Consider the following 144,179-nt stretch of genomic DNA (forward strand, 5'->3'; position numbering starts at 1 on the left):
ACACAGGGATGGTTCAACATCTGCAAATCAATCAATGTGATACACCACATTAACAAATTATGGAATAAAAATCACATGATCATCTCAATAGATGCAGAGGAAGCATTCAACAAGATCCAACATCCATTTATGATCAAAACTCTCAATAAAATGGGTATAGAAAGAAAGTACCTCAACATAATAAAGGCCATATATGACAAACCCACAGCCAACATCATACTCAATGGGGAAAAACTGAAAGCCATCCCTCTGAGATCAGGAACAAGACAAGGGTGCCCACTCTCACCACTCTTATTCAACATAGTACTGGAGCTTTTGGCCAGAGCAACTAGGCAAGAAAAAGAAATAAAAGGTATCCAAATTGGCAAGGAGAAAGTGAAACTCTCGCTGTTTGAAGACGATATGATTTTATATATAGAAAACCCTAAAGATTCCATCAGAAAACTATTAGAAATAATTAACAATTACAGCAAAGTTGCAAGGTACAAAATCAACTTCCAAAAATCAGTTGCATTTCTATACTCTAATACCGAACCAACAGAAAGAGAACTCAAGAATACAATCCCATTTACAATCCCAACAAAAAGAATAAAATATCTAGGAATAAACTTAACCAAAGAGGTGAAAGACCTATACAATGAAAACTATAAGACATTATTGAAAGAAATTGAGGATGACATAAAGAAATGGAAAGATATTCCATGAACATGGGTTGGAAGGATAAATATAGTTAAAATGTCCATGTTACCTAAAGCGATATACAGATTCAGTGCAATCCCAATCAGAATCTCAATGACATTCTTCATGGAAATAGAACAAAGAATCCTAAAATTCATATGGGGCAACAAAAGACCCCAAATAGCTAAAGCAATCCTGAGAAAAAAGAACAAAGCTGGAGGCATCACAATCCCTGACTTCCTAATATACTACAAAGCCATAGTAATCAAAACAGCATGGTACTGGGACAAAAACAGACACACAGATCAATAGAACAGAATTAAAAGCCCAGAAGTAAAACCACACATCCATAGACAGCTAATCTTCGACAAAGGAGCTAAGAACATACAATGGAGAAAGGAAAGTGTCTTCAATAAATGGTGTTGGGAAAAGTGGACAGCCACAAGCAAAAGAATGAAGGTAGACCATCTTCTTTCACCATACACAAAAATTAACTCAAAATGGATCAAAGACTTGAAGGTAAGACGTGAAACCATAAAACTCCTAGAAGAAAATATAGGCAGTATACTCTTTGACATTGGTCTTAGAGGGATCTTTTCAAATACCATATCTAACTCGGGCAAGGAAAACAAAAGAAAAAATAAACAAATTGGACTTCTTCATACTAAAGAGCTTCTGCAAGGCAAAGGAAGCTATGAACAAAATGAAAAGACAACCCACCAACTGGGAGAAAATATTTTCAAATCATATATCCAACAAGGGGTTAATCTCCAAAATATATAAAGAACTCATACAACTCAACAACAAAAAATCAAACAACCCGATCAAAACGTGGGCAAAGGATATGAACAGACATTTTTCCAAAGAAGATATATAGATGGCCAACAGGCAAATGAAAAGATGTTCAACATCACTTATCATCAGGGAAATGCAAATCAAAACTACATTGAGATATCACTTTACATCTATTAGAATGGCTATAATTACCAGGACAAAAAACAACAAATGTTGGAGAGGATGTGGAGAAAAGGGAACCCTCATACACTGCTGGTGGGAATGCAAACTGGTGCATCCAGATTGGAAAACTGTATGGAGATTTCTCAAGAAAATAAAAATAGAAATACCATACAACCCAACTATTCCACTACTGGGTATTTATCCAAAGAACTTGAAATCGACAATTCAAAGAGACTTATGCACCCCTATGTTCATTGCAGCATTATTCACAATAGCCAAGATGTGGAAGCAACTCAAGTGCCCATTGACTGATTAATGGATTAAGAAGATGTGGTGTATATATACCATGGAATACTACTCAGCCATAAAAAAGACAAAATTGTCCCATTTGCAACAACATGGATGGAACTTGAGGGTATTATATTAAGTGAGATAAGCCAGACAGAGTAAAACAAACACTGTATGATTTCACTCATATGTGGAGGTTAAACAAACACATGGACAAAGAGAACAGATTAGTGGTTACCAGAGGGGAAGGGGGTTGGAGCGTGGGCACAAGGGGTAAAGGGGCACATATATATGGTGACTGACAAACAATAATGTACAACTGAAATTTTACAATGTTATAAACTATTTTGACACTAATAAAAAAAATGAAAGTCAAAAAAATTTTTTTGGTGCCTTCTATGGACGAGAAAGTGCTCTATCTTGATGAAGGTTCCATGTGAGCTTCAGAAGAATGTGTATTCTGCTGTTGTTTGATAAAGTAGTCTACAGATAGCAATTAGATCCAGATGATTGATGGTGCTCTTCAGTTCAACTATGTCCTTACTGATTTTCAGCCTGTTGGATCTCCCAATTACTGATAGAGGGGTGTAGAAATCTCCAACTATAATTGTGGGTTCATATTTTTCTCAATGCAATTCCATAAGCTTTTTACCTCATGTATTTTGATGCTCTGTTGTTAGGCCCATACACCTTAAAGATTGTTATGTCTTCCTGGAGAATCAATCCATTTATCTGTATTTAATGCTCCTCTTTATCCCTGATAATTTTTCTTGCTCTGAAACCTGCTTTGTCTGAAGTTATAGTTGCCCCAAATTTCTTTTTTTTTTTTTTTGAGGAAGATCAGCCCTGAGCTAACATCCATGCCAATCTTCCTCTTTTTGCTGAGGAAGACTGGCCCTGAGCTAACATCTATTGCCAATCCTCCTCCTTTTTTTTCCCCAAAGCCCCAGTAGATAGTTGTATGTCATAGTTGTACATCCTGCTAGCCGCCGTATGTGGGATGCTGCCTCAGCATGGCCGGACAAGTGGTGTGTCGATGCGTGCCTGGGATCCAAACCCGGGCCACCAGTAGCGGAGCGCAGACACTTAACTGCTAAGCCACGGGGCCAGCCCCCCAAATTTCTTTTAATCAGTGTTAGCATGATATGTCTTTCTCCATCCCTTTACTTTTAATCTATTTGTGTCTTTATATTTAAACTGAGTTTCTTATAGACAGCATATTGTTGAGTCTTGTTTTTTATTTACTCTGGTAGTCTCCATATTTTAATTTTTGTATTTAGGCCATTGATATTTAAAATGATTACTGATACACAAGCATACCTCAGAGATATTGTTAGTTCAGTTCCAGACCACCACAATAAAGCAAACATTGCAATAAAGTGAGTCGCACAAATTTTTTGGTTTCGCAGTGCATATAAAAGTTATGTTTACATTACATTATAATCTATTAAGGCTGCACTGTATCTCAAAAAGCAATGTACATACCTTAATTCAAAATAACTTAATAAAAAATGCTAACCATCATCTGAGCCTTCAGTGAGTCGTAATCTTTTTGCTGGTGGAGGGTCTTGTAAAAAATGCAATATCTGCGAAGCACAATAAAGTGAAGCACAAGAAACGAGGTATGCCTGTAGTTGGATTAATATCTACCATATTTGTTACTGTTTTCTATTCATTGCCCTCATTCTTTATTATTATTATTATTTTTTTTGGTCTTCCACTCTTTTTCTGCCTTCTCTGGTTTTAATTGAGTATTTTATGATTCCATTTTTTTGCTCCTTTTTTACTATGTCAATTATACTTCTTTTTTACTTTCTTTAGTGATTGACTTTGGGTTTTCAATATACATTTACAACTAGTTCTCTTTTAAATAACACTATACTACTCCTTGGGTAGTGCGCATACCTTGTAAAAGATTATCAGTTCTTCCCTCCCGTCCCTTACAATATTTCTGTCATCATTTCAGTTATCCATAGGCTATAATCACCTAATACTGTGTTCCTATTATTATTTTGAACAAACTGTTATCTGTTAGATTTATTAAGAGTAAGAAAATTTTAAAAATTTATTTTGGCTTCTTTTATTCCTTTTGTAAAGCTCTTCCTTTCTTCATGTAGAACTGCGTTTCTGACCTATATCCTTTTCCTTCTATCTGAAGAACTTAAAGTTTCCTGCAAGGCTGGTCTACTGGTGACAAATTCCTTCCACAGTTGCTTATCTGTGAAATTATTTCTCCTGCACTTTGTAAGCATAATTTCACTGGATGCAGAATTCTAAGTTGGTGGGGTTTTTTTCTTTCAATACTTTAAATATTTTGGCCCACTCTCTTCTTGCTTTTGTGGTTTCTGAAGAGAATGCCAATATAATTCTTATCCTTGCTCTTCTATAGGTAAGGTGTTTTTTTCTCTCTGGCTTCTTTAAGATTTTCCCTTTGTCTTTGATTTTCTGCAATTTGAATATGATATGTTTAAGTGTATGGGGTTTTTACTGGTATTTATCCTGCCTGGTGTTCTCTGAGGTTGCTGAATCTGTGGTTTCCTGTCTGTCATTAATTTGGGGACATTCTCAGTCATTATTGTTTCAAATATTTCTTCTGTTCTTTTTTCTCTTTATTCTTCTGATATTCCTATTACGTGTATGTTACACCTTTTGTATTTGTCCCACAGTTGTTGGATATTCCGTTTGTCTTTTTTGTTTTGTATTTACATTTTGCAAGTTGCTATTCACATTTCATCAAGTTCACTGATTCTTTGGCCATGTCTGTTGTATTGATGAACCCATCAAAGGCATTCTTCATTTCTGTTACAATGCTTTTGATTAGCATTTCCTTTTGATCCTGTTTTATGGTTTTCATCTCTTTGCTGACATTATCCATCTGTTCTTACATGTTGTCCACTTTTTCTATTAGAGCCCTTATCATATTAATTCTAGTTGTTTTAAATTCCCTGCCTGATAATTTCTGCCACATCTGTGTCTGGTTCTGATGCTTGCTCTCTCTCTTCAAATTATGTTTTTTGTCTTTTGGTATACCATGTAATTTTTTGGTGAAAGCCAGAAATGATGTACTCTGTAAAAGTAACTGAAGTAAACAGGCCTTTAGTGTGAGGTTTTGTGTTTATCTGGCTAGGAGTTAGGCTGTTTACTGTTTGCTGTAGCTGTAGCTGTCAGAGGCTAAAATTTCTCTAGTGTAGTTTTGCTCCCCGTGTTGTATAAGAGCCTTTTGGTGTGGTGGTAAGGTGTGTGTATGGCGGAGGGTAGTGAAATGTTTTATAATCCTGTGATTAATTCTCAGGCTGTTAGTGGACCTCTTCTCCTGGTCTGTGACCTACACAAATGCTTGTCAGATTTTCCCTCCTTTGGTGGGACAGAAATGCTAGTGGGGTCTGGAGTTTGTTATTTCCCTTACACCACGTGGAAGGCTAGAGCAGGCTGGAGTTGGGTATTTCCCTTTCCCCAGGTCACTTAGGCTTCGGTAAAACCCTAGTCAGTTATGCTCTGGTAAAATTTCTTTTGAGGATAGGCTTTGTTAAGAAGAACAGAATGCCCTGGGATTATTTCAAAATACCTACTGTTCTCCTCTACCTACTGGAAGCAGGAGGGGACTTTTCTCTGATCTTAACTGTAAGAATCTTGGAGGTAAAACTCACAAAAGTGTGGGTGTTTCCCTAAGACTGGATCCCTAGTGTTTTTAACTCTCAAGCTAGTCCAGATTGAGCCTCTACCCTTCTTCAATTACAGTTCGCTTTTTTACCCCAATATTGATTCCTGTGGAGGTTTCTGCTCTTGGTATTCTACTCTGGTAATTGCGGTTCTTTGTATCTGCCTGTCTTTCTAATTTCGGGGGCAGCGATTTACTTTGTGATCTCAGTTCTCTGCTGGATCTAAGAAGAATTGTTGATTTTTAGTTCAGCTTTTTTCTTGTTGTTAGGATAATAGTGATGACTTGGAAGCTCCTTACATGCTATACTGAAAGCCAGAAGTCAAGCTTAGGACTTTATGTCCAGCAAAACTTAATTTCAAGCATAAACAGCACATGGAAACTGTTATGAACTTTCAAGAAATCAGAGAATATTTTTCCCATGAACCACTCCTGAGGAATTGATTAGAGAATGAACTTCAGAGAAATAAAATGCCTATGGAGACATTGACATGACTGTGGTCATCCTTAAATATAAACATACTTGTAGCACTATGACTAAACGAGGATAGAAAGCCAGAAATAATGGTACGTAATGGCTATATGCCACAATGTAGATATAGTGTAATTGAAACATGGGGGTTGCTTCAAGCTGTGGATAAAATGAGGTAAGTATACTCCACAATGTCTATTCCATTGAATGCAGTTAAAAAACTTAGATAGAATGCATTGAAAAGCTTTTTGAGGCCTCAAAAAAGTAAATAGTAACATGTGGATTGGAGGAGAAGAACAGAATTTGAAGTAGCACTGAACTAGTTGTGAGTTTACCAGTTTTTACCCAGGTATCTCCAACCTGGACTCAATGCTGTCTGAAACCCGGAAATGGGCGACAGAATAGACAGAGAGACCTCCAGAAGTCCTCTAATTCTGGCCTGTGGAGAAAAGGGAATCTCCTAATTCTTAGAGAGAGGGAGGGAAAATTCCCTGTTTATTTTTTTCTGTCTGTCATGTCCTAGGACCCAAGCAATGCCATGATGGCAGAGCAAGTGGCAGCGACAGCAGAGACAATGGGGCTCTGTAGAAGGCTAAAACTCTGAGAGAGAAAAACCTGTGGCGCTATGGTCCCAAGACGGTTGGCATATTAGATTTCTATTGCTGCATAACAAATTACTATAAACTTATGAGCTTAAAACAATACCCATTTATTATTTCATAGTTAGTAGGTCAGAAGTCCAGGCAGACTAAATTGATTTCTCTGCTCAGGGTATTCCAGGGTTGAAATCGAAATGATGGCTGGCCTTTTATATGGAAGTTCAGGGAAAGAATCTTCCTCCAGGGTCATATAGGTTGTCAGCAGAATTCAGTTCTTACAACTGTAGGACTGAGGTCTCTGTTTCCTTGCTAGCTGTTAGCTGGGGGCCTCTCTCAGCTCCTTAAGGCCACTGGCATTCTTTTTCATGCAGACTTCTGAATTTTCAAAGCCAGCAATGGTGCGTCAAGGTCTCATGCATAAAATCTCTCTTAATTTCCTATTCTGCTGCATTTCTCTGAATTCCTTTTCTGCTGCCCATTGGAGAACACTCTATGCCTTTAAAGACTAATGTAATTACAATGGGCTCACCTGGATAACCCAGGATAATCTTACTATCTAAAGGTCAACTGTGCCATATAACAACATAATCATGACAGTGACATCATATTTACAGATAACGGGAATTAGGGTGAGACATGTTTGGGGGAACATTTTAAAAATTCTGCTTACGGCTGGCCCCGTGGCTTAGCGGTTAAGTGCGTGTGTTCCACTACTGGCAGCCCAGGTTCGGATCCCGGGCGCACACCGACGCACCGCTTGTCCGGCCATGCTGAGGCCACGTCCCACATACAGCAACTAGAAGGATGTGCAACTATGACATACAACTATCTACTGGGGCTCTGGGGGAAAAAAAAAGGAGGAGGATTGGCAATAGATGTTAGCTCAGAGCCAGTCTTCCTCAGCAAAAAGAGGAGGATTGGCATGGATGTTAGCTCAGGGCTGATCTTCCTCACAAAAAAAAAAAATTCTGCTTATCACAGCAAGGTAAGCACCCATTGGTTTTTTCTCTCTGTCAACCTGTTGCTTGGTTCCAGACATGGGTACAGTCAAAGGAAGTCTGGGGCATACTGGGGTAAATAAGGCCTCATTTTTTGACAATAGGACTGAAAAAGAAAAAGAGACATGAGGAACCGAAAGTATAAGGAAGATTTCAAAGAGGAAGCAGGTCAGAAAAGTGTTCCCAAAAAGTTGATTATGAATTCCTAGGTTCACCCCTGAGGTACACATATGTGGATCTCACCTAAACATACCATAGACTTTGATAATTTATCTGTGAAATAGAATAGTGTCCAGGCCCTAGACTACCCACCAGATGGCACACATGAATGACAGATGTAAATAGCACAGCAAAGTCTCTGCAAACTGAACTGACATTGCCCAGAGAAGTTAGATTGGAACTTAAAGACTGAACTTAACTATTTTGGACTATCTACTTAAACGAAAGTGTAAACATTCCACATGGGATTTTAAAAAAGAGCTAGAGTCCCATAAGCATGTAAAATATCCAGAATACAAAATTACTAAGCATATGAAGAACTTGGAAGATCTCAACTTATATGGGAAAAGACAATCAATAGATGCTAAAGCTGAGATTACATAGATGTTGGGATTATCTGACAACTGATTAAAAGCAGCTATGTATACTTGAAATTTTCTAAGAGAATAGATCTTAGGTGATGTCACCACACACACAAAAGAGAAAATGACATGATCTCAGCTGGAAAGGATATCCCTAAGCTAGGGGGCTGGGAGGGATTCAGGTGGTTGGTGTCAGTGAATGCAAACACTTGTGAGGTGAAAGCTGATGAATTATGCAGGGACTCTGGTGGCTGTGCTTGCCATAGTTTCTTTGGTGGCGAGAACTGCTGGGTTTGTCTGCAGAGTGGGTCACTGGGAACCTCAATGGCTCCCACTACATGGCTGCTACCGTTAGCACCTACTTTTCTTCTTTGATTCTCACCATCTCTATACATCTCAGATTTTCTGGTTTCTAGGTGGGGTGAAACCAAAGCAGGACCTTCGTGTGTTGCCCCAAAAGGCTGGGAAAGCTAGTTGTTCACGCTGCTCTTCCTTTCCCTGTGAGAGGAACTCTTTCTAGCTGGGGAGTTCCCTCTTGGCACTAAGCAATGCTGGCTTCGGGGATAGGATGATACAGGCAAAATGAAGCTGTCTTTCTTTTCTTTTTTTGCAGTTATTCTCAAGTTTTTTGTTCTGCTGTGTTGCTTGTTTCTTAAGTGTACTCCAGACCTCTCCCAGAGCTGTGTTTGTTCATGGATAGCTGTTTGTTGATTTTTGTGGAGGGAATGGAGCCTGGGGGTCTCCTACTGTGCCATCTTGGTAATGTCACTCAAATTCTCTCAACTTTGTCTTCATTTTTGAAAGACAATTTTGTTGGATATAAGAGTTTTGGTTGACCTTTTTTTTTTCTTTCTGCACTTTGAATATAATCTCCCAGTGCCTTCTGGCCTTCATTGTTTCTGATGTCAGCTGTTAATCTTATTTGAGTTTCCTTGTAGGTGATGAGTCATTTACTCTTGTTGCTTTCAATATTTTATCTTTGTCTTGGTTTTCAGCATGTTTACTATGATATGTCTGGGTATAGACCTCTTTGTATTATCTTATTTGGAGTTTGTTGAGATTCTTGGATGTGAACATTAATGTCTTTCATCAAATTTGTGATATTTCATCCATGTCTTCAAATGTTTTTTCTGCTCTTTTCTATTCTTTGTCTGCTTCTGGTATTTCTGTTAATGTGTGTTCGTGTGCTTAAAGTTTTGCCACATTTCCCTGAGGCTCTCTTCATTTTTCTTTATTCTATTTTCTCTTTGTTCTTTAGATTGTATAAATTTTATTGATCTACCTTCAAGTTCACTAATTCTTTCTTCTGCCACGTGAAATTTACTGTTGAGCACTACTAATAAATTTTTCATCTTTTAGTTATTTGCTTTTAAAGTAATGAATTTCCATTTGGTTATTTTTAAATCACTTCTGTATCTTTATTGATATTCTCTATTTGATGACACATTGTCTTTCTACCTTCTTTTTTTTTTAATTTTTTGTTTATTGCAGTAACATTGGTTTATAACATTGTAAAAATTTCAGGTGTACATCATTGTACTTCTATTTCTGCATAGATTACATCATGTTCACCACCAAAATACTAATTACAACCCATCACCACACACATGTACTGAATTATCCTTTTCACCCTCCTCCCTCCCCCCTGCCCTCTGGTAACCACTAATCCAATCTCTGTCCCTATGTGTTTGTTTATTGTTGTTATTATCTACTACTTAATGAAGGAAATTACAGGATATTTGACCTTCTCCCTCTGACTTATTTCACTTTGCATTATACCCTCAATGTCCATCCATGTTGTCACAAATGGCTGGATATCATCATTTCTTATGGCTGAGTAGTATTCCATTGTGTATATATACCACAGCTTCTTTATCCATTCGTCCCTTGATGGGCACTTAGGTTGCTTCCAAGTCTTGGCTATTGTGAATAACACTGCAATGAACACAGGGGTGCATGTACCTTTACAAATTGGTGTTTTCAAATTCTTTGGATAAATACCCAACAGTGGAATAGCTGGATCATATGGTAGTTCTATCCTTGATTTTTTGAGGAATCTCCATACTGTTTTCCACAGTGGCTGCACCAGTTTGCACTCCCACCAGCAGTGTATGAGAGTTCCCTTCTCTCCACATCCTCTCCAACACGTTGTTTCCTGTCTTGTTAATTATAGCCATTCTGACGGGCGTGAGGTGATATCTCATTGTAGTTTTGATTTGCATTTCCCTGATAGTTAGTGATTTTGAACATCTTTTCATGTGTCTGTTGGCCATCTGTATATCTTCTTTGGAGAAATGTCTGTTCAGGTTATTTGCCCATTTTTTAATTGGGTTGGTAGTTTTTTTGTTGTTGAGATGCATGAGTTCTTTATATATTTTGGAGATTAAACCCTTATCAGAAGTATGGTCTGCAAATATCTTCTCCCAATTGTTAGGTTTTCTTTTCGTTTTGTTGATGGTTTCCTTTGCTGTGCAGAAGCTTTTTAGTGTGATGTAGTCCCATTTGTTTATTTTTTCTATTGTTTCTCTTGCCCGGTCAGACGTGGTGTTTGAAAAGATGTTGCTAAGACTGATGTAGAAGAGCGTACTGCCTATGTTTTCTTCTAGAAGTTTCACAGTTTCAGGTCTTACATTCAAGTCTTTAATCCATTTGGAGTTAATTTTTGTGTATGGTGTAAGGTAAGGGTCTACTTTCATTTTTTTGCATATGGCTATCCAGTTTTCCCAACACCATTTGTTGAAGAGACTTTCTTTTCCCCATTGTATGTTCTTGGCTCCTTTGTCAAAGATTAGCTGTCCATAGATGTGTGGGTTTATTTCTGGGCTTTCGATTCTATTCCATTGATCTGTGTGCCTGTTTTTGTGCCAGTATCATGCTGTTTTGGTTACTATAGCTTTGTAGTATATTTTGAAATCAGGGAGTGTGATACCTCCAGCTTTGTTCTTTTTTCTCAGGATTCCTTTAGCTCTTCGGGGTCTTCTGTTGTTCCATATAAATTTTAGGATTCTTGGGCCTACTTCTGTGAAAAATGTTGTTGGAACTTTGATAGGGATTGCATTGAATCTATAGATGGCTTTAGGGAGTATGGACATCTTAACTATGTTAATTCTTCCAATCCAAGAGCACGGAATATCTTTCCATTTCTTTGTGTCTTCTTCAATTTCTTTCAGCAATGGTTTATAGTTTTCGGTGTACAGATCTTTGACCTCTTTGGTTAAGTTTATTCGTAGGTATTTTATTCTTTTTGTTGCAATTGTAAATGGGATGGTATTCTTAACTTCTCTTTCTGCTACTTCGTTGTTAGTGTACAGAATTGCAACTGATTTTTGTATGTTGATTTTCTATCCTGCAACTTTACCATATTCGTTTATTACTTCTAAAAGTTTTCTGGTGGATTCTTTAGGGTTTTCTATATATAAAATCATGTCATCTGCAAATAGTGACAATTTCACTTCTTCCTTTCCAATTTGGATCCCTTTTATTTCTTTCTCTTGCCTGATTGCTCTGGCTAGGACTTCCAGTACTATGTTAAATAGGAGTGGTGACAGTGGGCATCCTTGTCTGGTTCCTGTTCTTAGAGGGATAGCTTTCAGTTTTTCACCATTGAGGATGTTATTAGCTATGGGTTTCTCATATACGGTCTTTATTATGTTGAGGTACTTTCCTTCTATCCCCATTTTATTCAGAGTTTTTATCATAAATGGATGCTGTATCTTGTCAAATGCTTTCTCTGCATCTATTGAGATGATCATGTGATTATTATTCTGCATTTTATTAATGTGGTGTATTACGTTGATTGATTTGCAAATGTTAAACCATCCCTGCATCACTGGAATAAATCCCACTTGATCGTGGTGTATAACCTTTTTAACGTATTGTTGTATGCGATTTGCTAGTATTTTGTTGAGGATTTTTGCATCGATGTTCATCAGTGATATTGGCCTGTAATTTTCTTTTTTTGTGTTGTCCTTGTCTGGTTTTGGCATCAGGGTAATGTCAGCTTCATAGAATGAGTTAGGGAGCTTCCCCTCCTCCTCCATTTTTTGGAAGAGTTTGAGAAGGATAGGTATAAAGTCTTCTTTGAATGCTTGGTAGAATTCACCAGGGAAGCCGTCTGGTCCTGGACTTTTATTTTTGGGGAGGTTTGTGATTACTGTTTCGATCTCCTTACTGGTGATTGGTCTATTCAAATTCTCTACTTCTTCTTGATCCAGTTTTGGAAGGTTGTAGGATTCTAAGAATTTATCCATTTCTTCCAGATTCTCGACTTGGTTGGCATATAGCTTTTCATAGTATTCCCTTATAACCTTTTGTATTTCTGAGGTGTCTGTTATAACCACTCCTCTTTCATTTCTGATTTTACTTATTTGTGCCTTCTCTCTTTTTTTCTTGGTGAGTCTAGCTAAAGGTTTGTCAATTTTGTTGATCTTTTCAGAGAACCAGCTCTTGGTTTTATTAATTTTTTCTATTGTTTTTTTGGTCTCTATTTCATTTATTTCTGCTCTGATTTTTATGATTTCCCTTCTTCTATGATTTTGGTCTTTGTTTGTTCTTCTTTTTCCAGTTCCTTTAGGTGCATTGTTAGATTGTTTATTTGAGATTTTTCTTGTTTGTTGAGACAGGCCTGTATCGCTATAAACTTCCCTTTTAGAACCGCTTTTGCTGTATCCCATAAATTCTGGCATGTCGTATTCTCATTTTCATTTGTCTCCAGGTATTTTTTGATTTCTTCTTTGATTTCTTTGTTAACCCAGTCGTTGTTCAGTAGCATTTTGTTTAATCTCCACGTATTTGTGGCTTTTCTGATTTTCCCTTCCTTTCTTTCTTTAAGTAGTTTCCTTTAGTTCTTTGAACTAGATTTCTTTGAACTAATGGTTACCTTGAAGTCTTTGTCTGTTAAATATGACATCTGGTCCCTCTCACAGGCAGTTTTGTTACTTACTTTGTTTCCTGTTTATGGGTCACATGTTCTTGTTTATTTGGATGTCTCATCATTTTTTCTTGAAAACTAGACATTTTAAGTAATATATTGAACACTGGATTGTAACTCTAACCCTCTCCAAGACTTGTTCTTTATTGGTTTTTGTTGTTGTTATTGTTTTGTGGCTAGCTTGTTTTACCGAAGTCTATTTCCTTGTAATGGGAAGCTTTTACTACTGTTCTTCAGAGAGTGAAGCCTTGAGCATGTCCATAGTCACATTGGGATCACAGAGATTTTAGCACTGCTCTATCTCCTTCTCTGACCACTTTTAAGCTGTCTGCTTCATGCATTATTTCACCTATTAGGCTCCACTAATTACTAGCTGACTGCTATAATGTTTTCAACAATGTTCTGAGGCACAAATTACTCAGCAGTCTGGTCCAATTAAATTAATGAAGGGATGGTTTTTGAAGCCAGTCTTTGTGGTTTGCTCTAATCCCAGGAGGGCTCTTTGCAGCTGTATCGTTCCTTGGTTCTCTCTGGTGAACTAGCTGGCCTATGGTATATCCTCTTGCTCTTAAGTGAGAGGAACTAAAGATTTCAAGAGTGTCCTTAGACTTGAACTTCCCACACTCTGTTTCAAATAGTCATTTGCTTTGGGTAGACCTTTGGAGCTCACTTTTTTTTATCGACTGCCTCTATCCCTGGGAAAATGCTCAGAAAAACTACTATGGGTACTGGGTAGAGTGGTAGTCTCTTGACTTCTAGGTTTTTTTCTGTCCCTGTGTGGAACCTCTGCCCTATGAGAAAGCTAGGGCAAGGGGGAGAAGTCAGGGCTCCAGTATTCTAGGCCTGCCACACCTAGAGTGGAATCTCCATCCAATCAATAGAGACTGGGTGAAGGAAAGGAGCCCTTGGGCTCTTGGCTGCATTGACCAGGAATTTAGTCTTTTCAACTTGGAATTGGAGGGGACAAGAAATGCTGGCAGCCTGCCACTCGAGGTGAGATATGATAAGCCTTGATTTGGAGCTATACACAGACCTTATATGCTTTACAAAAATTTATTTAAAATGGATCATACACCTAAATGTCAAGTGCAAAACTCTAAAACTTCTAGGACATAAAAGAAAATCTAGATGACCTTGGGTTTGACAATGGCTCTTTAGATACAACACCAAAAGCATGATCCATGAAAGAAAGTAATAAATTGGACTTCATTAAAATTAAAAATTTCTGCTCTGCAAAAGACACTGTGAAGAGAATGAGAAGACAAGCCACAGACTGGGAGAAAATATTTGTAAAAGCTATACCCAATAAAGGACTGTTATCCAAAATATACAAGAACTTTTAAAACTCAACAATAAGAAAATGAACAATCTGATTCTAAAATGGGCAAAAATCTGAACAGGCATCTCACCAAAGATATAAATATGGAAAATAAGCATATGAAAAGATGCTCAATATTATGTCATTAGGGAATTGCAAATTAAAACAATGAGATACCACTACACACCTGTTAGAATGGCCAAAAATTTAAATACTGACAATACCAGATGCTGCCAAGGATGTGGAGCAGGAGGAACTGTCAATTATTGCTGGTGGGAATGCAAAATGGTACACTTTGGAAGACAGTTTGGCAGTTTCTTACAAAACTAAACATAGATTTACCATACCATTCAGCAATTGCATTTCTAGGTATTTATCCAAGTGAGTGAAAGCTTACAATTACACAAAAACCTACACATGAATGTTTATAGCAGCTTTATTAATAATGGCCAAAAATTGGAAGCAACCATTTTTATTAAAGATATCCTTTATAAAAATGTCCTTTAATAGGTGAGTGGATAAACCATGCTTCATCCATAAAATGGAACATTACTCAGGGATAAAAAGAAATGAGCTATCAAGCCATGAAGAGACATGAATGAAACTTAATTTCGTAGTGCTGAGAGAAGCCAGTCTGTTAGTTTATTTTATGAATTAGGATCTAGTTTATCATCTTGAACATTCCATGTGCAATTGCAAGGAATATGAATTCTACTGCTGCTGTGTATAGTGTTCTACAAATATCAGTTATGACAAGTTGTTTATATTTATTATTAACTTTCTAGCTAATTGTTCTATTAATTCTTAAGAATAAAGTATTGAAATCTCCAAATGTAATTGTGGATTTGTCGGTGTCTCCTTGTAGTTCTATCAGTTTTTGCTTTAGGTATTGTTATGTCTTCTTGGACAATTGCCCTCTTTATCATTATGTAATGTCCCTTTTTATCCTGAGAATATTCCTTCTTCTGAAGACTACTTTTTTATATTAATGTAGCCACTCCAACTTTTTGGTTAGTGTTTGCATAATATAACTTATCTATGTATTTTTACTTAAAGTGAGTTTCTGGTAGAAAGCATATAGTTGAGTCTCAAGACAAAAGATTTGAACGACTACTTAGCTTAAAATTTTATATGAGTATTCAATAAAATTAAGTCAGTTTTAAGTTACATTTTTCTAGGAATTTGTCTATTTCCTCTAAAATTTTCAGTCTCCTTTGGCATAAATTAATACTATTCTCTAATCTTTGGGTTTTTTCTTTTGTTATGTTCCCCCTTTCTTTCACATTATCTCTATGTACCTTTTCTTTTTATCTTGAAGAATCTGTCAAATGCTTGTCTATTTTATTAGTTTTGTAAAAGAAACAAATATGGGGTTTTATTGATCTTTGTTGTGTCTGTTTTCTATTTCATAAATTGATGCTTTTACCTTTAATACCTCCTTCCTTCTACTATCTTTGTTTTTCCTATTTTTCCTACTATATTCTTAGCTTGGATACTTAGCTCATTAATTTTCACCCCCTCTTCTTTTCTAATATAACTATTTAAGGCTATAAACTTTCCTCAAAGCATACTTTCACCATGTCTCACAGGTTTTTATATGTAGTATTTTCATTATCATTAAATTTTAATTATTTCAAGACATCCCTCATTTCTTCTTTGATTCACGAGATATTTAGGAATGCATTTTAAATTATTAAATATATGTAGATGTTTTATTTACATTCTTTATTAATATATAAGTTAATTGCAGTGTGGTAAGACAACATGGATCCTATGATACCAACACCTTAAATCAGTAAATGATTTTTTATGGTCTAATGCAGAATCAATTCTTGTAACTGTTCCAAGTATGCTTCAAATGAATTATGTTTTCTGTAATTTTTTGAAGCAGAAGTATATATATTTCAATTTCCATTTGGTGAGGCTTATACATTGTGGTGTTTAAATCTTCTGTATGCTCTTGATTTGTATATGTTATTTCTCAATAATTGAAAAGAGCTATTGAATTCTCTCACTTGGATTTTTCAATTTCTCCATAGACTTCTATTAATTAATATTTTGAGGCTATTTTTAAGTGTATATGTAATATTATGTAACATTTTCATGGAAGTGACATCCCATCACCTTTGCCATTATCCTATTGGTTAGAAGCAAGACACAGATCCTGCCCACATTAAAGGGGAGGAGATTTACACAGTGTAAGGATCATAATGGATCTTTCTTTTAGATCTACTCTTAGAGTCTTACTTCCACAATAAGTATTTGTTATTATTAAACACCTCCCGGATAATACAACTAGCTTAGAACACTTCAACTCCATTTATACCCATCCCAACTTAAATTGTCATGTATTTGACAAAGTGGACTTCATCAAATTAAAAACTTTTGCTCTGAAAAATGCACTGTTAATGGAAAGACAAGCCACAGACTCAGAGAACTCGATTCCAAATAACATATCTGACAAAGGACTTCTATCAAGAATATATAAGGAAACCTAAACACCCAACAATAAGAAAAGCAAGAACCCAATAAAAAAGGGGGCAAAAGATTTGAACAGACAATTCACCAAAGAAGATATTCAGATGACAAATAAGCATATGAAAAGATGCTCAAACTCATATGCCATTAGGGAATTGCAAACTTACACCAAAATGAAATATCACTATATACCTAGTAGAATGGCTAAAATTTAAAAAAAAATTATGATAATACCAAATGCTGATGAAGATGTAGAGCAACTGGAACTCATCTATTTGTGGTGGGAATGCAAAATGATACAGAAACTTTGGAAAAGTTTGGCACTCATTCCCACTCCTAGGCATTTACCCTCTAGAAATGAACATTTATGTTCACACAAAACCATTATCCGAAAGTTTATAGCAACTTTATTCATAATCACCAAAACTGGAAACATCTCAAATGTCCATCATTTAGTGAATGGATAAAAAGCTGTGGTACATCCAAACAATAAAGTACAACAATAAAAAGGAATGAACTGTTATTACACATAACAACATGGATGAATCTTAAATGCATATTACTAAGTGAAAGAAGCTAGACCAAAAGGTCTACATATTGCATGAGTCCATTAATACTATCTTCTGGGAAAGGCAAAACCATAGGGATCAAGAACAAATCAGTGGTTTCTAGGGCTTGGGAATGGGTAAAGAGGTTGACAACAAAAAGAGCAATCGAGAAAAATTACTAGTGATAAAAGTGTTCTGTATGGTACTGGAATGGAAGAATACGTGACTCTGTATTTGTCAAAACCCATAGAATTATACACCATAAGACTGAATTTTACTGTATGTAAATTAGAAATAAAAATCTCTAAACCAACAAATATGTTTTTGACTATCAAATGAGCACAGATTTTAAAAAGGCCATGTTTTGATGAATGTGTGTAAAAATATACACATTTATATACCACTGATGGGAATGTAATTTGTACAATTATATTGAGGACAATTCAAGAACCGTCCAGGTACCCTAATAATGCTCTCATCATTCAAACTCAGTAATTCTAATTATACAAATTTATTCTGAAGAAATCATTAGAGATGCACATAAAGATTAATGTACAATGATGTTCATTACATTTTAATTTTATAGGCAAAACTGGTAATATCCAAAATGTCCAGCAGTATGGGATCATCTAAATAAATTTTGTTAGATCCATATGAAATACTATGTAACACCTAATATTGTGTTTTCAAAGAATGCCAATGACATGGAAATATGCTTAGTTATTTTCAAATGAAAAAAGTTGAAGAATATATACAATATGAAGTCAATTTTGTTTTTAAATTTTGTTATACACATTTTTTATAAAAGTGTAAAAGAAAACACTCTAATGTTCTGAGTTACTGTTTTCTGGGTTATAAGATTATAGGTATTCTTTAATTTTTAATTTATACCTTTCACTTAATTTTTTACCAATCAGTTGTTACTTTTATCATCAAGAAAAAAAGTTTCTTATTTTGAAAAAACAAACAAGACCAGCCTAATCCAGCCAAGCCCACGATCTTTTCAGTTGCTATCTTCACTTAGAAGGCTATACTTTTGTTCCCTGGACGCTTGTTGTCCTCCTGCTCCTTCAGGTACTGGACTCATTGCAGATGAACACCTGTCAAAGCGAGAGAGATTGGTAGCATCTCTCCAAAAGCATGAAACCTCTAAGTTAAACTGCTCTAGTCAGCCACAAGCTGATACTGGTATCAATCTCCATGACCCATGTAGAGAATAGATGTCTTTAAAAGCTGTAATATCCATCTTACGTAATTGGAATTTTCCCCTCTTCTAAATCTCTTCTATGAAAGAATCTTTTATAATCCTTCTCCAAAGCAGCTCTTCTTTTTATTTTAGATATTCCATCACACTCTGGGGAATGACAAATAACAGCTAGAAGCATTGACCTTTCATTGTACTGTTTCTTTATGTCATATCTGGTGTTTGGGGTTGCCTGGAGCCATTCTGCTTACTGTCTCTGGCCCATCCATCCTATTAAAAACAAAAAACTGAGCTATTTGGTACTACTTGTGCTATCTCCTCTGTCGTTGCTCCCTTTAACACCCTGTCACTGAACCACAGTTCTTCTAAGTTGCAAACCTTGTACTGGGATGTTTTTCAATAAAGGTCAACAAAAATCTCCACAAATGCAGCCCTACCTGAGAAGAGTGGCTGGCAGTGACTCTCACAAGTAGCAACAAAGTAGTGCAGTGCAACAACTTATCTTCCATCTACCTTAAAAAATTACGGGTTATGAAGCAAGTCTCAGTGCATCCTCTTTGAAAGGATTTTACGACCTCCCTCACTTTCCTCTTCTCCCTCCCACCATTCCTAATGGCAGTAAGTTCAATCCTATTTTCACTCACAAACATCAGGGATCTCAGGTTTGCTTCCTTCATTCATGTAGGCTTCCAGGTCCAATATCCACTAAAATGTCAAGCATTTGTTACTCCATTATGGGATTTCATAGCCTCCCTCTTCTTCCTCTCTGCCCTCCACTCCTTCTCTCTCCTTATATCCAGAGAGAAACATGGGTGTCACTCCCAACACTCACTGCGACTTCATTCACTCATTCACAATAAGGCTCCTCCCAGATGTGGGCTGTCCCAGACATATGGCCTGGGTGAAGGAAAGGAAAAAACACCTGATGAAACCTATCAGGGTGGGGCAGGAAATGAAAGGTGGTTAGTAAGAGCAAGGAGTGCACTAGAAGGACTCGGAAGAAAGGAGAGGCAAGGCTCAGGATAAGGCACCAGAAGGTGTGACCAAGGGTGTCCTGAGGAATCACTAAGAAGGTATTTGAAAGGCACAAGACTTTCCACTTCCCCCATGCCCTATTCTGCCCACTCCCAAAACAGACAAAATGTAACCAGGGCCCCTGATATTGTTTCCTATTAAGACATAAGATTTCTGTCCTTATATACCATAAATCTTAAGACAAGTCCTAATCTCTGATGACCAAGTCAGAAGGGGGGGTTGGGTTGGGGCAAGCTCTCCTACTGCTGTTTCATAATCAGGTGAGACATCAGGGGTAAATCCTGAGGCTGGAGTCAGTAGGGTTGTTGGCCTTGGCTACAGCTTCTCCCGTGGCTGCTATGAGATCAGGTAGGAGTGGGTATCAGGTTGATTAACGTGAGTATTGTCCAAATTCAGAGGCAACTATGACAAATTCAACCCCAACCTTAGCATCCATGCCTCTCTGGGTCTTAAGAGATGTGAAGAAGGAAGTATTAATGAAATAGAGTGACTCCCAAGGACATATACATGGGCTAGAAAAGTGCCAGAGGAAGTCATGGCTTTTATTTGCTTTCATCGGTGATACCTTATTCATGGGGCTGAAGGAAAAAGAAAGAATATGAGCACAGAGATAGGGGTTACTTTCAAGTCAATTGACTGTTTTCCTTCCATGAAGCTGGGGTTCTTTGTTGCTAAAACTCAAACTCATCTCTGGTAGCTTATATTCCAGCATTGGAGACTCAGCAATTTTTGACTGTTGGAGGCCTAACAGGGCAAGTATTATGCCATATTATAAGGATTTTCTTTGCTGTGAACATGGAATGCTCTTTATGGGAAGTAACAGTTCATATACACACATACAGTACAACTTCTGAAAAAAGAAAGGAGCTGAGAGGGCTACGCATGAGATTGAAAAGAGCAACATGTGGTCTGGAGAGTCTCAGGAGTGATCCCTCTGTTGAGTCATGCTTTGTGAAGCTGAGATGCAGAGAGGCTGCAGTCACCCTCTGCTCCTTTCCTTTTCTTCTCCCTCACATGAAGTCTTCTACCAGCTCCTCCTGAGGAATAAATATAAAGCAGCCCCCACAGGAGGGGTTGGGCTGTCTGAGGGCCTGGTCACTAAGGCAGTGGCTCTAAACCTTGATTAGAATATTGACTCATTTAAAGACTATAACAGAAGAAAAACGACTATATGCAATGTCAGAGGGTTCACAGAGACTCTCTTCTCCTAAACTTTACCTTCCAAGTCCAAGGGCCATCTCTCCACATCAATTTCTAGCCCTCCTTCCCAACAGCACAGGAAACATCTACAATATGGCCACTAAACTGGATGTATCCTGACCCTAGAAGAGCTTTTACAAAGTGGTTTTGTTATTCACCCATTGATGTGAGCTTTGTCTACCCTTCATCTTAAAAGCTCAATGTGTCTTGTTCTAGTTAATCAATATGTGTGTTTTTAAAGTACAGTGCCTAGTTTTTTCCAACAGCAGTACTAGCTCACTTCTCAACTCAGAGACTCAGAAGCCAAAATACATTGTGGAACATAGCCAAAAAAAAGTTTGTACCATGTGATGACGTTAGGTCAAGGTCAAGGAAAAATTCTGATCCTGAAGAAATCTTTTTATGCCACTTCAAGCTGACCAGTCCGCTGATCTTTCAAAGAGTTAGGAGATGGCCACAGGATTCCATCAGTGCTAAGGGCCAGCAGCTCCCCTAGCTGTCCTTGCCTAGGATTGCTGCTCATCCTCTCACACCTGAAATGTGACAGACCCACATAGCAAGGTGCCGGGCATAGAGCAAGCACTCAATAAAGGAGGGGATCATTTTAGCTGGGCATTCTGCCAGTCAACACCTCAGTGCAATGTACAAACCATAGTTTTTGTATCTCCTAATAATCCCCACCACTCTTCTCAGGCTCGTACTATCCCACTACATCCTCTCTTCTCTTGGATCTGCAGTTGCCATGTGCCAACCTCCAGATCATTCCTCACTGAAGCCTATCGTACCTGGCCCACAGTGTTCATTCCCGGCCCAGCTTCTGCTGTAGTCCTGGGTCACCTCAATATCCATGTACATGACCATCTGACATCCTAGTTTCCCAGGTATCTTGATCATTCCAGTTTTGAAATCTTAACATTCCAAAACCTACTCTCTGATTACAGGTCCTATCATTCCAGTTTTCCAACTACTCAACACCCATCTTGATCACATTAAGGCCTCTTTTTGTACACAGACTCTGAGCTCACTTCCACCTTTCTTCCATACAGTCTGGCTTCTCAAGTCCATTTCTGTGTAACCTCTCTCTTGCTGGCTGTCCACTCCTCAATCAAGGTAAATTACAGGCAACCAAATGTTACTTGTGACAATGGCCCAAGATTACTTTATATTTTCCTGAGTTTCTAATCAAATTTCAAACTAGATTCTCACTTTGATATACTATAAGCTCTCCTGGTAATAGCCCCACTCCAGCCTTTTGGCCTGGATATTTCTTAAAGATTCTGATTTGTCTTCATAATCCCGTCCCTGGTCAGCTTCCTCTCCATTATCTACCTCTACAATTACAAATCTTCAACACCCTTATCACAAATCTTCAACACCCTTATCAAGTACTCTTCCTTAACTCCTATCCCTATCTCTATGCTCCAGTGAAGAGGTAATTCCTTTCATCTGAGACTAACCCTCCACCCATGTCCTAGAGCCATAGGTTTTGCCTTCCTATCTCTACCTGCATCATCTTTCAGGATCTTATTTCATCTGTTATCATCTCTCTCTCCCACATCTACAATGCCTCCCTTCTCAGTTCTTCCTGCCCCACAGTCTGAAAGTATACTCAATTTTCTCCCATATTAAAAAGGAGCTTATATGACTCATTGTAGGGCCCTGGAATGGTTAACTTGTATTCTAGTTGTCACATCTCACAGAAAGAAGACTTCTCATAGAGCAATAATGATTAATCACACTAAAGAAGAAAAAGGAAATGTGAGCCTCTTGAGCAGTGAACAGAAAGTGGAGGCCTACCTGTCAGTGTAGTAAAGGGATACAGCTGAGGTAAAGTTGAAAGGGGAAAACTGTGAATATCAGCCACAGGAGCAAATCCAAGACTGTGAGGATGAAGTTTCTGATCAATGATCACTCTGGTCCTACCCAAGGAGCAACTGGCAGCAATTGTAGTAGCAGCAGCAGCAGCAGCAGCAGCAGCAGCCACGCAACATCTACAAGTAGCCAAGACTAAAATGCAGGCATAGAAACAGTATTTCATGGAAAACACAATATTAAATCACATATATGTGGCACTTGTGCTGCTACTCCCCCTTCTCCCACCCTCAGCAAACATCACTAATTAGTTATAACCCTCTTTCACACTGAGCTGAGACCTGGCTTCAGAATCCTTTTTATAAGACATAATCAAGGCAGGCACTATCAATCAATTGGAGATAGTACTTGAGATGAAATATATTTGCTATCCTTGCACTACACAGAAAAGTCCTCAGCAAAAGAATTAGAAGATAGGAGTAAGCTTCAGGAGCAAGCATATTGAAGACAGCTTGTTCGTTGTAGGCAACTGGCGGGGACAAGCTGAGCTCATGGAGATCACAGAGCAGGCGCCCAATTAATGTCTGTTGATGATTCATTTTTTCATTCAACAAACATTTAATGAGGCCTACAATGTGCACTGGATTAGGCACTGCGAATACAAAGATGAATAAGGCACTGTCCTTGCACGTAAGGAATTTAGAGTCTGGTAGACGAGAGCCATAGACACGGACAATGATAATACAACCTGATAAGTGCTAGGACACTTAGCAGGTTGTATTATATCCATCCGAGTAGGATTTCTTCAGAAGAGCATAACTCCAGGTTGCTGTTGGATCCATGAAGTCCTCCCAGCCACCAGGGCCTGCTGTTGTTTCTGTCACACGGTGAGTGTCCCAAGAACTAACAATGATAGCTGTAATTTATAGAGCACTTATGAGATACACTTTACAAATATCCTCATGGAAACCCTGCAAATTAATTATCATGTTAGATGAAGTGAGGTTCAATGAGGTTAAGTAACATGCCTTAGATCACACAGCTAGTAAGCAGTCGAGTCAGGTTTCAAATTCAGTTTTGACCAACTCGAAAACATTTTTCTACGTTTTTAGGATAACCTTTATTCATGTGTAACACAACTTTTCACAGCTTTCTATTTGAAAATAAGAGCAAAGGCAACAGATTAATGATCAGGACATAGACAAAATTCATCTGGTTTCCCAACCTATTTGGCAAAGAAAAAAAAAGAAAGGCAGAGAAATGAATTCACACTAGCATACCATTGAAAATCTTGATGTCAGTTTGTTTTTCTTTCTTTCTTAAACCCCAACATCTTCACTGATGATGTAAAATAGAAGCAATTCTAGTTAACTATCTTCTTTTAATCCTTGTCATGGTCAACATTATCAGCGGCAACTATAGTTGATACAGCATTTAGCATATTCCAGACCTGTTCTAAGCAATTTACGTAATCCCATTAAATTCTTACATTCGCCCCCTCCAATCACTGCAAAAAGATATTATTACTCCTATTAAATAAGAGGAAACAAAGTCCCAAAGAAGTGAAAAACCATGCTCAAGACCACATTGGTAAATATGGGAGCAGATCTGAGCTCAGGCTATCTAGTCCCAAGGCCCAAACTCTCACTAAACTGCTTTGCTGTCCTGCTCAGGGCTTCCTCTCCCACCCTTTCCCCTACTGCCCTCCGGATGGATAGTTACATAAGGCCCACCGAAAATACATCAGGTTTACTTAAATATAATCTACCATTAATCATTCTAGTCACAGAAAGCCATTCTCTGAATCCCCAGGGTCACTACTCTGAGCCTTAAGTGGAGAATTTCCCAAAGAACATTGTGTTTATATTGCTTTGAGAAAAGAGAAAATAAACAATGGATATGTTTAGATTTTTAATTATTGAACATATTTTTTCCTTGGAGGTGTAACCATAAACGTTTATAAATCTCTAAGCAAAATAAAGCAATTGAGACAATAACAACTAAGGCCATTTCTTCCCTGAGTGGGTTTTAGATATAAACGCCTCCACTTTTGGTAAAAATCCTCTGGGAGACGTGACAGTGAGAGTAGGCCTGCTGCTGCTAAAGACCGGGAACTTAGTAATACTATAAGAGGTCTGCAGCTGTTCAGACGTCTTCCTGAGAATCAACATTTCTTAAACGGCTGTCCCCCAAAAAGAAACTTCCAAAATCTGTGCAGTCAAGGCCTGGCCCAGAAGGAACCAATGGCAACGCCCATCTAAAGAACATAAGAGGATCTTTCATCAAGGCCAGGGTGGGGTAGGGGGATGCACATTTGCCAAAGTCTGAAAGCCTTGATTTTTCGCTCTTCTCAACCTTAATTTTCTCATGTTCTATTATGTCTGTTTTTATAACCTCTTATTTAGGAGGTAATCCCTTCTTCTCTACTCCCACTCCTTCTGGCCTTAGATCATTTATCATCTTAACTACTATAGTATCCTTCTAACTGATCTCCCTGTCTAGATTTGAAAATCTTCCAGAACTCTATACTACTGCCAGAGTGACCATCAAAAGCATCCCCTTCTTAAAACACTCAAAATGAAACCCAAAGTTCATGGCATAATATATAAGGATCTATGCCCAGTCTACATTTCCAAGCTAATTTCATGAACTACTTGTAGTTCCAATTCATCATCCTATTTCCAATGTCCATGTCTTTGCTTAGAAGGTCATTCTCTTTGTTTTCTGCCTGGTCAAACTTTACTTTTTTTTAAGAATCAACGTAAGCATCAGTTCCTCCAACCTCTGGCATCTCCAGACTCAATCAAATGATTTCTCTTCTGAACCCCATAGCACCTTGTACATACCTCCATTGTAGAGCATACCATACTGTTGCAATTATCTGTGTACACGTTGAACTCTCTCACTAGACTGAGAACTCCTTGAGGGCAGGAACTGTGTCTAATTCTTCTCCATATCCCCATCACCCAGCACAGTGCCTGGCAGCTCAAAAGGCAGTAGAGAGAAGCTGAAGATGCAGGAGAGAGAACAATAAAGCAGTATTTTTGAGTTGGGGCACAATACAAATATGCTGAATGAGTTGAAGCTATAGAAAAAGATATTTCAGCTCAATATTGCATAGAGGTCTTGAAAGAAGAGACAAGCTGACTCAGGAAGGAGTTCCCCATCACTAAGTGCAGTTACTCAGAGGGTAAAAGACCATTTGTTGGGTATATTATAAAAGGACTTGCATTACGGCAAATTAAAATAACCTATTTTGGATATGAGACTTTTAAGGTCCTTCCATCCCAGAGAATTTACATCTATAACCTATACAATAATCAAGAGAGCCATCACTCTGAGCCTGTCACAGACTCATGAGTCAATGGTGGCTCCCAGAGTTGTGGGCAAGGGCTAAGGCCTCATTCCCATCCATACTAGACTGATTACAAACTTACAGCATAACCCATTCTCCAGTGGCCTGCTTCCCAGACGACCCTTGAACCTGGAGCAGGAAATACTTTAAACACTTTCAAAGCCTCCAAGAAGGACCTCATTACCCAATGTATCTTCCACAACCTGCTACCTAAAGCCTTAAATTTCCTCCTTAAACCTTTAGCGCCTTTGATCAATGCTTGTTAAAATGCCAGTTATCTAATGTGGTGAGCTGGCATCAAGCAAGTGTATACTAAAGGATGTATAAAAGCAACACAACCCTTCTGTCCCACCTTCTCCCAACATAAATGAAAGAACACCTACAACATATCCTGATTTTTAATTCTGGTACTCAGTTTCCCCAAGTGCAAAATATGGAAGGTGTATGAAATGATCAGAGAAATTCAACAGTTTCTGAACTTATGTTTTTCACCTATAAAATAGACACATGGAATCTGTTCTTCCAATTTTACCAGACTTTTTTTTTTTTTTAAAGATTTTATTTATTCATTTTTCCCCCCAAAGCCCCAGTAGATAGTTGTATGTCATAGGTTCACATCCTTCTAGTTGCTGTACGTGGGATTCGGCCTCGGGTTGGACGGAGAAGTGGTGCCTTGGGGCGTGCCCGGGATCCGAACCCGGGCCGCCAGCATCAGAGCGCGCGCACTTAACCGCTAAGCCACGGAGCCGGCCCCAATTTTACCAGACTTTTATAAGGAAGAAATAAAACCATGTTTGTGAAAGGCTTCTAAATGATAAAGTGCTATACAAATTTAAGGAATTACTATTGCAAATTAAAATATATGAGAGGAGAGAGGTAAAATAAGCATGCTCTGCCATTAATTAGATGAGTTACCTTAGCAAACTTATTCTACCTTTCTAGGATGCCTCAGAGGGTTGTGGTGATGATTAAACGGGAACATGTGAAGTAGGCACACAATAAAAATCAGTTTCCTTTGATCTGACTGAGGCTGAATCTCAAGAATAAATGTGACCTTCAAGTACATGTAATCCAACCTCGCATTCCATGCAGAGAGATTCTCAAATTCTATCCCAAGTGGTCATACAAGCCACTAGGTATCACTTCCAAGAGTATTTTCATCTTTGGACAGTTCCTAAATCTGTTTCTTCATTAACTAGAACTGCCTTCAAAAGCAGCAAAAACTATCTCTGACTTCATAAAAGATCTGACAACAGACCATCAAACCCTCCATTTTGGAGGAGTTGTCTCCCACAATCTAAACAGCTCTAATTCCTATGATGCTTCTCATAGGATCTAAGTTCAAATCCCTCTCTGTATCCTGAATGTTCTCCTCTAGCTCTGTCTCAGAGAGTTGCTATGAAAATTAAAAAACCACCAAGTGGAACAGGATTTTTACCTCTCTGATTCTAAGCTTTTGTAGTGAGAACGCAAAGTTAGCTCTATATTGGAGGGTTTAAATGTCCTCAATGGGTACATATCCTGTAAACAACGAGCAATGAGTCCCCAGAAGCTTGCAGGATGGAGGAAGCACTTCTAAATGGGGAAGGGGAGGATCAAAAGGATGCTGACAGCACTAAAAACAAATGGCTTACTACATAATTTCTCTAATATTACCAATCACTTCTGTACTTACACAAAACAGGGATGTGGAACATTATAAATAATGCAGGCTCCTAGGGTCATGTGGAAGAAATGTTAACATCATACCCAAAAAATAGATTTTATATGACTTCTATACTGAAGAGTCTAGTCTATGCAGATGACATCTTCTGTACTTTCCCCACCAGAATCTCAGTTCTTAAAACATCTGCCTATTTCTTTCAGAAACTAGGAAAAAAATACTGCAGATAATAGGTAGGATACATACACACATACACAATACAGAAGACCCAAATAAAAGGAGAAACATACCACATTCATATGTATGCGAAGATTATAAAGACGACATCTCTCCAAAAATTAATCTATACATTCAATGCCACTCCAATTGCAATTTCAATGGTATTTGTGGTGAGAACTTGACAAGTAGTTTCTAAAAGTCTCCTGGAAGAATAAGCACATGAAAATAAAGAAATTTAAAAGAAAAAATAAGAATGAGGGATTTACCCTACTAGATAAAGTTGTTATTAAAAACTAGGCATGTAGGAAAAGACAGCACCCACATTGTTTAATCGCAATGCAAAACCATATATATATATTTTTTATATAAAAATATATTAATTTTTAAAATTTTTAAATATTTTTAAATATAAAATATATTTTAAAAAATATATTTTTTATTTTATATTTATTTTATTTTTATATTTTTTATATTTATATTTTATATTTTTATATTTCTTATAAAAATATATATATATTTATATTTCTTATAAAAATATATATATATATTTTTTAGAAAAAGTAGTTCAAACCAGAAATCTTCAACATGAAGCGTCACAGTAAATAACTACTGGGTCAAAAAAAGAAATGTAAATTATAATCAAACATTTAGCAAACAATAAAACAAGAATACTACTTATGAGATTCAGCCAATATTATATATAGCCTTAAGTTTTCTCATTATAAGATAATGAAAACAAACTCATCTCAGTAAATATAACAAATATAACGGGAGTCAAACAAAGGAGAGGAGAAGGAGACAGAAAGAATATGTGAACAAATAATGGCCAAAAACTTACCAAATGTGATGAAAAAATATTAATCTATACATGCAAGGAGATCAATGTATGCCAAAAAGGATAAAATCAGAGACATTCACATCTAGATTCATGATAAACTGTCAAATTGACTTCAGAATCTTGAATGCAGCAAGAGAAAAACAACTCATCACATACAATGGATCATCAATAAGTTAAAGCTGATTTATCATCATAAATTACAGAGACCAGAAAACAGTGGGATGGTATATTCAAACTACCAAAGGAAAAAACAAAGTCAACTGAGAATTCTGTAACTAGCAAAACTACCCTTGATAAATGAAGGAGAAATTATGACATTCTCAGATAAACAAAAATTAAAAGAATTCCATGCTAGCAGACATGCACTACAAAAGATACAAAATGGTGTCTTAGGCAGAAATAAAGACACTAGACAATAACTTGTATACATGAAAAATAAAGAGCACCTGTAAAAATAAGTGCATAAATAAATATAAAAGACAAAAAAATCGATTTTTATTTGTAACACTTTTCTTCTCATTTCTTACTTAAAAACAACAGCATAAAGGAATAACTAGAAAATTGTGTTGATGTGCTTACATTGTATACAGATGTAATTTATATAATAAAAACAACACAAAGGGGAGAGGATGAAACAAAGATATAGTGGAGGAAGTTTTGTACACAACTGATATTAAGTTGGTATTAATCTGAAATCAATTATTTTAAGGTAAGATGTTAATTGAAATACCAGAAAAACCATGAAAAAAAATAACTCAAAAAATACAGTAAAGAAATAAGGAAATGAAAATGGTACAAGAAAATATTTAACCCAAAAGAAGTCAGGAATAGAGGAATAGAGGAATAAAAAGACATAAAACACATGGAAAACAAACAGGAAAACAAGAGGCATCAGTCCTACCTTATCAGTAATTACATTAAATATAAATAAAAATAGTCCATCAAAAGGCAGAGTTTGGCAAAATAGATTTAAAAAATATAATCCACCTATATGCTATCTACAAGACACACATTTTAGATTCGAAGGCACAAAACGTTTGCAAGTAAAGGATGGAAAAAGACCTACCAGGCAAATAGTAAACAAAAGACAGTTGGGGTAGCTATCCTAATATAAAATAGAACTAAGAAAAGATTGTCACTAGAGATAAATAAGGATATTTTATTATAATCAAAGGATCAATTCATCAGGAAAATATTAAGAGTTATAAACATATATGCGCCTAACAACAGAACACCAAAAATAAGAAAAAAATAGCAGAAACAGAGGAAAAAATAGATAATTTGCCAATAATACTGCGATGCATCACTTAATGACAGGGATATGTTCTGAGAAATGTGTTGTTGGTGATTTTGTCGATGTACAAACATCATAGAGTGTACTTAAACAAAACTAGATGGTATAGCGTCCTACACACCTAGGTTATACGGTACTAATCTATTGGGACCACCATAGTATATGTGGTCCATCGTAGACCAAAACCTCATTATGTGGTGCATGACTGTAGTTGGAGACATCTTTACTACACTTTCAATAATAGAACAACTAGGCAGAAGATCAATGAGGAAACAGAAGACCTGAACAACTCTATAAAACCATTTGACTTATTAAACATCTATAGCAACTGCAGAATAACAAGAACTACAGAATACACATTATTTTCAAATGCACATGGAACATTTTCCAGGATAGATCATATGCTAAGACACAAAACAGGGGCCAGCCCTGTGGCCTGGTGGTTAAGTTCAGTGCTCTCCGCTTTGGCGGCCCAGGTTCAGTTCCCAGGCACAGACCTACACCACTCATCGGCGGCCATGCGGTGGCAGCAACCCACATACAAAATAGAGGAAAACCGGCACAGATGTTAGCTCAGGGCGAATCTTCCTCTTTTTGCTTGATCTAACAGATGTTAGCTCAGGGTGACACTTCCTCAGCAAAAAAAAAACAAAACAAAAAAAAAACACACAAAACAAGTCTCAATAAACTTAAAAGAATTGAAATCATAAAGTATGTTCTCCTACGATGAAATGAAATTAGAAATCCATAACAATGATATCTGGGAAATTCACAAATACGTGGAAATTAAACAACAAACTCCTAAACAACCAATAGGTCAAAAAAGAAATCACAAAGAGAATCAGAAAATATTATGAATGAAAATGTAAACAGAATATATAAAATTTACTAGATGCAACAAAAACAGTGCTGAGGAGAACCGTAGCTGCAACTGCCTACATTAAAACTGAAGATCTCAAATCAATAAGCAAAATATCTACGTTAAGAAATTTGAAAAAGAACAAATTAAACCCAAATGAATCAGGAAGAAGGAAATAATACAGGTTAGAATAGAAATAAGTGAAAGAAAGAACACAAAAAAGTAGAGAAAATCAAGGAAACTAAATTTGGTTCTTCAAAACAATCAAAAAAGAACAGACAAACCTGTAGCTAGACTGACAATGAAAAAAAGAGAGAAAACTCAAAGAAATATGATCAGGAATAAGAGAGGGGACATTATTACCAACCCTACAGGAACAAAAAGAATTACAAAGGAATACTATCAAAAAGTGTATGTCAATTAGATATCTTAGACAAAATGGATACATTACTAGAAAGACACAATCAAATCTGACTCAAGAAGCAAAATCTGAATAGACATATAAAAACGAATTCAATAATTAATCTATAAAATTCCCACAAAAAAAGCCCATGAACAGACCATTTCAATGGTGATTCTATGAAACAAACAAGAATTAATACCAATCCTTCACATAATGTTCCAAAAAATATTAGAGAAGAAATGCTTCCCAATTCATTCTGAGGCCAGTAATAGCCTGATATCAAAACAAGACAAAGATAAAACAAGAAAACTACAGAGCAAGCTACCTTATGAATAGAGACGCAAAAATCTCCAACAAAACACTGCAAACCAAATCCAGAAATGAATATAAAGGACTATACACCATGACCAAATGTGACTTATCTCAGCAAAGAAAAGTTGGTTTAATATCTGAAAATCAATGAATTTAATACACCATATTTATAGGATAAAGATGAAACCTCATGATCATATCAACAAATGCAGAAAAAACATTTGACAAATTTCATGACAACCATTCATGATAAAAAAAAAGCCCTCAACAAATTAGGAACAGAAGAGAACTTTCTATACTTGAAATACTGCACCTACAAAAATTGTACAGCTATCGTTGTAATTAATGGTCAATTAAGTGTATTTTCCATAAAACCAGAAACAAGACAAGGAAAATTGCTCTTGCCAATATTGTACAGGAGATTTTAGCCAGGGTAATTAGGCAGGAAAAAGAAATAAAAATCAATGACATTGGAAAGAAAGATATACAATGATCTGTACTCACAGAGGATGTAATCTTATACATAAAAATCCTAAGGAATCCACCAAAAAAAACCCCTAATATTAAAACTATTAGAACAAAAAGAAGCAATTCTAATGAGTTCAGAAGGACTGGAAGATACAAGATCAACAGAAAAATAATTTTCTTCCTATACACCAGCAATGAATCAAAAATGAAATTACGAGAACAATTCTATTTTCAATATCATGAGAAACAGCAAAATATTTGGAATAAAGTTTTAAAAAGAAGTACAAGACTTTTTACAGTGAAAATTACAAAACAGTGTTGAAGGAAATTAAAGAAGACTAAATTAATGGAAAGATATTCCATGTTAATGGACTGGGAGAATTAATAGTTAAATGGCAGCACGCCACAAAATGATCTACAGATTAAATGTGATCCTTACCAAAATTCCAGATCTTTTTTTATAGCAATTGACAAAATAATCCTAAAATTCATATGGAAATTTAAGGGTCTCAGAATAGCCAAAACAATCATGAAAAAGAAACAAGTAGGAGGCTTCACACTTCTAGATTTCAAAAATTACTACAAAACACACACATTTACTACACAAAATTTACTACTACAAAATTTACACACAAAACTTACTACAATACTACCAGACAGCCTGGACATAAGGTAGAGAGATAAATGAAATAGAATTTAAAGGCCAAAAATAAACCCTTGCATTTAGAATCAAGGGATATTCAATAAGGGTGTCAAGATAATTCAATAGGAAGTAGTCTTTTCAACATATGGTGCTGGGACAACTGGAAATCTACACGCAAAAGGATAAAGTTGGACCTCTTATCTCACACCACATACAAAAATAAATACCAAATGGATCAGACCTCAATGTAAGAGCTACAATTTAGGTTAGATAACGGTTTGCTATTACACCAAAATCAAAAGTGGAAAAAGAAAAAAAAAACAGATAAATTGGATTTCAGCAATATTAAAAACTTCTGTGCTGGAAAATATGCCATCAAAAAAGTGAAAAGACGCGGGGCCGGCCCAGTGGTGCAAGCAGTTAAGTGCATGCACTCCACTGCCGCAGCCTGGTGTTCACCGGTTCGGATCCCCGGCGTGCACCGACGCACCGCTTGTCAAGCCATGCTGTGGCGGCGTCCCATATAAAGTAGAGGAAGATGGGCACGGATGTTAGCTCAGGGCCAATCTTCCTCAGCAAAAAGAGGAGGATAAACATCAGATGTTACCTCAGGGCTAATCTTCCTCACACACACACAAAAACGTGAAAAGACAACACACAGAATGGAAGAAAATATTTACAAATCACATAAAGTTCTATTATCCAGTTATATAAGAAACTCTCACAATAAAATGACAAAAAGACATATAACCCAATTCTAATGAACAAAGGATTTGAACAGACATTTCTCCAAAGAAATACAAATGGCCAATAAGCACATGAAAAATTGCTTGACACAGAAATACTAGTCAAAACCACAATGAGATACTTCATATCCACTAGGATGGCTGATATAAAAGACAGAAAATAACAAGAGAGAATGGGAATAAACTGAAATCTTTATACATTGTTGGTGAGAACTTAAAATGGTGCAGTCACTTTAGTAAAGTTTGTCAATTACTCAAAACATTAAACATAGAGTTGCCGTATTACAAAGCAATTCCAAAGCTAAGTGTATACCCAAAGAAATGAAAATATGTCCACATGAAAACTTGTACACGAATGTTTATAGCACCATTATTCACAATAGACAAAAGGTGGAAACCCAAATATCCTTCAGCTGATGAATGGATAAACAAAATGTGGTTAATCCATAAAGTGGATTATTAAGCCATAAAAGGAATGAAGTACCAATATATATTATAATATGGACATACCACCCAAACATGCTAAGTGAAAGAAGCTGCACACAAAGGTCACATATTGCATGACTGCATTCATATGAATGTCCAGAATAGAGAAATCCATACGGACAAAAGTTAGATTAGTGGTTTCCACGGTTGGCCAAAGGGGAAAATGTAGGTTGACTGCTAATGTGTATGGGACTTCTTTCTGGGGCGATGAAAATGTTTTACAGTAAGGCAGTAATTATGGTTGCACAACTCTATGAATTATACTAAAAGCCACTGAACTTTAAAAAGGCGAATATTTTTTTTATTGATGTCATACTAACATTGTGAGATTCCAGTTGTACCTTATTATTTGTCAGTCACCATATAAATGCGCCCCTTCACGCCTCGTGCCCACCCCCCAACTCTCTTCCCCCTGATAACCACCAAACTGTTCTCTCTGTCCGTGTGTGAGTTTATATTCCACATATGAGAGGTCATACAGTGTTTGTCTTTCTCTGTCTGGCTTCTTTCACTTAACATAATACTCTCCAGGTCCATCCATGTTGTTGCAAATGGGATGATTTTGTCTTTTCTTATGGCTGACTAGTATTCCATTGTATATATATACCACGTCTTCTTTTTCCAATCATCTGTTGATGGACACTTGGGTTGCTTCCACGTCTTGGCTACAGTGAAGAATGCTGCAATGAACATAGGGGTGCACAAGCCTCTTTGAGATTGTTGATTTCAAGTTCTTCGGATAAATAAAAAGGGTGAATTTTATAGTACATGAATTATATCACAGTTGTTAAATAACAGTTGTTATTTTTTAAAAAAGAAGTCAATTACCTTATTCAGAGTCCCACTGATTAGCAGGGTTGCTAAGATAGGTGTTCCTGCTACAAAACATTTAATCTTATTACAAAATTGAGACGACACTTGTTAGCTATAAACTCATTGACAGGTTGCCCCCAAATAATGGTTACCAGTGTCTTGGCCATGAGTGAATGCAAAGTATTTGTACTAGCAAACTGCCCAATGTGTATAACACATAAATATGTAAGCAAAGATAAGAGATAAAGGAATACCACATGGAGATTAGCCCTACCATTGAAATATTTTCATCCACTAGGAGATGTAAGTTTTCCAGTGACACCATTAAGTCAAAAGATGATCCCATAATACAGCTGGGCTAAATAATGATCTAGCAGAGAAGTAGCAGTGGCAAGACTCTCCAATGAACAGTCATGAAAGAACCTCAAAAACAGAAGAAAGGTACATTTGACTACACATGGTGAAAAATCTTAGCAGGACCACGTCTACAATACAGAGGGATTGCTGAGCCAACAACTAGACAACATATAACTTTATTAACAGATAGGAAAATATGTCAACTCACTACCAATACAAGGCAGTAGAAAACCAAAATTTTCACAATGGTAGAAAAAGTCTAAGACCTATCAAACACATCTGAATCAACTTGGTAACTATAGTTTGGATTAATACTATTCAACAATGACAGCAAGACAGAAGCAATGACAACTCACCATGTAAAATTCTGGGATACGCTTTTTGATCAAGTGATTAAGTCAACATGGGCAGTATAACAAGTCATGGATCTATGGTTTCATAATATGGCAAGCAACGGTACCTCCAGAACCACTCAACCCATAGTTGGCAGCTCTTAATACCTAATGTTCTGCTAATAGACAAAATTCCAGGCAGTCAACTAGAAGGGCAAAAGAAGGTTTAAATGGTTAATACTATTAGAATATACCCAATCTAAATAGCAACGTTAAACTAAAAGTAAGCAATGAACAGTTACACGTGTAAAGCACTATAACGTGCTAAGAAACCCAGGTGACAACAATAAAGTGCACCACCTAAAAAAGATTGCCATGAAAAAAAAAATTAAAACCAAATGTGAGATGCAGCTCAAAGTACCGTTAAAGCAAACAATAGTGGTTGCTTGAGAACACCAGCAAAATTAAAACACCACTTGTCACTGCATCATAAGTACAGAGAGTAGATAATAAAAAAAAGATTGGAAAACAGGGCACAACTATAGCAATAGTACATTAAAAGACTGGAAAACAGGACACAATTATAGCAATAGTACATTATCACATTCTATGCTTTTTAGTACCCATGTCAGCTTATCATAGGGCATGTGTCTACTGGGGCAATACTACATCTAACAAAAATCAGCTGAAGTTACTGCAATAAAAGTATAGAAAATAACAACACTTAGAAATTTTGGACTAGTATATTAAGCCTTTAACAATATACTCCCTCAGACATTTTTCATATATGGAGTAATGTACTTGAGATCAACTATTTTTAGGAGAAACACGATCTTTGGTACTTGATCTTTGGTACTTGATGTTAATATCACCTGTGTATTTTTAATTTGCTAGTAAAATTTTTAAATTGCTAATGATAAACCAGAATGATGAAGCTAATAGGTAGGGATATCGAATTAAACAAATTGTATATCAGCACTACACTGCACACAAACACTTTATGAGCCAGAACCTGTAATTGGACAATATCAAGAAATAAAACAAGTGCCCTTTAAATTCCTCAAATGTATTTTTGGCTCACTAGCAGTCATCAGGTTACCATATTAATACTCAATCAGAACCAAATTTATGATGCAAGCACCGCAACATCATTTCAAAAGGGCGATGCGTTGTGGACTAATGCGGCACTACAGAATATCAGAAAAAGATTATTCTTTGTGTCCACAAGGCGGCGACAAACCTTAAAATAGTTCTGACAATGAAGGACAAAAATCTCTAGAAATTCGGGGGCAGAAGCCTAAAAATACAGGAAAATAGCCACTGTAATATACGTAATAATTAAACTGATCTACTTTAAAAATGCCAATCACCTCAGTGAATGTGGAGATAAAATTAACAATATTAGAAACGAATAATCAGCTTTTATCAAAACATTTTAGGCTCTTTAGTAAGATCAGATTGTAATGTTAATGGAAGTTTCCTATGACTAAATTTCTGATGAGAGTGGTAACATAGTCAAAAAGCATCATATTTGAAGTAAATTGAGTAATGCAAGGTTCCCTTTTTGTCCACTAAACTGCAAAATCTGGATGAACTTTTCCTGGAGTTTTTAAGAGTGAAAACCCTGCTCTTATGTTACGGAGGACCCACAGTAACTGGCAAGACTACTTTACATATCGCACAACCAAAGTGAGGTATAAGCAAGAAAAGCACACTACCAATAATCTATACCTAAACCTACAATAGCTGAGAATCACAATGTCCTGAAGAACCCTACGATATTATTGTTGTCTTACTATTACTGGAGCATCAAATTGGGAGTAATAATCCCAGAAGGGAAATATGCAACCAATAACGCTAATACAAACTGCAAAATTAAGTACTAGCGAATTTCCACGATCATTGCTTATTGTCCACAGGAATGCACGAAATTTAGAGTTACACTGTAAATGGACGAGTAAGACACTAAATGTACCAGTAATATTAATACCTTTAACAACTGAAAAACACAAATTATTGGCCTGAAAATCCTACTAGAGTACCATTAAAATTATTTAAATGTCTAATAACAAAAGATGTTCAAAAATCCTACAATATATTAGTCACTCAGAATGGAGGAATCAGACAGTAATGCTACTGGAAAATTGGAGAGCAATTTCTATGTACTTATTTTGGAAGAGCATCGCCGTGTGGACAAATGAGGTACTACATAAAAGCTATCATAATGGTTACCTTGTGTTCAAGGCACCAAATTCCCACCAATCTCAATATTTCTGTTTATGTACTAGAGCTATTAAAATGCACTGCAGATGGTACTAATTTCTTACATTCACGTGAACTGCAAATCACTAAATTCCCAAAGGGCGATGATACATGTACCAATTGGGTACTACACAATTTTGGATTAGCTCCAATTTGTCTGCAGGTCAGCGACAAATCTGAAAAGGCTCAATATCTTACAACCTATGAAAATTCCACATTATTACCATAGATTTAATAGGCAGTGGCACTAATAATGAAACAGTGGCCATATTGGACCCAAGAGAATAAGGCATATACTTATGACTAAATTTACCCATATATACTTTGGCCCATCAAAGGTCCTTCAAAACCAAACTTAGAATGTGAACTCGTCACCTGCTGAATAGCGTCGCTGTGTGGAAAAACTTAGAAGAAAATCACCAAATAATTACCTGAAACAGTGCCAAATTTAAAATTTAGAAATATGCCAGGATAAACACTTATCAATACAGAGGAGGGAGGTGTTGTAAAACTACTTGCAAATGGCAATGGTAATAAATACATTCATGAAACATCCAGCATGAAAGCATATATATCCTTAATTTTAATGTAAAAAATGTTACTCCATCAAATGCTTTTATTAAATTGCTGGTTTCTAATGCTTCAAGTAACGCAGTATTATGAGGAATTTTCTACAAATTCATCTAATAATTTATAAAGAACAACACCATGAGAACAAATGAAGTACTACAGAAGATTCACGGTAATGATCTTTTTCTCCAAAACACAGCACCAAATTGATTAAGACGTGTGAAAGATATGATAGGCAGTGGGATCCTGCTGAACATTGCCAAAACTTCACAAGCAAATGACTCCCCAAAAAAGTATGTATGTCCCTAAGAATTTGCAAATAAATTGTATTGAATTTCAAAAACCTCTCTGTATTGGCATAGAATCAAGGGATCCTAATGAAAACGCAACTGGAAAATACTGAGAAGCTGGCATGTGATGTTGCCTCTAAAGGGGCAACGCAGAGCAGGCAATTAGGAAATTCCATAAATCCATACTGTTGTTTGTAAGCCTCTAGGCAGCATCAATAAACGGTAGTTGACTGAAGTTATAAGTGTATGACATTAGTAACAAGACAATGTGAAGACATAAATATGGACAACAAGTATAGCTATTGAGGTTTGCAGTATTACTATAAAGTGTTCTATTATAAGAACAAATTTCCCACAGAAAATTGATATTTGATAGCAAATGGCTACACTATTGCACTACAGATTTGTCAGTGGCTCAATATTTCAAAAATGGATGCCAAATCTGTAATTTGATTGGGTAACTTGATTGTATTGCCTACTTGCACAGGATGGAAATAACTAGGCAAGAGATGGATTTCTAGGTGAAACTAAACACCGCCCTAAAAACATAGTGGACTGATGTTATCACTATGTACGTGTATATGTGAGCATGAATACATAGTTCCTAGAATCAAAGGCCCTCAAGATGCAACATCTTTTTTTTTTTTTTTTAATTGATGTTTTAATGGTTTCTAACATTGTGAAATTTTGGGTTGTACATTTTTGTTTGTCCATCACCCCATATATGACTCCCTTCACCCCTTGTGCCCACGCCCCACCCTCCACACCCACTGCCCGGGTAACCACAGTCCAGTTTTCTCTGTCCATGTGTTGGTTTATATTCCACATATGAGTGAGATCATACAGTGTTTGTCTTTCTCTTTCTGGCTTATTTCACTTAACATAATACGCTCCAGGCCCATCCATGTTGTTGCAAATGGGACGATTTTGTCTTTTTTTATGGCTGAGTAGTATTCCATTGTATATATATACCACAATTTCTTAATCCAATCGTCAGTCGAGGGACACTTAGGCTGCTTCCACTTCTTGGCTATGGTGAATAATGCTGCAATGAACATAGGGGTGCATAAGCCTCTTTGGATTGTTGATTTCAGGTGCGTTGGATAGAGTCCCAGTAGTGGGATGGCTGGATCATAGGGCATCTCTATTTTTAATTCTTTGAGGAATCTCCATACCATTTTCCATAGAGGCTGCACCAATTTGCATTCCCACCAGCTGTGTATGAGGGTTCCTGTTTCTCCACATCCTCTCCAACATTTGTTGTTTTTTGTCTTGGTGATTATAGCCATTCTAACGGGCGTGAGGTGGTATCTTAGTGTTGTTTTGATTTGCATTTCCCTGATGATTAGTGATGTTGAGCATCTTTTCATGTGCCTATTGGCCATCTGTATATCTTCCTTGGAGAAGTGTCTGTTCATTTCCTCTGCCCATTTTTTGATCGGGTTGTTTGTTTTTTTGTTGTTCAATTGTGTGAGTTCTTTATATATTATGGAGATCAACCCCTTGTCAGATGTATGTTTTGCAAATATTCTCTCCCAGCTGGTTGGTTGTTTGTTCATCTTGATTCTGGTTTCATTTGTCTTATAAAAGCTCTTTAATCTGATAAAGTCCCACTTGTTTATTTTTTCTTTAGTTTCCCTAGTCTGGGTAGGCATGTCATCCGAAAAGATTCCTTTAAACCCAATGTCAAATAGTGTGTTGCCTATATTTTCTTCTATGAGTTTTATAGTTTCAGGTCTCACCTTCAGGTCTTTGATCCATTTTGAGTTAATTTTTGTGAATGGCGATAGCACATGGTCCACTTTCATTCTTTTGCATGTGGCTGTCCAGTTTTCCCAACACCATTTCTTGAAGAGACTTTCCTTTCTCCATTGCATGTTCTTAGCACCTTTGTCGAAAATTAGCTGTCCGTATATGTGTGGTTTTATTTCTGGGCTTTCAATTCTGTTCCATTGATCTGTGTGTCTGTTTTTGTACCAGTACCATGCTGTTTTGATTACTATTGCTTTGTAGTATGTTTTGAAGTCAGGAATTGTGATGCCTCCTGCTTTGTTCTTTTTCTTTAGGATTTCTTTAGCTATTCGGGGTCTTTTGTTGCCCCATATAAATTTTAGTATTCTTTTTTCTATTTCTGTGAAGAATGTCATTGGGATTCTGATTGGGATTGCATTGAATCTGTAGATTGCTTTAGGTAATATAGACATTTTAACTATGTTTATTCTTCCAATCCACGTGCATGGGATATCTTTCCATTTCTTTATGTCATCGTGGATTTCCCTCAATAATGTCTTGTAGTTCTCATTGTATAGGTCCTTCACCTCCTTGGTAAGATTTATTCCTAGGTATTTTATTCTTTTTGATGCAATTGTAAATGGTATTATCTTTTTGAGCTCTCTTTCTGTTAGTTCATTATTAGCATATAGAAATGCAACTGATTTTTGTAGATTGATTTTGTACCCTGCAACTTTGCTGTAGTTGTTGATTGTTTCTAACAGTTTTCCAACAGATTCTTTAGGGTTTTCTATATATACAATCATGTCATCTGCAAATAGTGAGAGTTTCACTTCTTCGTTACCTATTTGGATTCCTTTTATTCCTTTTTCTTGCCTAATTGCTCTGGCCAAAACCTCCAGTACTATGTTGAACAGGAGTGGTGAGTGTGGGCAGCCCTGCCTCGTTCCTGTTCTCAGAGGAATGGCTTTCAGTCTTTCCCCGTTGAGTATGATGTTAGCTGTGGGTTTGTCATATATGGCCTTTATTATGTTGAGGTACTTTCCTTCTATTCCCATTTTATTGAGAGTTTTTATCATAAATGGATGGTGTATCTTGTCAAATGCCTTCTCTGCGTCTATTGAGACGATCATGTGGTTTTTATTCTTTGTTTTGTTGATGTGATGTATCACGTTGATTGATTTGCGGATGTTGAACCATCCCTGAGTCTCTGGTATAAATCCCACTTGATCATGGTGTATGATCTTTTTAATATATTGTTGTATTCGGTTTGCCAATATTTTGTTGAGGATTTTTGCATCAATGTTCATCAGCGATATTGGCCTGTAATTTTCTTTCTTTGTATTGTCTTTGTCTGGTTTTGGTATCAGGGTGATGTTGGCCTCATAGAATGATTCAGGAAGTGTTCTATCTTCCTCTATTTTTTGGAATAGTTTGAGGAGGATGGGTATTAAATCTTCTTTGAATGTTTGGTAAAATTCACTGGAGAAGCCATCTGGTCCTGGACTTTTATTTTTTGGGAGGTTTTTGATTACTATTTCAATCTCTTTACTTGTTATTGGTCTATTCAGATTCTCCATTTCTTCTTGGTTCAATTTTGGGAGGTTGTATAAGTCTAAGAATTTATCCATTTCTTCTAGATTGTCCAATTTGTTGGCATATGATTTCTCATAGTATTCTCTTATAATCCTCTGTATTTCCATGGTATCCGTTGTAATTTCTCCTCTTTCATTTCTAATTTTATTTACTTGAGCCTTTTCTCTTGTTTTCTTAGTAAGCCTGGCTAAGGGTTTGTCTATTTTGTTTATCTTCTCGAAGAACCAACTCTTTGTTTCATTAATCCTTTCTACTGTTTTTTTGGTCTCAATATCATTTATTTCTGCTCTGATTTTTATTATTTCTCTCCTTCTGCTGGCTTTGGGCTTTGTTTGTTCTTCTTTTTCTAGTTCTGTTAGGTGTAATTTAAGGTTGCCTATTAGGGCTTTTTCTTGTTTGTTAAGGTGGGCTTGTATCGCTATGAGTTTCCCTCAGGACCGCTTTTGCTGCATCCCATATGGTTTGATATGGCATGTTATCATTTTCGTTTGTTTCCAGATAGTTTTTGATTTCTCCTTTAATTTCATCAATGATCCATTGGTTGTTCAGTAGCATGTTGTTTAATCTCCACATTTTTGTCACTTTCCCAGTTTTTTTTTCCTGGTTCATTTCCAGTTTCATAGCCTTATGGTCTGAAAAGATGCTTGTTATGATTTCAATCTTCTTAAATTTATTGAGGCTTGCTTTGTTTCCCAACATATGGTCTATCCTAGAGAATGTTCCATGCGTGCTTGAGAAGAATGTGTACTCAGCTGTTTTTGGGTGGAGTGCTCTGTATATGTCTACTAGGTCCATCTCGTCCAGTTTTTCATTTAAGTCTAATATTTCTTTATTAACTTTTTGTCTGGATGATCTATCCATTGCTGTAAGTGGGGTGTTAAGATCCCCTACTATCATTGTGTTGTTGTTGATTTCTCCTTTTAGGTTTGTTAATAGTTGTTTTATGTACATTGGTGCTCCTATGTTGGGTGCATATATTTATAAGTGATATGTCTTCTTGATGGAGTGTCCCTTTTATCATTATATATTTCCCTTCTTTGTCTTTCTTAACCTGTTTTATCTTGAAGTCTACTTTGTCTGATATGAGTATGGCAACACCTGCTTCCTTTTGTTTGCCATTAGCTTGGAGTATTGTCTTCCATCCTTTCACTCTGAGCCTGTGCTTGTCTTTAGTGCTAAGATGTGTTTCCTGAAGGCAGCATATTGTTGGGTCTTGCTTTTTAATCCATCCTGCCGCTCTGTATCTTTTGATTGGAGAGTTCAATCCATTTATATTTAGGGTAATTATTGAAATATGAGGGCTGAATGTTGCTGTTTTGTCACTTATTTTCTGGTTCTTTTGCATTTCCTTTGTTTCTTGTCCCATTTGTTTTGGACTGCCAATTCAGTTTGGTTGTTCTGTCTTATGACTCTTCTAGTTTTCTCTTTGTTTATCATATGTGGTTTTGCTTTGATTATTTGTTTAGTGGTTACCTTGAGGTTTGGGCAAAAAATCTTGTGTATGAGATAGTCCATTATCTGATAGCCTCCTACTTCCTTATACTAAGTCAATTCAGTCACTTTCCTCTTCCCCTTCTAAGTTGCTCTTGTTATACCTTATTCTATCTTGTGTTGTGGCTGTGTGTTTACAGTGATGAGGTTAAATTTATTTTTGGTGAATTTCTTCCCTTGATCTTTGAGTTTAGTATTTAAGTGGTTGCTAACCTATTCCGGTAAAGATCTACTATGTCTCTGATTTTGTCTACCTACTTTTCTCCTTACTCCAAGCTTTGTGTTCCCTTTCTCTTCTTTTTTTCAGGCCTGAGGTCCTTCTTGAGTATTTCTTGTAGTGGCGGTCTCGTGGCCATGAACTCCCTTAGCTTTTGTTTATCTGGGAGAGTTACTATTTCTCCATCATATTTGAAGGATATTTTTGCTGGATAGAGTATTCTTGGCTGAAAGTTTTTGTCTTTTAGTATTTTGAATATATCATTCCAGTCTCTTCTAGCCTGAAAAGTTTCTGTTGAGAAATCCGCTGAGAGCCTGATGGGAGCTCCTTTGTACGTTATTTTTTGTTTTTGTCTAGCTGCCCTTAATATTGTTTCTTTGTCGTTGACCCTGGCTAGCCTTACCACTAGGTGTCGTGGTGAAGGCCTTTGTCTGTTAATATATATAGGCGTCCTGTTGGCTTCGCTTACTGGTATTTCCTGCTCCTTCCCCAGATTTGGGAAATTTTCAGCTATTATTTCCTTGAATAGGCTCTCTGTTCCTCTTTCCCTCTCCTCTCCCTCAGGAATACCTATAATTCTTACGTTACATTTTCTAATAGAGTCAGATATTTCTCGGAGTCTTTCTTCATTTCTTTTTAGTCTTAGTTCTCTCTCTTCTTCCATCTGGAGTATATCTGTATTCCTATCCTCTAAAGTACTAATTCTTTCTTCCATATTGTCAGCTCTGTTCTTTAAAAATTCCAGATTCTCCTTTATCTCCTCCATTGTGTTCTTCATCTCCATCAGCACTGATTGGTTTTTCTTTATGATTTCAATCTCTTTTGTGAAGAAACTCCTAATCTCATTGAATTGTTTGTCTGTGTTGTCTCGTATTTCGTTGAGTGTTTTTATGATAGCTATTTTGAAATCTCTGTCATTTAGTTTATGGATTTCTGTGTCTTCGGGGTTGATTTCTGGGTGCTTGTCATTTTGTTTCTGGTCTGGGGATTTCATATATTTTTGCATTGTGGTTCCTGTGTTGGTTTTGATTTTCCTCATCCTGGAAGTCTCTGGTTGCAATTTCCACCTGCCTCCACTGTCTGGTGGTAAAGGGCTGTGTAGTCTAAGCCCCCTGCGCTCTGCCCCAGTTTTTCTGCTGCGATCCGCAGTTTTGTTTTGTTTTGTTTTGTTTTTCCCCACTGCGATCCACGGGTCCAGTCCAGTTTGATCAGGTCTGCCTCGGATCGCTAGGTCTGGTCGAGCTGCAGACTCCGGGTTGCGGGGAGGGGGGAGCTCTCTCTTTTGCCCTCTGAGTCCCTGACGTGGGAGGCTTCTCGTTTGCCCCTCTTTATCCGCTCTCTGGGGTGCTCAGATGTTGATGGTAGCCCTGTGGCTCCTCTGAGCCCTCTGTGCGGGAGTTTCCCACTGGCTGAGAGCCCGAAGAGCTACAGTTTCCCACCGAGGGCCGCCCCTCCCCCCTCTCTGGGAGCCGCGCGGACCGGGATCGCTGATCTGATGGGGAGGGAGCGGAGTTCTCCTTATCTCTCCCCACTTCCTCCGGGGGCCCAGCACGTTCCGCTCTCAGATGTGCGGCAGTGTGGATCCCTCCGCTCTAGGTTTTCACTGTCTGGGATTCCGTTGTTGGTCTGTGGCTGTTGCTTTTGTTGTATCTTGTGGGGGAAGAATTCACGGGAAAGCTCACTCCGCCATGATGCTGACGTCACTCCTCCGCAACATCTTTTTATTAAGTGGCAAAATTTTAATAGGTCCAAACTTTGGAACAGAGAGCTCTGCACCAGATATTTACAAAGGACAAGGCCATGCAATTACATATGAAAGATTTCCTTGCTTCTCATCTATACATAGAGAAACCAAAACCGAAAATTCATGACAACCATATGCATGCAAATATCATCCATTTGCTGAGTTTAGCTGCCAACTGGGTGTTAAAGCTCATCTAAAGAACCAATGAAGCTAGAAAAATAGAGTAGCACCATGTCTAAGATGTTTATCTTTCCCATTTTAGGACTGTTTTCCAGCAGTGGCTATCAGCAATGCAACAACAAAGCAGTGTCTACAGGAGCATACTTAGGAGGGGCAGATGGACAATTAGAAAAGAAGTAAGGCATAAAATAGGCTTTCAAGAAACCAAAATACTCCAAAGGCATTTATCGAAAAACTGCTAAGAAAGCTTAGCCGCACTAATGTACGGAATTGTCTGTATAACATTAACTCTATAAAAATTTAAGTAATACGTCCTAGGCAGTAGAATGTTTGAAAGGAATAGTAACAGGCTACTAATAGTAATAAAGATGAACTAGGAAAATACAACCCAGCCCCTCATGGGATAGTTGAGAACCACAGTGTTCAGAAGAACCAAATTGGGTAGGCCAAACAAGTGCTAGCACTATACTAATACAGCTTCTTGTCCACTTGCAGGAAAACTATCCTTAAAGTCAATGGGTGGAGATTCTATTGTAAACATACGGTTCCCAAAGAGCAGGGGCACTACAGGTGACAAAATTTTATTAGAACAATTCCAGATAGCAAATACATTGAAGATAGGCACTAATACTAATTAGGGATTAAAAAATTTCACCACCTAAAAGATTGTTGCATATTTGTTGATAGCAATGGCAAACTTCCATCTGAAGTTTTGCCTCCTAGTTCATTTTAGGGGACACTTGATCAATGCTGTCATTAGGCAATTAACTTCTTAGTATTGGGGTGCTTGATGGGAGGTACTTCACAATATGCTGAGAGGTCCTAGAAAGGGCCTTCGTATGGATGGGGTCCAGGACAGACTATAGGGAGACCTATGTGTTTCTAGTTCATGTGCCCTAGTGAAAGGTAGGGAGGGAGCAATGAAGGTGAACTAACCTTAACTTCCAAGGATCAGAAATCTTTTGTGAGAAATCTTCTGTGCTGCAGCATGAGGCTCCTTTGAACCATTTTAACAGCCAAGCAGCGAAGTGTATTCATGAATCCCACCCATACTCTAAGGACACAGTAAAAAGTATTTATTCCTCCTCTCTTGTAGAAAGCTTGCCCAGTCTGTAATTCCCCCATGCATAAAACCAGATGCTTTTTACTTAAAAATGTCATTTTTTGTGCTGGAGTCTAAAACTGATGATTAGAAGCTGGTTTTATTCCTACCTCTGCCAGTATGTCACTTTTTTTTTTTTTTTTTTTTTTTTTTTTTTTTTTTTTTTTTGTGAGGAGATCAGCCCTGAGCTAACATCCGCCAATCCTCCTCTTTTTTTGCTGAGGAAGATGGCCCTGGGCTAACATCCGTGCCCATCTTCCTCCACTTTATATGGGACGCCGCCACAGCATGGCCTACCAAGCAGTGCGTCGGTGCGCGCCCGGGATCCGAACCAGCGAACCCCGGGCCGCCGCAGCAGAGCGCGCGCACTTAACCGCCTGCGCCACCGGGCCAGCCCCAGTATGTCACTTTTAAAGCTTAAAATAAACCAAATCTTTCCTTTCTTGACCACTTTTAACACGTGATTGATGGTGAGATGTGAACCAGAAAGGGCAAGGGAAGTTTTCAGGGCCCTTTTAAAAATAAAGCACACTAAGCACCCCATCCAAGGACACAGAACTCAAAATAAGAGTACTGAATACAAGGTGCACTGGCCATTCTGGTTGGCAATGATCAAAGATTACCTTTATCAACGTTTGTGGGCATCACATAGCTCTTTGGGCTAAGTATACCACAAATAAAAAGCATCAGGCTCATTCCTCCTCCCGAAGAAAGCAGGGGTAGTGTTTCTTCTCTTCATGCCAAACCTGTTCTGGATCATTGTTGAGGTCAATGTCCACAACCATCCTTCTGGCTAAAAACCATGTCACTACACCCTTTACCACATGCTCTTGTCCTAACATAAGGCATGGGATTTCTTCACTCTTTTATTTTGGAGTCTCATCCAAGACCTCCTAACTCTAGAGTACATGCTGCACTACTGCACTTAGTTAAAAGGCAATATGGCAGTGAGTCCCCAAGATGAACACTAAGAGTTCAGCATAGCAGCATCTGTCTGGACAGCCCTCTGGTTCTGATAAGCAGAAGCCAGTGAAAAGTACAGCTAAGCCAAAGACATCCCATCCCAAAGGACAGCTGGTATTTCACCAATACATATGATAGGAGACCCTTCAGGGGACCCAGGATCTTGCCTACATAGTGTACTATTCCCTGGGGAACAAATGTTGGGTGTTGGTTCCCATCATCTTATAGAGGCATTCTCATCCTCTTTGAAGAATACTGGCTTCCTATATTAGGTGAACATAGTTCCAGTACCAACTAAAATTTCTCAATAAGTTAACTTCTCCTAACCTTATCCTCAAGTGTAAAACATGGAAACTAAGAAGTGCTTAAAGTCAAGTTACTGAGGCAGACGGCCTACATTGTAATGTCTGTAGTGACATTTGTTGCTTAAATGTCCTGTACTTACCAGACAGTAAGATTCTCTTTGAGGCATGTGAAACCCACAAAAAATCTTTTAAGACCTTAACACACCGGAATCCCCATTGTAGTTCCCCGCCAACCCCCAAATTGAACACTGTGGTAGGTACTCAGGAAACGCTGGTAAGACACAGGCTGGTCCACCAATCCCATAAGGTATGAGAAACCAAGGAAAGGGTGGAGAGGACACTTGGATATCATAAATGGAGGCATCTCAAGTTAGGACTTTTATATAAATATGATGGTCCATGAACTCCATTTTCAACATACTGAGCAGTCTGGGAGTGAAACAGGAAATGGCAAAAGAATATTTTTCAAAGTCACTCCTAATAACTACAGTGCCTACTAGACAGCGTGGGGTAACAGAACTGCAGTCATCCTTGACTTTGGGGGAACTTGTTAGGTGACAAAAATCTGTGTCCCCTGATTCCTACAGGATATGCACCCTTCCCTCCATGCTGCCCAAACACCTCTGCTGCTCCCCATCAGCCTGACAGCACATCCCCATACCACAAGTAACCACCCCTTGCCCACTTCTTTGGTGGCCTAAGTAACAGCCAGAAGTGGTCCCTCTCCCAGAGCTTGAACTCACTCAGAGCATACACAATCACCGACTCTCAAAATACACAGAACCAGAACTAGCATTAAGGGGGCATAGGTGGGGTTGGGCCTTGCCAAGGAGATGAGGTAATGTGAAGATGGCTGCTGAGATGACATTTGTTCTTGGACTGAGGCTTGATTTCTTCAAAGCATTATGCAGTCTTCTTCTTTCAGACAGATTCCAGATGGATCCTCCATCCCTTTCCCTCTTTCCCTCTTGTCCCAAACCCTCAGAACCTCATCCCTAGCTATCTCCCCTACTCAGTAACTCTCAAATAGAATTCCTAATAGCATCAACCTGTATGATAGGAAATGTTGACCAACTATTCACCAGGCCACACCTACTCCCCATTTCCCTCTTGTTTTTTCAATAGATGAGAAGTCAAGACTCTAAAACCCCTAAGTCATCAAAAGCAAAAGTATTGGAAGGGCTCATATGGTTTGCTTCAGATTTCAATCAAGTCCAGGGAAGGATGGACAAGCTGCCCCACATCCAACTCCAGATCTCAGTGTTCACACATAAAAACTGATGGGACCAAATCAGGCACAGATCTATTCAGCTCTAATACCCTATAGAATATGGACTTGTATTCCTTCTCTCAAACCAAACACCCCTTACCTTGAGGCTTGGGAGGGGTATTGTCCAACCCAGAACAGCTCTGGTGGTAGCAGTGGCCTCAAAGGATTTGGATCAATTTCAACCATCTTCTGAGATGCACCAGTTCTTCTGAAGCTGCAGCAGGATGTCAAATATGGGAAATTCTAATAATGCCAAATGAGCCCCTGTCCTACCACCCTGCTCCTTGGACCTGTAAGGCACCTCCCAGATTCTGCCGAAAGCTACCTTACAACCAGTTTGATGTGAGAGGACATTAGGCATCCAGTGGCTGGGTAAACGTTAAGTGATTATAGTTCCCGATACTTGGCATTCCTCAGGGCCACGGTGAAACAAAGTGACTTCCTGAAGTCACGATTAACCTAATTCATAGGCACTATGAAATGAGAGATCACTGGTGATGTGATGCAAGGCTAAAGACAAATGGGAGAAACTTACAAAGGGCGGCCTAAATCACTCTACTCACCTTCTTAGTAGGTCAGCTCAAAATTCCTGCTGTTGTGAACACTCATTTACTTAACAGCCAAGCTGCTATTAAACTAGAGCTGAGTCCCTTGGGGTTAAAGCCTCACAGGCAGAAGCAAGGAGACAAGGCACAGAACATAAGTCAGAGTCTAAAAACAGAAGCCTTTGAGGCCGGCCCGGTGGCGCAAGAAGTTAAGTGCGCGCGCTCCGCTGCGGTGGCCCGGGGTTTGCCAGTTCGGATCCCGGGCGCGCACCAACGCACCGCTTGTTAAGCCATGCTGTGGCGGCGTCCCATATAAAGTAGAGGAAGATGGGCACGGATGTTAGCCCAGGGCCAGTCTTCCTCAGCAAAACACAGGAGGATTGGCATTGGATGTTAGCTCAGGGCTGGTCCTCCTCACAAAAAAAAAAAAAAAAAAAAAAAAAAAAAAAGAAGCCTTTAACAAGTAAGCCCACCACACTCAACCACTAGTTAAAAGGTAAAAGAAGTCTTAAAATGAGACAGGTGAAAGGATGGATATAGACATCAAGGGGCACATAAATCATTCTTAAAAGACTCCATAAAACCCCTAAGTTGTCTAGTTCCAGCCATGGACCCCAAAAAGCCAGCACAAGAAACACCTTGTATCATCCACAAACTATAGCTGAGTCACTGACAATCCCAAGATCCTAGGAGACCATGGTCCCCACTCCCAACTCATTTATATTCCAAAGATAAATGACCCTACACACTCCTATCCATTTTGCTGAGAATTTTATGAGGATTTCTTTATTGTATAAGCCTACCAGCTTTTCTAGGCAGGTGGTTAAACTCTAAATATGAAGGAATGGAGAAGGAGGAGGTGAGAAGGAAGATTATTTACAAAAAAAAAACCAAAAAGAGTATTAGACACAAATTAGACAGATGAAAGGGGGCAAGATGGAATGATAACTGCATGTGCCAGGGAAAGGAGAATGAAACAGGGATATACGAGGGGCTTTGCATGTAAGGAAGGGGCTAAGAATGTGGACCCTGCAGTATGATCAGCCGGGTACAAAACTCTGCTCTGCAAATGACTTGCTGTGTGACTTCTGACAAGTCACCTAGACTGCGTAAGCTGCCTCAATTTTCCCATCTGCAAATGTGGATAATAATAGTTATAGCACCTAAAGGAAAGCGTTATTGTCAGTATTAACTGCTTTAATATATGAAAAGGGCCTGACACATAGTAACTCTCCAATAAATGTTAGTTGCTTCTGAATGTGGGGTCCAGCAATCCGGGTCTATCAGTCACTGTGCTTTGCTGTTTCAGCCCTGATAGAGAGATGCTACTTTCACTAGGGCCATGTTGCCAGGTAAGAAACCGGACTCAGTACTGTGCCTGAGGACTTATGCACACTACAACTGAAATGACTCGCACGTACATGAATTAAGTGTATTTAACTTAAACCTGAAAAAACCTGAGAGCTAGAAATTCAGAAACTTCAAGACCAAGTCAAGGCTGAGAGCCAATAAATAGAAAAGAAACCCTCTCAATTCCAAAGGAGTCCCTGGAAAAGGAGCAAAGCCTGATTTTCAAAAAGGCTGTAGTCAACACTGGAGACGCAAGTCTGACACCCAAAGCCCACCCTCCTCCTACCCTGTCTAAGCAGGTCTCTGCCAGGGCAGCGAGCACTAAGAGCCCCAACCGCTGCCACAGGAGTATCTTTGAAGAACAGACAGTGCTCAATTCTCCCTCTGTGCACAGCCACTTTCTTTCCTATTAAAAAAAAAATTATTTAGAAAAAACTGCCCTGTTGGGGGAGGCTAACTGCACTTCAGTTGAATCGAATGCTTAACTGCTGAGGAACCATCTGTATCCCCTAGACAAGTATATAAGTGCATAGGGGTCATCTGTTGCCAGCAGATATTGGGAAATTTTCATATGTGAAGGTTAGCCATGCTTCTCTTCCTCTGACATATATGAGTCAACTGAATCCTAAACAATTCAAAGCTTTCCTTGGAATGTAAAATGCCATGAATTGAGCCTCCAAATTCAAACTGTAACTTAAAAGCATTCTGATCTTGTTAAAATTATTTTCTTTCCACACTTCCTAAATTATTCTATGAGGCCAACATCACCCAGATACCAAAGCCAGACAAAGACAATACAAAGAAAGAAAATTACAGGCCAATATCGCTGATGAACATAGATGCAAAAATCCTCAACAAAATATTGGCAAACCAAATACAGCAATACATTAAGAAGATCATACACCATGATCAAGTGGGATTTATACCAGGGACACAGGGATGGTTCAACATCCACACATCACATAAACAAAACAAAGAATAAAAACCACATGGTCATCTCAATAGATGCAGAGAAGGCATTTGACAAGATACAACATCCATTTATGACAAAAATTCTCAACAAAATGGGAACAGAAGGAAAGTACCTCAACATAATAAAGGCTATTTATGACAAACCCACAGGCAACATCATACTCAACGGGGAAAGACTGAAACCCATTTCTCTGAGAACAGGAACGAGGCAGGGCTGCCCACTCTCACCACTCCTGTTCAACATAGTACTGGAGGTTTTGGCCAGGGCAATTAGGCAAGAAAAAGGAATAAAAGGAATCCAAATAGGTAACGAAGAAGTGAAACTCTCACTATTTGCAGATGACATGATTTTATATATAGAAAAGCCTAAAGAATCTGTTGGAAAACTATTAGAAATAATCAACAACTACAGCAAAGTTGCAGGGTACAAAATCAATCTACAAAAATCAGTTACATTTCTGTATGCTAATAATGAACTAACAGAAAGAGAACTCAAAAAGATAATACCATTTACAATTGCAATTGTAATAAATTGTAATAAATTACAATTTATATGGCGTAACAAAAGACCCCGAATAGCTAAAGCAATCCTAAGAAAAAAGAACAAAGTAGGAGGCATCACAATCCCTGACTTCAAAACATACTACAAAGCAATAGTAATCAAAACAGCATGGTACTGGTACAAAAACAGACACACAGATCAATGGAACAGAATTGAAAGCCCAGAAATAAAACCACACATATACAGACAGCTAATTTTCGACAAAGGTGCTAAGAACATACAATGGAGAAAGGAAAGTCTCTTCAACAAATGGTGCTGGGAAAACTGGACAGCCACATGCAAAAGAAGGAAAGTGGACCATCTGCTATCGTCATTCACAAAAATTAACTCAAAATGGATCAAAGACCTGAAGGTCAGACCTGAAACTATAAAACTCATAGAAGAAAATATAGGCAACACACTATTTGACACTGGTCGTAAAAGAATCTTTTCAGATGACATGCCTACCCGGACTAGGGAAACTAAAGAAAACTAAACAAGTGGGACTTTATCAGATTCAAGAGCTTCTATAAGACAAATGAAACCAGAATCAAGATGAACAGACAACCCACCAGCTGGGAGAGAATATTTGCAAAACATACATCTGACAAGGGGTTGATCTCCATAATATATAAAGAACTCACACAACTGAACAACAAAAAAACAAACAACCCGATCAAAAAATGGGCAGAGGAAATGAACAGACACTTCTCCAAAGAAGATATACAGATGGCCAATAGGCACATGAAAAGATGTTCAACATCACTAATCATCAGGGAAATGCAAATCAAAACAACACTAAGATATCACCTCACGCCTGTTAGAATGGTTATAATCACCAAGACAAAAAACAAGTGTTGGAGAGGATGTGAAGAAACAGGAACCCTCGTACACAGCTGGTGGGAATGCAAACTGGTGCAGCCTCTATGGAAAACGGTACGGAGATTCCTCAAAGAATTAAAACCAGAGATGCCCTATGACCCAGCCATCCCACTACTGGGCATCTATCCAACGAACCTGAAATCAACAATCCAAAGGCTTATGCACCCCTATGTTCATTGCAGCATTATTCACCATAGCCAAGAAGTGGAAGCAACCTAACTATCCCTAGACTGACGATTGGATTAAGAAAATGTGTTATATATATACAATTAGAATACTATTCAGCCATAAAAAAAGACAAAATCGTCCCACATGCAACAACATGGATGGGCCTGGAGGGTATTATGTTAAGTGAAGTAAGTCAGAAGGAGAAAGACAAACACTGTATGATCTCACTCATATGTGGAATATAAACCAACACATGGACAGAGAAAACTGTATTGTGGTTACCAGGGGCAATGGGGGTGGGGGGTGGGCACAAGGGGTGAAGGGAGTCATATATATGGTGATGGACAAACAAAAATGTACAACCCAAAATTTAACAATGTTAAAATAACTACTAAAACATCAATAAAAAAATTATTTTCTTTCCCATTCACACTTTGATTATCTATACAATATAGATGATATTAATACCAACTATAATTAACTCATTAGTGGATGCAGGGAAGAGAATATCTGTAAAGCTCATGGTAGATAATAATCAAAGGAACACAGACATAACATATTCAGTTTGGGCATAGTAAAGCCATGTTATTAATGGGTTTTCTTTAAAATCAACCAATTGGACAATGCATTACATTTTAGAAATTATTCTGTAGTTTAAATGAATAAAATTTTTCCCCTCTTACAGAAAGATAGCCCTCTTCCCAGCAACATTAAAGACTATGGGATGGAACGATTCCTCACCTGACTTAACTCTGCAATTGTCAGTGGATGAGATGGGAAGTCAAATGGAAACTGAAGACCTGAAGGTAGCAGGGCCTGAATTTCCAAAGCTGAACCTGGAAAGAGACATCTGGGGCAAAGGAGTTGACTTGACGGCAGGTTGGCTCCCAACAATCTCTCTGTCCCTGTAGCCAGATAAAGGAACCAAAAGACAGTTCTCTACTTGGGAAGCCAATAGAGTGCTATGAAACAAGTCTCATATAGGGCTTCTTCTATGGAGTATGGTTAAGTTGCAAAAACACGTATATAATAAGGTTGTTAGGATGGAGATATCACAAAAGGAAATACCAGAGAGGTCAAGGGTAATTAGGAAAGTCCAAGGGTGACACTATAATATCCTGAGGCAATTAAGAGCTTAGGCTTGCATCATAAGACATGGGTTCAATAAGGGAGACTACAATTTAATGGCTGGCCATTCTTGGGTGAGTTATGAACTTCTCTTAGTTTGATAACCTGTCTTTGAAATGTAATAAAAACCAAGCGCAGGGAAGCAGCCTGGGAGTGAAACAGGAAGAGTTGGTGAGATCATTGTATCAAGTGGAAGTGATTAGAAGAATTCTACATTTAGCTATCTCTAAAACAAAACAACCTTGGGAGGAAATGGCCTTTATTAAAGCTCATTTCTGTACAGTTCATTGTGTCTGCCATGTTTGAAAACCATGAAGACAAGGGTCACATCCAGGTGTTCTACTAGAGAGGCACCCCAGTTAATCCTGACACCTATCCTATAAACTCTTCTGACTGTATCTACTTTGCTGGTCCAGCATTTAAATTAAAAAAAAAAAAAAAGCAATTCTTAATGAGCTCCTTATCTTCCTAAGAGCATAGTCGCCACTGGACATTGAAAAGGACCTCATTTTTACCTCCAACTAAAGCATCATTGATAAAGATAATTAAAGAGAGCCTATAGAGCAGAGACACTGGGGCTGAACTGCTTCCCTCACTCTGTGACATTTGGGGGCAATGCTGCTGAGTGTAACTGACTTCAAATACCCCATCTAAAAAAAATAAGGGATGGGGCCGGCCTGGTGGCGAAAGCAGTTAAGTGCGGGTGCTTCGCCTCAGTGGCCCTGGGTTTGCAGGTTCAGATCCTGGGCACACACTGATGCACTGCTTGTCAAGCCATGCTGTGGCGGCGTCCCATATAAAGTAGAGGAAGATGGGCAGGGATGTTAGCTCAGGGCTGATCTTCCTCACAAAAAAATAAATAAATAAGGGATCATATTAGAATTTACTTCCTGAGCATTAAAACTGAGTTAATGCACACACAGAACAGTGTGTAATACTTACTATGTGCTCAGTTAATGTGAACTATTGTTATCAAAAGTTATTATAAAAAAAGGAATATTGTATAAAACACACTGCTATCTGGAATAGAACAAATAGATAGGAGATGATTAAGAGGTATTTAAATGACAAGAAGGAATAGTTGTATTTGGTAGAAAGTGCTGGAAAAACAGATTAAAAGGGTAAAATAATCTTGCAACCACTGAAAGTATATCATTTAGTGAAAGAAAAAGTAACAGAGCCATCTCATAACATAGGGCTGAAAGAGGAAGGCAAAGAATGGTGGATGATAGCAGGGCACAGGATGATTATGTTTGTCAGAGGTGAGAATGAATTAAGTGTGAAGAGGTATAGGGATATATGAACAATCCCTGCATCTTAAATGTGGGTCTAATTACTTTACACTTGACTTTGATCACATCAACTAATCAAGAGATGAAAAACAGACAAAAAAAATAATAATCGGGTCTCCAACAAGTTCAGAATAAAAGAAATCGTCAGGGAGATATGCACGCAAAGATGTTTCCATAAGTATGTTAACTGCATTGTTATGTTCAAATTTCATTTAAAAAAACTTAAAAAAATCCTAATGTTTAAAAAAAAGAGGTAAATGTTATACAAAATAATCATGGTCTAAATGAGAGATTTATATGCATTCATATTTAATGATAGGAAAATGTTCCTGTTAACTTAGGAGCCATCTAAAAACATTACCAACATACACACACATACTAGAAAGAAGTGTACCAAAATCTGAGTGGTTTGCATGTTTTTTTTTATTGTGAAATTTCTGTTGTACAATATTGTTTGTCCAGTCACCCTATAAATGCATCCCTCCACCCCTTGTGCTGACCCCCCATGCATCTTCTTTTTTTAATTGTGCTATGCTTTTTTTGCTTTCAAATTTTTTACAATGAATACTTATGCCTCTTATTATTATTTTTTTATACATTGTATAACGTGGGAAGAAAACAATTCTTTGAGTGATAGCTATAGATTTGAACTTATTCCTTCCTAAGGAAACTGACTAAAGGCCCTCAGAAAATATGAAGGGAATAGGAAGGAAAAAAGAAAGAAAAGAACAGATGTTTAGGAAGTGGATAATTCTACACAACAGACTGTGACCTACATTAAAAATAATAGCTAAGGGGGCCGGCCCCGTGGCTTAGCGGTTAAGTACGCGCGCTCTGCTACTGGCGGCCCGGGTTCGGATCTGGGCGCACACCGACGCACCGCTTCTCCAGCTATGCTGAGGCCGCATCCCACATACAGCAACTAGAAGGATGTGCAACTATGACATACAACTATCTACTGGGGCTTTGTGGAGGGGGAAGGAGGAGGATTGGCAATAGATGTTAACTCAGAGCCGGTCTTCCTCAGCAAAAATAATAGCTAAAAGAATAATTTTTTTTGGTGAGGAAGATTAGCCTTGAGCTAACATCTGTTGCCAATCCTCCTTTTCGCTGAGGAAGATTGGCCCTGGGCTAACATCTGTGCCTATCTTCCTCTACTTTATATGTGGGACGCCTGCCACAGCATGGCTTGATAAGCAGTGTATAGGTTCGCGCCCAGGACCCAAACTTGGGAAGCCTGGGCCACCGAAGCAGAGTGCACGAACTTAACCACTATGCCATGGGGCCAGCCCCAAGAATAATATTCTTTAAATCACATAGAACTATTTACCCAATTAGAGTTATTGTTTAATTTTAATCTAGGAGAATAGACAGTGATGCTAAAGGTATGATATCTAAAATAAGAAAAAATTTGTGTTAATTTTTGGATAGCCTGTGCTAATATTAATATGGGTGCCTCATAATTCCAGTGGACCAAAGTTTTATCTTAATACTCCAGAGCTAATTTCAAAATTTTTATTGCAAGAGTTAAATAATTCTCCATAGTACAGTTTACTCTGACCAATTTAATTAGCTTACTAAAATATGGAAACAATTAACCAAAAACATTACATGCATGTTATAGAGCAGTGCTATCCATTAGATAGTGGATACACAAGATATGGTATATAAACAAATATATACTAATATATGCGGTATATAAACAAAATGTATATGAACAAACTGAATGGATAAACAAAAAGTGGCATATACATACAATGGAATATCATTTGGCCACACAAAAAAAATGAAGTTCTGGCACATGCAACGACACCGATGAACCTTGAAGATATGCTAAGTGAAATAAGCCATACACAAGAGGACAAATATTGTATTGCTCCAATTACATGAGGTATTTAGAATAGGCAAATTCACAGAGACTGAAAGTAGATTAGATGTTACCAGGGGCTGGGGAGAGGGAGAATGTGACAAATATACCATAGTAATATAAGATGTTAATAGGGGAATGTGAGTGTGGGATATATGAGAACTCTTTGTAACTTTTATGTAAATCTAAAACTGTTCTAAAAACAAAAAGTTTATTTAAAAAAATTAATGAACAGAATGACATACATCCCCCCAAAATTTTACTCTAATAGGTTACCAGACATTTTGACCTTTCTATATGCTGAAAATTAGATTTATTACAATTTCAATAAAGCAAGTTGAATCAAGCCTATAACATCCTTGTGAGACCCCTGGTATGTGAAGAAAATTTTGGAAAACCTGTTTTGTGATATAGTACTAAAATACAGGTTAAACAGCTCAGAATCTTGTATACTTTGAAGAAAATTACTTAAGCAACTATATAATGGTTAAATAATAACACTGTGGTATACATTAAAACGTTTTTTAGATGGGCAATTTGGGAGGAACTTTAATAAATAAAAACTTCATATTTTTACCAACTTTGTAAGGATACCCTATATAGACATCATACAGAAATACTCATACAAGAACACACGGATCAAGTTTTCACTGCACCATTATTTTGTGAAAGGGACAACCAAAAGGCTTATTAATAAGTAAACTGTTAAATAAATTATGGTATGCATGAATTTTCATTTCAAACTAAGTGCCAAGTATTCTGATGAATACAGTCCAGTGTCATATGTTAAATGCTAAAACTGATGACTTTTAGAACATAAAATTGAATGACTTATATATGACAAAGGGTCCTATTTAAGCCATGCAAAGACACACGGCAAGGCAGAGGACTCTATATGAATATGACTGTCATGAAACATCCCATAAAAGTTACTTATCACTCAACTAAGAACACAAGCAATGTGCACAAGAAAGCAGAGATCATGAAACATTATCTAGTACTGTTTCTTCTTCCTTTTTTTTTTTCGCTGAGCAAGATTCACCCTGAGCTAACGTCTGTTGCCAATCTTCCTCTTTTTGCTTGAGGAAGATTCACCCTGAGCTAACATCTGTGCCAATCTTCCTCTATTTTGTATGTGGGTTTCTGCCACAGCATGGCCACAGACAAGTGGTGTAGGTCCATGCCTGGGAACCAAATCCAGGACGCCAAGGCAGAGCATGCCGAACTTAACCACTAGGCCCTGGGGGGCCCCTCTAGTACTGTTTCTGATATAGCTCTTCTATTATGTTACATTCACTCTGTTTAAAATCACCCTGCAGGGGCTGGTCCTGCAGGGTGGAAGAGGAAGATTGGCACAGATGTCAGGTCAGGGCAAATCTTTCTCAGCAAATAAATAAAAAAATAAATAAATAAAATGTTTAAAAAACAAACCAACAAACAAAAAATCACCCTGCATATTAATTTTAACATGTAAAATTTTCTGTTATAAAGTCCATGTATGTATATATCATGTGACATCTTTATTGGACACTTGGCAGAAAAAAATATATAATAGCAGCTGAGAAAAATAAAACCCTGGGTAAAATGGACACAAAATAGAATAATGAAAAAATTCAAGATGGATTCTACTTTAGTAAATTGTTAAAGCAGGGAAGTCAAGAGTCATAATGAATAATCATTGATGCAAATATTATTATGTAGAACCAAGAAACTTAGAGTATATGAAATGGTGTCACATAAATGAATCTACATGTGGACAGGCAGCAAGTGGGCACAGCAAATAGTAACATTTATAATACTCACACAATCAAAATAATTCCATATTGTCACAGGAAAAGACAGTTAATGACAAAAACCAGTGAGTCCAGCAGACCCAAATAAATTATGAAAATTTAGTATTTGACAGATACAATTTTAAATGAGGGAGGAAAAGATGCATTTTTCTTTGAAATAGTATTGGACAATTGGCTAGCCCTTTAAAATCAAATGTGAGATAATTATATGACTACCACATCAAAATAAGATCCAATGGATCAATGATTTTAATTAAATTATAAAAATACTAAAAAGAATTACGACTTGTACAACTGCTCATGTGAGGATGTGATTTTTTTCTTTGACCTACAATGTGGTAAATTATGTTCACAGATTTCCTAAAACTGAACCATCCTTGCAAGGTTGGCATGAACACCACTTGCTTGTCTACTAGTCATGAATTTGCTCCCAGATTCTTCTCACCAAGTTTATATTTAGGTTATATGCTTATATATCACAATCAGAGATTGGTCTACAGATTTATTTTTCAGTTAGGCTATTGTTTCTACAATATGCCGACTTTATAACAAGACTATCGACTTATATATGCAGAGACTATCTCTGAAAGGTTACACATGAAATAGTAATAGTACTTGTATCTGGGAAGAAGGAAGATTGAGGACTAGGAAACCAGGGGTGGGAAGAAAACTTTTAACTAGCTCAACTTTAGTACAAACTGAATTTTGTATTATTTAACATTTGCATGTATTGATTTGAAAAAAAATTTATAATCTGTGAATGACATTAAAACTGGAACATTTTCAAAAGGCAATCTAGCAACCTAATGAATCAAATCATTAAATGTGCATACTCTTTACTCATAAATTATCATACAGAATTACTAGTGCAAGTACCCAAAAACAACTGTACAAGATACATAAAAATAAAAACAAATGTGTAACATACTGTTTGCATTTAGGAGATGATACTTATGGTATCATATACATATTGGTATTACAGTCATACCAATGTTTATTCAACATCTAATGAGCACCTAATATGTGCCAGGCAGTTTTAAGAGCTGGAATCACAACATTCAAAAAGGACAAAAATCCTTTGTATACAAAGACACAAATCCTTATACATACCAGCAAGGAGCTTACATAGCAGCAGCAGCAACCAAACTGCCACTAGGCTGCCAATCAGTCAGGGTTATAGGGAAATGTACTAACGCAAGATGGCAGGCCACCTTACGTTATTCCAACCAAAGCTGAGTCCCAAGTGTTAATGCTTAGTGGACTCCTACAAATTCTAAGCCTCCATGAGTCTGGTAGAAATTCATTGGTTTTAAGAGGTTCACATAACCTGTTGAAAGTGGGTATGTCTATACCCTACATTACAGCAATGTAATTTCAGACCCAGGGTGCAATGATTATAAAATATGATACACCAATTGTTCGATCCCAGGTACTGACAGACATACTGTGTAGTCTCTTAACTAGAAAGTAATCGATCCAAAAGTATCAAATTACTAGTTATAGATCAGTCACTAAAATTACTACAAGATATACTGACCCCTTGAGTTCACTATACTTGGTTTAATGTCAGAGGGACCATTCTGAGAAAAAGGAACCCCCACGCAGAACTTAAGTCAGACACTTAACATTACTTAAACAGATTTTTAAGTTTCTACAAAATGAAAATAATCTTATTACTCTAGGCTGCCAAGGTACCATGATTCCAAGAGAAAGGAATGGATGATAATCAACAACTTAAAATAAAAATGGACAAAATTTTATCTACGGACATCATGAAAAAGGCTGCATTTATGACTGATATGATTCCTGACCCAAAATTACAGTGCTTTTAGCAGGAACACCTAATGGACAAAATTAGGTCCCTTGGAACCTCTAATAATTGAAATTTAAGCCCTAAAAATATTATTTGGTAGCAATATATATATATATATATATATATATATATATATATATATATAGTGGTAAGTGCACTGTGACAATACCAAAAGTTCTTCATAAAACAAGATCTACCAATGTTAGCCCAGTTACTTGGCCTCAAACTGAGGTTCTGCCTTAGCGTACAACTTCGGTGATAAAATTCCCTTAAGGTCCAGTGTTGCCAAGTCTTCCTCTCCCTTCCTATCTTGGCTTCATATCACCTATACTGTTAGGTAACTATCCTACGTACCCTGTACTTAAACTCTATTATACTTCTCCTGGCTTATCGATCTCCCTGAGAAAATCTAGAAACTACTGCATGCTTAACTATATGTCCAGTGTCCATGGCACAGGAGGCATCGAATTTATACAAGTTGAATAAAAACCTAATCAAAAGGAATAAATGAGTGAGCACAGCTATGATTATTAAAAAAAAAAAAATCTCACATTACAACAGAGTTTAAAGACCAGTGTGTAAAAGAAATCAACAGATCAGTGAACACAATACCTTAGAAATATACACAAATATATAAAATATTACAGTAAAAATTAAAGGTGTATCTTGTCATTGGAACTTTCCAAACATATCAATTCTGCTACCTTCCCCCCCCGAAAATTATATATAGAAAATTCTTGCTCTCATCCCTGGATGCACCTGCCCCATTCCCCCAGCACCTACAGATAATCACTTTTATATAAATCTCAGTGTTATTTTTTTTAACATAAGTGAACACGTATATTTCACTTTTTTACTTAATTTATCATTGCATAGACCACTTCCTCATTCATTTTTACAGCAACCTAGTATCCCATTGTGTGAATACACCACTTTGTCCAGTCCCACAATGATGGGCCCTTGGGTTGTTTCCAATCCTTTGCTATTATAAACCTTTCTGCAACATTACATATGCAATTTGTTTCACATTTGCAGATATGTAGGATAATTTCTAGAAGAGGGATCACTAGATCAAAGAATAAAGGCAACTATAATTCTGAAAAATATCTCCCAAGTGCCCTCCATAAGTATACTACTTTGCACTCTAACATTCTATAAATGCCAGTTTTCCCATAGTCCTTCCAACAAAGTTCTCAAATATTAACTTTCTGTAGTTTTATTTCGCATTTCTCTTATAAATGAGCTTGAGCTCATAAATTCTTTCATAGGTTCAAGTGTCATTTGTTTTTCTGTGAACTGTCCATGCCCATTGCTCATTTTAAACTGTCTTTTGATTTTCTTCATTTAGAAGCTTTTCATAGAGTAATGAAGATTAGCACTTAGTAATATGTGTTGCAAATATTTTTCCAAGTTTCTCATTTTTCTTTTGACTTCTTTTTCTTTTGATTTACAGAGCTTTTTGACATGAAATATTTTATTTATGTAGCTGCATTTATGAATCTTACTTTACGGCTTCTATATTTGAAGATATAGATAAAGGTGCATTTACAAACCAGTGAGCAAATGATGGATTAATTAACAAATGGAATAATTAAACAATTGAGAGAAAAAAGTAAATCCTTTTCACTTAAAAAAACAGATTAAGGATTAAAAGATTCTGGAAGGATAAGAAAAAATACATAAGCAAATATACTGATTTGGTCTCGGGATTTAGAATTCCTTTCTAAAAGTAAATCCAAAGTTAAACATTTATTTAAACACATTAAACTCAATTAAAGTTTATGTCATGACATTTATCAATCTTTTATATTAAGAATTTTGCTTTTGGTATTAGGAAAAGGACTGACATCCTTAATATACTTAATGTTTTAAGCAATTTTAAAAGAGAAATACTTTAATGTTGTTTTAGAAGTGCTTTCCATTATAATAAGCCTGTCTTCCCTTGGCTCCTAAGGGAAACTTCTCTGTTTTCTGAGCCTAAGACTACTACCCTCAATTCCCAACTGCCAGCTGACTAGCCTAAGAAAAAGGCTGACAATTCGCAAGCACTCAAGTTTTAAATATGCATAACCAAGTAAGAACTAGGACTGGATCTCTAAGAATTCAAGAAGCAGCAGAAACTACAAGTAAGTAGAATCTCTAGGGTAGAGAAGGACATAGAAAGTCAAAGGAAAGAGGAAAACAATCAGAGGCAAGGTGACAATAGAGCAGAAATGCAGAGCAAACAAGGCCAATAAAAGAAACAGAGTGTTTCTCCAGATGCCTCCATTTCCTGATGGCTTTCTAGTTCCCATCCCAGGGAGGCATAGTCACTCACCCGTGCCCAGTATTTTTGCATTAAGCATCTTTGCCGCAGACATCTTTGCTACAAGCATTTTTACTACCTAACTAATTGGCGGTAAAAGAAAAATAACAGAAAATAAAAGGACATTAAAAAGGACATAATGAAGAATGTAGTACATATCTGGACTACATTTAAATGTTCCACCACATGCCCACTTCTTATATTTCACCAAATGATCTAAGCCAGATTCTGTGTCAAATACCAAAATTCTGGCCATATCATGTTCTCCACTATCAAATAGCAAAAAATTTTCACGAAACTTATACTCATCAGGAATCACATAACCATTTTTGGGGGGAGGGAGATAGGAAGAGGAACTTGATTCTTCTTTTGCCTCCAACTTCTAATATTACATGATAAATTTGGTAAAGGTAGCATTAGAGAACAAGCTGTTGTACCTGAATTTTAAGCTAAAGATCGGATAATTAATGGTTTTGAAGACTGTTGTGAATGACTAGCCACCTCTTTTATATCTGCCATAGTTTGGTAAACTTCTGGTTTTGATGGGTGGGAGGGATGACAGTGCTCACTGAAGGATTTGCAAACTGATACGTTATCATTTTCTAGTATAGTATGCAATCTGGCTTTACACTCTCTTATTTCACACCTACAGTAAGTTTTATCACCATATTTTCTAGTTGAGACCAAACTGTCAACCAGTTATTTTATCTTTTACAGCAAAATTGCCTCACAGCCAATTAGTTATATGGTGAAAATGTTTGCAGCAAAGATGCCTGTGGCAAAGATGATTATGGCAGTACCTAGAACTCCAGGTTCCTTTGGTGGGTTTCCAATAAAATCCCTATCTTCCTTACTGCTCACCACTCCTTGTACCCTTGCAAATTATGATCTCCTCATTGGATCTATCATTTGTGCTCCTCATAACAAGAACCTTAAAAAACCACAGGCAAAATATAAAAATGTACAATATAATAAATCTGGTCTTTATCCCCTGTTGGTAGCACAGGGCTCCAAAAAGCCTGAGTGAAGGGAGTACTCTTTTGTCATTCATAAGAAGCCCCTTTTGACCACACCTGACTTTATGCTAACAAGATGACTCAAGTGGGCCCTTAGATAGCTTCCAGAAAGAGGGGAGGGCCATGCCAGAAAGACCAAGCATATGATTAGAAGGTTAGAACTTTCAGCCCCACCCCCTAGACCTCCAGGGAGAGGAGAGGGGCTGGAGACTGAACTTAATCAAGTGGCCAATGACATAAGACCCCAATAAAACTCTAGACACCCAGAGCTTTAGGAGCCTCCTGGGTGGTGAACACTTTGATGTGCCAGAAAGGTGACGTGTCCCGAGTCTAAGGGGAGAGAGCATGGAAGCTCCTTATCCAGGATCTTCTCAGAGCTTGTTCTATGCCTCTTTCATTTGGCTGTTCCTGAGTTGTACCCTTTATAACAAAACTGTAATTGTAAGAATAGCACTTTCAGGGAGTTCTGGAAATAGTTCTAGCAAATTAACGAACCTGAGATAGTCATGGGAACTCCTGAATTTAGCCAGTTAGTTGAAAGTACGGGTGGCCCTAAGACTTGCTGAAGGGAAGGCAGTCTTTAGGAAGACTTTGCCCTTAACTTGTGGGATCTGGCATTAACTCGAGGTAATTAGTGTCAGAACTGAACTGAATTGCAGGACAGCCAGGTGATGTCAGAGAACTAGTATCAGAACAGTATCAATCTCTCACTGTTAAACGACCAACTAACTAAATTACTAGCTTTTCTCCAACATAGTATATTTTCATTAAGAAAAAAATATAATAACAGAAACCAATACACCCCAGAAGAAATAACAATTACTTATGTAAACCTGTCTCAAAAGATACCCAGTGTGAACATTTTGGCGTATAGACTTCAACATTTTTAATCTTACCAGGAAAATATATCAAAGAGGTTATAGCAATTCCTTGAATTTCTGATAAGGGGGAAAAAAAATAGTATCACCTGAATCTAATTATGCCCAGATAACACAATCAATCTGTTTTTAAATCTTGTCAAATAGAGAGGACTGTTATTTTAAACTAACTTTGTTTTCAATTAAATTCATGTGAAATCATAGAACAAAAATTTAATATTTGCTTGGACTTTCTTAAAGAATGGTTCCCTGAATGTCAATTTCCAAATTAATGTGTAGGGAAGGATGCCACCCAAATTTTAAAATTAACACACTTCTCTCAGTTAACTATTTGCAACAGTATGAGGAGAAAAAAAGGAAGCAAAAAAAATGTCAATATATCCAAGATTTTTAAAAAACAGTTTACAAGTTAGCTGTCACTCTTTGACGTAACCTAAAAGGCTCCCCAATTTTTTTTACATGCCCCCAACAGAAGAAAAATCATATATTGAAACTCACTCTTATCAAAGTGGCCCACTTCTTCCCCTAGGCAGGGTCTGAATGTGATCAATTATAAAATGCATTAATTTTGATCTATTATTATCCATTCAATCCATGTACACAAAAAAGAGTTAACAGAGCAGGCCTGAGACTACTATCCTCAGAAAGGCCTGCTTGCAAGGTTGGCCCTTGGCTGGCATCTGGGAACTTGACTGATAAAGGGTTCCCTACACTGATGGAAAACTTTCCCTAACTGATAAGAGTGACTCACTGTGCCTGTATTGCTTGTATAAATAATGTGGATCATGCTGAACACCTACTTTCCTTCTGGAAGTCTAGAATTTCAGTACGTGCTAAGCAGAAGGGGCTTACATCACCAGCCCACAATAAAAACCTCGGCTGTTGAATCGCTAACAGGCTTCCCTGGCAGAAACATTGCACACATGTTGCTGCATTTTTATTGCTAGAAGATGTACTGTGTGTGACCGCTCATGGGAGGGAGAGCATAAGGAAGCCTGCACAGGGATTCCTCCAGACTCCACCTGTGTCTTTTTCCTATGCTAATTTTAGAAAGGCTGTGTATCCTTACTATGTTGCTGTAATAAATCTTAGCTGGGAATACAATTACATGCTGAGTCCTGTGATCTAGGGACTCCCAACACATCATCTACTTTTTGATATTATGATGCCAAATCATATAGGCAACTTTTATTTTCCTCCAAGTTTCAAAATGCATTTCTACAACCACAATTAAATATAACACACATTGACATTATAACAATTAGATGGTTTTGGTTATAATTCTCCTTACTGTCACATTTTTCTCAATCACTGGATCAGAACTGTCAATAAAGAGGTTACATCTACATAACACAAACTCACAGCTTAGGGGGCCAGCTCGGTGGCAAAGTGGTTAAATTCATGCGCTCCACTTCCGCAGCCTGAGGTTCGGGGGTTTGGATCCTGAGCGTGGACCTACGCACCGCTCATCAAGCCATGCTGTGGCAGGCATGCCACGTATAAAATAGAGGAAGATGGGCACAGATGTTAGCTCAGGGCCAATCTTCCTCAGCAAAAAAAATTAAACATATAAATAAACTCACAGCTTAGTAACTAATTCTGAATTAGAACAAAATGTCAAGCTGGTTTCTAAGCAAAACAATGCACTTCCCTAGCTAGACAAGTCATTTTTGTTTTGGAGAGGGTACCTTTCTCCAAAAAAAAAGTACATTTTTTTCCTAAACTTGTTCACAGTGAGATATTTTTCTTCATTAGTGATACAGAATTTCTTTTTAGATATTAAGCTGTTATTCTCAGTTAAAATATAGCTTATATAGCTTATATCCTTACTTTCAGTTAATGACATTATCATCAAGTTCGGGGCTACTAAAAGCAGGTACTCATATTTTTCAATTACAAATACTTCATACAGTTCTCTACTTGGACGACTTCAAGGAGTGTTAAAATCCTTTGGTTACCCACTATAGCTAACTTCCAGCAACCGTGCCTCAGGACCACGACAAAACATATACATGCTATCTCTAAACTGACTAAAGTAATTCTCTAGGTATAATTAGAAAATGAGGGAGTCTCTCCTAACAAACTATAACACTATAACTGTTAATTTTTATTTTCACATTCTCTTCTCTGATACTTCCAAGTACATACTTATGCTTATGCCTGCTGCCAGGAACACGTCCACACCATCAATCTTTCGGCAAGCTCTTTTCCATGGGAATAAACCATGCTTCAGGGCCCTGAGAGAATTCATTGCAGCTTCTCTGACTTAAAATTATGGTTGGTAAGGAAATGATGAGTCAACTGTGCAAAGATAAATTACAAGGGCATTCATCACAGCTGACATATAATGAGAGAGAAATAATCCTCAACATGCCAATTTCTTAATTTACTATAAGAAACATACTCATCAATGTAACCAGAATACTTGTTTCCAAATGAAGAGCATATTCTTTTCCTACAGCCAAATTACAATCATAAAATTGCTTAGTCAGCACAGAATTTGAACAAGTGGCCTAATTAGATAAAACAAATGCTCAATAATATCAGACAAAGACAGCCCAACATTCAAGAAGTCTATACAACAAAAGTTTAACAGTGGTTTTAGTTGAATGATGGGATTATAGCTTATCTTGACTACATTCCTGTGTTATCTGAATTGTTTATAACAAGTACCTCTTTACTTTATAACCAGGAAAAACAGCACTTCCATTCTTAAAAAAGCTAGGAAAAATAACCAGTTATTAAAATTAACAGAAAAAAATCTAATTAATTGTGGCTACATATGGCATAAAATACCTAAGGAATGACATAAGAAATACTGGGGATCCACATGATGAAAATTATGATTATTAGGACATAAAAAGACTTAAATAAATGTCTCTAGAAGGGGAGAAGAAAGGTTGCAAATATGTTAATTCTGACTGAATGAATTTATGAATCAAATGCTATTACAATATCCCCAAGTGAATTTTTTTAGATGAAGCAGAATTGTAGAAAATAATTCTTAAATTCAAGTTAATGGATGAATTGGAGAACAGTAGTTAAGAAAATATTGAGAAAGAATTAACAAGAAGTTTTATTATAAACAAGGAGGGAATAGACCAGGGGTCACCAAACTACAGCCAATGGCTCAAATCTGGCTGCAGACAGATTTTGCATTCATTTTCTATGGTTGATTCTCAGAGTGAATAGTTGCAACAGTGATATGTGGCCCACAAGCCTGAAGTATTTACTATCTGGATTTACAGAAAATGTTTGCCAACCTTTGCAATAGACACTTCAATAATGGTGTCATGCCCACAGCCTCTTCTCTAAGGGAATTCATGAAGGCCAAGAGAAGGCAAATTTACAAGGTACTACAATCCATGAGTATCACAAGTAAGCAGAAGCTAGAAGGTAGAGAAATAAAAGTTGGCGAAGCTAGTTAATAGCAAAAGAAGCATGAATAGTGGTAAGGAGCTTTAAAAATACCGGTGCCCGGGGCCACTCCAGATCAATTAAATCACAATATCCTGCTCTGGTTTATTTTTAAGGTTTCCCAGTTGATTCTAATGTACAGCTCTGAACGAGAACTACTGAGCTACGAGGAACACAAATGCAGAGTGGCTGAGTGATGTCAATGATGTAGCACAAGAGTAATGATCCAAAAATACCTGCCGTTCAAGTGCCCAGAGCTGCTGGAATCCAGTTCCCATACTCAATATTGTTCTTATATTTAAATTCCCATTAAATCCCTATCTTCTACATTGTTCCACACGTTTACATAAAATAAACCCCTATTAATGAGGTAGGCTGAGCTATTCTTCATTTCTTGAGACCAAAAGAGCCAAATAAGTATAGAAATCTGTATCAGATATATAATTGCATGAAACAGACCCTCAGCAGAAATACGAAACATGTGGGATTGTTAGGGTGTGACTATGGAGTAAAAATTACACACAATCCCCTCCACATACCAGGATGAAACGCTTTTTAGAAGTCCAGGTTATGTTGTGGCAAAGCCACTAATTACACAATTGCCTTTGTGACTCATACATGTACCCATTTAGGGTGAAGCTCTGAAGCAACTGGCAGTAGTTATATTATAGCAACTTCAAAGAAATAAGCAAAGCTGGGTTTGACAGTTGTTTCTCTTCTGCCAATGATGTGCAAATTCTGATATAACCATGAGGTGCTAACCCTGGAAAGCATGATTTTGTCTCTGTTATAGCTAGACATGGCCCTCAGTTACCATTCCAATAGGCACGGAGTAACATGGATCAGACCATAGGTTCCCAAGTTTGAGGACCACTGGACTAAACAAGTCAGTTCAGGTTCCTACCAAACATATACCCACTTCCTTCTTCTAAAGACCACTACCCTGTCTACTGTCACAGCTGTGGCACAGCCTTTGATGCCCAGGTTTTGTTTCACATTATCCAGTATTACATCCCCTCCAATGAGAACAGTTGATGGGACCAATCCAGAGATTGTCAGCAGTTTATCACATGTCTAAGCATGAAAAAGTGCTGTACAAATAAAGACAAACTAGGCCAATTAGATTCTCACTTTTTGGAATTTGAGTAGAAACAATGAGAACCAGGTAATTAGCAGTGAAAGCTAAAGCTGAAAGCCTCACCAAAGATAGGGTAATGGCAAAGCCAGTCATGAGGAAGATGAGTGAGAAAAAACAGAGATGATAAGGCAGGGGAATAGAAAGAAGAGCTAAATCAAGTCAATAGCACAGCGGAAAAGGTCCACAAACTCCATGTGCTTAAGTCCCTAGAGCTGCCATAGATGCAGTTCCATGCCACATTTCTTAAGATCCCTATGAAATCCCTATCTTCCTTACTGTATTTCACTATGTGTATCTATATGGTAAACATCTATTTCTTGAGCTAAGACTCTGTCCTATTTCTTGAAACCAGAAATCCTATATAATTTAGAAAATAGTATAGGGTTAGGCTACGTGAGCAGAACTTCAACAGGAATGTGAAACCTAGACCCAGTTATTACTTGGTGGTGGGGTAGAGAGCAGATACACCCCACCACAACCCAGCCTGGAATGTTAAGAGCTTACAAGAACTGTGGCAAAGTTATTGTTGCAGGACCACGTATCCAATGAAGGTAAGTTCTGGCAAAATCACAACAACAGAAAAAATTCAAGTGGCCAAGGAAGATCACAGATAGGTGGGTACTTCTGAAATTGGCAGGTAAATTTCTAAAATGGCCTCATGACATTACTTCAGACTACAGTATCTGGCTGTGACATAGTTACTCTCCAACATTCCTGCTTAAGTAAGAGTTGGAAATGTGTAGACAGAAGTGTCTTTAGAAATGAATATATGAGGGGCCGGCCTGGTGGCATAGTGGTTAAGTGCGCGCACTCCACTTTGGTGGCCCAGGGTTCGCAGGTTCGTATCCCAGGCGCTCACCAATGCACCGCTTGTCAAGCCATGCTGTGCCGGCGTCCCATATAAAGTAGAGGAAGATGGGCACGGATGTTAGCGCAGGGCCAGTCTTCCTCAGCAAAAAGAGGAGGATTGGCAGGTGTTAGCTCAGGGCTGATCTTCCTCACAAAAAACAAAACAAAAAAAGGCATGAATATATGAGATGAGGGGCATATGTGTTTAGCGGTCAAGATATAGAAATGTAATACAAACACATCTGAATCAAGTGGTGGCTACACTCACAGTCCCATCTAAGGTAAACTGTCTCATCCATAGTTCTGGAGAAGAGGCAGTCCTAGATGGCAATGAATTTTAGAATATGACCTGTCCTGTCACCCAAAGCAGAAGGTACCAGGTGTGGGACACACTACCCAAGTGCTGTGTCACTGCATGAGTCAAAAAGTGACTCCCCAGCAGAGGTGAGTTAAGCCACTGAAATTCTTGTACTGAGGAATAAAGTTTGTGAAATGCAAAAAGAATGAGGCCCATAGCAGAGACAGTTGAACCTTCAAGGACAGAGTCGGGAAACATGACATACAGCCAAGGACATTAGAGCAATAAGCAAGGTTTAGCAATGAGTGATAGAAAATTCATGAGGAAACAATACAAACAAAGCTAGGAGGTAAACTAAAGCTTGAGAAGACAATGAGGAAGACAAAAAAGCAGAGACAAGGAGGAACTAAAACATGTGATATACTACACGATGTTTACAGTTAATAATACTGTATTGAATACTGAAAATTTGCTAAGAGAGTAGATTTCTGGTGCTCTCAACATACAAAAATGGTAACTAGGTGAGAAGATAAGTTAATTAGTTTGACATCTGACTATAGTAATTATTTCACTATGTATATCAAATTATCATGTTGTATACCTTAAATATATACAATTTTTATTAAAAAAAAGCATTAAAGGTGGCATACTGGATGAATGATACAAGCCCTGTTGCCAACATTCCCAGACCTGTCTTGGAACCATTTCCAATCCTCAAACCATTTTCCTCAGAGAGGAAACAGAATTTTAATTTCTTTACTTTTTGTCTTCATTCAAATACAGAATTTTCTTTATTTGGACCCTTATGAGATCCTTGTCTACCTTAGCGGCTCGCCATGCATAGCCGTGAGTGGTCCAAACAGCCTGGTTGGCCCAAGAGAAATCCGTTTCCTGAAAATAAAAGCCTGCAATACCAGAAATTGCTAATAGGATTTCATTCACAACTGAAGCTCACCAAGAATGCGAGTTTTCTGAAATTGGTTAGGGTGTCACAGTAGGGAATAAGGAAGTGAGAATCCCCCCACATATTAGAATAGAATGATAATAACCACTAGTAGTCCATGACAAAGCTGCTAATTAGGCATTTAAAGCCATCAAAGATGATGCTGTAAGGGATCTGGCAACTGTTGCAATAGAGGAACTTCAAAGTTTCTCTGTTAATGGCCAGGTAGTAAATATTTTAGACTTTGTAGGCCATATGGTCTCTGTCACAACTACTCTACTCTACCACTGTAGCATAAAAGCAGCCATAGACAATACATAAATGAATGTGTGGCTGTGTTCCGATAAAATTGAAATCTGAATTTTGTATAATTTTCATGTCATGAAATATTAGTCTCCTTTTGATTTTTTTAACCATTAAAAAATGTAAACACCATTCTTCACACATAGGCTGTCAAAAACAAGCGGTGGCCACATCTGGCCCATGGGCCAGTTTTTTGATTTTTGATATACGGAAGTGGAAGGCTGCATCAAAGATGGTCATGAAACTTCTTTTTAATTTGAAGATGTTATATTTAACATACCCAAGGATATTCTGATGACTGTGTTAACTTTCTGTTTAATGGACTATTCTTGTTCTATTTTTTTTTACCATCTTAACCATTTTTAAGTGTACAGTTCAGTAGTATTAAGTATATTCACATTGTTGAGCAACCAATCTCCAGAACTTTTTCATCTTGCAAAACTGAAACTCTATATCCATTAAACAACAACTCCCCATTTTCCCTCCCCCCAGCCCCTGGCAACCACCATGTTTTTAAGAAACACTGTGTGGGCCAAAGGAGACCTGTCTACAGGAGGGATCTAGTCCAGAGGATGCCAGTTTGCTCACAATGTTTCACTCAGTGTCTTGTAAAGTTGTTTAATTCACAGTAAGAAATATAATTACATTGGACCAAAGATACACATACATAGACATAGCTGGAACAAAAATTTCACAAAGTTCTTACCCTTTGCCAGATGGACTCTAGTATTTTCTTATTTTACTTACATTCTTTCTTAATCTATTCTTTCCTAATCTATTCTATTCTAATCTATACAATTCCATTCAAAACTGTGAAGTAGTTTTAAACATTACCCAAGGGAAACTGCCAACCTCCAGGCTGATTTGAAAGGGTAGTGCTACACATCCATGTTTCGTACCACATGGGAAAAAGGTAACTACAAATAAGCCAAAATTATGAAGAAGTAGAAGCTATGAGGTTATAAAAGCATTTATAAACACACTGTGTTGGCCTCTGGCATTTAAAAAAAATTTAAGCTAACAGTTCAAAATCAGGCTCCTTGTAGAGAGCTGGAAATCCCATCAATATTGGGTCACATTTCCACTGGGCAACAATCAGGAAGAGCGACAGAGTAACAGCCTTCTCTTTTGGGTGAAAGGTGCATGTTCCAGTGGACCACAATCCCAAGCACTCCCTACTATACCCTCTTAGAAGCATCAGCTGCTCTTTACCATCACATTTGCACTCTTGTTTTTATTTTAAGAGTAGAGAAACATCTCTTTTCCAATGTATCTAGCAAAAGTAGATACACAAAAGAAAAGCTAAAAAAAAAAAAAAAGACCCACCAAAGCAGTATTTCAACAAAAAGGACAAAAATAAGTATCAGAACCATCTTACACATTTACCCCATCTGGACCCTCCAGGCATTTCCAATTGCAACCCCTGAAATAAAGGACAGAGAAGCCAGCTGTTAATGGATACATCAGAAGCTAGAAGAGAGGAAGCAGAGTAAAAGAAGCGTAATAATCATATTAATTGCAGAATACGAGTATGAAGACCCGCAAACTACTGCTGTTTTATATAAATATCTAATTAAACTGTGATAAGTCAGGCCTAGTAAACTTGTGTTCTCAGGAATTAGAATTGGGCTATCAAAAGTAATCATAGTTAGCAAAGGGAATTGAAGCTGAAAGAATACACAGCAAGCCAACACAATGAGAGGTGTGGCCATGAGGGCCACAATTGTGCAAGCAAACTTATGACAAAGATGAAGCCCTAAGTAAGCAGAACCTATGAATAAGCTAAAAATATGAGGTGTGGAGAAAAAGATAAAACAAAGTGGATAGGCAAGCCAATAGGTAATGTGAGAAATAAGACACAAAAGATAAGCAGAAAGACAGAGTAGCTCAGTTACATAAATAGCACAATCCTAATACGAAGATCCACAAACTCCTGCTGCTGAGTTTCCTAGAGTTCCTAGACCCAGGTCCCATCCCTAAGGGGCATAAACCATATTAAAGTACCCCTATATTTGGAATTTCATGTGATCCCGGTCACCATTATCTCCCACTAGTGATCAGCTAATAACATGTCATTACCTCACCAGAGAATTTGTTTCTAGCAATCAGAAGTGCCTAACCAATAGAAGCAGAACAGCCCCTCAGGAGGAATGCAATTTAGGGAACTGGCTACAATCTGTGGAGAATTCCCTTTGTTTTAAAGATGTTATGCAAACCAGCTTGTGATATCATGGAATTTAGATTTTACACCCATTAGAAGGTGACACTTTGAGAGACTTGGCAGATGCTGCAATAAAGCAGCTTTAGAGAGCTAAACCAAAAAGAATAAGGTAGACACGTCATGATATTGCCCATGTCCAAAATCCTTCTAAAGGAAACTACTACAAACAAGCTTGGATAAGACAGCATTCTTGGGACCAACTATCCCTCCTCCAAATCCAAGGCTGGTCTGACCAAGGAGTAAGGATCAAACCCCGAGGACAAACAGACTGGTCAACAGCCTACGACTTATGGTGACATGAAAGCTGTCCCCAAACAAGGATGAGGTGAGAAAATTAGATTCAATTTACAATTGAGGAAAAACAGAGGAACAGAAACTCAGTAGCTGGAATGACTGGAAACACAATGAAAGAACGTACCACAGCCTATGCAAGAATCATGAAGGATTTCAGTAAAATCAATTTGTAAGTAAGCACAGGAATCAGAAGCTAAAAATAAGCAGAAACTATCTATCAGCAATAGGATAAAGAATAGAGGATGAGGAAGCCACTTAGCAGCAGAAAGAGACTTGAGGATATAAGGAAAGTAGGGATGTGCTGTTATTTGTGAGAGACACTTCCAAACACGGTCAGGTATGATATTTCTGGATGTCTCATGACTGGGCTGCCTTCTAGATTTAGAGCAATTAAATGATTCTGGATATACCTGTGATAGCTGAGTTGTGTTAGTCTGAAGCACTTTGAGATTATACAAAAGGAAAGGAAAACATTTCCACATAGCAATAAATAGGCGAAAATGTCCTAGACCAGCCAAATAGCAACTGCTACCTCTATAGTCTCAGGAAACTTAACCCACAGGCAATCAGATTCTCAGTTTATTGACAACTGGGCAGCATGGAGAACAAGAGCTGAAGCAGATGGTCTGCAGAGAGAAAGATGAGATGGAATGAAGACCACGCCTACAGAGGTTGCAAAAGCTCAAGTTGAGAAATAAGCTGAATCACATTAATGATACTACAACAGAGTCGAGTTCTGCAAACTTCTTAAACTGATCCAAATGAGCTCATTTCTTACAATTAAATTTAGATTGCAAGGAACAGACCATCAAAAGGAATGTAACTATTTGGAAGTGATTATATTGAAGCAACAAGATAGAAAGCCAAGCAAATCACTTTCACATCCCAGAACATGATACTAATGAAATGTAAAGCATCCAGTCTGATTATCACCTGTGCTCTCAGAAACTTAAAACTGTGAAATATGAACAGAAATAGGTAATCAGTAGCAGAGACTGGAGGTGAAAAAGTGCTCTACGAGGTTATAAGGGGAGATGAGAGGCATGAACATGAGGAAGCCCACTATGACTAAGCAGAAACTATGAGAGCAGAAGTTATAAGAGTAAAACGTCACAGAGCAGGTGTTGGCGAACTATAGCCCATAGGCCAAATCTAGCCACCACCTTTTCTTTTTTAATAAATACAGTTTTGTTGGAACACAGTCACATTCGTTCATTTATGTATTGTCTATGGCTGCCTTCATGCTACAATGGTAGAAACCACATATGGCCCACAAAGCCTAAAATATTTACTATCAGGCCCTTTACAGAAAAGTTTGCTAACCCCTGTCATAGAGGATGGCATAGGCCAGTGGTAGCAAAACTGAGAAGACACACACAGAAACAGGGGCAGAGAGAATATTTAAGTCATGTCAAAAACAGAGCACTGGAGAAAAGACTCTGAAACTCCTTCTGCTGAGATCCCCACGAGTACCCTTACTATAACCCCCTAAACCCTGAATGTGCTGAACATTTAGAAAAATTAGTTACATACCACACACCGAAGAGATCCCCAATGGAAAAGATTAGTATTTAAAAGTAAATAAATAAATTATGAACTACAAGAAAATATATTTATCTTCATCGTGAAATGCAAGTGGAGAACAAACCATAAAGAAAAAGATATTTGAGCTACATAAAAATTAACAATTTCCATGCCAAATTGGGGAAAATACCTGCAACATATGGTAGATTAAAAATCAGTGTGAAAAAGAAACTCAAAAATAAGGCCCAAGAAAGATTTTTAACTGTTCTATCCCATTTAGGAATTAAAGAAATAAAAACTAAAACAGCAAGGGAGACCACTTTTCACCTTTGCAATTGCCAGATTTTTAAAAATCATAATATAGTGTATTGGTGATGATATGAAAAAATGGACATTCTCATGCACTATAGGGATTGTACATTTAATCCAACTTTAGGAAACAAACATGGATATGTGCAAAGATTTATCTGCAGGAATGTCCACATTAACATTATTTACACAAAATTAAAACAGCAGTAATTGAACATGGGTCTCAACATCAGATACAAATTAAATTTTTACATTCACGCAGTGGTATATTATGTGCCAATTTAAAAGAGATATTATTAAAGCATATTTAAGGGCATGGGACACGTTTGAGATCTACTAAATATGAAAGATCAGGCAAAAAGATTTCATTAACGACCCTAACTTCAACAACTGATGAAGACTGCCACCCCAACCCAAAACTCACTCTTGAATATAGAAACAAAATAGTAAAAAAATCAAATAAAATAGAAAATAAAATTTAAAATAGCAAATTTAGCAAACCTAATTCAAAATCCTTGAACAGTAAGAAATTTTCTTCTAGAAATGCAAAGTAGGTTCATTATTAGGAAAGCCGTTAAATATAAACAAATACAACAAAAAGCTCAAAGAAAAATATTTATTTTCATGTTCAACTATCACTTACTTGATTGAGATACCTGTTCCTTTGTCCAGAAAACATTTTGAGCTACCAATGGAAGGATTAATTCCCCCTAATCCTGAAAGCCAAATTTAGGCTTTGACATAGCAAATTACCAAAACCACAGCCCCTACCTTGACTTAAGAGAGTGATTATATCCAAAGTAACCTCTGTATTAGATTCACTTACAGGCATGGGTAGAGGACATATGCTGGTGAAGAAGGTAAACACTAGAGCTGATAATGTAAGAACAAATAACATAAATATAAAGACAAAGTCACTTCTAAGCCATACAAAGAAAGACCAATGGCAAAGAAGAGGATCTTCTAAAGGATGGTAATAACGTGGCCCACAAAGATTCTACCACTCTGCCAAGAACTCAAGCCAATATGATTAAGTCACGCACATAATGCAGAGATCACAAGACACTTTCCGGTGCTGATTCAAGTATAGCTGTGTTGTTATTGTATTACACGCATCGTGAGTAAAAATCACCCTGAATGTTTGCTTTAAGTATCTTCTCAAGTCTTTTTGTTCTAAAGTCTTCGTGTATGTATACTGAAGAACAGGGATGGCATGCTATGGCCCATGGGCTGAACCAGGCTGCTACATGTTTTTATAAATGAAGTTTTACTGGAACATGGTCCTGCCCATTTGATTCCATATTGACTATGGCTGCTTTCATACTACACAGCGGGAAGATGTATTAAAATTAGGGTAAAGTCATAATAAGGAAACACGAGCTGTAATTTTTTGGATAGTTGAGAATGGCTAAATTTTAAAATGGTTGTCTCTGAAAAGGAAAAAAATGGGGGAACCATATAGGATAAATGAGTAACTGCAATGAGGCATATAAAACATAGTTCTTTCTGTATATATAACCCAATTTGTGAATGTGCTTTCCTAGTGAGGTTAATTTGAATGGCAAGAAATTCAGAGGCAAACTGACTACTATGAGATTCCATACTTTCTAAGATCAGCTGTAAACCCAAGTCCCACAGAAAAGAGAATGGATTGGGGGTCGTGAGGATTTGTAGACATAGTATATTTAACTTACGCCAGGAGTTAGCAAACTTTCTGTGAAGGGCAGATGGTAATGCTTTAGGCTCTGTGGACCATATGATCCCTGTAGAAACTACTCAACTCTACTACAGCACGAAAGGCAGCCATGGACAATAGTGAATGAGCATGACTGTGTTTCAACAACACTTTATTTACAAAAACAGGCAGCTGGCACGTGGGCTATACTTTGCCAACCCCTAGTCTATGGTAACTATCTGGACATTACCTTACCAGCAACAAAATTTACAAAAGTATTTATTGATAGATATTCTTGTTGTTTTCCACTTGATATGAACAGGAAGTAATTTTATCAGTATTGTCTGCTAGCAGAATGTAATGCTTATGCGGAATTCCAGTCAGGACATGCTGATCTGTACAGCAGGCTGCTCTAGCCCCGGATGCACCTGGCACTGGAATTAACATTCTGCAAGCAATGGGATTTTTAGTTGTAACTCTGACTCTTGTGATTCCTTTTTGTTTGGTGTAGAATAAAGTATAACCTCATAGACGTTGTCCAATATAAACATCACGCAGGAGGGTGGGCATAATAATAAAAGGCAAGAAGACAAAGATAAATAAACAAATGGTGAATGGCTGTGTGGGAGAGGAATAAATATTAGTCCACCCAAAGTAGTCAGCTCTAAAAGTCAGAGGGACCTACACATCCTTCACACCATCTTTCTAGCGCATCTGAATCTTCCTTTGAGAATGAACCCTTCACATGTGCTCCTATGTCTCGGCAGAAGACAGTAACGAGGACCCCATGAGGAAGCAGGAAGTCCCAAGGACTAACAATGTGCTCGCCACATTCTACTGCTTCGGGTATACTGAGGTAGTTAAGATCTTTGGAGTGTGACACACACAGCTCCACCACTGGCTCCCCGTGTTACACTGGTGACATCAACTCTCTGATCCTCAGTTTTATTATCTGTAAAGTAGGAACAAATCCTACTTGTCAGAGTTATTGTTAAGTTAAAATGAGATAATATGTGGAAAGCACTTGCTTAGAACATAAAAGACACTTATAACTGATAAGGGCTACTATTAATATTACATGACTTAAGAAAGGAAACTTTCAAAAGTTGTGTGTAGGTGCTAGATGACTAGCCTAAAAAGAAAGAAAAAGAGAAAACCACAGACCTGCTGTCACAAAAGGAAAGGAGGATGGATAACGGGGATAGGAAAGTTCTAGGGAAAGAACCGCGGTTCAGACAGCAAAAGCCAGCTTTATACAACCCATTTTGGCCCATATAGAGAAAGAGACAGGAGGACTTTTTTTAACAGCATCTTAACATTCGTATCCTTGTATGTGAGCAATGTCATTTTAAAATAAGGTGTGGTGGCAGACACAGAATGCAGGGATTCCCTTTGTATCCATGACTATTCCAGGCTTCTCCTTAGGGAAAAGCCAACTTTTCTATCATTCAGGTTCCCTGTGCAGGCTAATCTACCTAATTCTGCCCGTAGGAATTATCCAAACATTCCAGAGCCTATACAAGGAACATTATGCTATGAAGGCACCATCTCAAGACTATCCTCATGGGAAAAGGCAACCTTTATTACTTCCATGAAAAATGGCAGATACCAAGGAATGATCTGGCCCTCAGGTATTAACTCTGGATGGAGGCACTACTAGCTTAAGGTAGAGATGGCCTCTGCAGAGATCTCCCAAGAGTATCCATTTTATAGATGCTGCCTAGTTTAATTATGAACCATTTCAGTGCTCCCTAAAGCCTATTAGGGGGCTGATCCCTGAGGAGCCAAAAATCAATGCCAGTCCACTTGGTTTAAGAGGAGTACAATCTAGAAGACCATGCTGCCTCTGAAATTACTAATCCAAAGTGCCATATTCTTGGCTGCCACCAAAACAATGAGCCTCTGCTATTTCCTGGCTTTTGACAGGATGTATGCAGCTCTACGGTCTGATTAAAAAAAACTCTCAACAAGTCTGGTTTGAAAGAACAGACTTTCCCTTTAAGGGAAGTGTAATTAGTGTCATGTCGACATTATTTGTGACATGCAGCTTATGCCACCTAGTTCACCTGGGAACCATTTCAGTTCTTCTGTTCCTCTGCAGGGGTGATGACAGACTGAGTAAGCATATAATCTATGCCAACTGTTTTGAGAAGGATGTATTATAGAATAAACTGCAGGCTTTAAAAGTATTGGCCTCTGGAAATAACATTTCTAAGAGCCTCCCTGACAGGAGTCAGGGCAGAGTCACCCTTTCCTACCCTACTTACCTTAATCACTGTGTTACCTTAATCACTGAAAGGACTCCCTCTTCTGCTGCATGTTCACTCACGTGGAAGATCCGGTGGACTCTAAAATGCTTTTAAAAGATATCTTTCACAATTCAGCCTAGTGAGGGGTTACAAAAAGGAAAAAGATTGCTTTCATCATCTCTGACTCTCCCATTTTCAGCTTGGTCAGCCTCCACTGCACTGAGAGACAGTGGCAGGTATTAAAGGAGAGAATGGGAAGTTGGGAGAAAAACACAAGGTGTTGCTTAGTCTAACCCAACCATTTTTAATGCAATTTTTCACGCCATAATGGAAAAACTTTTTTTTTTAAATAATTTTATTTATTTATTTATTTTTCCCTCAAAGCCCCAGTAGATAGTTGTATGTTGTAGTTGCACATCCTTCTAGTTGCTGTATGTGGGACGCGGCCTCAGCATGGCCGGAGAAGCAGTGCGTCGGAGCGCGCCCGGGATGCGAACCCGGGCCGCCAGCAGCGCAGCACGCGCACTTAACCGCTAAGCCATGGGGCCGGCCCCGGAAAAACTTTTGATATAACATTTATGATACATTATGCATTTACTGGTTATTTATTCCTTTGTCTACTCTCACAAGAATGAAAGTTCCATGATGGCAGAACTTTATTTTCTTTTTTTTTTTTTGTGAGGAAGATTAGCCCTGAGCTAACATCTGTTGCCAATCCTCCTCTTGTTGCTGAGGAAGACTGGCCCTGAGCTAACATCCATGCCCATCTTCCTCATGTGGGACGCCGCCACAGCATGACTTGACAAGTGGTGCATTGGTGCGAGCCCAGGATCCGAACCCAGGGTCGCCGCAGCAGAGCGTGCGCACTTAACCGCTACGCCACTGGGCTGGCCCAGAACTTTCTTAATATCTAGAACAATCTCTAGCACTTAGTAAGCACTTACTGTCTGTTGAAGGAAGCGGGAAAGTACTGCATCACAACCATCTCTTCTCTACTACCAACTGGGGAACTCCACCCAAACCAGTGTCAACTTACCAAGGCTTCCCAGCTGCCTCAGAAGGACATCCATGGCAATAGTGATTCATTCTGGCTCGCTAGTGAACCCACCAGGCAGGAAGCCTCAACATAGGAGACAGGTAGTCTTAGTGTTGCTCTTGACCAATGACAAGGTTTCTGCCTGCCTAGGAATGTGCATTATTAACAAGCATCCCAGGTGATTTTATGCTTAATAAAATTTTACACCATGGAAATTTCCTTCATCAGGGGAGCACAATCTCAGAGGCTATTATAAAAATCTTTTGGCATGGAATAAAAATATTTCTGTCTCACACGGCACCCTTGGGCTTAGATGGAATCTAGAGGAAGCACTGGTAGAAGACACAGTACTGGCTTGGATTCAAATCCATTTTCTACACCAACTAGCTATAATCTTGGGCAAGATATCCAATTCACCCCACCTGCAAAAATGGGAGAATGGGGAAAGGAGAGGTTAGGCTCGTTACTGTCTAGTGTTGTCTGAATATTTTAAGACCTGTTTTCATATAATGGGAAAACATCAAGTAATTGCCTAGTGCCTATTAAGACTACCTCCCCTGCTCCTTCCCACTAACTGGGCCAACCCCACCAAACCCACTGACCACTTACCAAAACTTCACAATGGTTTGATAACCACGTGCAGAATGCTGATTTGAGCCTCTTCCAATTCTCTAGTAGCCTCACTGGACCAGGCAGGGCTCAATATACCTCTTCACCACTGGCATGATTTCTGATTGTGTTTGGTGTCACCTGTAGGATAGGGAAAAGGAAGAAGAAACAAATTTAAGACAGAACAGTCGAGGTTTGAGATCTAGCTTTAATTTTAGTTTTACCACCTTAGTCAAGCCATCCAGCCCATACCATGGACCTCAGATTTCACTCTTGCTAAGCATTAGCATCACAATTATGTTCTTTATCTGGCAAAGGCTGTTGCAATGCCTTCGATTATTATTTAATAAGGATTCTTGCCTCCATTTTAAATGAGATAACTTGGGTACAGGCACACCAAGTAACTATACCAAAATGTTAGAACTCCTATGTAAACTCTGATGCTGATCTTTCCAGCTGCCTGCAAGTCCTTCTCCTCTTTAGATCTCAATATCCTATCTTTGAATGGGGGTAAACTCCATCTCTTAGGGGTCCTTCTATGTCTGGCAGTTATGACCCTCTGTTCCGTACTCCTGACTAAAAGAGCCCCCTAAAAGTGAATGAAACCTCCATCTAGTCATCAGATGGCATCTCGTTCACACTGATGAGGAAAAGTAACAAAATCCTGGGCTCTGGACCAAGGTCTGTCATTTACAGTCTCAACTTCCACCAGGAATCACCTTACTCATATGTGAAAAGGAATTGAACATATCTGTTCATCAGCTGGCTGGGTTACCAAAAGGATCACAGGAGCTAGGTAGGCCCTTGGCTAGCCTCCTACCTCCAAGACTCAGCCACGAGGAGGAACGGGGCTCTGAGACCTGAGACCCACACAGGACAAGTCAAAGAGCCCCAAGGTCCTTTCTTTTTAAGGAAGCATCGTATTGCCTCTAAGTTTCCCAATCCCTAGCTGCTTAGCATGAAAAGCAACTCAGAAATCTGGCAATTCAGCAATGGCCCAAAGCCCAGGCTATTAATTATTGTCATTAGGTGCCAGCAACACCAGCTACTGTAACTAGGTTTCCTATTACTCACTGAGATGCAGGCAACCCTCAACCCTAGGAAGACCCAAGGAGCAGTTTCTCAGGGCTCATTTTTAACTGTTTCACTCATTACCAGCAAAAAAGTTTGTCTTATAATACACTGGTGATCATGAGACCCAAGCAGAAAGCTCTCCCACCATAGGCAGGGAATATTCGTGCTGCCAAGTGTGTGTGTGGGGGGGGGGGAGGAAGCAGGAGACTTGATGGATTTGAGCCATCTCTTTATTGGATAAAGTAAAGCAGCCATTACTAGAGCAAGATCTGCACATCTACAAGCAGCTGCTGCCACTAGCAATTATTTAGCCTAGAGGGACAAGGGTGGGAAAGGAATGTGTGCAGGGCCTAATTAGGAAATAAATGCTAAGTATAAACCCTGATATGTCACATGTCTGCACTAAAGAGCCAAGAATAGAGCAGTTGGTAGTTAATGCCTTTCTCTGAAGATGGAGCTCTATTTCCACCACTCCCTTCTTCCACCCCACTCAGCTCTTTTCCAAACTAAACTGCTCCAGTTTCCAGCCCCCTCACCACCCAATTTATTCCCCTTCTGTTCAGGTCAACAAATTTCAAAATGGAAATAGTTTCAATGTTCGCCTAACTTTGAAAGTCATAAATGCACACTGTGGAAAAAATTCCAGAAATACATTAAGGATAGAAAGTAAAAACCACAGAATCCCAGAGAGTTTAACACTTGGGGTATGTTCTTCCAACTACTTCCATGTACATGTACAAACATGAATTTTTATTTTACAAAAATTGGATGAAACCATACTACTGCTCTGTAGCCTTTTTTTCAACTAATATACTGGGTACATCTTTCCAAGTCAAATATTCATCTATAAGACTTTTTATTTTAATGCCTATGTTGTACATGAATATAACAAAATTTATCCAAATTCCTATTTATGAATAGCTAAGTTTTTCCATTTTTTACTGCTATGCACATTTTGGTCCTTCCCAAGCCTAAATCTTTTAGAATATCCTTAAAATATTTATTTAGAATTTATTTAGAATAGTTAGAATTTATTTAGAATATTTGGGGGTATATCCCTAGATATGAAATTGCTGGGTCAAAGGACATGCAATATTTATTCTGCCAATATATACTGCCAGACTGCCCCTAAAAAGGATTGCATCAAAATTGGATATATCCCACTAACACTAGTATAACATTTTTTAATCTTTGCCTATGTGACAGGTGTTAAATGTAACAATGCATTTTTTATGAATACAAACATTCATTACTAAGAGAATTACAAAGATGAGTAATATACAGCCTCTGCCCTTGAGCTTAAATGAAGGGAGATATATACAAACAGGTAACATTTACCATTATCATATTCATGATAAAGATAAACAAGATTTCAGTTCGTGGTGCTTCCTAATTGACTCTGCGGCTAGTGCTAAAAGAAAAGATCCAAGAGATTATTATTAGACAGTAGTCCAAATTAAAAATCCATTTGCTAAAATTCCAAGGACTTGTGCTAATGCTGAATATCACCTCAGTGGCATTTCAATGTGACTTTGTGTTTCTCCTTCAAGTCTTAAAGGAAAGAACCAAGTGGAAGCCACTCAGAAAACCATCTGCACCCCAAGCCAGTGAAGTGAATGAAGTGTAGGACAGTATATTATTGGAAGGATTCACTGACACTGGACTTGGACTTCCTTCTTTCCTTCTTCTACTATTTACTACGGTGAGCTACAGACATTTTCTCTCAGAAACAAAATGGCTTCTCTCCCTGGAACTCTCATTCCCAGGCAGATCTGCTTATACATAGTTAGGCTGCAGTGGCAACCATGCCAACTTGGAAAATACAGATAAGAATCAAAAGAAACTATCTTTCAGCACCATGATGGGTCAGATACAGATGAGATCAAAATGAATGACAATACAAATATTTTAAAAACCTATCCAACAAAGATGGATGAATATGCAATAAAGCAAATATAGCAAAATGTTCATTGTACCATCTAGGTGGTGGGTATATGGGTTTTCACTGCACAATTCTTTCAACTTTTCTGTATGCATGTTTGAAAATTTTCATAATAAAATGCTGGGGAAAATCCAGAAAGCAGCTTGAAAAATAACATTGTAAGGCCTTTCCCTCCATTCTACTCCTAGAATGAGAATATCCAATATTCTCTCCATTTTGTTTCTTCAGATCTAGCTTTCTTGCATCGGACTTGGAGCTCTCCAACTTTTTAATGAAGTGAAATGAATCACAATATACTCACAGGCAGGTTACCAAGATAATGTGGTAGATCAGGGAGGGTAGGAGGAAGACCCTAAACTCTTGCAAGTCCAGGATTGCTACCTGTAAAAGTCTGAATAAGTGACAATTTCAGAAACCCCATTTCTTCTAAACATTTGCCTCCGTCTACCTTTCTGCCTTATCTCATATTAATTCCTTATTTTCCATACTCTCACTGCAAAGAGCTGTGCAGGAAAGAGGGAGGCAAGGGATAAGGCACCAAGGCATGATATGTCCACATGCTTCAAGATAGGATATAACAAAAGGAATTTCTAGAGTTGAAGCTTGAAACTTGATATTGAAGGACACAGTATAACTGACTGACTGCAAGACCCTGGGGAAGGCCTTATAATCCATCTCCTAGTTTGAAGTGTGTCTTAGCGGGCCCATCAGTAAAATAGGAAAAAGACTTGTCATAAGCAATAATGAACGAGGTAAATAAATGAGTTTCTGAGATGCTAAAAGTATCTCTGGCAAGTGGAGAGGGGAACAAAACCATCACTGTTGAGTGATGATCCAAGACAGGGTAGGCAATCTTCTTCTGTAAAGGGCCAGGCTTTGTGGGCCACCACGTCTCTGATGTGGCTACTCAACTCTGCCATTGCAAAGAGGCCACAGACAAACCATCAACAAATGAGCATGGCTGTGTTCCAACAGAACTTTATTTGCAAAACCAGGAGGTCCATGGGCTGTATTTGCACATCCCTGATCTAGAATGTGAACCCTACCTAGGAATACCATTTGGAGGATGACCTGAGGAGGAATGAAAAGGGGATGAGTCTACATACAGGAACCATTTAGCAAACAGTGGGCAGTGAGGATGAGGCTCCTGATCTGGCAGCTATCACCCAGGTCCCACCAAGGAAGAGACTGTCAGCAGTAGCAACAGTAGCAACATCTGTAAACACCAAGGACTGAAATCCAAACACAAAAATAGCATTATCTCAGGAGAAACTCTTGAGAAGATATATATAAAACTAGAAAGAAATACCAAATTTCTGACCGCATACATTTTGAAGAAATAGTTGACAGTCCAGAGCCTGTGAAGATCACGTTAGCAGGCACACAATAAATGTTTGTTGATGAGTCATTCATTTATTCATCCAATAAACATTTACTGAGGCCTACTAATATGCCAGGCTGGGCTCTGGAGATGCAGACACTGTCCCTGCCCTCAAGGAGCTCACAGTCTAACTGATAACATAGGAGACAGGCATATACACAGACAATTACAATACAACCTGATAAGTGCTGTAACACTTATCAGGTTGTATTATAATGGCCGATGTAAAATTTCTTTCCAGGGGGTGCTGCTCCAGGCTGCTGCTGGCTGTAACATCAAGCTCTCTTGGAGGAACAAACTGGAGAAATCAAAGGTTAAATACTTTTAGGCTATTTCAAATATCTAGGCTCTCCCTAACTCCTGATCATAGATGGCTTGGGGAACTAGACATTGGCATGATGTAAAATGGGACTCTCACGCTTAAGATAAGCACAGACCTCCAGTAAAGGACCATCTCAACCACCTTCTCTACAATACAAGCTTTGTTGTTGTTTCACTTTGTTTTGTTTATTATGCATCGGTCAACTTCCCCACGACACACATAAGCCTGGTTTAACATCTGCAACTAACTAGCAAAATACTGAAAAATGGGAGCTTACAGCTAACTGGATTAACCCAGTGTTACTGGATAGCAAAAAGCAGTAACAGCTCACTTGCTGCCTCTAAATCCAATAATCTCTACCCTTCACTGAAAAAATTAAAATTAGAATGTTATTAAATATAAAAGAGATAGTATATAGCTCATAGGTGGAAATAATAACTTAGAAAGGTTTACTTAATAAATACAATTAAACGAATTCTCTGAATCACAAATAACCAGACCCAGTTTCAGGAAACCAGAATAAGACACCCCATCCTCCACAAGACCTTTAAGAATATCTAATATACATCACCTATATATTATAAATAAGAAAAATGAAACAGAGAGGCTAGCACACTCTTCCTACCCCCTTTTCAAATTTCAGTGAGTGAAACAGAGAGGCTAGCACACTCTTCCTACCCCCTTTTCAAATTTCAGTGAGTAATACAGTAAGAGATTCCCTGAGAGATTATTAATGTTAACTAGTCATTTGGTTTAAGTGGTTTATACAAAGATAGGACGAAATTTTTCTGTCCCATACCATTCTTGGTAAGGCCTAGCTTTTTGGGTTTTTTTATTTTTATTTTTTTGGCTGAGGAATATTTGCCCTGATCTAACATCTGTTGAGAATCTTCCTCTTTTTTGCTGAGGAAGATTCACCCTGAGCTAACATCCGTTTCCAGTCTTCCTCTATTTTGTATGTGAGCAGCTGTCACAGCATGGCCACTGAGACGAGTGGTATAGGTCCACGCCCGGGAACCAAACCCGCGTGGCCAAAGTGGAGCACACTGAACTTGAACTACTAGGTCACTGGAACCGGCCCAGGCCTAGGTTTTTAATGGCTCTTTTGTCCCTGCACTAGCAAATTGAACTGATGACATCAATAAACTGTTGCCATTTATACTGAGATCCCTGTCTTGGGACCCACAGTCCCTGAGGCCATTATTTTATATGTTTAACATACGTTTTTCTCCCTAAAGTCATTTCATTGCTCTTACCTAGACTGTTCCATTCTGCCAATTGTCAGCCCACACTCACAATGCCTTCTCAGGTATTGCAGTTTGTTCCTATTAGCATTTTACATCGCCAAAGAGCTTAGTGTTATCTATAAATGTGGACATTACACTGTGTCCATATCCTCCCCCAGATCACTCATATTCAAAATGAGATCAGTCCCTGAATGGATGAGGGAGAGGGGACTACTGTTTTGTGTCTTGTCAAGGTTGGTTTCTTATTAGGGACAAAATGTTGCCATGTCTTCTCCCCATACCCATAGCAAGGGAGCACCACTGCTGTGCAGCACTCAAGAGTGCAGAAATAGAAGTATAATGATGTACACCTGAAATTTTTACAATGTTGTAAACCAATGTTACTGCAATAAACAAAAAATTTTTTAAAAAAGGCTATCTATTTAAAGGACAGACAAATGTTATCTCAAAATGGCTACCAAGAATCATGTATTCCACACAGCAGATGTCTTTGGAATCATGAACATTTCTTCAAACTCAATGGCAACAAATATACACCAGGAGTGTATGTGCAGTAAATGATATTTGTCATTTGCCACAAATAACAAGGGGTAATAGATCCCTAGAGCACAAAATACAGAGCTCTTAGAAATAGATAACATTCGGACTCAAATTGAATAGGTCACAAAAGGAAATAAAAGCTAACAATTAACATCTGAGAGTTCAGCGTCACTAATAATCAGAGAAATGTCTCAAAAAAACAAAGATACCGTTCTTTTACATATAAGGTTAGGAAAAAAAAAATTAACTACCTAAATGACTGGGTACAAAAACTGACAATTTGGGGGGATGCTATTATGGCAAGTCTTTATAATGTTCAAACTTTTTGATGAATAATTCCAATTCTGGAACTCTAGTCTATAAAGAAATAACTCAAAATAGACAATCAATAAAACTAAATGAAAAGACATTCATTACAGAATTTAAAATTATGAAAAATTTTAAATACTTCCATAAAATACTTTCCACAACAAAATATCACGAAATCATTAAATGACAATTATAAAGAATGTTTAACATGGAAAAAAATGCATGTTATAATGTTAAACACAAAACACAATATAAAATAGTACAAATATATATGATCAACTGTACAAAAATACAGAGAGAATGAAAAGAAGTGACACATTTATTAACACTGGTTATCTCTGGGTGGTGAAACTATGGATCTTTTTTCCCCCATACTTGATGGTTTTCCTCAGACAAAGCAACAATGAATATTTACCAAATTTCTAGATTGAGGGAACTATTCAAACTGAAACAATGGAAGAAAAATCACAAAACAGAAGACAGATTTGACCACGATTTCAAATCTCTAATTAACCAAAAATTTAAAAACAAAAATTAAAAGGCAAACAATAACTTGGAGTATATATTTATAACAATACAGAAATCTGAGTAATAGCCTTTATTTACAAAACACATTCAAATAGATAATAATAAACGTTAAACTAAAACTCCAACAGATATGTCAGTATAAGACATGAACTAACATCACATGAAAGAAAATATAACTGTTAAGAAACATATGGAAAAAAGAATCCAAACCAATAACCAAAGAAATGCAAAATTAAAATAATACTATTTTTTATCCACAAAATAATTTTTTTAAATAAACACTACTCAATGTTTGTGTGAGTAAAAATTGGTACAACCTTTTTGGGAAGAAATTTGGCAATACACATTGAGTGTTAAAAAATGTTCATACCCTTTGACGTAGTAATTCCACTTCAACAAATTACCAAATAATAAACCTAACCAAATAATAAAAGAAATCCATGTATTTTCAGTCTTTTATTATAAGAAAAAAAAGCAATAACCTTTCCTTTACTATTGGACATTTGTATTATTAACACACCAAAATATTAACAATGGGTAAGAAAAAAATCTCTGCTGCAGCAAATGACCGGTTGTCTGAAAGCGTTACACCAGATCTCAAATCAGGCAAAACAAGAAGGGTGTGTCCAGCGTGCTGCAGTCGGCCATTTTAAACCCTCTGCAGAACAAAAAGCACAGAAGACAAGAGTAACAGCAGATAAGGATGGCCACCCTACTAGGCTCCAAATCAACAATTCTTTACTTTTTGTCTTCCACATATGTAACCCCCGTACAATGCACTGAGTAAAAAACAGCAAACAGATCTCCTTTCCTAAACAGCATAGGTAAGTTACAAACAAAATTTGAAATCATAAAAGAAGGGTCCTTTAAATTTGCCCCCTCATTTTAGGGGATAAAGCCTAATACTTAAAAGCAGAGGATTCTGGAGCCATACTACCTGGATAAAAATCCAGTTTCAGCCATTCGACTGGATGTAAAGCCTTGGACAAATTATTTAATCTGTGTCCCTCAAATTTCTCTTTGTAAAAGATGAATAATGGTACTGCTATTTCATAAGACTGTCGAGAGTACTAAATGAGTTAAGGCATGTGTAAAAGCACATAGACCTGGCACATAGTTTAAGTGCTATAGACCGTTTAAGTATAATTACTATTATAGATAGGGAAATAGGCCCGGAGAAGGAAAAGGACTAGCATGAGATCACAGCTAGGATTACTGGAAAACACCTGTCTCCTCAATTTTGAATCCTGTGCCCTTTCTACATATCTAAGTGCGAAATTATTAGTTTCAGCGATTAACAATAGATCTTCACTGACAGCCATGACAGTACGGCTGCCTAAAAAAAAAAAAAAATCTTCCCCCTAGACTAAACCGTGCTCAAAGTTCTACAGAAAAAAATAATTTAGAGGAACGGGTGTGGGCTCAGGTCACCTTCATACCACCATTACCATTTGTCCAAATCCTAGATTTAAAGCAAAGTGTAACAAGCATGTGGAAACAGCCAAATCCTCACCCCTGTATTCTCAAGGGGAGAAAATCAAGGGCTTCTGACCAATATAACAGTAGATTCTCACAATACTGCAACCACTGTGTTCTGCTGCTCTGATGGGATGAGACAACGTGTCCAGAGCCAAGTACAGCGGCCGAAGATCTGCAAGTCCAACAGAGAGCCCTCCAAATGTCTACTGCCCGAATGTGGCCTGTCTCGAAGTGCTCTCGTTTGACGAATTTCCTACACACAGCCAGCTGCCGCAACCTTTTATAGAGTCATCATCGCCTCTGCATTTTTAAACCCACATTATCAATAGGCTAGTAAGATTCTGGGTTAATTTCTGGTGGATTTGGCCACAGCCTAGGACAACTCCAACTCAGGCTGATTCCTTCACCCAGCTAGAAAGGTAGATCTGCTTCTCTGCAGGCCCTCCTAGCCCAAGACGGCCAAGCAAACACAACTTACCTCCCCCCTCGCCATTTTGCAATCTTAATTACACGTACACTGCACGCCTCCCCTCTCCGACATTCCGTCTGCAATACGCATGCGCGCCTCTCCCCCTCCTACCGTTAAAGCCAACCGTCACAATGTTGTCTCCAATACGCATGCGCACCTTCACTCTCCCTCCCAACCGCTGACGCCAACTACTTACTAGCAACTTGGCCTTCTTAAGTACGCTTTAGATCCCCTCTCTGCCCCAGGCCTTGCGCGTGCATACCTCCCCCTCACGTCAGGCCTTCTCAAATATACCTGCGCTCTGCCGCGCCGCGCCAGCCACTCAAACGCACATGCGCACTGCGCCTGTCCTCCCCTATTCTCTGCCCTCCCACCTCCGTTTTTTATGTATACATGCCTGATGACATCTGGACGTATTTCTCGCCACCGTTGTGCCCCAGTGCTCAAGGAGAGCCAGGCTTCCCTAATGGGGGTAGGTGTGATAATCTAGGGAAGTGGAGTACGAGAAAGACGGCATTGCAGGTGATCGGAGCCGATGCCAAATCTAGATGGAATCCGCCCCGACCCCCAGGGAGGGGCTAGAGTACCCTCGGACTCCGTAATAAGACCCTCCACCCTAAACAAAGGCAAAGAAAGCTCTCATAATCGGATGAGCCTGGTCCTATGGCCCCGCCCTTTAAATACACCTTCTGCTACATATGAAGAACTCCAAAATTGTTAAACAGGGAACGTTTGGGGAAAGACCGACGCTCAGGTGCCTCAACCTTGGTTAGAGGAAAGGAGTCTGTATTCCTTTCACAATGAGAAGTAAATGCTCAACATCCTTTTGAAGGTCTGAGGCCCATACTGTCCCCCATTTTTTCCTCTCGTGAACCGGGAAAACACACAAATTAAGGATCTCCCTGGCCCGAGTTCCCTCCGCCGCCCTCCATGTTCTTCCCCTACGTCGTTCCTTTACCTTCTGGCTAAATCAACTGTCGTAGCATGAATTCTTAGCGCCGGCCGTCCCAAGACAGGGTGGAGGCACAGAGTTCGCGGCGCCAGGGTGGCAGCAGCAGGCTAAGGTGGCAACGGACAGAGGATCAGCCGTGCCTGCACTTGCAGCGCTGACGCCAGTCAAGGACTGCCTCTCCGGGATCTCTGCAGTATGCTTCCGGCGCATGCGCTAAGCACGCCCTCTTCTCTCCGCCAGCACCCACCCCCGCCTTTCTAAAGCTAACTCTCCGGCGTTCTTCACCTATTCCCCAGTGACCAGGTCCCTAACCCATCCTGCTTCTTCCTCCTTTCCTCCCCTTGGTCACACCGACCTCCACCACCACCCCTCCCTCAGCCCATCCTTCCTTCGTCAGTCCCTCTCCCATTCATCTTAGTCCACCATTTCGTTGCCAAGTCTTCCTGTTGACTGCCTTTATTCGCTCTCTTATCCTAGTGGCCTACCCTTCCATTCTTGTCCTTCCCTGCCGGTCTGCAGCCCTACTGGGTTCCTACTCCTCTCCTTGTGTGCCTGATGTTGCCAATTGTAAAAAAAAAAAAACTGCAAAAAATGTTGTAAAAAAGGTGTTATATCCACATAACGTTCTCCAAAGCAGTTCTCAAGCTGGGCCCAACCAGCTAGTGTTGGGCAAACAAAACGCTTGACTGATGAACACACTGAGAAGACCCAGAGATGGAGCCAAAAGACCCCTTGCACAGAGCAAAAAGGGCAAGAGTGTTCAATCAGTTTGGGGGCAAGAAGCAGTATGCAATGCCTTTTTCCTTCTCTTCACAATCCTGGTATTGTCCAGACGTTAAAAATATTCTTCAGTGTCCTTTACTGCTAAATACAAGGCTTGTTCCTGTCTTCTGTGAGAAATTCACATATTAATTTTAAGAGAGTAGCATCATTTATTCAACAGGCTCTGAAATAGTTTCCTCTTCAGATGTGAGGAGAGAATAGAAAATAATATTTTGTTTCTCTTTATGATGTTTTACTTTGGTGGCTGGTTCTTCTTGCTTTCTAAGAAAGCCAGTTTGGAAATATCAAAAACCAAGACCCACAAATCCATAAATCCTGAGACCCATAAAATGTGTACATCATCATCTTCTCTAATTAACTTGTTAAGAATGTGATATTAACATTATTGAGAGAAATAATGGAAGTTTGTGTTTTTTACATAATATGCACAAAAAGGTTATACAACAATATGCAAAATGCGGAATGAAAAAAAGAGGTAACTAGAAATGACTAAAGTTATAGTAGTACAAAGACCCTCCTTCCTAAATTAAAAGAATCATTTATTATTGTACAAAAGTTAAAATAAAAGAAAATTTTCCCAGAATTCTACAACACTACTATAACAAATGTTTTCATTTCTTTGTGTTCTCTTTTTTGTTATAAGAGTTTTATTGAGATATAATTCACATGTCATACAATTACTAACTTAAAATGTACAATGCAATGGATTTTAGTATATTCAGAGTTGTACAGCCATCACCACAATTTTAGAATTTTTCATCACCCCAAAAAGAAATTTGCTCATTAGCATATCTTTGTGTTCTTTCAATTTTTGTTTAAATATGTAATGTTTTAACATCAACATTTTTATAGATGTAATAATGTGTTGTTTTAACTATTTTTCCAGATTCCCAATTATCATCTTTATCATTTTTAATAAATAGACAGTGTTCCATTTTTTTTAAGTATTGTAAAATTGAAGTTGGCACATGGTGATTCTCACAGATGGAGTTACTTGCTCTTTCCACTTCTCTTCCTTTTGACAAAACTTACCTAATCTACTATGGTCCCATCTGAAGAGAAATTCAAGAAAGAGGTACAGCTTGTAAATCTTGAACCCTATAAAATACTTAGGGTCCTGCACCTACCTATTTGTCTGAACTTCCCTGTTCATAAGCAGTTCCTCAGGAAGGGTAAAAGAGAAATTCGGGGACCTCTACTGTATCTACCCATCTTAAGCTAACATTCCGAGGCTCTATTTCTGTTTTCCCCACCTATACATTTTTTAGAAGAATGACACTCTTTTAGAGGATGTGATGGTTAATTTTATATGCCAACTTGGCTAGGCCATGGTTCCCAGATATATGGTCAAATATTATTCTGGATGTTTCTGTGAGGGTGTTTTTGCATGAGATTAACATTTAAATTGTTGGACTTTCAGTAAAGCAGATTGCCCTCCATAGTGTGGGTGGGCTTCATCCATCAGCTGAAGGCCTGAATAGGGCAAAAGACTAACCTCCCCCGAGCAAGAGAGAACTGCAACATCTGCTTTTCCCTGGGTCCTTAGCCTGATTGCCTTTGGACTTGATCTATAGCACTGGCTCTTCCTTGGGTCTCCAGCCCGCTAGCCTACTCTGCAGATTTTCGACTTCCTAGCCTCCATAATCATGTGAACTAATTCCTTAAAATAAATCCATAAATCCATATAGATATCTCATGCTGGTTCTGTTTCTCTGAAGAACCCTAACACAGAAGATTTCCTGAAACCTGTGAATACCCTGAATTGAGGTTGGGGTGCAGGAAGGAGAAGTAATCAAGAAAACTCTATCAGTCCCTTGCATACAGCTTTGCCTTGCCAAATTGTACACTGACTAAATCTGACATGAGATTGGCCTTAACTCTGCAAAACTACCATTATAAGGATGTAAAAATAACTGAGGAAATAAGAAGTACCTTTGTCTTCTTAGAGTCCAATAATTTTTCCATGATAGTACCAGTCTACTTTGGCACAAGGAGAAATGGTCTGTTCTTTGTGACTTTGGGGAATGAGGCAATGGGAAAAGCAGAGACTGGCAAGATGCTACAGTAACAAACTCATGTTAATCAAGGCCTTGATTTCATTGCTAAAGCTTAGTTTGAATATGTGAATAAGATGACTAAGAGACCAAGAAACCGGATTGATCTGATTATTGACTCCCAGATAAATTATGCAGAGAAAGACCTCTTGCAACAAAATCCAGACTGGAGGAAAAAAAATGAGATACACTAGGGCCTAGAATTGATCCATTCTTGTATATGGGCAATAAAGATATCTGGTTATAAAGCAAACAAGTGTCATTTAAGATGACGTGTGTTTTTAACAGGGTCATAATTATAATTTGGGGGATGTTTGTATCAATCAGGGCTCATTGTAAGGAGCAGGAAACCCATCTGGATTTTAGATGTAGGAAGATATTTAATACAGAAAATTGGATGCTTACAAACTACTTGAAAGGAAAAGAGGAACAGGTTCTAGGCTGAGTCTCAAGGAATAACTCCCAGAAGAATATAGAACTGACAAACCAGAGTTGCTAGTAACTATGTGGCTGCAACTGGATCCATGAATTCAAGAACACACCTCAAGAGCTGTGATCCAGGAAACTGAAAGCCGAAATGAAAAACCACTGCTGCTGCTATCACCACCATAGCTGATTATTGGCATACAAAGCTGGTGAATGAACACCAAAATGTTATTTTATTTATGTGGCAAGTCTGCACAACTCACTTGCCAACAAGAACAGACAAAATGTGGCTGAAAGATGTCACATTTGCCTTCCAAATCTTGAGGAAGTGATTCTAATTGATGGACCCTATTTTGCCTCCAGAACTATGGCTGCAAGGGAGTATAGAAAGTGGACTTATTGACTTTCCAACTTCTCAAACAAGAAAGAGACTTAAATGAAGATTGAATGGGCCAATCCACTGATCTTGGGAAGATTACCTCCTCTCTTGGGCCTAACAGCGTCTATCTAGTAATTATTGGAGAGAAAGATTTTAAGCAAGGGAGTGATGTGATAGACTGCATTTTAGAAAAATCACTTAGTCAAGAGTTGATGTATGGCTGCTTTAGAGTATTAGTGGGATGGAAAGAAATATAACACTTCTGAGAAATATTTAAAGGGTTAAAGCATTTTATAATGATAAAAGGTTTGATTCATCAAGAAACCATAACAACAGTTTTATAACTGTTAATATATATATAACATATATGCACCTAAAAAAAGAACCCCAAAATACATGGGAAAAACTGACAAAATTGAATAGATAAATGGATAATCCAACAATAATAGTTGGAGACTTGTATGTTCCACTCTCAATAATGGATGCTACAAGTAAACAGAAAATCAGCAATGATATAGAAAACTAGAACAACAGTATCAACCAATTGATCTAATTGATATCTATAGAATACTCTAACCAATAGCAGCAGAATAAACATTCTTCTCAAGCACTCATGGAACATTTTCCAAGATAGACCATATACTAGGCCATAAAATAAGTCTCAATAAATGTAAAATGATTAAAATTATATAAAATATGTCCTCTGATCACAATGGAATGAAATTACAAATTAATAACAGAAGGAAATTTGGGAAATTCACACATACGTGGAAATTGAACATTACACTCCTGAATAACCAGTGGGTCAAAGAAGTAATCACAAGGAAAATTAGGAAATACTTTGAGATAAATGAAAATAAAACACAACATACCAAAATTTATAGGATGCAGCCTAAGGTGGTGCTCAGAGGTAAATTTATAGCTGTAAACACTTATATTATAAAAGAAAAAAGATCTCAAATCAATAACAAAATCCTCCACCTTAAGAAACCGAAAAGAGAAGAGCAAGCTAAGCTTAAAGCAAGCAGAAGAAAGGAAATAGTAAAGATTAGCATGAAAATAAAGGAAATAGAGGATAGAAAAACAATATAGAAAATCAACAAAACCAAAAGTTGGTTCTTTGAAAAGATCAGCAAAATTTTAAAAACCTGTAGCTGGACTGACCAAGAAAAAGAGAGAAAAGACTCAAATTTCTAAAATCAGGAATGAAGGAGAGTACATCACTACTGACTTTACAGAAATAAAAGGAATATAGGGAATACTATGAATAACTATATGTCAATAAACTAAATAACCTAGATGAAATAGACAAATTCCTAGAAAGACACAAACTACCAAAACTGCCTCAAGAAGAAACAGAAAATCTGAATAGACCTATAACAAGTAAAGAGACTAAATTAGTAATTTAAAAACTTCCCACAAGAAAAGCCCAGGCTGAGATGGCTTCACTAGTGAAATCTTCCAAACATTTAAAGGAGAAATAGTATCAATTCTTAACAAACTATTCCAAAAAATAGAAGAGGTGGGAAGACCTCCAAAATCATTCTTTGAGGTCAGTATTACCTTGAAATGACAACCAAACAGAGATATGACAAGAATAAAAAAAAAACCACAGATCAATATTTCTTATCAATACGGATGCAAAAATCCTCAACAAAATACTAACAAACCAAATCCAGCCGCATATAAAGAGGATTATACACCTTGATCACATGGTTAGATGAACATATAAAAATCAGTGTTATATACCATATTAATAGAATAATGACAAAACCACATGACCATCTCAATAGCCACAGAAGAATTTGACAAAATCCAATGCACTTTCATGATTAAAAAAAATGCTTATTAAACTGGGACTAGGAGGGAACTTCCTCAACCTGATCAAGCACATCTACCAAAAGCCCATAGCTAACACCATACTTAATAGTGAGACTGCAAGCTTTCCCCTTAAGATCAGGAACAAAACAAGGATGTCCACTCTCACAATCTGTGTTCAACGATGTATTGGTAGTTCTAGCAAATGCAAAAATTCAAGGCAAACTCAAGAGATGAAGAAAAAGCATTTGACAAAATCCAACACCCCTTCATGATAAGAACATTCAACAAACTAGGAATAGAAAAGAACTTCCTCATCTGATAAAGAATATGTATAAAAAACTCATAGCTAACACCATAATTCAGTCTTAAAGACTGAAAGCTTTCCCCCTAAGATCAGGAACAAGAGAAGGATGTCTGCTCTCACCACTTCTATTCAACATTGTACTGGAAGTTCTAGCCAGGGTAATTAAGCAAGAAAATGATATAAAAGGCACCCAGATTGAAAAGGAAGAATTCAAACTGTCTCTACTTGCTGATGACATAATCTTCATAATCTTGTCTATAGAAAATCCTAAGGAATCTACTAAAAACTATTGGGACTATGAAATCAGTTCAGTTCCACAAGGTTGCAGAATCAAAGATCAATATACAAAAGCATTGTATTTCTATATATTAGCAATGAACAACTCAAAAATGAAATTAGGAAGATAATTCCATTTACAATAGCATCAAAAGGAATGAAATACTTAGGAAAAAATTTAACAAAAGATGTGTGAGACTTATACACTGAAAACTACAAAACATTTTTGAATGAAAACAAAAACCTAAATAAATGGGAAAACATTAGGTGCTCATGTATTGGATGATTTAATATTGTTAAGATAATACTTCCCAAATTGATCTACAGATTCCACAATATATATCAAAATCCCAGTTGCCTTTTTTGCAGAAATTAACAAGCTGACACTAAAATTCATATGGAAATGCAGGGGACTCAGAGTAGTCACAACAACCTTGGAAAAGAAGAGCAAAGTTGGAGGCCTCACTCTTCCCAATTTCAAGACAAAATACAAAGCTACAGTAATGAAGACTGTATGGTACTGGTATAAAGATAGCCATATAGATCTATGAAGTAGAATTGAGATAAGTATATGAGAAACTAAGGAAATGAAGAATGACAGTAATTAACTCCAGGAGTCAAAAAGCTGTGCAGGTAATGAAAAGTTATCAGAGTATTTATGGCTCACCCACGAGTAGCATTTACATAGTTATAATTATGTAAACATTGGATATTGATCCAACCAGTATTATAGAAAGGTGAAGGAGTGGGTGGGTGGAGTGAAGAATTTCAAGTGTGCAAGTGCATGAGGTGGACCAAAAGATGGTGTAGGTAAAAGAGGGCTAAATCTTCATTCTCTAGAATGAAAAATCACAGATAATGTCTAAAATTGAAACATCAAGTCATAATATAAGCAGTATTTATAGTTATGACTCTTTAAATCAGTGTGTTTCAAACTGTGAATTATAATCATTTAGTGAATTGAGAGCTCAGTTTAATGGGTCGCCACCAGCATTTTTTTACAACATGAATAGAAAACATCAAAAGTGCATTGCACATGGGCCGGCCCCATGGCTTAGTGGTTAAGTGCAAGTGCTCCGCTACTGGCGCCTGGGTTCGGATCCCAGTGCGCACGGACGCACTGCTTCTCAGGCCATGCTGAGGCGGCGTCCCACATACAGCAACTAGAAGGATGTGCAACTATGACATACAACTATCTACTGGGGCTTTGGGGAAAAAAAAGGAGGAGGATTGGCAATAGATGTTAGCTCAGAGCCGGTCTTCCTCAGCAAAAGAGGAGGATTAGCGTGGATGTTAGCTCGGGGCTGATCTTCCTCACACACACAAAAAAAAGTCCATTGCACACATTAAGGGTAAATTTTTCGTCTTAAGCTTATTTGAGTTATAACACACACACATATGCATATATATATATCCTCTATTGTGATGTAAAATGCATTTCTTACTTCATGTCTCAAAGTTGTTTGAAAATCAATGCTTTAAACTATGGGCATGTATTACTTTAATAAAAATATAAACCTAAAGAGAGATTTAAACATAATTAATAAGATTTATAAATGTATATCAAATTTTGAACCACAGAGGGAATTTTTGCCTTTTGAAACCATTTATGCAGCACCATTTAATTTTTTAGGAATAAAACTCATTTCATTACTCTGTATGTGGCAACTGCTCATGCTCTTTGGCTCTAAACTTTTATTAATTTTTGAAAACACTTTTCTTTGTGGTTGCATTTATGGAACCAGTTACACATTCCAATCAAGTTGTATTGAAAATAAAGACTAACTGCTACATTCACTATTTGTAAGTCTGTGTTTTACCAAATGCATTTGTACTGGCTGCCTGAAAAAAATTCACACGCAAAACATATAGCTAACTAGTAACTTAAAGAAAAATACTTATTGTAGATTTTTAAAATTACATATCCTAAACTCACTTCAAAAATTGTAGGGGCCGGCCCCGTGGCTTAGCGGTTAAGTGCGCGCGCTCCGCTGCCGGCGGCCTGGTTCAGATCCCGGGCGCACACGGACGGACTGCTTCTCTGCCCATGCTGAGGCTGCGTCCCACATACAGCAACTAGAGGAACGTGCAGTTATGACATACGGCCATCTACTGGGGCTTTGGGGGAAAAAAATAAATAAATAAAATTAAAAAAAAATTGTAAAGTACAGAGAAGGAAAATAAGGAGAAAAAAAAGTCGTATTCAATCATATAACCCCCAAAAGGCTACTGTTGATATTTCAGTATCTAGTTTTCCATATTTATTTCTATATCTATATAAATGAGCATGTCCATAAATCCTTATGAAGTTTATATAAGATATAAACAATCTGAAAAACAACAGAGAGGAAATCTGTCCAATATTTAAATCATGATTTTGTAATTTATTTTCCAAGTAATATCACTTTCTTCATACTGAATCCTTCAATCGTGTTATGTTTTACAACTTAAATGGCAGTGATTATGTTGAAAACTAAGATTCCTGCAATAAAACAGGCTAAATTGTGAGTAAATCTTCTGACTGTGGCATTTTACAGATTTTTTTCTGCCTTATGTATCTCATATCTTTACAGACTTTTATATTTTATTTTATTTATTTATTTTTTTAATGGTTGAGTATTTACCTTTATTTTTTTTTAATTTTTTGTTTATTGCAGTAACATTGGTTTATGACTATATTTTATTTTTTAAAACAAAAATAATGAGTTATTCTAATTTGTTGTACTTTGTTTCTTTCGTTTACTGGATTAGATACATCTCACACATACTTTTCCTATGTCCACAGCAGATATGCACAAACTGGTCATCTACTAGGCTGCAATGAAGGCCTAAGTCTTTTTTTTGTTTTGTTTTGTTTTGAACATCATGACCATCTTTTTATTTTTTTTATTTTTTTTTTAATTTTTTGTTTATTGCAGTAACATTGGTTTATAACATTGTAAAAGTTTCAGGTGTACATCATTGTACTTCTATTTCTGCATAGATTACATCATGTTCACCACCAAAATACTAATTACAACCCATCACCACACACATGTACCGAATTATCCCTTTCACCCTCCTCCCTCTCCCCTTCCCCTCTGGTAACCACCAATCCTAAGTCTTAATTATAAGAAATCCTACAGGACACATTCAGGGAGGGATTCGAACTCAAACTCAACGACTCAAGTGTTTATTTTTTAACAAAAGGAAAACACCACCACTCAGCTATGCTTTTGGCTTCAAGGATAGAGGAAAATCAGGCGAGAAAGGCAGCTGGAATGCCTGTGACACATGAATGAGGCCGTGCGCAAACCTTGTGTGACGTCGCTGAGGCCCCTAGAGAAAAACGGCCACTTCTTTCTAAGCCACCCTAAGGGAGTTGCGCCGGGGCCTCCGGGCAACAGTGAGCCCGCTCACCTGAAGATCTCACCGCAGCCATGAGCAGTAAGGAATTCTTCAAGTGTGGACGCTCTGGCCACTGGGCGCGGGGATGCCCTAGAGGAAGAGCTCGAGGGCGCGGAGCTAGAGGCCGTGGCAGAGGTTCTCAGTGCAGTTCCACCACCCTACCTGACATCTGTTACCGCTGCGGTGAGTCTGGTCATCATGCTAAGAACTGTGACCATCTCGAGGACGTCTGCTACAACTGTGAGAGAAGTGGCCACATTGCTAAAGACTGTATGGAGCCTAAGCGAGTGAGAGAGCAGTGCTGTTACACTTGTGGCAGGCGAGGCCATCTGGCTCGTGATTGTGTCCGTCAGGAAGAGCGGAAGTGCTACTGTTGCGGCGAATATGGCCACTTTCAGAAAGACTGCACCCAAGTCAAGTGCTACCGGTGTGGCAAGAACGGCCACGTGGCCATCAACTGCAGCAAGACGAGTGAGGTCAATTGCTACCGATGTGGCGAGTCCGGACATCTAGCCCGGGAATGCTCCACTGAGGCTACCACTTAATTTTTTCCTTTGTCCCCCCTCCTTTTAATGATTGATAATTATATTATTTTCTCTGAAACTTCTTCACTGACCAAAGGTTGATAGATAGAGGCTACTCCCAGGCCAGTGAGCATTAATTACCATGTTAAAGGAGGAAATGGCTGGGAAAAAAACTCTAAAAAAGTTATTCACTTTTAGATGTCTTATAATTAATGTGTTTCTGCTCCACTGGAGAATCTGGTATTGAACAGTCATTCTGAGCATTAGGCAGCTTCTAGATCTTTGGACATATTTTGATTTAACATTTAATTAAGAGCTACTGTTTGCCAACCACTATTGGAGGAGTTGGGACTACATCAGTGAACAAATCAGACCAAGTTTGGGAACACAGGCCTAGAATCTATTAACAAGTAAAATAGTGTGTCAGATGAAGATAAATTGCTATAGAGAAAAAGAACACCAGGTAAAAGGTTAGAGAGTGTGTGGAGGGGACATATAGTTCTGTCTTAGATACACAAGGCACCCTGAAGAGGAGACATTTCCTCAGAGATTCATCACACAAATAAAGCTGATTCTAGAAATGTCTATGACCTTGCCAAAGTAACTTTAGCTTTATTATATGTCGATTGCTTTCAATTATCTGACCATATTAGCTTTTAAATAACATTGAAAGACATCTCTATCTGGACCTGCATAGAGTGTATAGTTTAATGAAAATAAACGAGAAAAATATGTGTAATGTGTGCAAGTAGCTTTGAGAGAGAGAGAGTAATGAGGAAAAACAAACCAAACAAAAAAACCTTAGGAGCAAATTGTGGACACAAAGATATTGATGACAAAGTTTGGACTTATGTATTTTTAACAATCTAAGAAAGCAAGTATAACCACTAAGGTTAAACTAGATTGGGGCTTTGGTAATTTCGATAATATACATTTTCATAGATATGAAAATCATATTTATATTTAGGAGTTTCTGAAAAATGTGTTTTCACAGATATAAAAATGTTCAGTTTCATATGCTGGCATTTTTAGAAATCAGATCTGAACAACAACTGAAGTTCTATAAAATAGAAAAGGCATTTTTAAACTCTAAATAAAATCTGGGATGGGGGGAGGTAACTATTGTGTCAAACAAAAGTTGAAGTTGTAATGAAAAATGATTCAGAAAATGACAATACTACACATCAAACTTAGGATGTGGTAGAATTTATAGCAGAAAGGACAGTGTAGAGGGCACAATTTTTTGGCCCATAAACTCAAATGGTCAAAGAAATGTAATTGATCTTATAACTGAAGGCACATTCTTTTATGAACCTCCATAAGAATTGATGTGTAATCCTTCATTCCCATCTGAAAGACCCCTTCAATTCAGCTGAATTTCAACTTCTGTGACCCTCTTAAGTTCCTAGAAATTGATTTGGTCACTCTCTGTGCTGTCTCAGCAAGGTAAACTCAGGCACACTCTCAGCCCCTAAATGAGGCAATCTCGGTCCAATCTGCCAAGACACAACATGAAACTCCTAAATCACACTGAGCTAAGCAAATTCTTGAGTCTTGTCAGAGTGCTGAACTCTATTTAGGAAAGGAAGAACAAGGGCTCTGCTTTTGAATCCCCAAAAACCTTCTGGAATTTTAGTTCACATGCCCTCAGGAGTTTGGCCCAAAGTTGGAGGGGGAAATGAGGCTATGTCTTTTTATTAAGGACACACCTAGCATTTATGTTCTCTTTACATTCCCTCTAAGCAATCTTTTCTAATCTCAGATGAAAGGAAGCCTTATTTTGATTCATCAGTATCCCTGTGCCAGAAGTTACAAAATGGTAGCCCTCTTACTGAATCAGGTCCACGATACGTTTAGTTTGACCTACACATTGTTTAACAATATTCATGAATTAGATGCCAACATTTAAAAATTGGAACATTTTCCATAGAAATTCTTATTTTTGGTCTCTGTGGAACAAAAACAAAGATCAGCAAGCAATAGGCACCCATTTCTGTGTGGAAACTTTCAACTGGAGGTGAGTAGCACTTTCTCCCTACAGACAAGTCACAAGTTCCTCCTTTAACCCCAGCACCCACTATTCCTCATAGTCTTGAAAAGTCCCATCCAGCATTCCTTACTCATTTACTTTACCTACCAGACCCCTCTAGCCACTTGAGTTTATAACCTCTACTGTATGCTTGGGGACAGGGGTAGACAACTATATAACATTCACCACACAAGTTTAGTTAAAACTATTTATATAATCTTCATATTAATAGATACAAACAGGAAACCACATTATATCAATAGAGGCTAAAAAGGCATTTTATGAATTCAAGCTTCTTCCTGATTTAAAAACAAAATAACAAAACATCTCTTAGAAAATAACTTAAAACATGGCTAATGGGGCATCTCCTTCCAAGAAGATGGAATAGATGTACTTTTACCTATTCTTCCCATTCAGTGCAACTAAAAACCCTGAATGTTATATACAAAACAAACATAAAAAGACTCTGAAAGGTGGAGAGAAAAATATAGATGGGCAAAGGGCCCTGGATCAAAGGATCTACATGGTAGTGAGTTCCTTGCGTTTTCTTTTTGACTCATATATATCTGTCGACAAAAACTAACTGTTGCTAAACTGGGTTCACTTTGCCCACTGCATGATTTTTGCCAATCACCGAAACAAGGAGTTTGCAAAGAGAAAGGATTTAATCACAAGGCAGTCAAGCAAGGAGGCAGGAGAATCATTCTCAGATCCCCCTCCCCAAAAATGGGCACTCAGGGATATTTATGGGGTAGGGGGCACGGTGGTCTGAAGTGTGGGAATAGATGATTAGAGGTAAGAAGTGAAGTAATTGATGATCTGAGCAAGCATAGTCAAGCTTCATGCCTCTTCATAGGATGCATGTTCACTAAGTGGCAGCTTTACCGTTATCTGAGGGTGGAGTTTTTGGCCTTTTTTCAAGCATTTGCAGAGGCCCAGTTGATGGGTTGGTGTTCTCAACCAACCTGAACTGGACAAGGGGTCTCAGTTCCTGAAAAACCACTCTTAATTACTCTGTTGATAAGATGGGATCAGTTGAACTGGTCTTGGAGGGCCCGAGGTTACATAACCAATAACCAACCATTCTATAGGTAAGAGAAATAAAGTGAGTTTTACTTGAGCCAGAGTGAGGATTATAACCTAGGAAGGCCTCTTCCAGAAAGGAAGAAAGCATTCCGGAGAAGCATGGTTTTCAGTACAGTCTTACATCTTTTTATTACAAAGAATTAACATACATTAAACACATCTAGGATACATTTTCATCAGTTTCAAAGAGGTATTTAGTTGCAAATTAGCAGGTCAACATGACCCTGATGTTGGAAAAAGGAACTTATTTTAGGAGTACTAATACAGGCATTACTAATAGAGTGTAGGAGGGAAAGTATGCATTCTTATCTTAAGAGAGTGCATCCTTTAATTTAGTGGTTAAAGCAGATGTACAATGTATGTTTCATAGGCCATAAGTCAGGCTTTTTAGTTCAAGCCGAATCAGTTTTGAACCTGAACAGTTACCCCATATACCTCAACATGTGAAAATCCCTTGTTATATCCCAGACTTGAAGCTGAAGAAGCCAGCAACCCAGAAATTTCAATAGGCACAGACATAAAAAGCCCTAACAAAAGCCTGCTTTCACTAGCCAAAGGGGCAGGAGAGAGGCAGCCTAGAAAGATAGAAAACTTTTAGACAGTAACCGCTCTACTTCAGCCAAACATCACAAGTAAAACTATGGCCCCACCCCCACCAGCAAAGGCCTAGTGGAGAGCCTAAACTTACACTCTCATAAAGCTGCAACAAGGTGCCCCAGCACCCCAGTCGGAGTACTGTCCAAAGAAGGCACAGCATTAACAAAGTGGCTCTTTGAAAAGATTTTAAAAATTGACAAATTTCCAGTGAGACTAGCACAGAAAAATAAAAGAGGGAAGATAAATTACCAGTATTAGGGATAAAATAGGGGATACCACTACAGACCTTGCAGACATCAAAGGAATAATAAAGGATTACGATGAACAACTCTACACACATAAATTGGACAACTTAAATGAAATGGACCAATTCTTTGAAAAATGCAAACTACCACAACTTACCCCATATAAAATGGATAATGTGAATAACTGTATAACTACTAAGGAAATTGAATTAGTAGTTAAATATTCGTCCTCAGAGAATCTCCAGGCTCATATGGTTTCCCTGGAGACTTCTACCAAAGTTTTAAGGAAGAATTCACACCAATTCTACACAATCTCTTCCCAAAAATAGAAGAGAAAAGAACATTTCTCAATACATTTTATGAAGCTAAAATTATCTCGATAGCAAAATTAAACAAAGACATTACAAAAAAGAAAACTGCAGACTAATATCCCTTATGAATATAGATGCAAAAATCCTTAACAAAATATTAGCAAATAAAATTCAGCAACATATCAAAAGAATTAAACATCGTAACCAAATGAGGTTTTTTTTCAAGGATGCAAAGATGGTTCAATAGTAAAAAATGAATAAATGTAAGCCACTATATTAATATACTAAAAACGGAAAATCGTACGGTCATAGAAATTGATGCAGTAAAGGCATTTGACAAAATCCAACACATATTCATAATAAAAACTCTCAGAAAAATAGGAATAAAGGGGAACTTCCTCAACACGATAAAGAACGTCTACAAAAAACCTACAGTTAACATATTTAATAGTGAAAAACAGAATGCTTTTCTCTGGAGATCAGGAAAAAGGCAAGGATGTCAGCTCTCATCATTCTTATTCACATAGCGAGGGAAATTCAAGTTAGTGCAATACGGTAAAACGGGAAATGAAAGGCATATACATTGGAGAGGAAGAAATAAAACTGTTCCTATTTGGAGGTGACATGATTATCTACATAGAAAATCTCAAGTAATCACCAAAAAAACTCCTGGAACTAATAAGTGATTTCAACAAGGTTGCAGGACACAAGAAAAACACACAAAAACCTATTATATTTTCATATGCTAGCAATGAATATATGAATGCTGAAATTAAAAATGCAATACCAGTTATAATAACTCAAAAAAAGAAATACCTAGGTGTAAATTTAACGAAACATGTACAGTAATTGCATGCTGAAAGGTACAAAATGCTGATGAAAGAAATCAAAGATATAAATAAATGGAGAGACATATCATGTTCATAGATTAGAATACTGACCATAGAAGTGATGTCAATTCTCCCCAAATTGATATACAGGTTTAATTCAATTCCCATCAAAATTGCAGCAAGATTTTTTGTATATATAGATTATTCAACCATTTATAGGCAAAGGCAAAGGAAGTAGAATAGCTAAAGCAATTTTGAAAACAAAAATAAAGTGGGAGGAATCAGTCTATCCAATTTCAAGACTTATTAATTAGCCATAGTAATCAAGACTGGCTGGTGTAGGCAGAGATATAGATATGTAGATCAATGTAAAGAATAGAAAACACAGAAGTAAATCCATACAAAATGCCCAACTTAATTGCGATAAAGGTGTGAAATCAATTCAATGGAGGTAAGAAAGTCTTTTTGACAAATTATACTGGAGCAATTGGACATCAATAAGCAAAACAAAAGTGAACCTCAATCTAAGTCTCACATCTTACACAAAAATTAACTAAAAATCAGTCACATACTTAATTGTAAGATGTAAATTATAAAACTTTTAGGAAAAAAATAAGAGAAAATCTTTGGCCTCCATGAATAGGTAATGAGTTCTTAGACATGACAACAAAAACATGACCCACAAAAGGAAAAATTGATAAATTGGACCTCATCAAATTTCAAAACTTTTGCTCTGAAATACATAATTAATAGGATGAAAAGACAAGCTGCAGAATGGGAGAAAATATGTATAAACCACATATCCAGCAAAGGACTAGTATCTAGAATATATTTTAAAGAACCTCTCAAAATTCAACAGTTACAAGTTCAAACAATTCAATTAGAAAATGAGCAAAACATGTGAAGAGACATTTCACTGAAGAAGACATACAAATGTCAAATGAACAAACAACGAGATGTTCAACATCATTACTCATTAGGGAAATGCAAATTAAAACCACAGTAAGATATCACAACACACTTATCAGAATTGCTAAAATAAAAAATAGTGATAACACCAAATATTGGCAAGAATGCAGAGAAATTGGATTATTCATACATTGCTGGTAGGAATATAAAATGGTATAGCCACTCTTGAAAACAGTTTGGCAGTTTCTTAAAAAAGTAAACATGCAACCACTATACAACCCAGCAACTACACTCCTGGGCACGTGCTCAGAATAATGAATACTTATATTCACACAAAAACTTTTACACAAATTTCTACAGCAGCTTTATTTGCCAAAAACTGGAAACAATGCAGATGTCCTTCAGTGGGTGAATAGTTAAACTGTGGTATATCCATATAATGGAATATTACTCAACAATAAAAAAGAATGAACTATCAATTCATACAAAAATGAAGATGAATCTCCAGAGAATTATGTTGAGTGAAAAAGGCCAATCCCAAAAGGTCGCATACTATATAAGGCCATTAATATAACATTCTGGAAATCATAAAATCATAGAAATGGAGAACAGATTAGTGATTGTCAGGGGTTAAAGAGGGGGTGAGAGTGAGAGAGAAGTGGGTGTGGCTATAGAAGAATAACATGAGGGATGCTAATGGTGATGGAAATGTTTGTGTCTTGACTATAACAGTGTCACTTTCCTTGTTGTGATAGTGTACTATTGTATTACAAGATGTTACCATTGGGAAAAATTAGGTACATGTGATATTTATGTATTAATTGTTACAATTGTGTGTAAATCTACGATTGTCTAAAAATAAAAAGTTTCATTTAAAAAATAGGGCTTTACAGTGGAGAAACCTGACAAACACTGCCTAAGACAGGTGACCAAGGTCAACATCAACAGTCACAAATAATGTTGATATCACGTACCCTTGATATGATGGGATTAAAATGACACAACCTCTGTGATCATTCTGTCCCAAACCTTTAACCCTAGTCTAATCATGAGAAAAACATTAGACAAATCCTGTGAGAGAAGAATCCTACAAAATACTTGATCAGTACTCCCCAAACTGTCAAGGTCATCAAAAACAAGGGAAGCATCAAAATTGTCACTGCCAAGAAGAATCTAAGGAGACATGACAAGTGAATGTAACATGATATCCTGGATGGAATCCTGGAACAGAAAAAGGACATTAATTTAAAACTAGGAAATCTGGGGACCGGCCTGGTGATGTAGTGGCTAAGTTTGTGTGCTGTGCTTCAGTGGCCCGGGGTTCACGGGTTTGGATCCCAGGCATGGACCTACACACTGCTCATCAAGCCATGCTGCAGTGGCATCCAACATGCAAAATAGAGGAAGATTGGCACAGATGTTAGCTCAGGGACAATCTGCCTCAAACAAAAAGAGGAAGATTGGCAACAGATGTTAGCTCAGGGCCAATCTTCCTAACCAAAAAAAAAAAAAAAAAACCACCTAGGAAATCTGAATGAGCTATGGACACTAGTTAATAATTATGTATCAATATTGGTTCATTAATTATAACAAGTGTACCATACTGGTACAAACTGTTAATACTAGGGGAAAGTGGGTGCAAGCTATATGGTAACTCCCTATACCATCTTCTCAATTTTTCTGTAAATCTAAAACTTTCCTAAAAAATAAACTATATTAACAATTAGGGCTATTGGGTGACAGGATTCTGGGAAGATGGTAGAGTAGGAAGCACCAGGAATCTGTCTCCCCACCTGGACAACTGTACTGGTAGAAACTGTCCGATGTAACTATTTTGGAACTCCAGTGTGTATTAAAGGTTGAAACTTTCAGGAGAAGGCTTGGATGGCAAATTGCAGTTAATTTTGGTCAATTTCAGCTCTTAGCACAGTAGTAGCTGCCCATCCCCCACCCCAGCCACATGGCAGGCAGCTGTGCATGTGTTCCTGGAGCAGTTTGCACACAGCTTGCAGGAGCAAGGGTGGGCAAAAAGAATCCTATCCTCCAAATATCAGGGATTTGTCTTCTGATCACCCCTTGTTGCTTTTGATCACAGAGGTGCAGACAAAGAGGTAGTGGCCATTGTTGTTGCACCTCCCCACATTGTTCCAAACCTCTCCCCCTTCAGATGAAGTGACTTCCAGGGGATTTAAAGGACTGGTGCCCTTTCTCTCCCCTCTCCCCTGATTTCTCTCTTTTTCCCCTTTCGAGAGCCAGACATTAGAGATTAGGGCATTCAGGGGCCGACCCTGTGGCTTAGCGGTTAAGTGCACACGCTCCACTACTGGCGGCCCGGGTTCAGAACCCGGGTGCGCACTGCCGCACCACTTCTCTGGCCATGCTGAGGCCGCGTCCCATGTACAGCAACTAGAAGGATGTGCAACTATGACATGCAACTATCTACTGGGGCTTTGGGGGGAAAGAAAAGTGGAGGATTGGCAATAGATGTTAGTTCAGAGCCGGTCTTCCTCAGCAAAAAGAGGAGGATTGGCATGGATGTTAGGTCAGGGCTGATATTCCTCACAAAACAAAAAATAAAGAGAGATTAGGACATTCAAAAACAACTACATATACGGGGAAAATTAGAAAGTGATCTTGCATGCTCAGAGGAAGGCTCAGAAAAGACCTGAGATGATCTTAAGTTTACACTACAGGCTGATTCTCAGCGTAGACACAGCCTACAACAATAAAAAAAGCAAAAATAATAACAAAAAACAGCAAACCCTGAGGAAGAAGGAGAATCCAATTTCTGGAGTTACCACATTATTAGATTCAAATATCCAGTTCTCAACAAAAGAAATTGCAAGGCATACAAAGAAACAGGAGTTATGGCCTATTCAAAGGAAAAATAAATAAATCAACATAAATTGTCCCTGAAAAAGAATTAATGGCAGATGTACTAGACAAATGCTTAAACAACTGTTTTAAAGATGTTCAATTAACTAAAGGAAAATGTGGAGAAAGTCAAGAAAACAATGTATGGACAAAATGGAAATATCAATACAGAGATAGAAAATCTAAAAAGAATCCAAGAAGAAATTCTGGAGGTGAAAAGTACAATAACTAAAATGAAAACTTCACTAGAGGGATTCAAAGGAAGATTTAAGCAGGCATAAGAAAGAATTAGCAAACTTGAAGATAAGATAATGGAAGTTATTGAGTCTGAGGAACAGAAAGAAAAAAGATTGATGAAAAATGAACAAAGCCTAAGGGACCTTTGGGACATCATCAAGAGGACAAACATTCACATCATGGGAGTCTCAGAAGGAGAAGAGAGAGGAAAAAGGTAGAAAGAATATCTGAAGAAATGTTACTGGATACATACCCAGGTTCTTTACCTGCCACACAAGAGGTGCTGAATAAAACTGAAACGCCAGGCTTACAGCAAGGAAAGAGTTTTTATTTCAGGTGACATCAGCCAGGAGATGAGAGCTCTCAAATTTGTCCCATCTCCCCAAAAGATGGGACGCAAAGAGGTTTTAAATGTTGTGAGGGATGTAGCTGCTTGTAGGGAGGGGGAGCCTGTGGCCTTGCTGGTTGGTGCTTTCCCACCAGCCTGCATTTGGCCTTGTGAGGCTGCTGACAGGGAGGAGGAGGGCCAGATAAGGGAATCTGCAGGTGTCCTTGGCTGTCTGTCTCCGTGGTGGATGGTGGATTCTGGCACCAGGAAGCCAAGGAGTTGAGGTCTGAGAAGCTTTAGCTTCTTGATATTCTCTGGATATCAGTTTCCCTGTAACAAACCTGAAGAACTGATAATCAGCAACTTTAGAGAAGCAAGGAAAGAGAATGGGTGCTTTTGTTTTTTTGGTTTTTTTTTAATTTTTAAAAAATTTTTTTGGTGAGGAAGATTAGCTTTGAGCTAACATCCAATGCCAATCCTCCTCTTTTTTTGCTGAGGAAGACTGGCCGTGGGCTAACATCTGTGCCCATCTTCCTCCACTTTATATGGGATGCTGCCACAGCATGGCCTGACAAGTGGTGCGTTGGTGCCCATCCAGAATCCGAACCCCGGGCCACCGCAGCAGAGTGCACACACTTAACTTCTATGCCCCTGGGCTGGCCCTGAGTGCTTTTGGTTTTAACCCCATATATTCTGGGTTTAATGTAGGGGAATTGATATCAAGGCCAGTATCAGAAATAATGACTGAAAACTTCCCAAATTTGATGAAAGACATGAATGTAAACATGCAAGAAGCTCAATGAACTCCAAGTAAGATGAACTCAAAGGGACTTACACTGAGACACATTATAATCAAACTTTCAAATGCCAAAGAAAAGAGGGAATCTTGAAAGCAGCAAGAGAGAAGCAGCTCATCACTTACAAGGGATCCTCAATACGATTGTCAGCACATTTCTCATCAGAAACTTTGGAGGCCAGAAGCAGTGGACTGATATATTCAAAGTACTAAAAAAACAAAAAAATCTGTCAACCAATAGTCCTATATCCAGCAAAACTGTCCTTCAAAAGTGAGGGAGAAATTAAGACATTCCCAGATAAACAAAAGCTGAGGGAGTTCTTACCACTAGACTAGCCCTGTAACAAGTGCTCAAGGGAGTCCTCTAGGACAATAGACAGTAACTTGAGGCCATATGGAGAAATAAAGATCTCAAAAAAGGTAAATACATGGGCAATTATAAAAGCTAGTATTATTGTAACAACAGTTTGAAACTCCACTTTTTGTTTTCTACATGATTCAATAGACTAATACATTTAAAAAAAATAATTATTAGTCTAAAAGCTAGTTTTATTGTAACTTTGGTTTGTAACTACAAATTTTGTTTTCTACATAATTTAAGAGACTAATGCATTTAAGAGAATTATTAATTTATGTTTTGGGACACACAATGTATAAAGACGTAATTTTGTGACCAACAACAGAAAGGGGTGGAGACAGAGTTTTTAATTAAAGTTAAGCTGCTATAAATTGAAATTAGAGTGTAATAACTTTAGGATGTTAAATGTAATCCCCACAGTAACCACAATGAAAATAGCTATAGAATATACATAAAAGGAAATGGAGAAAGAATTTAAACATCTCACTACAAAAGATCAACTCAACACAAAAGAAGACTGTAATGCAGGAAATGAGGAACAAAAAAGGTATAAAACATATAGAAAACAAATTGCAAAACAGCAGAAGTAAGTATCACCTTATCAGTAATTACCTTAAATGTAAATGCATTAAACTCTCCAATCAAAAGGCAGAGACTGGAAGAATGGATAAAAACACATGATTCAACTGTATACTGTCTATAAGAGACTTATTTTAGATCTAAAGACACAAATGCATTGAAAGTGAAAGGATGAAAAAAGATATTCTATGCAAATTGTAACCAAAAGAGAGCAGGGTATCTATACCAGCATCAGACAAAATAGACTTTAAATCAAAAAAGTTTACAAGAGACAAAGAAGAACATTACATATTAACAAAAGGTTCAATACAGTTATATCTTGTTGGCCAGGGTATAGAGAAATGAAAACTCACACTATCATTGGAAGCAGAAATTGGTATAACATTTCTGGAAGGCAATTTCACATTATAGATCAAAAACCTTTAAAAAGTGCTTATCCTTTGAAATAGTAATTATAGTTCTAGAGATTTACCCTAAGAAAATGATCATGGATATATACTCAAAACATATATTTAAAATAATGGTCACCTCAGCGTTATTTATTACAGTGATAAATAAAAACATATTTATTGTCAAATGGTAGGAAATTTGACATATGACACATGTACAAGATAAAATACACTGCTGCCACTAAAAATCATGGTATAGCAGAATGTTTATTGACATAAAGAAATGATCATGCTGCAAAACAGAATGTACAGTATAGCACACTATGATAGGTAATTCTTCCTATTATAAAAGCTCTGAGCACATTGTACTTTCTAAAACAAGAGTAGAAGCCAAAAATAAATAACTAAAAATTTTAAAACTCTCTAGCTATTTGAAAATTTATAAATTACTTACTAAATAACTGTAGATTCAAAAAAGTAATTACAATTAAAATTGCCAACAACTTAGAAGAGGGAAACAAAACTGCGGACTCCAGCCAAAAATACTATTTAGTAGCCAAATGTTTTACTACGTTATAATTCAGGAAGATTTAAAAAGACCTACAAAACAGAGCTGCAGAAATTAGAGAAATGAAAAAAGATTAAGATAAAAAATAAATTAAAAACAGAAATAAGTGAATTAGACAAAAACAGAATTGATAAACACAAAGAAAATCACTTCTTTGAACAAAATAAATATATTTAAAATAGAAAAACCTCAGACAGTGTAATTTTTTAAAGGGAAGGAATGCATAAATATACAAATTAGGAATGTGAAAAAGTATCTGAAAAAAAAGCCAGAGCCAGAGAGGTAGATTATCATAATTATAAAATAGCACAGACTTTGGAATCATACAGACCTGAATTCAAATCCTCGCTCCACTGTGTGATTTTAGGCAAGTCTCAATCCCTGTGAGACTATTTTCTTATCTGTAAAATAAATAATAACACCTCAAAGCATCATTATTAGAATTACTTGAGATATTATATGTCAATTGCTTGGCACAATATCTGGTACACGGTAAAAACTCAACACATACGAGCTGCTACTATATATAGCAGACTGCTCTTAAAATTATAAGAGAGCAGTGATTACAATTTTACACTTAATGCACTTTAAAATATCAATGAAAATATACATTATCAAAAATGGCACAAGTATGCAAATAGTGTGAATATTATTTTGTTAATGCCATTAAGTTGATTCTAACTCCTAGCAACCCTGTATACAGCAGAGTGGAACCCTGCCCAGTCTTTTTTTTTGGCCATCCTCTTGCCTTCCTGTACTTTATTAGACAATGCTCTGCTGCTATACAAAGGGTTTTCATGGCCAATTTTTTCAGAAGTGGGTGGCCAACTCCTTCTTCCTAGTCTGTCTTAGTCTGGAAATTTCACTGAAATCTTTCCACCATGGGGGACCCCGCTGGTATTTGAAATACCTGTGGCATAGCTTTCACCATCACAGCAACATGTAGCCGCCACAGGATAACAACCGACAGACAGGTAGTGTGGTTCCATGACTGGGAAATGAACTGGGCCATGGCAGTAAGAGAGCCAAATCTTTACCACTAGACAGCCAGGGCTGGCGTGAATATTACCACTAAGTTGATTATTGCCACTATTAAAATGGTATAACCCAGATGGTTTTAGGGTTATTTCAAAAGAACAAATAATTCTCATATTTTATTGACTATTCCAGAGCATAAGAAAAGAGAGACAGCACACTAATTTTCTATACAGCTAGCATATCACTGATAGAAAATTTTAGCAAATGCTAACAGAAAAATAAAAAAGAAAACTACAAACTAATCTCATTTATGAATTGTAGTACAAAAATCCTAAATAAAATTACTAGAGTATAAATTAGAAATTTCTTAATTGCAAGTGGCATACAACTCAACTAAACCTGGCTTCATCAGAAAGGGGATCCAGGGTTGCATGCAATGGAAGTAAGGGTAGGTAAGGCTTCAGGCATGACTGAAAACAGGAATTCAGACAGTGTCCTCAGGATTAGTTTTTCTGTTTCTCTGTCTCTCAGTTCTACTTCTGCATCCAGTAAAGGCAGAATAGGTAATTCAGAACAAGCTAACCATTAAAGACAACTTAAAAAGGTGGTCAAAATATAAAGTTCCATCTCTGTAAAAGTATCACAGAGCTAACAAGATATGGAGGAATTGCTGGAATGAGACTCTGGGAAAAGACAGGAATCCTGAGACGTGGAGGTGGACCTGTCTGTCAATCAGGTTTACCTCTGTTCTGCTTACATTTGCCAAAGCAAAGAGGTACCCCAGAGGCTGGACTGCGCCTTTTTTTTTTGGTGAGAAAGCTTGGCCCTGAGCTAACATATGTTGCCAATCTTCCTCTTTTTGCTTGATGAAGATTGTCCCTGAGCTAACATGTGTGCCAATCTTGCTCTATTTTGTATGTGGGATGCTGCCCACAGTATGGCTTGATGAGTGGTGAGTAGGTCTGAACCCGGCATCTGAACCTGTGAACTCCAGGCCACCAAAGTGGAGCGTGTGAACTTAACCACTACGCCACTGGGCCGGCCTCTGGACTGTGCCTTTTGAGGTTAGGAGGACAAACGTTGAAGTTCAGGGCATGCTGAGGGTGAGAATTCTGGTAAACTACGGCCCATTTGTATTGGACCTAACCAGGAAGGCAGAAACCACGTCATGTATTTACAACAGGAGAAATGTATTGCAGAGACTGGTCACACAGGTGATGGAGGACCTGAAATCCACAGATTGATAAGAGCAAGATGCCACAATCACTCCTGGGTTGGAGAGACAGAGGCAATGTAATTGCGACAATGTCACTGGAGCTTAGGAGTCACCCAGTGGAAACTAGAACTGTAGCAGGCCTGTCCAACTGGAGCCGCAGAGAAAATGGAGACACTGCCAGAGAGGCTGCACAAAGTAGACAGAAATGCCCTGGTGTCTTTCTTCCTCCCAACCATGGAGGCTTTTCCCCAAGAGGCTGGGAGCCAGGGAACGTGAAAAAATAGTTTTGAGGGCGAACATCGCCAGGAGCAGCACAGACCCCAGAAAGCTGCACCCAGGGATGAGAGTGAAGCAGAAGTGAAACATCCCTTCCCATTATAGCTTATTAGACCACCGCTCCATTTTATTTATTTGTTTATTTATTATTTATTTATTTTTTGCTGAGGAAGATTCGCCCTGAGCTAACATCCACTGCCAATCTTCCTCTTTTTTGTATGTGAGCCGCCACCACAGCATGGCCACTGATAGACGAGCAGTGTAGGTGCATGCCTGGGAACCAAACTGGGGCCGCTGAAGCAGAGCTTGCTGAACTTAACCCCTAGGCCATCAGGGCCAGCCCCACTGCTCTATTTTAAATGCAGATGACTCAAGGCATCAGTTCACTACATTTATAGCAGAATACAAGTTAGACCATCTGGAACTATGTGAGAAGACCTAGCTTTGTGATTGCTAAGATGACTGGCCCAGTATCATATTTTTTCCCTACTTTTTCTCCTTACCATATATCAGTAGAGCCATGTATTTGCTATGTTGCACCTTAGATATACATAGAAAAAATTTCCCAGGGTTTCTAAAAATTGTGATAAAAACACGTAACATAAAATGCACTATCTTAATCACTTTAAGTGTATAATGCAGTAGTGTTAAGTATATTCACATTGTTGTGCAACTGATCTCCAGAACTTCATCTTACAAAACTGAAACTCCATATCCATTTAACAAGAACTCTCCATTTCCCGCTTCCCTCAGTCCCTGGAGACTACCATTTTACTTTCTGTTTCCATGAATTCCCCAGGGATTTTATGTGTACATACAAACACACACACACACACGAATGAAGACATTAAATCAGATACGACAAGATGTTAACATTTGTTGAATCCACATGGTGTGTGTATAGAGTACATTGTACTATTCTTTCAACTTTTCCATATTTGAAATTTTTTATAATAAAAAGATGGATAAAAAGTAATTAAATTATTGGGCAAGACAGAAATAGTAGAAATAAGGTAAAAATGGACATTTTCAGGCAAACGAAAACTGAAATATTTTGCCACCAGAAGACTGGAACTAAAGGAAATTCTAAAGAATGTTCTTTAAGAAGAGGGAAAATGATACCAGATGCTAGGTCAGATATGCAGAAAGTAATGAAGAGCAGTGAAAATCATGGGTGTGGTTGTGGAAATAATAATGTCATTGACACTAGAGATGAGGATGATGTATTAATTGAGGGTGGTGATGACTCAGTTTTTAATTCAGTGAATGCCTAAAAGGAAGAAAGTTCTCTACATACACTGGTGATGAAAAATATTCCTACTCTAAAGGTAGTGATTTTCTGGGCTTTGAGGATAAAGATGAAAACTTTTCAATGATAAAATAAAAATAAAAGTACAGTATGGCAGTTGCTCAAAAAATTAAAAATATTACCATATGATCCAGTAATTCCACTTTCGGGTACATAACAAAAAAAATTGAAAGTAGGGTTCTGAAGAGATATTCATATATAGCATATATAATTCATAGCAGAATTATTCATGTTAGCCGCAAAGTGGAAGCAACAAAAGTGTCCATCAACAAATGAATGGATAAGTAAAATGTGGCATATACCTACTATGGAATATTATTCAGCTTAAGGCTGAAAGGAAGGAAATTCTGACATATACTATAAAACATGGATGAACCTTTAATTATTTATTAAATATTTATTTAATTTATTATATTATGCTAAGTGAAGTAAGCTAGACACATAAGAACAAATATTGTATGATTCCACAAAATGAAAAGGCAACCTACAGAATGGGAGAAAATATTTGCAAACTGTATATCTGATAAAGGGTTAATATCCAAAATATACAAGAAACTTATACAATTAATTCAACAGCAAAAAAAATAACCTGATTGAAAAAATGGATGAAGGACCTGATTAGACATTTTTCCAAAGAAGAAATACAAATGGCTAGTAGGTATATGAAAAGGTGCTCAACATCACTAATCATCAGGGAAATGCAAATCAAAAAACCACAATGAGATATCACCTCACATCTGTTAGAATGGCTAATATAAAAAAGACAAAAGGTAACAAATGTTGGTGAGGATGTGGAGAAAATGGAACCTTTGTACACTGGTGGAAATGTAAATTGGTGTAGCCATTATGGATAACAGTACGGAGTTTCCTCAAAAAATTAAAAATAGAACTACTGTATGATCCAGCAATTCCACTTCTCAGTATATATACAAGGAAAAGGAAAACAAGATCTCAAAGGGATATCTGCACCCCCATGTTCATTGCAGAATTATTCACAATAGCCAAGACATGGAAACAACCTAAGTGTTGCATGGATAAAGAAAATGTGTGGGGCAGCCCCAGTGGCCTAGTGGTTAGGTTTGGCATGCTCTGCTTTAGTGGCCGGGTTCGGTTCCCAGGTGTGGACTTACACCACTCGTCTGTCAGTGGCCGTGCTGTGGTGGTGGCTCACATATAAAAGAGGAAGATCGGCAGCAGATGTTACCTCAGGGCGAATCTTCCTCAGCAAAAAAAACAGAAAGAAAGAAAATATGGTCTCTCTATATATACACTGGAGTATTATTCAGCCATGAAAAGAAGGAAATCTTGCTATTTGCGACAACATGGATAAATCTGGAGGGCATTATACTAAGTGAAAAAAGCCAGACAGAGAAAGACAAATACTGTATGGTATCACCTATATGTGGAATCTGAAAAAAAAACCGTTGAACTCATAGAAACAGAGAGTAGAATGGCGATTACTGGGGGCCAAGAGATGGGGGATGTGCAGACATGTTGCCCAAAGGGAGCAAACATTCGGTTATAAGATGCATAAGTTCTGAGGATGTAATGTACAGCATGGTGACTATAGTTAATAATACGGTATCATATACTTAAAATTTGTTAAGAGAGTAGACCTTAAGCACTCTCACCAAAAAAAAAAAAGAAAAAGTAATTGTGAGATGATGTGTTAATTAACTCGCTTGTGGTAACCATTTCACATATATACATATGTCAAATCATCAAGTAGTACACTTTAAATATGTCATTTTATTTTTCCATTATACTTCAATAAAGCTGGGAAAAATGGTTAAGATGGTAAATATTATATTATATGCATTTTACCACAATTAAAAATAAATAAATAAAAATAATAACAAAAGTAATACTTCCAGTTGTATCTCTAGTAATGAGTAAATGAGTGTTGATTTGCTATTATTTAAACTGTACATGTTAAAAATATGTTGTATGTATGATATATTTCATGATAATTTTCAGAAAACTAATAATTTATAAAGACATCAATTTTCCCTAATTTAAAAATTTAACAGGATCTCCATAAATATACCTACATAGTTTCTTTATTTGATTGTTTTTTGAACTAGACAACCTGATTCTTTAGTTCTTATGGAAAAATATACATGTAAAAATATGCAGAAAATCTCTGAAAAAGAAAAGCAATTAGGAGGAACTCATTTGTTCAGTGCTTTTAACGTGAAAGGGTGTTGGACTTTGTCAAATGGTTTCTCTGCATCAGTCGAGATAATCATGGGCTTTTTTCTCCTTAATTCTCTTAACATAGATTATATTAATTTATTTTTGGATGTTGAACCACCCTTGCATTTCTGGGATATTTCCCACTTGGTCATAAGTATAATCATTTTGATATGCTACTGGATTAGTTTGCAGTTATTTCACTGAGGAGTTTTGCATCTATATTCATAAGGGATATCAATCAGTTGTTTCCTGTGATGTCTTTGTCTGGCTTTGGTATCAGGGTAATGCTAGCCTCATAGAAGGGGTTACAAAATATTCCCTCCTCTTCTATTTTTGGAAGGGTTTGAAAATAATTGGTGTTAATTGTGTTTTAAATGTTTGATAGAATTCACTAGTGAAGCCATCTGGTCCTGGACTTTTCTTTGTTGGCAGGTTTTAATTACAAATTCTATCCATTTATTGTTATAGGTCTCTTCAGATAGTCTATGTCTTCTGGAGTCAGTATCAGTAGTTTGTGTGTTTATAGGTATTTATCTATTTCATCTAGGTTATCTACTTTTTGGCATACAATTGTTCATAGTATTCCCTTATAATCCTTTCTATTTCTTTTTTTTTTTTTAAGATTTTATTTATTTTTTTCCCCCCAAAGCCCCAGTAGATAGTTGTATGTCATAGCTGCACATCCCTCTAGTTGCTGTATGTGGGACGCGGCCTCAGCATGGTCGGAGAAGCAGTGCGTCAGTGCGCGCCCGGGAACCGAACCTGGGCCGCCAGCAGTGGAGCGCGCGCACTTAACCGCTAAGCCACGGGGCCGGCCCTGCTTTCTATTTCTGAAATGTCAGTAGTAATGTCCCCTCTTTCAGTTCTGATTTTAGTAATTTGAGTATGCTCTCATTTTTCATAGTCAGTCTAGCTAATGTTTTGTCAATTTTATCGATTTTTTCAAAGAACTGACTTTAACATCTATTGGTTTTCTTTTTTTTTCTATTCTCTCTTTCATTTATCTCTACTCTAATCTTTATTATTGCCTTCCTTCTAATATCTTTGGACTTAATTTCTTCTTCTTTTTCTACTTCCTTAAAGTTAAATTATATATTTGAGATCTTCCTTCTTTTTTTACTGTAGGCATTTACGGCTATAAATTTCCCCCTGAGTGCTACTTTCACTGCATCTCCTAAGTTTTGCTATGTTGTATTCTTTCATCAAAGTATTTTCTAGTTTCTTCTTTGAACTTTTGGTTGTTTAAGAGTGTGGTGTTAATTTCCACATATTTGTGAATTTCCAGTTCTACTTCTGTTATTGATTTCCAGCTTCATACTGTTGTGGTTAGGAAGATATTTTGTATGATTTCAATCTTTTTAAATTTCTAAGACTTGTTTTGTGGCCTAACATGACTTTCCTGGAGAATGTTGCATGTACACTTGGGAAGAATGTTTATTCTGGTGTTGTTGGGAGGGATGTTCTGTATGTCTTTTGGGTCTAGTTGGTTACAGCGTTGTTAAAGTCCTCTATCTCCTTCTTGATAATTTATCAGTTGTTCCATTCATTATTGAGAGTAAATTACTGAATTCTCCCACTATTTTTGTAGAACAGCTCATTTCTCCTTTCAATTCTGTCAATTTTTGCTTCATACTTTTGGAGCTCTATTATTTGGCATATACAGTTGGCCCTCTGTATCCACAGGTTCCACATCCATGCATTCAATCAACCACAAATCAAAAGGCCTATGATGATTGAGTTTGTACTGAACATGTACAGACTTTTTTTCTTGTCATTTTTCCCTAAACAATACAGTATAACAATTATTTACATAGCATTTACATTGTATTAGGTAAAAGTAATATAGGGATAATTTAAAGTATACGGGAGGATGTGCATAGGTTATGTGTAAATACTATGCTATTTTATATAAGGGACATGAGCATCCATGGATTTTGGTATTTGTGGGGGGTCCTGGAATCAATCGCCCACTGATACCAAGGGACAATTGTATATGTTTATCATTGTCATATCTTCTCAATAAATTGATTATTTTATCAATATATAATGACCTTTTTGTCTCTTGTAAAATTTTTTTCTTAAAGTCTACTTTGTTTCATCTTCCTAAACTGAAACTCTGTACCCATTAGATAATAACTCCCCATTGTCCCTTTCCTCAGCTCCTGATAACAACTATTCTACTTTCTGTCTCTATGAATTTGATTCTTCTAGGTACCTTTTATAAATGAAATCATACCATATTTTTCCTCTTTTGTCTAGCTTATTTCACTTAGCATAATATTGTCAAGGTTTACCTATTATGCAGCATGTATCAGAATTACATTCCTTTTTTGGGCTGAATAACATTTCTCCATATGTGTATACCACATTTTGTTTATCCATTGTTCTGTCGATGGAAATTTGAGCTGTTTCCACCTTTTGGCTATTGTGAATAATGCTGCTATGAACATTGGTATACAAAAATGTCTGAATCTCTGCTTTCAATACTTTCAGATATATACCTAGAAGTGGAACTGCTGGATCATATGATCATTCCATGTTTGATTTTTTTCAGGAACTTCCATATGTTTTCCACAGTGGCTGTGCCACTTTACATTCCCACAAGAAATGCACAAGGGTTCCAATTTCTCCACATCCTCACTAACACTTGTTATTTTCTGTTTTTATTTATTTTATTATTTTTAAATAATATCCATCCAAGTTGGTATGAAGTGGTATCTCATTGTGTTTTGATTTGCATTTCTCTAATGATTGCACTCATCTCTCATCTGGGTAAGATGCTCAACATCACTAATGAATGTGACCTACTTCATTGTTTCTTTTAACATCTAGTGATGTTGAGTTCGTGTGTTTATTGGCCATTAGTATATCGTCCTTGGAGAAATGTCTAATCAAGTTATTTGCCCTACACATTTATCTTTTTTTTGCTTTCTTTCTTTCTTTCTTTTTTTTGAGGAAGATTAGCCCTGAGCTAACATCCATTGCCAATCCTCCTCTTTTTGCTGAGAAAGATTGGCCCAGGGCTAACATCCATGCCCATCTTCCTCTACTTCATATGGGACACCCCCACAGCATGGCTTGACAAGCGGTATGTTGTTCCGTGCCTGGGATCAGAACCTGCGAACCCCAGGCCACCAAAGAGGGGCACACGAACTTAACTGCTATGCCACCGGGCCAGCCCTCACATTTATCTTTTAAATGAGATAGAAAAAACAGACGAGACCCAAACAAAAAATACAATTAAGACTGACTTTTATATTTACCTATATAGTACCTTGACCAGTGTTCTTTATCTCCTTGCAGAGCCTCAGGTTACTATCTTATGTTCTTTTATTTCAGACTGCATGACTCCCCTTAGCATTTCTTGTAGTGCAAGTGACAACTCTCTTAGCTTTTGTTTATCTAGGAATGTTTTATTTTCTCCTTCATTTTTGAAGGATAGTTTTGTTGGATATGGAATTCTTGGTGAGCAGTTTTTTTTCTTTCAGCACTTTAAATATGCCTTCCCACTGCCTTTTGTCTTCCATGATTTCTGATGAGAAATCAGCTGTTAATCTTATTGAGGATAGATTGTACATGATGAGTCATTTCTCTCTTGCTGCTTCCAGTATTCTCTCTTTGTCTTTGTATTTCAACAGTTTGATTATAAGGTGTCTCAGTGTGGGTCTTTTTGAGATTCTCAGATGTGTAAATCCATGTCTTCCATCAAATTTGCAAGTTTACAACCATTATTTCCTCAAATATTCTTTCTCCCTTTCACTTTCTCCTCTCCTTCTGGTACTCCTATAATGCATATTGTAGTATGTTTGATGGTGTTCCACTGGCCTCTTAGACTCTATTGATCTTTGTTCATTTTTTTCTTTCTGCTCTTCAGACTGTCATTTCAATTGTCCTCCCTTCAAGTGTGCTGATCTTTCTTCCACCTGCTCAAATTTGTTTTGAAACTTTCTAGTGAATTTTTCATTTTAGGTATTGTACTTTTCAACTCCAGATTTCTATTTGGTTAATTTTGTATAATTTCTATCTCTCTACTGATATTCTCTATTTGGTGAGACATCATTCCCTTGGATTTCTCTAGTTCTTTGTCTATGGTTTCCCTTAGCTACTTGAGCAAAAATAAAATAGTTAATTTAGGATCTTTGTCTAGTAAATCCAATGTACGTGCTTCCTCAGTGACAGTTTCTGTTAATTTCTTTTTTCCTATGAATGTTTCTTTCCATGCCTTGTAATTTTTTTGTTGAATACTGGATATTTTGAATATTATAATGTGATAACTCTGGAAATCAGAATATTTCCTGCCTCAGGATCGGTTTTTGCTGCTTTCTGTATATTCTTTGTTGAGTGCGGTCTCTGAAGTCTCTCTCCTGTTATCTTGTGGTCAGCTAGAGAGTTGACAAGGAGTTCTTCAAACTCCTGGAGTCCAAAAAAAAAAAAAAAAAAGAAAGAAAGAAAAAGAAAAAAATCTACCCTGATTTTTACAGACTGGGTCTGTGTTGGAGCAGTTTTTTTTTTTTTTTGTGAGGAAGATCAGCCCTGAGCTAACATCCATGCTAATCCTCCTCTTTTTGCTGAGGAAGACTGGCTCTGAGCTAACATCTATTGCCAATCCAGAGCACTTCTCTAAGGCTTGGCCAGTCCATTTACAACTGGCTTAATCTTTACTTACTGCTTGCACTGAGCCTAAAGTTCAGCAGGAAGTAAAAGCTGAGGGCTTTCTCAGGTCTTTTTTGAGCATGGGACTCACCCCGGGCATGTGTATGGCTGTCTATATTCCCTGTTATAAGTGGGTGCTTTTTAAAGCCTTTATTTCCCAAAGTAATTTTCTCCCCAGCTTTTCCTCACATGCTTTTAGCATGCCTATTGTTTGCTGAAACTGTAATCTTTTGCCACAGATAGGAGTAACTTGTTCATTTGTCTTTCAATATTTTCCAGAAATGCCCTCCATTTGGCGACTTTTCCAATCTGAAAATGTTCTGAGTTGGGTGAAATAAAAGCAAGTGCCATGCATCAGTCCTTCAGAGTACCTTCAACAGATCAAAAGAGACAGACACAATTCCTCAAGAACAAGGTCTGCTCTGTTCCTTCTGGAACGAGATACCCACAACAGGAACACAGGCCGCCATCTTTAAGACTGCCACTGCACTGGGGAGGGGTTTGGGGCAAGACTAAGGTAAAACTCCACAAAGTTCTCCTACCATGTTAATGTGGACTTTTTCTGGATTCATCATTCATTTGGTTGCTATAAACCTTTGATTATTTTCCAGAGTTCTGACACAGTTGATTCAAACAGTTTTGCTCAGTTTTATTTTGGTATTTCTGAGAAGTAATGGGCTGTTGGAGCTTCCTACTCTTCCATTTTCACTAATTCTTAATGATTTTTGAACAATGTGCCTCCCATTTTCATTTTGCACTGGGCCCTGCAAATTATGTTGCCAGCCCTGCCTCTAAAACTTTTTAGCCATCTCTATAATTTTTTTGCCTCTGATACTTGTCACTCTTGAGCATTCTTGTGAGTAAGCCCATGCAGGCCTCTTTCTCTGGTTCTGCGTGGGCACTCAACTAAAAATCAGCACAACTGAGAATGCATGCCCTCAGTAATGGTGTGGATAATATCAACAATAGTCTTATGTCCAAGATCAATTTTTTGGAATTTCTAAGGTGGCTTATAAAACTAAGGAATAACCTTCAACTGAGTTTGCTAAATCCAACTAGGATCCTGGCCATCCCCTGAAGGTATGAGGATTTTTTAGTTTAATGCTGTTGTACTAGAAACAAGCTTATAGTCCAGTTTTCATGGGCCTCCCTCCTTGGCAACTTCCCAGGGAACTCTTTTATGTAGTTAATGATCCTGGACACCTCAAATAAAAGAAAGTCTCACTCTCCTGATTGTTCATCAAACCTCATACCATGCATTTCTCTCTCCTTCTCCTAAAAATATACAAAGGCTCTAATTCTTCCTTGGGTGTCTCCAGCCTTTTCCTTGTCTTCATCACAACTAGTAAGTACTACCATCACCACCACCAACAAATTATACTATAAGATGGATTAATTTCTACTCCACTTTGTATCAGTTAAGATGCTTTTAGCTGCAAATAGCAGAAGACCAGCACAAATGCCTTGAATGATGAGGAAATTTATTATCTCACATATCGAGAACTTCAGATATAGACGGTTTCAGATCTGGTTAATTAAGTGATTCATAGCATTATCAAAGTCCCAAATTATTTCCATGTTTCTACTACGTTATCCTTACTGTATTGATTTGTCTTCTATAAAGGACTCTCATCATGATCCTATAATTGCTGCTACCATCATAGGCATAGCATGTAGATGGCAATATTCCAAAGTAGAAAAAGGTCTTTCTCCTCAATCTTTATAAGGACAGAGAAATTATACTCAGAAGGCACTTTCCTAAACCAACCACTGACCAAGGAAATGGAGTTGCCATGATTAGTTTAGACTAAGCAAGATTATCCCTCCCCACCACCACACTCATAGCTTGGAAGGGACCCTGAGGCATATGGCCACTGATAACATGTACAAAATAGGGGTTATGTTACCAAAGAAGAAGGTGTGTGAGGGAGGGAATGCCTTTGAGTAACTATTCTAGTGATTTGGCGGCCACCGGAAATAATATGAAGGGAAATAGTAGAAAAAGGCCTGAATCTTATCTAAGCATAATATGACCACGATACAAATGAGTTGTATCAAGATTCACAAATTACTGTATGCTAGAGGAATCCTCTCAAATGTAACTTTACATTTTAGGATGCAAATAGCATCAACCCAGTAGTGTCCCACAATATAAAACTTGTAAGTTTTCTATGTGTATTATGAGGGATTGTGCTAGACATTATTACGGTTTATTACATATTTCCTGCTCTCTAGTTCCCAGACACAAGGCAAGATTAAACTTCCCTGCCCCTTGGAGGTAAGGCATAGCCACATGACTTGCTTTAGCCAATGAAAAATAGGCAAAAGTGACATGTATATCACATCCAACAGGAAACTTCAAGAGCCAGTGTATAATTTGCCTCTTCCTTTCATACTTCTGTGGTGATCATATAAGCACATGGAGGAATGAAAATTCCATGATCCTGGTTCCCTAAGTGTCTACAATGAACAAAATCCCTTCGTGAACATTTCCTTCAGTAGAGCATGAGCAAGAAATCAACATTTGCTATGCTAGGTTACTGAGATTTGGGGCTTATATATTTGTTACCATAGGATAATCTTGCCTGTGCTGAGTAGTAACAAGGGGATGTTAGGCCAACCCTCTCTATCTGTTGTTGGAAGGTTGGCTGGGTCCCAGAGATGCACTGAGTTGCACTCTCAAACTGGAAAAAAATCCTATTGGAGAGAATATTGTCCTCTTATTTTCCTTTGCTATGCATGATACCTACTCCTTAGATCTAAAACTGAAAACCTCTGGCTTTCTTCCAGATAATCTTCTACTTACTGAATGCAAATTATGGTATATTGATCAATCTTAGGCTATTTGTTTAGTGTACAATATTTCACTCATAGCCCACTTTCCCCAAGATTATTATGGATTTTGGTTAAATCAGGGATGCATAGAGACTTGAAGACTTGAATATAATGCCCTAAATAAGAACTTTTAAAATATGGCCACTTAAATGACTAATTCTTCTTGAATGTTCCTGAAAAGGTCAGATCATATAATGCTATTTGATACTGTTCTAAATCTATTCATGGATGGAGCAAACCTTACTTCTCATAGCTTACCTTTTAAAATTACTCAAATTATTGTTGATTTTGAGATGTATATGTGATGATAGTATCATGGTTATGTTTAAAAAAAGGAATCCTTGCTTTTTAGAGATACATACCAAAATATTTACAGATAAAACTATAAAATGTATGGAATTTGCGTCAAAATAATCCAAAGGTTGGGATAGGGTAGAGAGGATGAGAAGGATGAGTAAAGATATAGAAGAAACAAGATTGGCCATGACTTAATAATTGCTAAACCTAGGTGATGGGGTGCATTTTTATATTCTCTCTGTGTTTACATATGTTTGATGGGTAACCACTAATGTCAAAGTTTTCTAAACTCAGTTCCCGGTCAGGCTTTCCCCACCCCCTCCTCCAAGAGCCTCCTGGCTGGGCACATTAGAAACTGCCTCATGTTGAGTATGGTATGTACTAATTAGTTCATGGAGTATGTATAAAGAATGCAACTAAAAATAGCTCTGAAGGTACTGGCATCAATAACAAACCAAAACCCTGAAGAGCTTGAGAATGTCCCCAGTGAATGCCGCACATCCTGTTCAATCTGTGGAGTCTGAGCTACCCACTAGAGAAATGTCCACACCTGTTCTCCCCTCCATAATCCCTTCTACACTTTAACCCCAAGTTATCTGCACTTACGCCACAGACTCCCAATCCTAATAGGTCTTGGAGAGGATGGATGCCATTCATAGAATGATTGATAAATGATAGCCTTGATACTGGCTCAACACAAAGTTGATATAAGGGAAGCCATGTTGTAGAAAAGAAACCATATTGTAACTTTGATGACCTCTGACTAACTAACCCAGCTGGATATGCACCCTCCAGGAGATCTATCTGCTCTGTAGATTTTATGACCCCTGCTTGTGTATGTACCTCTCAGCTGCGATAAGATGATAACTTTGTTCTTTTGAGTTCCTTAGGAACGTGATGACCCCCGGACAGAGAGTCTATGCTGATAGCCATCATCAATGACAACTGAAAGATCTGGTGTGGCGACTCTCAGTCTGTAACATCAGAGAGTCAACATTCCTAACCCCCTCCCCCATAACCCACTGGCCTATATAACTGCTTCAAGATTCTGTGCCCCCCTTAAGATGGTTCTTTAGGACACTAGTCCACCATCTTCTGATTTGCTAGCTTATTGCTTAATGAAATACCTTTCATCTGCCACCATCTTTCTTCTTGACGGATTGGCTTTTGTCTCATGGTGAGCAGATTGTGCCCTTTGTGTGGTAATAGTATCTGGGGATTTAAGTTAAAGATGGTGGACCAAATATTCCAGAAAACTCACAAAAATGACAATAATGGGATATTATGAAGGTATAAATCTATTAGGACCTAGAGAAATGGAGACAAATAACAACAACATAATTTTGGAAGAAGAAAACAATGCAATGACTTTGCACACCTAAGAAAGCTGAATCCCAAGCAGTGGAGAAAACTGAAAAGTAATCTAATTTACTCTGAGAAATCCCCAAAAGGGTCAGGAATTGGCAGCACTTCTGAAAGTGGGAATGAAGACGGTGATAAAAACTGGAAGGTTGATTGTCTAAATTTTATCTAAAATCACTTAGATCCCTGGATCCTCACCCCACTGAGCACAGCCAGTCAACTGCCTTTCTTCCATCTTGGCTAAAGATTGGAGATTCATTCTCTGGAGAGGGTAAAACAATTTGAAGTGAGGAGCACTATACTTAAAACAGTATAATTCACTTGTATGAAAGTTTACATACTCAGTATTGACACCCACCTCATCCCAGTCTCTGAGATTACTGATAGAATTACTGCAGGGAAAGATTGGAAGACTCTTTCGTGAGGAATCTGACCACCTCAACAGAAAAGACTAAAAGTTATTGACATGGGGAGTTGCCCAAAGAAATGGAGCAATCAAAATATCCCACAGAGTACATTAGTCTTTAAGTTCCACCCACAGAGCTTCCAATCAGCTTTCTAATATTCCAACCTTAAATACAAGTAGACAACCAAGGATCAGCGTGCTTTTGAGGAAATACGAATGTGAATAATATGAAAGACAGAGATCAAAATCAACAGAGGAAGTACTTTGGAAGAAACAGAGGCCATTCATGGAAAGGGAAACTTAAAGAAATCTAAACACTCCATTTCTCTAATATTTCCTTAGCATATTTATTCCATAGTTCAGTCTTCCTCCTCTGGGACACACTTTATCACTTTAGCAAAATCCTGAGCCACCTCCAGATCTGGTGTGTGCTGGGGTCTTCCTACCTCTACTAAACTGCTTGTATATGAGCCTTACCTCTCTAGAAGCAATTGAACTTTCTTTAAAAAATTTGCATCATAATTAGATATTTAGGAATAAAGGACCATGGCATCTATAATATACTCTTAAATGGTTTAGTAATAATAACAATAATACCATAAGGTATATGGGAATTTCCTGTACTATTATTGCAACTTTTCTACAGAAAACTTAGAAGTTTTACAATTACATTACATTTACAAAAAAACTTACAAGTTTTACATTTTTTAACAACAAAAGGCAAAAAACATTGTGTTTGATAATGCATGTGTACACATAGCCCTATGTGAGCCCTTTTCTTTTGGGATTTCTCACAGGAAATATTATTTAGAAACTGCTCAACAAGCACAGTTTCCAGTTTTCCATTTGAAACACTGACTCTTGAAGGTCACTGCACCCAGTAGTTCTAAGGGAAAGAATTCAGCTCTCTCTCATATCCCTTTCCCCTTGACAGAATATTTCAAACACCAGTACTGCTCATGCTGAGCTTATCTCAATTTCTTTGCATGATTTTTCTAACAATCTGGATGACAGAAATGGACATTTCTTGGCTCAGATCTAAGGCATGTTTAGATTTAGGTGGAGTTGAACATGACTCCATAGTTCTATCATCATGGAAAAGCCCCCAAAATGTAGCTATTATGAATACTGGATCCATGTGATCTAATTGTTGCAAGGAGTTGCATACAAAAGAGCTTAAATAATTTAAAAATGTTTTCCATTTTTATCTTATGTCCCTTTCAAAATATGAAATAGAATCCAATTTATACATGCCTACAATACTTTTTATATCCTCTCTTAACTTTTCAATTTTCTTTCACCTCCCACCCTAATATCTCTGGAGCCTCTCATTTGCAAAAATGCCCTCAAATACTCTTGTTTTTTTTCTCCCCAAAATCTTTTGGTTCTTTATTATGTAGATTAGTTTAGCTTCTCTCTCTTTACATACTTCCTCTTCTTTGACCACCTTTGAGATATTGTCTTCCTCAGTTCATTTTCAATTTCTGCCTCACAAAAGTTTCAAAAACTTACCTGGTAGGGAATCGGTCTCCTGGGTGGAGTGGCTAAACTGGAAAGACTGCATCTCTTTACTTTCTTGGGGGAGAGAAAAGAAATTGAGAACCTTGACACTTTAATAATTCTTTGCCCCTTCACTTAGGCAAAAGGAGAAAAAGCATCCAGGGACTAGCCCCATGGGCGATCTAAATAATTCCAGCTGGCAGTCTCTTTCTCCCTTTTAACAGACCAAAATTGCAGAAAAATTTGCCCCATATCATTTTAAAAGATTATTTATTAGGTTTTGAAATACAGAAAAATATAAAGGAGAAATAAAGACATATAATTGTATGCCCAGATAAACTCCCACTGGCAGTATTTTTAATAATAAAATAAATACATGCATATGGCCGGAAAATTCGAACAAAATAGAAGGGTGTAAAAAGAAAGGTTTCTCTTCACCATCCTGCTCAACAGTTTTCCTCCTCAAAGTTAGAGGAACTAACAACAGTTTCTTGTGTATTCTTCCAGAATCATGTTTATATATATGCTAGCATGTGTGAAATCCACAGTACCATCTCAAAAGCTCTAGACAACAATGCAGTCTGAAAATTCTTTTCCTAAATCAAAATGATAGGAGAAAACTAGTGACAATGTTTAACTCTACCTGAGCCTTGTGCTCTTGGAGAGCAGAGATGGTTGAGAAATCCTCCCACCCTTTTGAGTTCTGAGAAATGGCTAACCACAAAGGGCCACCCTGCCCTTGTATATTCCCCTCCACACTTCCTCATAACTTAGATAAAATTTGCTGTCTACCTTTCCTCATGGTTCCCTTGCTTATCTGCTTCTATAAAGCCCAGGGCCCCTTCCTTTTCTTTCATTCTTCCACAGAAATGAACATTCTCCCTATTGCAATAGCCTGAATAAAAGCATCTCCTTAATTGCCCAGTGCATTTTGTCTTTCACATTAATGTCAAAGAAAAATTATCCTTACACTTGTTAAGGAACGGTAAAGAAGACTTTATTCAAGGGACTACTGCAATGGGGGTTTTCAGTAGGAGGGAAAGATTGCACTCAACCCCAAATACAGCAAGGGCAAGTGAGGATTTATAACCAAGGAGCAGGGTGGGAGTCAGTGGGTAGAAAATTACTAAGAGGAAACGTCATGGGTAAGGGAGGATTCTGGCTTGACAGGATTCTTGCTGAAGGCAGGCCAGGGAGATCAGATACCAAAGGTGAGGAATGAAGAATTTAATCAGAGATAAAGCATGATCATATATTGAGTGTGGGGGATTCTTGCTAAAACAATTTAGCAAGATTCTTTCTAAAATTGGGCACTGCAAAGATGAACATGCAAGTCCAAAGGTTGAAGCCTAGTTGAGAAGAGGGTTCAGAGGAACCTGACTAAAGTTTAGTCAGGGAGAAAGTCTTTGCCACTAACAATTGAGGAATTCTGCTTTCTTTCTATAAGCAAAGAACACACACTAACCCCCAGCATTAGGCCAAAATCTGTGTGTAACTTTTACTCTTGACTCTTCCCAATTTCTAACTTTAAACTGCAAGAAGTGAGGTGCCAGAGAATCCTTTGGGTTTCTGACCAGGACTTCCAAATCATTAAAGACGCATTCTTAAAATCTTTCAACACTATGATTTATCCGTAATAGCTCTCCAGAAATGGTTACTGATCAGCAAGTCCAATATCTCTCAGCAAAGAATAATAAAAATTACCACTACTTTTACAGGCTTTTCCTGCAATTTACCTCCCTCTATTTTTTAGTATTATTCCTAAAACCCCAGATCCAGTCCTTCAATGTTCCCTTGTGCCATCATTTTTTCTCTCCCTATTGACAATGACAACAAAAGGCTATGTAGGACAACAGAAAGAGTACAGGGCTTTGAGCCTAATCCAAGTTCTAGTACTGCCCTAGATGCCAACATAAATGAAGAAGGCTGAATTATCCAGAAATGGAAGCTGCCAAGTTTATCTCTAATGCCAAAGGAACATCAACAAGGAGTCTCATGGCAATAACTCTCTGACTGGTCTCATTGCTTCTTTCCTTGCCTACAAACAGTCCATTCTTGTCACAATTACCACAGTGATCCAGCTAATGACTAGATGATGTAATTTTGCTCCTCTCCTCAAACTGTAATAACTTCCCATCTCACTGTGAATAAAAGCCAAAGTCCTTATCATCGCTTACAAGGCTGTATATAGTCTGACTCTCTCACTCCAATTCTCTGCCATCATCTCCTAACATTCTAACTACCTCACACTCATTACAGGCATACTGGTCTTCTTGTTGTTCCTAAAACATGTCTCAGAGATTTATACTTGTTGTTCCTCCTACCTGAACATTTTCCCCCAGATAATCACATGGCTTGTTTCCTCATTTTCTTCAAGTTCTTTCTGAAATGTCACTTCCTCAAAGAGGCCTTCCTTAATAGCCCTATATAAGAGACAAATGCCCATACTACATATTGGGCGGGTCAGAATTGGCCACCCAAAAATGTGTCTCTTTGGCATGAGAATTCTTTTGAGCTGGTTACTTTTAAGAAACTGCAGATGGGGGAGAAGCTCTAAAAAGTAGAAGTTACCCTCTGTAAGAAACATTTATATTTGTAAGGGAAATCTCCATTTGTAAAGGTCTCTCACTCTCTGTACCAGGAAGAAGGGGAGATGAACTTATCTCTAGAAACTCTTATCAATGAGGAAGGCAAGGACATAAATCTGCATAAAAACCTTACTCTTGTGTACTTTCCTTTTCTGGTAATCTCCCATAACTGACTCCTCCCACCTCCCACATCCTCCTTCGTCTTTAGATGAAGGTAGTATTTAATGTAACAGCCTCCACCATTTTGGCGAGTTGCTCAGTTTTCCTGAGTGTCTCCCATGTATATATGTTATAAAGCTCTGTTTGATTTTTGCCTGTTATTCTGTCTCATGTCAATTTAATTCATAGCCCAGCCAGAAGGACCTAGAGGGTAGAGGATTTGTCTTCTTCTCCTACAGTATCCTGCAACATATTTTATATTCCTATTGATTAATTTAGTATTTGTTTTATTCCAATAGAATGCAAGATCCATGTGGGCAGAAGATTTTATTTTCATTCATTGTTGTACTGCAGCACCTGGAACTGTGTCTGGCACATGGCAAGCAATCAATAAAAATATGTTGAGTGAATAAATGGAATGAAGGTGTGGGAGATCAAGATTTGGCCACCCTGAAATATATTTTTTTACCTTGATTGTTTTTTCTGAAAGACATTTGACCTCTCCCACTAACTGCCTAAAGAATTTGACATGGTGGCTCTTTCCTGGAACAGATCTTCTATCATGATGGCTATAAAGATAATGTAAAATAGATGTTGCAATGGGAGGGGCGCCAAGTCCCTTTTATCAAAAAACTCTATCTCTCCCTGACCAAATTATCAATAGATGACCCTAAAAAGAATTGTCCTTCTGCCCTCTGAAGTCCCAGGCCGCTACCCACCCCCAACACGTTCCTTCGCCTTTAGCTGCAATACTTAAGCAAGCAGCTTAGACAGAGGGACGAGTTGCTCATTTCTGAGCTTCTCCCATGTATACATGTTATTAAACTTGGTATTATTTTCTCCTGCTAACCTGTCTTGTTGATTGTTTGGCCAGCCAGAAGAACCTTAAGGGAAAGGACAGAGGGAGATTCTCCCTCTTCCCCCGACAGTTTTGGCGTAGTCGCTAGGAGCCACACTGGCTGGCAAGTTGCCTTCTCTGGCTGGAAGACCTGCCTTCTCCCTGGACTGCTGCAGATGATGAGATACGGGAACGCCTGACGAAAGCCGGCAAAAGGTAAGACTTCTTACCACGTCAGCCTCCCGGAATCTCTATCTGCAGAGTCCGGCGGAAGGAAGTGGTGAGAATTTTTTCTCTTTCTAAATTTAGATTGGCAGGAGAAAATATTTGGGAAACTAGTTTCTTGGGCTTTTAGTGACTCTTGGTTTAAATTTGGTAGAGTACTCTTGGTTTTTGATCTTGATCCCTTTTCCTCCCAAAGGTAGTCTCTGTGTTTCTCTTTTGTCTGTGTCTTTTGTTATAAGAAGGAAATACCATAGGGTAGGACGCAGGCATAAGCCCTATAAGCCTGCTGTCCGGGCCGGCCCCACAGACTGGTGAGTTTGCGGGTCTCACCAGACCTGTGTCTACAAACTTTGCTGTGGGTTATTATGCACATGAAGTGAAGGTCATTGCCAAGGGCATCTTGGAAGCCAAAAAGGCCGCAAATTTGGTGGGCGCGAGTCGAGCAGTTAAGAGCCATTAGGGCGCTCGCCACTTTCAGAAGACACCCGTGACAGGATAAGTTGGGTCACGGAACGGGGTAGATGACACAGGTCCCCCGCCAACTGCAAGAAAATGTCCGTGCAACGACGAGGTACTCTGTAAAGCACACAGTCCCCGACCCCGCGGCACCTCCCCCGCTAGGTATTATTCTGACTCCAAGAGACCTAAGGCGTGGCTAAAGCTGTCATTGTGCACATAAGAAAAAAAAAAAACCGGATGAGGTTTTTCCTTCTGTCTTGTTCTGTGTCCTGAGAAAACTTGGCTTTGTGACCAGTGAGAATATTCTCCTTGGTCTCCACCATACGGAAGGTGAATTTACCGGGGTGCACCTTGGTGGCCAGTCGAGTAGACTGGGGTTCCGAACTGTCTCTGTCCGGCTGTGCCAAGCTCTCAGGGGAGTCTGAATATCTTTGGGAGTGAATTCTGTGGATCATGGGGGCTACATCATCTGCGCCCTCACCAGGGACGCCTCTTGCGTCCATGGGAAAGATTTATTCTAAGCGTGGAAAGTTACCTCCGGGTCTTTCCTTAAAAAGGCTTATTGGTTCGAGTCACTATTAGAATAAATATACAAATGAAGATCCTACTCGTCAATGGCCAGACGACGGATCCTTTGAATTAGAAAAACTTCTAAATTGGGGAAAAAAAATGTTTTGAGGGCTCTCACATAATTGCTTAATTGGTACCTAAGAATTAAGGCCAGAAAAAGGAAGGGAAAAATTTGACTAGTCTTAAGACCTTGACTCAGGTTACAATTGAATTGAGAACATGTAAAAGTGTAAGTGTTGATAAGATTATAAAGGTTAGAATGTTTGAGCTAATTTTATATAAAGAGGTTACATCAACTTTGCCTGAGTATGTTTTAAAATGTCTGACTGGGAATGCTTCTCTTGTCCAAAATTAGAAGACCAAGACCTATTGATAAAAATCTTAATGATAATTATGTTTAAAGGTATAAGAGGTGACGAAATTTACATGACATTTTGTAAGAAAAAAACTGATGTTATTTCTATTACAGAACTGGTTAACAAAAATAGTAATTTAAATGATGGCTAATTTTATCTGAAGTCTTATGAAGTCTTATAGGCAATCTAAATAATTATTGGGAATAAGTAACTAAATAGTTGTGAAAAGGATGAATGTTGGATGAACTTTAAACAATAATTATGTGTTATGGTGGTTACAGCTTCCAAACTCTTTTTGGTGACTTAAAACTTGAGAGTTTTGCTAAGTTTTATGAAAAAATTCTCTGAGTATCATCATTTCCAAATAAGATAAGATATTAGACATTGATTGCTAAATGTACATTTGTCTACTTTTGGCTTTTCATTACAAGAAAACTAAAAGATATTTTGGGTCTATTGGTAAACATGTGTTTTATTAAAAGATTGTACTATAAAGTAATGTGTTTCTGGAAGTTATGAAGTGTTTATAAATTTTCCAAGCCACAAGATACTAATGTAAAAGAAAGTTTACAATTGTTTACTTAGTTTTTACTTACAAATTAAGGTTTCTAAGGGTTAAAATTTCTAATTAATATATGTGATTGAAACTACTAAAAAAATATGTCTGTGTACAAGGAAAGTAAGATATATAAAGGTACAAAGAATGGAAATATTTTGTTTGGTTAAGAAAGATAAATTTGTCCTCAAGTACTAGGAGGGAAAAGAAAGACATGGGACAAATTCTGAATGTAAAAAGAAAGTTATAGAAGGTTTGTGGAAGAGGAATTCTGGAAAAGGAGTTTTATGCATGGTCAAGTTGGTTAAGATTGAAATGAATTTAATTAAGTAAATGAGTTTTAATAACAGAAATAAGCTGGTGCAAAATTAAAATTTGGTCTTCTGTCTCTTAAAAAGATAATTTGCTTAAACTTGATAAAGAGGTTACAAAAGATTTTTCTTTACCTTTGAGTAAGTCTACCTAAAAGACAGAAAAAAAAAAACTGTTAAAATAATTTCCTGTGTTCAAAAGACTGAGGTCTCTCTATTAAGGCTTTTGGACTGTTAATGCTCTGTTTGCTTTGATTGTTTATAGTTTTGACAAGCTCCCCCAAAATTCATATCTTACAGTCTTTTTTTTAACTTTTATTTCTTTGAGAATTTTCAAAGGGCCCTGGAACTTCTCAAAGAAATTTGCTCTCTTCCTATAAGGGGAAAGATACTAAACTTATTAGGCTTATTCAATATGTTCAATTACATGGAAAACATTGTCAGACCAGTGATGATAAGCCTGCTTAGGTGCTATTATGTGGGCAAATGTTATTGACATAGGTGTTTTAAAATTGGATAACATTACTAAAATTCTGATCTGTCCTGGTTATCAGTCATAATTCTGGTTATTATTATTTTAAAGTGTTGTATGTCACAAAATTAACCAAATTTCTTTGTCAATTGCCATTTTGAGGTCTTGTTGTTTACAGACTTATTTCTTTGCTCTAATGCTTTTACAAAATGTTTCAACTTCAGAAAAATTCATAAAAAGGACTCGACATTTACACTGGAACACAGGTTTCTCACAAACTTTCTGATCATAAAACTGAACTTGGTAAAAAATTACAAAAATCTGATAAAGAGACTGATGACTTCATAAAGCTGCTAACCAAAAGATTGAGATCAAAAATAGATTACACAGGACTAAATGAACTGATAAAGATGATTATAATTTTTATGATTTTTCACTTGAAATATTGCTGAATTTTTAATGTTTTGTTTTTTCAGATTTAAGAAAAACTTTTTCCTGTTTCTCCTGAGCTAGCTATGACTTATAGCAATTTGATAAATGATACTTTTGTAAATAAAATTGAAATATTTATCTTTTTCTCTCTACCTGATCCCTCGAATTTAAAAACTCTTAATAAGTGAGTATTGTTGTTTTCATGGCAATATAGTTATTTACATAAGTTCAATAAAAATCTGTTCTCCTTAAAACAAGACACAATTAGAAACACTGGTTCTATTACCAAGGTTGTGACTGAAACATCCTATTTGCGATATAACCCTACAGCTTTTGAAAAATGGAGATTTGACTTTATAGAATAAAGCCACGTAAAAATATTGGCTTGGTACCTTATGTTCCAAGCAACACTTACCAGGATAAATAAAAAATGTCACTTATCTGACAGGTACAAAGAACCTCGAAATATTTTGGGAGAACCTCAGAAAAGAGAAATTCACCCAAATCTGTAAATATTACAGACAAAGTCTGATGACAAAATCCTTGGCTTGGCTTTCCTGGCCTCAAGAGGCCTTTAAAGTTCAATCTGAGATTCCTTATAAAAAGTTTCAGCAAAGCAGATTTAAAAGAGCTTATATGATTAATTGCTATTCTTGCTGTACTTATGTAAGTAATTGTGCCAACTCTACTGGAACTAGACTTATTTTGCAAACTAGTTAGTTTTAATTTGGCTATCTTAATAAAAATGAGGGTGATTTTAGAGAGAAAAATTATATTTCAGTAAAAACCATAGTATACATTTGCGGATATTAGATCCTAGTTTTGTTAATTGTCTTTTGAGGTTTTTCTTTTGTATCTATTTACTGGACTGGATCCTGATTTCTTCTAGTCTCCTGAAATATCTGACTACAGACGTCCAAACTAATGTTTTTGATTTTTTCCATCATTTTCATTTGAAATCACTGAAAACTGAACCTGCCCTTTTTCCTGAAGCCTTACAAACTGAAGCTGATGGACTTGATACAAACTTAAGAGATTACTTGATGACATCATCAGAGACATTTTAAACTGCAAAAGATGCTTTGACGCTGACATCTAAAATTCTTCTTCACTGGCTGTCCTCTGAACTCAAAAACTGCTTTACAACTTGCTCCAACCATTAACCTTGTTTTTCTTTTGTTTACATAGAAATGCTTCTATTAAATACTTGATTGCTTGCTTCCATAATATAGGCGTAACCTTGAGAGCCCACCTGCATCACCACCTTCCAAAAGGAACTTAATTGAACTGATCTATTATCAGGACTAAGAAATGTGTTCAGTGAGATGAAACAATCTACCAACTCAGCATCTGGACTATGAAAATTCTTTAAGTTTCAAAAGGACTGTGAAACTTTTAGTTTCAAAGGCGGGACTGTGGGAGATCAAGATTTGGCCACCCTGAAATATATCTCTTTACCTTGATTGTTTTCTCTGAAAGACATTTGACCTCCCCCACTAACTGCCTAAAGAATTTGACATGGTGGCTCCTTCCTGGAACAGATCTTCTATCATGATGGCTATAAAGATAATGTAAAATAGATGTTGCAATGGGAGGGGCACCAAGCCCCTTTTATCAAAAAACTCTATCTCTCCCTGACCAAATTATCAATAGATGACCCTAAAAAGAATTGTCCTTCTGCCCTCTGAAGTCCCAGGCCACTACCCACCCCCAACACGTTCCTTCGCCTTTAGCTGCAATACTTAAGCAAGCAGCTTAGACAGAGGGACGAGTTGCTCATTTCTGAGCTTCTCCCATGTATACATGTTATTAAACTTGGTATTATTTTCTCCTGCTAACCTGTCTTGTTGATTGTTTGGCCAGCCAGAAGAACCTTAAGGGAAAGGGCAGAGGGAGATTCTCCCTCTTCCCCCGACAAAGGATTAGCATTACATTGTTTCTTCTCCAAATATCCAAACATACCTTTAAAATTCATTAGGAGTTGCCTTGTGTTTCCTGGAACAAGGGCAAGAGGCCTGTGCTCCCTGGGCCTCGGATCTCAGCTCTCACAGAGAAGGGGCTGGATGTACCACACCTGTGCTTTCTCCCTCATCCAAAGTCTGACAGGGGTAGGGCTCAGCATGAGGGAGAGAAGAGAGATGGAACCCCAGGCACCAAAAGACTGGAGGCCCACTGAGATCACTATTTTGATGGGCACAGGCCCCACACCGGGGCCAGTGGCAAAGAAAGAGAACCCACACGTGGATGGAGAGTCTGGGGGAGGAGGGCACAAGGAACCAGAGGGCCCTTCCCTTTCTGTTCCAAGAAAACATACAACTCCTCAGTAGCTCCGTACTTATGAAACAGCCTAGAAACAAGAAGACTCAGAAACCAAATGATGGGAATGACCAGGCAGAGAAAACAAGGCATTTCCTTATTTTTTTTCCCTGAAAGTTTCACTTAAACATCTCTGCGTGTCACTGAGCTCAGTAAATATAGAATCCACAAGACATTTTCCCATGCTTTTCTCCCCTTCCTTCCTGTGTCACTTCCCCCCTGCATACATAGGAGAAGAGCAGCAGGGATGGAGAAAAGGGGCAGCCTTGCTCAGTGCCCTTTATGTTAATTGTCAAGGTCGATGGAGGCTAAATCACAAAAACAGGTTTGAAGAAGGAAACAACTTGGCCCTCTGCATGAGTAGGAGAAGAAAGAAAACTTTTTTCAGAACAGTTGAACTTTTGCCATTTTTTGAGGCCCCACAAGCCACACTTCGCATCACTACAACCAGCCAGAGAAAGGGGACCAAATTCAATGCAACTTCTGCTCGGAAGAGCCCCTGAAGACTCCACTTTGGGGTCCCAACCCACTACTTTGAGAAACTCTGGTCTGAGGAAGGGGAGCCTCACTTCTCCTTCAAGCCCCAGAAGTTGCCCAATTCTCACTGAGATGACAAAAATTTCCTGAGGGTCATCCACATCCTTGACCATGCCTGCCTGACCTGAAGAGGGGAGACCAATTGCTTCCCAATGCTACCTTCCCAACCAACCAGACCTGACTCCTCCCGAAATGGGCACAGTCAGGACAGTGCCTGCAGCATAGAACTGTCCCTGGGCCCTTGAGATGGGCTCCGCTGGGTTTCCACAGCCCCTGGCCTCCTTTAGCTTGGGGATAGCTCCTTGGGTCAGAATTTCCTCTTGAGCACTTGCCTGCCTAGCTAGGCTGCAAGCTCTGAGAGGACAAGGACCACGTCCCACATGTTCACTGTTCGGTTCCCAGTAACTCAGTCACTATTTGTTGAATAAATGATGCAGCCAGGGGACTCAGTGGCTCCTGGTGGGGTGGTCAAGTTAGAGTCCCAGCTCAGGCACTTGGTAGTCAGACATGCTTGCGACCTCTTCTCCTGTGGCATGAGTGTGTGCGTGCGTGTGCGCATGACAGCGTGTGGTGTGTTTGTGTGCGTGTGTGTGTGTGTGTTCTATGTTCCTGCAGGAGAACCCAGGAGCTCCCTGAGGGTGGGCTTCGCAAACTGGTTTGACTTCATGCCACAACTCCGCTCCTTAGGGGACTGGCTCTCCTCTTCACCAAGCCCACTCCTGCCCAGGAAAGATCCCTCCTGAGAAGATCCCCAGCTCTTTCCTGCCCCAAGCTCCTCCTCAGCACAGCTCTGTGTGACCTTGGACAAGTCCCTGTTTCCTTGTCTGCAAAATGGAGAGGTTGGGCTACATGGAAGGCAAGGAGCCAGTCAGTGCCACCATTGCTTATCTCCATGGTGTCTGAACACTGCTGCCTCCTGAACACCTTGGGGATCAGGAGCAGGGACTTGAGAGCTCCAGACTCCACTCTCCCAACATTGTGTCTTGAGTTGTAGTGATGAAGATGCCTGTTGTCCACCCAGGTACTTCTGGGACAACAGCATGCTTATCCAGACCCGAGCCTGGACCAGAGGAAACAAGGCTCAGAGATAGTAGGAAACAGGCAGGAAGACCCTCCTGACTGTGAAGATAATTAAGACCAGCAACCACTTACCAAGGAATGTTGTGGGTCTCCCTTTCCTGGAGATCATAGAAACATGGAAGCTGATGGGCCCCTAGAGATTGTCTCCTGCAGCCCCTTCATTGTATAGATAAGGAAACTGAGACCCACAGGGAGGAAGTTGCCCGCCCAGGGTCACAAAGCAGCAAAACGAAAGAGCAGAGACCTGGACCTGCTGTCAGGGCTCTCCAGCCAGAGCAGATTCCATTACTCCAAGCTGAGAGGCCTCCTTCAACCACAAGACAGCCCGGCCGATTCTCTGGAGTGTCCTCGCTGCACCAGTGAGGACTCCCTGAGGTCCTCAGAGGGTAAATGGCCTATGAAAGGCAGGGATGAGGCCAGAGGCCCCTGTCCTCAGGATGCCCTAGCCCAGGCTGCTCCCTGGACACTGCCTTGCCTCCTCTGAGGATAAGAGAGACTACTACCACTCTGGAGTGTCTGACGGCTGCTCCTGCCTGGGGTCCAGGATCTCTCCTCAAAGACTCGCCTGTACTTCCAGCCCATCCACCCTCCAGAAGGCCCTCACTCAGCTAGTCAGTCAGTCGGTTCCCCTTTGGGGAGCACCTTCCAAATGGCTCTGGGTGAGGCTCAGCTGAGTTGAGTCACAGATATCCAGAGCCAAAGTCCCTGTACTCAGGGAGCTTCTGGGTGAGGGAGAGACTGAGGCACATGCACCCAAGAGCAGACACTTGGGAGGAGAGAAATGGGCCAGGGCGGTCAGAGGAGGTGGGATTGCATGGGTCTTTGACAGATGCCGGGCAGGACCTGGACTAGGAGATGGACTAGGAGATTTAGGTGGAGGCCTTCCCTGGCTCCTTCCTAAAGCCTTGCTTCAGCTTTCTGGAGGCAGGACAGGTCGGGGTGGCAGAGTGTGTTTGTCAGGGCACACAAAATTAGGAGTTCGGACTCCTGACATGAGTTGCCAGCCTGGCCCAGTGCCTCAGTAGCTGGGTGACCTTGAGCTCTTCATTTCAGAATCTCAGTCTCCTCATCTCAAAATTTGGGAACTAATAATGCCTCACATAGCTCAAGGCAGAGCTCACAGGAGGTCTCAGGAAGAGCCCAGGGGTCAATGATTTCCAAGATAATTTCAGTTCCTTGTTATTTCAGTATTGTGGGGACCCACTTGGAACCCCAGAGCTGGCATAAAGATTATCTTCA

The 144,179-nt window shown here is 38.0% G+C and overlaps 1 protein-coding gene and 1 long non-coding RNA gene across 21 annotated transcripts; one reads left to right on the plus strand and one right to left on the minus strand.

Annotated features, from left to right (window-relative positions):
- Window positions 1-17,341: 17,341 nt before the first annotated feature.
- LOC131401145 (uncharacterized) lies at window positions 17,342-93,099 on the minus strand. Of its 20 annotated transcripts, none has more exons than XR_009217571.1 (11): window positions 92,930-93,099; window positions 82,681-82,821; window positions 82,072-82,493; window positions 81,071-81,171; window positions 54,465-54,628; window positions 49,366-49,479; window positions 35,569-35,750; window positions 35,130-35,278; window positions 28,065-28,196; window positions 25,603-25,763; window positions 17,342-23,909 (listed from the first exon to the last, which is right to left on the minus strand). It is a non-coding gene; the product is annotated as an uncharacterized LOC131401145 (long non-coding RNA). The 20 variants fall into 20 exon arrangements; XR_009217574.1 differs by having other exon boundaries at window positions 17,342-19,606; window positions 24,037-25,763; XR_009217568.1 differs by having other exon boundaries at window positions 24,037-25,763.
- Window positions 93,100-102,385: 9,286 nt separating this feature from the next.
- Window positions 102,386-102,898, plus strand: ZCCHC13 (zinc finger CCHC-type containing 13). The gene has a single exon (XM_058535232.1). The coding sequence runs from the start codon at window positions 102,386-102,388 to the stop codon at window positions 102,896-102,898; it is 513 nt and encodes a 170-aa protein (XP_058391215.1).
- The last annotated feature ends 41,281 nt before the right edge of the window (window positions 102,899-144,179 follow it).

Source organism: Diceros bicornis, chromosome X (assembly GCF_020826845.1).
Source record: "Diceros bicornis minor isolate mBicDic1 chromosome X, mDicBic1.mat.cur, whole genome shotgun sequence".
NCBI lineage: Eukaryota > Metazoa > Chordata > Mammalia > Perissodactyla > Rhinocerotidae > Diceros > Diceros bicornis.

Coding starts and splice junctions, on each gene's coding strand:
- ZCCHC13 (XM_058535232.1), top strand. CDS start 102,386: ATGAGCAGTAAGGAATTCTTCAAGTGTGGACGCTCTGGCCACTGGGCG.